The 123,780-nt window shown below is 38.0% G+C and overlaps 1 protein-coding gene across 10 annotated transcripts; it reads right to left on the bottom strand.

The window, feature by feature from the left end:
• Positions 1-5,230: 5,230 nt before the first annotated feature.
• On the bottom strand, positions 5,231-108,554 carry PHF3 (PHD finger protein 3). Of its 10 annotated transcripts, none has more exons than XM_019929254.3 (16): positions 108,422-108,554; positions 95,876-96,144; positions 55,634-55,795; positions 46,001-47,747; positions 40,047-40,356; positions 37,313-37,496; positions 34,283-34,430; positions 34,044-34,200; positions 32,697-32,813; positions 16,400-16,531; positions 15,375-15,510; positions 13,427-13,622; positions 12,771-12,918; positions 10,502-10,591; positions 8,318-8,513; positions 5,231-8,095 (listed from the first exon to the last, which is right to left on the bottom strand). In XM_019929254.3, the coding sequence occupies exons 2-16, from the start codon at positions 96,117-96,119 to the stop codon at positions 5,976-5,978; spliced, it is 6,087 nt and encodes a 2,028-aa protein (XP_019784813.2). In that variant the 5' UTR covers positions 96,120-96,144; positions 108,422-108,554; the 3' UTR covers positions 5,231-5,975. The 10 variants fall into 10 exon arrangements, with proteins under 10 accessions (XP_019784813.2, XP_019784812.2, XP_019784815.2 ...); XM_019929253.3 differs by lacking the exon at positions 108,422-108,554 and adding an exon at positions 107,561-107,680; XM_019929256.3 differs by lacking the exon at positions 95,876-96,144 and having other exon boundaries at positions 108,422-108,551.
• Between the last annotated feature and the right edge of the window lie 15,226 nt (positions 108,555-123,780).

The following is a 123,780-nucleotide window of genomic DNA, read 5'->3' as shown; positions in this document are numbered from 1 at the left end:
TGCTATTAATAATCAAAATCTGCCTGTACAGATTCCAGTCTATACAAAGCAGCTAGATGAACAGTTTATCATTGCAGAACTTTACAGATTTTTTTTTTGACTTGTTATTTTTGCCACTCCATTGCAATCAGAAAGCTAAAAACAGTCTTGCAAAGCCCCAAAACCAAAGTTAGGAACTTTGGCATTATTCGATGGGACACAAAGTGTCCCCAGACATACTATTCCTATCAACATTAGAAAGTGTGTGAGCAAAATATAATGTAAGGTAGAACTGCAGAATGTCTATGCATCAATTCAAAGGTTTTGTTTTTTAACAGAAACTACACAAGACAACTCCATCCAACCTATGCTGAAAAACTGTGACCTAAATTTGCTTTGGTCCATACCATTCCATTTAACTTTGGAGTTGAGATCATAATGTTCTAAAAAAAATCCTTTTGATAGTTGACTTCCAAAGATACACATTTTATGCAAAAAGGCAAGAAAGCTGTTTTAGGAAGGCTACAAAAGCTTCAAGGAAACTTTGCCTATACCACACACCCATCACATTTGGCCACATCTTCTCATAATACAGTGTGCCTTTCTTTAAAGCAGCACTTCCCAAAGTAGAGTCGGAGGACCCGAGGGCCCCTAGATATTTTCAGGGGATCCAGATTCTTCCTTTCCCAACGACAATTCTGTGTGAAGCCAGATCTTCATGTATTTCAAACAAAATGACATATTGCCAAACATTAAATGCAGAAGCAGATAAGAGAATCCAGCTATGTCTTAAGTCAGACACACTGGAGACGTACAAACATGAAAAAGACCTGTCTCTTAACTAAACTGACTTAGCTTGGAAGTTATTTTACATAAAAGGTTATTACCATATAATGGGATTACTGTCAAGTATTTTTACAATTTAAAAAACTGTAATTTCTAATACGCTGAATAAGGACACAATCCAAAAAAACAAAAGCCCTTTAGAGGCCTCATTAACTGTTAACAGTGTAAAGGGGTCTTGAAACCAGTAAGTTTGAGAAGTGTTGCTTTAAAGCTGCTTCTCACGGCTGTAGTCTTACATTCAGATGTGACCACTGGCCTTTCTACACCACACTGCAAGCTCCAAGAGGCTGGAGGGTTAGGGTATTGCTCACCACTGAATTATAAACCTAGCAAATGCCTGAAGAATAGGCACAAAAGAAGAAGTGAACACTGCTACCTAGAGATTCTCCTGTAAGTCAGAATGACTTGGTTAAAATATTTTTTCACCTTAAAATCCAAAATTTCATGTGGTAAGTTATCAACATTATTTGTTTTTGCTATCCTAGTGATGATGGCGTTGAAGATTTCCTATGTGATATGCTTTTCCATCACAAAATAAAAATTGCTAAAAACCTTTCAGATCACTTTACTATAACGTCATGATGCTTCTGAAACAAAGTGTTGAATGTAAACATGAGAACATTTTTTAAAGTAAGCTGAAATACCTTAGCCAAGAGATAGAAATATTTACCTATAAAACAGTGAATTCATTTTTTTAAGACACTTCTAGCTATTGACCTAATATTTGTGTTTCAACTCACCCATTCATGTACTCTCTTGCTCTATACATGAATTAAAATTCTTTATGAAACAGAAGCCAAAGAATCAGGGTGTTTGGCACCGTCATAAGAGCAGTAACCAATTTTATTTATGATTTGCCTTGGGAGACAAAAGTCAAGTGTTGACTATGTGAACTGCCTTTTGTGGTCATTACTAAGTGGCAACCTGACCATTGTTTTACAGGGATCTGAGGAGATGGGAATAATGCAACCACTATGTTCAAACATTTAAACTATTTGCTTTAATAAGATCCTGTTCACCACCAAGCTCTCACAATGCACTTAAACTTGATTTATACACAGCACTATTTAAAAAAACTGAGAACAGCTGTATGCAAATTCACCAGCTGACAAGTGGTTTTGTTATCGCACATACATAAACACGTTAATAATATCCAAGTGGCTTAACTTGTCACTCCACTTTCCTATTGTTGGTATTATGTTTCTTAACTTTTAAACATTTACTATGGCCTTAGATGTTTCATAACTCCAAAAAACTTGTAACTAGGATTTGGTTCACCTACAATTTAAGCTACAATTAGCAAGTTAAGAGATATGGTAAATAATGACCCTCAAGGTTGTACATCTCAATCCCTGGAAACTGTAAATATGCTAGGTTACACAGGAAAAGGGGAATTAAGGTCACAGATAGAATTTAGGTTGCTAGTCAGTGGACCTTAAAATAAGTTTATCCTGGGCTTCCCTGGTGGCGCAGTGGTTGAGACACGGGTTCGTGCCCCGGTCCGGGAAGACCCCACACGCCGCGGAGTGGCTGGGCCCGTGAGCCATGGCCGCTGAGCCTGCGCGTCTGGGGCCTGTGCTCCGCAACAGGAGGGGCCACAACAGTGAGAGGCCCGCGTACCGCAAAAAAAAAAAAAAAAAAAAAGTTTATCCTGGATTATCTCTGTGGGTCCACCGTGCTCACAAGGGTCCTTAGAAGTGGAAGAGGAAATCAGAAGGGTGGGTCAGAGACGGCAGAAAGACTCAGCCCCATGTTGCTGACTCTGAAGATGGAGGAAGGGGCCATGAGGCATGGAAGGTGGGTGGCCTCCAGAAGATGGAAAACGCACAGAAATGGGTTCTTCCCAGAGCCTCCAGAAAAGGAACGCACCCTCCGACAACACTGAGATCCCCATCAGACTTTGATCCACAGAAGCGTAAGATATATCTGTGTGATTTCAAGCCACTAAATTTGTAATAATTTGTTACAGCAGCAACAGAAAACTAATAAAAGAGGACTGGAGAATTAGGATTTGAAATGAATATAAACTTTGCAAATCTGTACAGGAGAACCCAGACTTTTGGTTATGTCTTTTTGCTCACTCTGAGGAACGGGTGGCCCAGTGGCGTTTCAGACAGGCTGGTGTGATGGTGAGAGAAAAAGGGCTGTGAAAGGTGTGTGTAATCATCAGGCTTCTGTCCCTCTCCCATTCTCCATTCTCAGAGCACAACCACCACACATTCAGACTTTGGAGAAAAGTAGAACTGAGCTAGGATTCCAGCTCTGACAACAGCAGTCTAACCTTGGATGAGTTTTCCAACTTTTCTAAGTCCCAGCTGCCTCAGCTCTAAGGTGAGTCGTCACCTTGCAGGCTGACCGAGGTTCACATAAAGCGCTCAACATGAGGTCTGACGTACGGAGTGTTCATGGAGGCTTTCTTACCGACAAAAGGATTACAAGGGGCGGACTTGGTAAGTACTGAGACACCCTGGTACATTTTACTTAACAGGTGTGTATAAACTGTCTTAAGATGGTTCTAAATATTCGAAAACATCAAACTTTTTAAAGAGCAAGCTTTTCTTAAAACAGGAGAAACTGAAAGATGACCTTCATATAACTCTTAGTTTGTGTAAGGATGGGTGGTAGGTGAAACTGAAAGAATGAGAATGGCTTTGGAGCTACTACTACTCATTTGAGAACTTTGCTCTTTTTCTCTTTCTTTCCTCACAAGTTAAAAGCCTCAAAATACTCAATATGTCCATACCTACTCTCCACAATATTTCAGTCCCAGCGGTTAGGAAGCCTGGTTCCAGCATTTAGCAGCCTTGTAGTACCAGATGGTCATTACTAACAGAGGGCTCTATGGGATCTACCGTGATTCTACGAGATACGAAGAAAGAATTTTAAATTTCCCAACAATATGTATAAACAACTATTGGCTAAGAGGTAATCAAAAACTGACTTAAAGGCTTTCTTCAGTTGGTTAATCCATTCTTCTTGTACCTTGCAAAAGAAATCTGGTGTCTCATCAACCCTCGACCAGATAGATCAGTGAAAGCAGATTTACTGACATACATACAGTTGACCCTCCGTGTCTGTGGGTTCTACATCCTTGAATTCAACCACCAGATAGGAGAAAAAAATTTCAGAAAGTTCCAAAAAGCAAAACTTGAATTTACTGTGCACCGGCAACTATTTACATATCATTTGCATCACATTTACAACTATTTACATCTCATATACATTGTATTAGGTTTATAAAATTGCAAGTAATCTAGAGATGATTTAAAGCATACAAGAGGATGTGTGCAGGCTATATGCAAATACTATGCCCTTTTATATAAGGGACTTGAGCATCTGCGGATTTTGGTCCAGGTGGGGAGTTCCTGGAACCAGTGCCCCAAAGGATACCAAGGGATTACTGCATTTGAAAATAAAAAAGCTAATTTTTATTTTGGTTTGGGGACTTTTTTTGGTAAAACCTTGAGAACAATTTCTTCATAATGGTGCAAAAGCTGACTGACCTTAGGTTTTTTTGTTGGCAGACTGACTTGTTTTCTAACAAGTCAGCTCGCAAAAGAAAAGTAGAGCAAATTTTTTAAAAAACTTTATTTGAATACAAGTCCTCTGTTTTAGAACATATATGATGATAAATTTCAGAGGATATGGATGACAAAAAAAAAGGGGGGTCTCAAGTTGCTGCAAGTTAGACAAAATGGTTTGGTTTTGAATTTCCACTCATTTTCTCTCCAGTAAAAACAGCAAGGCTGAATCAGTTTCAAAACCCATTTTTAACTCTAATCTGTAGACTTTTTAGGAAAACAAACTTTATCTTCTTAATTTTGTGAAGTCATGTATATTTTTCTTCATTAATACAGGTAAGTTAAAATACTGGCTTTTCTTTCCCTCCTTTTGGTCTCAAGTGTTAGCCACTGCTTTAAATTATAGCAATCAATACAGTATATGTAGTTAAGGGTGTAAATAAATTTAGGTTTGGATTAGCAACAGCCTCCCTGTGCTTTCAAGAAAAACGAGCATATGACACTGTAGTTATTTACCCCCCAAACAAATTACAGTTAATTACACGTTTTACAGAAAGATTCACAATACGTTTCTCTTAAATAAAATTTGTGGTCTTACAATGATTAGTCAGTGTACCAAACTCTGACGGTGTACCAATTTTCAGAAACATACCTACAAAGTGGGTTATAGCTGCACAGTTTTTCAGTGGCAGTTTCAAATTCTAGCCTCTTCAGAACTATACGATTTATCTCAATAGCCTATAATCGAAGATAAAGAAATCGTTTTTCTCCTCATCTTAGCCTATATGCTCTTGGCTGAGTAAGAGAAGAACAATGTCTGAAGGTATGTAAAGCCTCAAAGAAGAAATTCTTTTACTACTGAATTTCAAATCACACACACAAAATAGGTGAGAAATTCTTTTATCATATTTAGAATCAAAATATCCCTTAAAATATTTACATTGTACAGTAAAAAGGATAGCAAAACACAAGATCATGTACAAGCTTAAGTATTCAAGTTTCTGAAGAGCCAAAAAGGAAAAGGAAAACAATGGACTACCACAAAGCTGTAGTACGGTAACAAACGCCTTCAATGAGTGCAGACTAAAGCAATAAATGTACTCCTTGGGTTTCTGATTCTTGGTCAAAAACTGCTCGACTAAATGATTAATATAATCCAATTACCAAGTTGCTTGGCTTTTTGTTGCTCCTCTACAGTTTCTTTAAAAACAGTGCAATTTAAAACAAACTTACAGAGTACACGTTACTCTCAAATTAGTCATTATATAAAGGACATTCACTAGAGGCAGTAAATATATTCCATGATTAACCATATTTACCAATTAAGGAATAAAACTAAAATTTCTAAGCCTTTATTGCATATTAATAAAACAAATCTTTGAATATACAGCAATGTAAAACTTTTAAAAACATTAAATTCCTAGAACTAGGGGGGGTGGTTGGCGTGAAGAAGGGATGAAGAGCAGTGGCCCGGGGCGCTCTGCACCAACACACAGAATTTACTGTCCTGCAAACCACCAATATTAAAAATGCAAAAGGGGGCACGACCCTAGCAGGCAATCATACAAAGGTTTAAAGACACAACGTTTAACAGCTATTTCAATGTACCCCTGCGGCAGCCTGCCGGCTTCACCTTTTGCCTTTGGCTCTGTCGCCGTGGTCCCTGTCTCTGTGGTGCCTGTCTCGGTCCTTCTCGCCTTCTCTATGCTTACTCTTCTCCCGCTCTCTGTCCTTCTCCTGGTCTTCACCCTTGGGCGTGTCTGCCTTCCTGTCTACAGCCCTGCTGTCTCTGCTCGCTCTTCCGTCCACTCCTCGCTCCCCGTGCGGCGGCCGTGCCCTCTCCTGACCCTTGTGCCCTTCCTCCCTGCTCTTCCTGTCTCTGTCCTTGTCCTGGGCTCTGTCTCTGCGCCTGTGCCTTTCGGATTCCTGCTCCCACCCCTTCTCATGGCGCTCTCTTTTCAGGTGGTGTGAATCACTGTAAAATCTCTGACGATCCCCCTTACCCCTGTTAAACGGTCTATCCAGTTGCTGTTGGTCTTGCCTACCCCAAGGGTCACTATGGCGCCTTTCTGGCCTCCGAACGTCTTTAATCTGGTAAAAATTTTGCGGGCCTAGATACCGTGACGCTTGCGAGAGGGGACCCATCATACGTTGCGGTTGGCCTGTCAGATGCACGACAGGTGGCCAGGGAACCATGGGGTTCTGAGCAAAGCCAAAGCCCGGAGGGGGAAGCAACGGGGGTGGCAGATGTGGCGGGAATGCAAACATGCTTTGTGGGGGGAAATGTGGAGGCCCCGGAAATGGAAATCCAGGCGGGCTACACTTGAGATGCTGAAGGCTGGGCTGCTGTGGCCTTACGGGTGAACAGTTTGCACTTGCTCTGGGGCTGGCGCTTCTGGAGGGGAAGCTGACGCTCTTAGCAGGAAGTTCAGATCGACGTGTGTTTCCAGCCTCAAAATGCGACGGTGCTGCCACGGATCCTCTTCGAAATGGCTGCACGGTTTCAATATTTTGCATTAGAATCTCCTCCTGTAAGGGTTTTGCTTGTTCCGTTGGAGAGGTGCGTATGTTTTCTGCTGATGGCGAGTTCTGTACAGCCCCAGAATCATCACTCTGCTGAATACATGAGTTTCTCTCTACAGAAGGCAACTTGTCCTCAACACTGCTTTGTTCGGTTAACTGCTCCCTGTGCGATAGGCCGGGCGGGGGCTGCTTCTCTCCATGCCGGCAGCTATCTCCGTCCCTGCTTTCTGGAGCGGACGCCTGCTGACTCCGCCCTGCTGCCTGCCTAGGGTCCCTTTTCAGGTTGATAAACTGCGGGGCCCGTGTCGTATTAGCAGCAAGGTTTTCACTGCAACTCACGTTACCATCTACGTTTCCTTTTCCTACATTAGACCTGCACGGAGAACTAGTATCTGAAGTCCAATTATCTTGCAAGTTATTCTCTTGATCTTGTAGCAGCTGTCTTTTTAGTGCTCTCTCTTTACTCTCCACAGTCTCCTCTTGTTTTGACTGCATCGATAAATTTGTTAGGAATGCTTCTGTAGAAACATCTGGTGGTTTACCTCTGAGACTAAGACTTGTCAAAGGCCCAGCAGAAACAGAAGAGGCCCCCATTCCGGACGCCTCTTCTCCTACTGCACTACCTGCCGACTCTGAAGGCTTATCTCCTTTAACCTTCACTTCCTTGGCTTCACCATCAGTTGCTTCCACTGCATCTGTCTTCTCTGCTTTCAGGTCGGCTTGCTCATTTATAAATGGAATTTCTTTAGGAGTGTTTTGTTCTGTCCCTGCCTGAGCCTGTTCATATGCTTGAGCTGTAGTGCCCAAAAGGCTCTGAAGGATATCATCTACAGGAAGAGGTTTATTTGCCAATTCCAGAGTAGAAGGTTGATTTTCCCAGCCAATCAAGACCCCAGGAAGGAATCTTAAAGGTTTTGGTGGCTCCTGTTTGGTGACTTCCACTAAAGGTTCAATGACCGTTGGAGGGTCTTCCTGAAGAGTCTGCTGAGGCTTATTTCTTTGCTTGTGCAACACAGTTGTAAAAGAATTAAAAAAGTCATTTTCTTCTTCTGCTGCTTCCTCTGTGGAAACTTCTACCTTACTTTTTTTATCAGGCGGCAATGTTACTGGTACACTTTCAGGCATCTCAGCTGTGTGACCAGCACCAGCAGTGGCACCGTGCTGTCGTTTCAGTTTTTGACGAATAATTAAGCCCAGTAATAGATTAGGTCTGTGCAGTTCAAGGCCTGTACAAAATCAAAAACATCAATTAATAGTCATTCTCAATCATTACAATAAAGAGTAAAATTTTGCATCTAGTTTATTACAGCCTCCTCAATGGGTGCCTGTCCCTGTCACAGCAGATCTAAAGGGCTGGGCCCCAAGAAGGAAAGCAGAGTCCGCTCTCCTGCTCCGGCCCTGCCTCTCACCTCACTTCATTCATATTCTATTCTTAAACGAATACCTACCAGGTCCATCAAAGGGCACAAGAGGGTGTGGGATTTTATCCGCGGCACCCAGAGGGATTAGGTACATGTCTTTAACCTGCTTCATGTTGTTAGCGGCCACTCCATAGCGCTTCCTGCTGCTGAAGTATGCAAACAGCAAAGTGTAAGAAATTTGATCTTCTTCAGTCACAGGTGTGAAGCGAACCACACAAATTTCCTATTCAAGCAAATAACAAATGGTTGTTTAAAACAATAACCTAAACAACAGCCTGGTTTTAAATACCATTCTCAATTAGTAATAATCTGTTGAATTTTACGACTGTTACTACTTAAATGCAGATATGAATACTAAAAGGAAACAACTCTTAGGAAAAGATCCTGGCTGGTCCACTGGTGGATCTGTTTTATCTGAAACTGTCCCATAGAAACTGAGTCCCAAGGTAATTAATTTGTGCAAGGTGACACACCTGTCAGTGGCAGAGAAGATATTTAAAGCCACGTCTCCTGATATCTATACTGTGTCCTCATTTCCAAAGTTGTAACTTCTACAGAGGGCTGCCTATATTCTCAGCACACTGCAAGTTAACAGCAGCCACCACCAGTGCCCCACCACATACACACACACACACACAGAAACGCACAAATCCACAGATAATCCAAGTTAGAGGGACTGAATCGAGGAATAAAGGGGGCTGGTGAAAGACCTCAAATACACACAGCATAAGTTCTGTCAAATCACTTGGCTTACTGAGGAACTTATTTGCTTTCCTCTGGGCTCTTGGCTTTGCTTCAGATAGAAAAGACAGTCCCAATTTGGTGTTAATTTGGTAGTGTGAAAAACGGATGCTTCTTCATGAAAAATGAAATGGGGAGAGCCAGATCTACTGCAAAGCCTAAACTGATGCAAGATCCTAGAGAAGACACATGAATGAGCTGAACTATGGCTCTACCTCTTCTAAGAGGTCTGTCATCCCGAGTGTCCTCCTTTGGGGCCGACAAGTCCAGATGGAAGCACACTGGGCAGTACCAGAGGGGCAGATCAAGAGCACTCCCCAAACAACCAAGAGGAATACCTCCCAATACTTTCCTATGACTTTTGCTATCATGAGAAAGTGAAAGCAAGTAAATGTAGTAACTTTTTTGTACTGCTTCGAAGTTTTATTTGTATCCTAATACAGTATCAGTTTAAATTCTAAAATCTATATTGGAAAAAATATTATTTTCAGCTGAAGATTATCCATTATGGATCACTACTAATCTTACTAAAGACTTCTGATCATAAAAGATAAAAAAGTTAATGTTCGTTTATTCAAAATTTATTTTTTGAATGTCTATAATATGCTGGGTATTACCATCCTTGGAGGGAAAAATGATTTCTTCTAATGATTAAATATTCCTGTGTAGTTATGTTCTTTGAGTTAAAGAAATGATAGAAGATATAGAGAGAGAAAAGAAAAAGAGAGATATTGCTATAGAGGCTACTAATTATCTCCCAGTATCCATCCTCCTCATTTCCTCCTATTACAAAGAGAACCCTTAACTTTTAGTTGGGCACGTGGCCATCCAATAGAGATCACACTTCCCAGCCTCCTTAGCAGCCATATGAAGTTTATGAGTAAGCTCTTGCCAATGGAAGTTAGAAGAAGTGAAAAGATAACTGCAAGTTCTAGGTCTTGCTTCTAAAACAACTGGACAGACATTCTTTTTTTCCCACTTGGTGCTGCTAAGTCAGCTCTGACCCTGCTTGAATGATAAGGACAACAGTCTTGCAAACAGCAAAATAACAAGACAGAGGAGCCTCATCCCTGCTTAATCGAACGGCCTGAAGCCCTGAACTACTGACCCACCTAACATAGCAGGAAAATGAACAACTTTAGGGTCTCTTTGTCCCAACGGCTTAGCCTATGCCCCAACTAAAACAAATGTCTACAATCAAAGCAAGGCAAAATTCCAGGATGAAATCTCAATACTTACTCTAAAACATTTCTTTCAAAACAGTGACAGAAATCACTGAGAGAGCATACCACGAAAGGAATGCTGTGCTTTGAGCTCTAGCAATGGCTATAGTTCAGCTTTGTCAGGCATATTATGCAGATTTAGTACTTGTACTGGCTCCCTCCCCTGGGGACCCTGCACAAGAACTCTCAGTGGTTTACTTTTCAAATACTGTCTCACATTGGTAGAGTGAAAAAAAGTTCTCCTCACCTTGGTTCCTGAGGCTTTAATTTTTTCCACATAATCCCAAACTGTCTGAGGTGATATTCTACCACCGACTTGAATACTATCTGGTAGATCCTGTGGTAACGACATGAAGGTGATCAATGTATACAGATTATATTTATTATAATGTCTATACTTCATACAAACTTAGCTCTAAGACTAATCTGAAACAGTGATAAAAAAAAACAAGTAAGTAAGATTATAAAATGCATCAGAGAACATAATAAAGTACAGGAAGAGCAATTAGGCTTTACCTCAAATGTCAACTCCAAATGACTGAGATGGATGCCCAAAATACAGTTAAGAAAGAATCTGAGGTCAAGAGAAAGCAGCAGTGCAAGCATCCCACTTTGACAATCCAGGAAGAGTACAACAGATTCCAAAATATTAGGGGACACTGTTTTTCCCCTTCCACCTCCCCTCCCTTTTTTTTGGTGGTAGTGAGTTGGGGTATGCCTTTATCACTAACAGCTGGATTTCAGAAGTTATCAAGCTTAATTATAGAGGATATTTTTGCACAGAAAAGAATAACATTGTAATAATGCAAGGTTCATTATTTTTTAAAGGCATAATCTTTCTGAGAACAGATGACTATACATAAAATCAATCAAGAGCTGTACAATTAAGAATATTTCAAACTTTAATCAGTATATTTGTTTTTTATGAAGAGAGAAAAATCATAAAAAACATAATTAATCGATATAAAGTCTATTAAATTTAAATGATTAATTGCTTTATTTTATTTGGGATTTTAGTCCAAATCAAACTAAAAATAAGTAGAAAGCAGAGGTGGAGTTCTGGAAAGCAATCACACAGAAACTGGCTCAGAAAAGAGAATAATAGTTTTGTTTAAAATCAAAAGGGTCCTGTAGTTTAGGACTTAGTTATCCATTTAAAAGAAGAGTTATCGTCACCAAGGACTAATCAAAGACTAAATTTCTAAACAGATTTGTTCAAAAAGAAAAGCACTGAATTTTTTTCTTAAAAAATCAATGTATCTAAAATATTACTTGTCAACCAAACTATATGTAAAATAATTAAGTCGTTTATTAATCAAAAACACAACTAGACAAATAAGCTGATGGAGATTAGATAAGCAACATTACATTGAGTCAGACTAATTTCATCCTAATACAAAGAAAAGTTTATATTAGTCTTAAAAAAGAACAGGCATATATATGATTTATGTTTTATAAAATACTGAAAACCATTTTTTTAAAAACTTTTGCCTTTATGGTCAGCAGACTGAGAATGTATGGAAAAAAGGATAGATATGAACATAATAGCAAAATATAATCTCAACAAAAATACAGTACACATATACTGATTTATTTTCCTTCTGCAGAAACACAGAGAAATACAAACTTTATTCAAAAGAGTTCAGAAAACATTGTACTTTCTCACTTATCCTAATACTATAATACTACAGCTGCTTGTTTCTCATAAACACTGCATAGTAGTCCCTTCCTATTCCCTCAGGTATAAAACCAACCAAGGGCACCACTGCAGCAACCAAGGTCACTGCTCTCAGGACTGTCAACTAACTGGCGAGTCTCAACTAGACAGCTCACCCTTGAACAACATGGGGGTTAAGTAAGGGTGCCCACCCTCTGCGCAGTTGATAATCTGAGTATAACCTACAGTTGTCCCTCCGTATACACGGTTCCACACCTGAGGATTCAACCAACTGCGGGTCACGTGGTACTGTGGTTTTCACTATTGAAGAAATCCGTGTATAAGTGGACCATGCAGTTCAAAACTGTGTTGCTCAAGGGTCAACTGGGTGTGTATCTATATTCACAGAAATGGCCAGGTAAAGGACCACAGTCATGAAGCTGGGGAAATTTAAGCAGTAGGGGAATTGTAAGACTTGATAACAATGAAAAACTCTCCTTGACAAGCTAACACTGTAGGCCATAAATATGTCCATCTTTTACGTAAGTCTGTACTTAAAGAAAAACTTAGATATCCACGCAGACACTCATTAATCTTTAACTCTGACAGAGAATACATCTTGGGACGAGTACAAGACATGTGGATTTAATACATCAGGGCACAATTTTCTACAGTTCTAAAACTCCATTTGTGGACTCATAATTCCATTAACTGAATGGTTTAAGGATCACTGTCAATAAATATTTTTATCATGAATGAAAATTAAATATTTTAATTTTATTATGTTGTTTCTTTGCCTTGTGGCTTCAGAAACATATATGTCAACCCAGGCATAGAAGGGTAGAAAAGTTCACAGTACCTCTGTCAAGTACTCAGGGGAACCAGACACTGGGTAGGCTTTGGTAACAAATTTTGCTACAGATGGCATGTTGATAAAACCTTTCCAGATGAAGTTCAATCGAGCCAGGAAGGTAGACTCAACTTCAACAGTTCCAGGCATCTCTGGACTAAAAAATGACATTAAGAAGTTTTCAGCCTAAAGATCCGCTCATGAATAAATGCATTTTCTATTTACTCATCAATCATTTCTATTTTAGCATGTCAAGAAAACCAAAATATGTAAAGGCTATGACTAAAGAGTTTATATTTTCACTTTAATGTACTTATATTTACATAGCCATGTTTTTACAAAGTCTTTCTTCTAGGCTGTCTTGTGGACTAATATGGTCCAGAGAAATGCAAGCAATTTTTCTTTAATGACTTATCTCCTGCCTCTTGGAGCTAATGCAATTAAGGAGAGTTTTAAAGTCAAGTCCCCACACACTCAAGTCTCTAAATTAACTTTTAGAGTCTTTTTAAAAATCTCAATTAGGGTACAGGAAGGTACAGTTACTGTCTCAAAAGAAAGGTTTCTTTCTTAAGAAACATGTCACTTTTCTAAAGTTTTCGAAGACTTCCAAGTATAATATGGCAAAGAGCTATAAAGAATAGAAATTATAACTAACAGAAAATTACCGTGGAGCAGAAGAGAATGTTGACTTTGGAGACTCTTGTTTCTCCTCTTCAAAGAATTCAGAGGCCAAAATATTTGAGGTTGAAGACAAAGCATCTGCTATACTTTCTGCTTCATTGTCTGAATGTTTACGAGATACTCCAACAACAACTTTCACTTTTTTTGGAGAAAGATCATCTACAGGCGGTGCCATTCGACCTGAAGCCAGAAAACACCAATTTATACCACTTTTGTAAACTGAAATTTCTGTAACTTCATCCATTTTCACTTCTAAAGTTATTCAGTTTCCCTGACTGCACTGTTGCATAACCATACATTTACTGGGGTAATTTGTAACTATCATCATTTCTCACAATGAGTTCTAGAACACCTCCCTTACTGATGTGAAAAATCAAAAAAAAAAAAGAGAATGTTAAACAACTCAGACAAGCTTTTGAAAAGGAAACATTACAACTAGAACCTAAAAATGGTTTCCTGATTCCCTATCAAACATTTTTTAAACTAAACTATAACAAATTCCAACAGTCTTGAGAGGTAACATGAGGAACTAAGTAAAAAAAATCTGTATACCTACTTCGTGTTACATATAGCAGCAGTCCGTGACATATGCATACTACAATGCTACTTAGTTACTAAGCATAAAAAAACACTAGTAAAAGTTTAGAAAATGACATTGATTTTCTCTATAGAATCAAGAAGGAAAACTCAAACTTTATGAAAATAGGTCAAGTACAGTAGTATTTAACAAATATTTTGTGTGCTACCATTAAATTTATTGAAATATTATAATATTAAATATTATATTAATTATAAATATAACTTTAATCATGAAAATTAGTAGAAATTAATAGAATTAACAAAAAAATTATTAAGATTTTTCCCAGACAAAAACCTAATGAGCATACTAAAAATACTAGTAAACCATGGATAGCTTTCTTCAGGGATAACAATGTCTAAAAACACCCTGCCCTTTAAGTCTTTACCATTGTACCAACTGTGAACACACGATTTTGAGAAGATATGTCATTTTTATTATAAGAAAAGTGCCTAGTCTCTAAAACAATGATGGAGGGCAGCATGTTAACTAACCTGAAAAATTTTTCATCTTACTGAACAAAGTATGTATCAGTCCTTTAGCATACCACAGTAAAAAAATAAAACTCCAGAGCTACATCTCTAGAGTTTAAAAAACTCTCGTCCTCCACCTTTACCAATAAACTGAATATAAACTTAAACTCTTGCTCAACACATCCCCATTTCTTATGCCCTAAATCCAGTCTCTAACATCTGTCAATATTACCTAACCTGAGTATCTCAAAGCCTCCCTTTAATTAAAAGCACCTGCATCTCCCTCTTGCACTAGTGCACAAACGCCTGCCACCTAGCCTCGCTCCTTCTTCTCTTGGCTTCTTTCACCATCATCTCTACTCAAAGTCAGAGAAATCTTCATAAAATTCCAAGCTGACCATATCATTCCCCTGCTCAAATCCCTTCAATCACTACCCACTGCTCTTAGATAGAAGACTAAAATGTTTCATATGGCCTACCAAAGCAGGTTTTCAGCAATTTTTATCATAATCTGCAAAGTAACATTTTATATCATGATCCATTACTTACATACACGCACACTCCACATACCCCTGTGTGTCTGTGCACATGTGTGTGTATGCATGTGTGGGTCTTTTTGTTATACATAAATAACTGGAACTGAAGTCTCTCAAAATCATACTTATCTTTTACAGTGCAATTCACCGTGATATTTTCTATTCTGTTTTCGTTTGTTTTTGAAATGCTAGTGAACTACTTACTAAATTGATTTCACTACTACTACTAAGTCACAGTCTGACTCTGCACCAGTACTGGGAAAACAAAAACCTATTTAAATTATAATTTACAAGTATTCCCCTTTCAAAATGAAAGCAACATTTAGGAAGAAATACTTCAAATTACCTATGCAAATTTTGCAGTTAAGATCAAAAAGATGTTGTCTGTGTTGATTAGTGGTATCTTTAGATAAGGAGTCAATCTCTTCTTTCTGTTTGTCAGATCCTTCTGTCTTCTCCATTGCCTTATTAGCTGTAGGTTCCTAACAACAGTGAGAGTAAAAATAGGTTAACAGAAAAACTTTGGCCTCAATTATTTAAACCATCTGTTATTTCATACTGATATTTTTCCAAAATCAAACTGCTCCATTCATAGGTTGTTTTTCACAATTTCTTTAAAAAATAAATGCTAGATGTTAATTATGACATAAAACAGAGCAAAAACTCAAACATTTCTCATTCTTCAAGGCCTCTAACAAGATCTATTATTTTCTCATTGATATTTGAAAGTAAGAAAAGCTACACCTGCTCTCAAACTAGTCTGTCTTAAGAAGCACCTGCATATTTCGAGGCCTGTGATGCAGGTGGTCTGCACACTACGTACAGAAAAACAATGCTTTAAACACTCTCAAAACAACATTAAACCAATAATATAGACAACTCTAATAAATACACAGTTTAAAAAATTCTTTTTTCTACTTTAAAAACAAGAGAAGCAGTGGCTTCTCTTGTTGCGGAGCACAGGCTCTAGGCGCGTGGGCTTCAGTGGTTGTGGCTCGTGGGCTCTAGAGCGCAGGCTCAGCACTTGTGGCTCGCAGGCTATAGAGCGCAGGCTAGTTGTGGCGCACAGGCTTAGCTGCTCTGTGGCATGTGGGATCTTCCCGGACCAGCGTTCAAACCGATGTACCCTGCACTGGCAGGCGGATTCTTAACCACTGTGCCACCAGGGAAGTCTGCCCCCCTTTATTTTTATATTCCAAGTGAATCATTTAATATGAGTGAGGCTCAGTTTGATATTACCATAAGTATTAACGGAAGAAAATGGTTAAATATAAACATTTTCCCTTCTATCAAAAACGGTCAAATAAATCTTTTCTGAATCTTCATGTTTTGAGCACTATAAAACATGTTATTTTTATTCTCATAATTTACCTGAATCTCCATGGCTGCTTCCTGTTCTTTCATTGGAGCATCACTCTCAATTTCTATCTCACCTTTATGAGTTATCTTGGTGATTGGTCGTCTTTCCACTTCTCTCTGTTCTTTCTCAATCATCTCTATGGTCTAATAGGACATATTTTAAAGAAAACTTCACAGTTAATCACAGATGATTTTTAACCTTTAGGTAGTCTCTCAAGCAACAAACATATACTGAGTACTTGCAAATGTCAGTTTTAAGTGCTGGCGTTTTAAGAATTAGACCTCATACGTCAGCCTGGGGAAGTTTACATGTACAGTAACTGGAGGCAGCTGAAGTGTAATCTAATTTGCAAAGTGATGAAACATGATATTTACATTTAAAATCTGCTTTCTGATCTAGTATTTCAGCAGGTGCCACAGAGAAATAACCATCAAGTTCCTCTTAGATTCCTAACTTGATGTTCTAACATCTCCCACAGCAGCAGAAATTTAGTCGAACCACAGAAACAGGCAATCCCCCATCAGAAGGCTCCTGACGGAGCATACTCTGTGACGGGGAACAAGCTCAGCAACAAAGCATAATAAATAAGCAACAGCAGACAGAACTAGTAAAAGGTAGCTGAGAGTGGAATGGGTTAAGGAAGGTAAAGACGGATCCGGTCATTTGTCTTGTCACTGTTAAGTGCAAATCTTCCTTTAAAGAAAGAAATCAGATACACAGCCCAAAGAAAGAAACAGCTGGTCTCCCATGCAGATGACACCTGCAGCCACAGTTTCAAAGAAGAGAGACACATGCACATTTGGGATACGAAGCGAAAAAAGAGATGGTGATAATATTTGCAAAATACGAGAAATTATACAAGGGGAAATTAAAGAAATATGTGACTTAGTGTAATGTATCATATTAAGGCCTCTTGCACAACAAACTAAATTTGGTAGAAGATCAACATGGAGGATTAATGCTAAGATTAGGTAAATCATGTAGAGTTCATATAGAAGAAACCACTATTTTCCAGAATAAAGGGCTAATACTCTAAGGCCATTGTAATAAAAACAGTGGATAATGTGGCTATCTTGCGGTCACAATAATTTGAAGTCACATATTCACCTCACCTTCAAAGATATTTCAAGTTCACAAACCCCCAATGAAAACTCTCAGCATTAGTAACTTTCAGAATTTTTTAGTTTTAAATATGCAATACACAGAGAGAGGGGGAAGATGGCGGAAGAGTAAGACGTGGAGATCACCTTCCTCCCCACAAATACACCAGAAATACATCTACACGTGGAACAACTCCTACAGAACACCTACTGAATGCTGGCAGAATACCTCAGACCTCCCAAAAGGCAAGAAACTCCCCACGTGCCTGGGTAGGGCAAAAGAAAAAAGAATAAACAGAGACAAAAGAATAGGGACAGGACCTGCACCAGTGGGAGGGAGCTACGAAGGAGGCAAGTTTTCCACACACTAGGAGCCCCTTCGTGAGTGGAGACTGCGGGTGGCAGAGTGGGGATGCTGTGGAGGAGAGCGCAGCAACAGGGGTGCGGAGGGCAAAGCGGGGAGATTCCCACACAGAGGATCGGTGCCGACCAGCAATCACCAGCCCGAGAGGCTTGTCTGCTCACCCGCCGGGGTGGGCGGGGCTGGTAGCTGAGGTTCGGGCTTCCGTTGGAGCGCAGGGAGAGGACTGGGGTTGGTGGTGTGAACACAGCCTGAAGGGGGTTAGTGCGCCGAGGCTAGCCGGGAGGGAGTGTGGGGAAAAGTCTGGACCTGCCGAAAAGGGAAGAGACTTTTTCTTCCCTCTTTGTTTCCTGGTGTGCGAGGAGAGGGGATGAAGAGCGCTGCTTAAAGGAGCTCCAGAGACCGGTGCGAGCCGCAGCTAAAAGCGCGGACCCCAGGGACGGGCAGGACACGCTAAGGTTGGTGCTGCCGCCAGCAACTAGCCTGTGTGCGAGCACACGTCACTATCCACACCTCCCTTCCGGGAGCCTGTGCAGCCCGCCTCTGCCAGGGTCCTGGGATCCAGGGACAACTTCCCCGGAAGAACGCATGGCATGCCTCAGGATGGTGCAACGTCACGCCCACATCTGCCGCCGCAAGCTCGCCCTGCACTCCATGCCCCTCCCTCCCCCCGGCCTGAGTGAGCCAGAGCCCCCGAAGCAGCGGCTCCTTTAACCCCGCCCTGTCTGAGCAAAAAACAGACGCCCTCCAGCGACCCACACGCAGAGATGGGGCCAGATCCAAAGCTGAACTCTGGGAGGTGTGCAAACAAAGAAGAGAAAGGGAAATCTCTCCCAGCAGCCTCAGAAGCAGCGGATGAAAGCTCCACAATCAACTTGATGTACCCTGCATCTGTGGAATATCTGAATAGACAACGCATCATCCCAAATTGAGGAGGTGGACTTTGAGAGCAAGATTTATTATCTTTTCCCCTTTTCTATTTTGTGAGTGTGTATGTTTATGCTTCTGTGTGAGATTTTTGTCTGTATAGCTTTGCTTTCACCATTTGTCCTAGGGTTCTATCAGTCCGTTATTTTTTTTCTTAAAAAAATTTTTTTTTCTTAATAATTATTTTTTATTTTAATAACCTTATTTTATTTTACCTTACTTCATTTTATTTTATTTTATCCTCTTCTTTTCTTTCTTCCTTTATTTTTACCTTTTCTCCCTTTTAATTCTGAGCCGTGTGGATGAAAGGCTCTTGGTTCTGCAGCCAGGAGTCAGTGCTGTGCCTCTGAGGTGGGAGAGCCAACTTCAGGACACTGGTCCACAAGAGACCTCCCAGCTCCACATAATATAAAATGGCGAAAATCTCCCAGAGATCTCCATCTCAACACCAGCACCCAGCTTCACTCAACGACCAGCAAGCTACAGTGCTGGACACCGTATGCCAAACAACTAGCAAGACAGGAACACAACCCCACCCATTAGCAGAGAGGCTGCCTAAAATCATAATAAGTCCACAGACACCCCAAAACACACCACCAGATGTGGACCTGCCCACCAGAAAGACAAGATCCAGCCTCATCCACCAGAACACAGGCACTAGTCCCCTACACCAGGAAGCCCACACAACCCACTGAACCAACCTTAGCCACTGGGGACAGACACCAAAAAAAAGGGGAACTATGAACCTGCAGCCTGCAAAAAGGAGACCCCAAACACAGTAAGATAAGCAAAATGAGAAGACAGAAAAACACACCGCAGATGAAGGAGCAAGACAAAAACCCACCAGACCTAACAAATGAAGAGGAAATAGGCAGTCTACCTGAAAAAGAATTCAGAATAATGATAGTAAGGATGATCCAAAATCTTGGAATAGAGAAAACGCAAGATGAAACAAGCAACAGTGAACACCACAATAAATGAAATTAAAAATAATCTAGATGGGATCAATAGCAGAATAACTGAAGCAGAAGAACGGATAAGTGACTTGGAAGATAAAATAGTGGAAATAACTACTGCAGAGCAGAATAAAGAAAAAAGAATGAAAAGAACTGAGGACAGTCTCAGAGACCTCTGGGACAACATTAAACGCACCAACATTCGAAATATAGGGGTCCCAGAAGAAGAAGAAAAAGAAAGAGACTGAGAAAATATTTGAAGAGATTATAGTTCACTTCCCTAATAAGAGAAAGGAAATAGTTAATCAAGTCCAGGAAGCACAGAGAGTCCCATACAGGATAAATCCAAGGAGAAACACGCCAAGACACATATTAATCAAACTATCAAAAATTAAATACAAAGAAAACATATTAAAAGCAGCAAGGGAAAACCAACAAATAACACAGAAGGGAATCCCCATAAGGTTAAGAGCTGATCTTTCAGCAGAAACTCTGCAAGCCAGAAGGGACTGGCAGGACATATTTAAAGTGATGAAGAGGAAAAACCTACAACCAAGATTACTCTACCCAGCAAGGATCTCATTCAGATTTGATGGAGAAATTAAAATGTTTACAGACAAGCAAAAGCTGAGAGAGTTCAGTACCACCAAACCAGCTTTACAACAAATACTAAAGGAACTCATCTAGGCAAGAAACACAAGAGAAGGAAAAGACCCACAATAAAAATCCAAAAACAATTAAGAAAATGGTAATAGGAACATACATATCGATAATTACCTTAAATGTAAATGGATTAAATGCTCCCACCAAAAGACACAGATTGGCTGAATGGATACAAAAACAAGACCCATATATACGCTGTCTACAAGAGACCCACTTCAGACCTAGAGACACATACAGACTGAAAGTGAGGGGATGGAAAAAGATATTCCATGCAAATGGAAACCAAAAGAAAGTTGGAGTAGCAATTCTCATATCAGACAAAATAGACTTTAAAATAAAGACTATTAGAAGAGACAAAGAAGTACAATACATAATGATCAAGGGATCGATCCAAGAAGAAGATATAACAATTGTAAATATTTATGCACCCAACATAGGAGCACCTCAATACATAAGGCAAATACTAACAGCCATAAAAGGGGAAATCGACAGTAACACATTCATAGTAGGGGACTTTAACACCTCACTTTCACCAATGGACATCATCCAAAATGAAATTAAATAAGGAAACACAAGCTTTAAATGATACATTAAGCAAGATGGACTTAATTGATATTTAGAATACATTCCACCCAAAAACAACAGAATACACATTTTTCTCAAGTGCTCATGGAACACTCTCCAGGACAGATCATTTCTTGGGTCACAAGTCAAGAGCATTGGTAAATTTAAGAAAATTGAATCAAGTATCTTTTCCGACCACAACGCTATGATACTAAATATCAATTACAGGAAGAGATCTGTAAAAAAAACAAATACATGGAGGCTAAACAATACACTACTTAATAACGAAGTGATCACTGAAGAAATCAAAAAGGAAATCAAAAAATACCTAGAAACAAATGATAATGGAGACCTGATGACCCAAAACCTATGGGATGCAGCAAAAGCAGTTCTATGAGGAAGTTTATAGCAATACAATCCTACCTTAAGAAACAGGAAACCTCTCGAATAAACAACCTAACCTTGCACCTAAAGCAATTAGAGAAAGAAGAACAACAAAACCCCGAAGTTAGCAGAAGGAAAGAAATCATAAAGATCAGATCAGAAATAAATGAAAAAGAAATGAAGGAAATGATAGGAAAGATCAATAAAACTACAAGCTGGTTCTTTGAGAAGATAAACAAAATTGATAAACCATTAGCCAGACTCACCAAAAAAAAAGGGAGAAGACTCAAATCAATAGAATTAGAAAAGAAAAAGGAGAAGTAACAACTGACACTGCAGAAATAGAAGAGAGGATGAGAGATTACTACAAGCAACTCTATGCCAATAAAATGGACAAACTAGAAGAAATGAACAAATTCTTAGAAATGCACAACCTGCCAAGACTGAATCAGGAAGAAATAGAAAATATGAACAGACCAATCACAAGCACTGAAATTGAAACTGTGATTAAAAATCTTCCAACAAAGAAAAGCCCAGGACCAGATGGCTTCACAGGCGAATTTTATCAAACACTTCGAAAGGAGCTAACACCTATCCTTCTCAAAATCTTCCAAAATATAACAGAGGGAGAAACACTCCCAAACTCATTCTAGGAGGCCACCATCACCTTGATACTAAAACCAGACAAGGATGTCACAAAGAAAGAAAACTACAGGCTAGTATCACTGACGAACATAGATGCAAAAATCCTCAGCAAAATACTAGCAAACATAATCCAACAGCACATTAAAAGGATCATACACCATGATCAAGTGGGGTTTACTCCAGGAATGCAAGAATTCTTCAATATACGCAAATCAATCAACGTTATACACCATATTAACAAATTGAAGGAGAAAAACCATATGATCATCTCAATAGATGCAGAGAAAGCTTTCGACAAAAGTCAACACCCATTTATGATAAAAACCCTGCAGAAATTAGGCATAGAGGGAACTTTCCTCAACATAATAAAGGCCATATATGACTAACCCACAGACAACATCGTCCTCAACGGTGAAAAACTGAAAGCATTTCCACTAAGATCAGGAACAAGACAAGGTTGCCCACTCTCACCACTGTTACTCAACATAGTTTTGGAAATTTTAGCCACAGCAATCAGAGAAGAAAAGGAAATAAAAGGAAAACAAGTCGGAAAAGAAGGAGCAAAGCTGTCACTGTTTGCAGATGACATGATACTATACATAGAGAATCCTAAAGATGCTACCAGAAAACTACTAGAGCTAATCAATGAATTTGGTAAAGCTGCAGGATACACAATTAATGCACAGAAATCTCTGGCATTCCTATACACTAATGATGAAAAATCTGAAAGTGAAATCAAGAAAACACTCCCATTTACCACTGCAACAAAAAGAATAAAATATCTAGAAATAAACCAACCTAAGGAGACAAAAGACATGTATGCAGAAAATTAAGACACTGATGAAGGAAATTAAAGATGATACAAATAGATGGAGAGATATACCATGTTCTTGGATTGGAAGAATCAACATTGTGAAAATGACTCTACTACCCAAAGCAATCTACACATTCAATGCAATCGCTATCAAACTACCACTGGCATTTTCCACAGAACTAGTAAAAAAATTTCACAATATGTATGGCAACACAAAAGACCCCAAATAGCCAAAGCAATCTTGAGAACGAAAAACGGAGCTGGAGGAATCAGGCTCCCTGACTTCAGACTATACTACAAAGCTACACTAACCAAGACAGTATGGTACTGACACAAAAACAGAAATATAGATCAATGGAACAGGATAGAAAGCCCAGAGATAAACCCACGCACATAGCATCACCTTATCTTTGATAAAGGAGGCAGGAATGTACAGTGGAGGAAGGACAGCCTCTTCAATAAGTGGTGCTGGGAAAACTGGAGAGGTACATGTAAAAGTATGAGATTAGATCACTCCCTAACACCATACACAAAAATAAACTCAAAATGGATTAAAGACCTAAATGTAAGGCCAGAAACTATCAAACTCTTAGAGGAAAACACAGGCAGAACACTCTATGACATAAACCACAGCAAGGTCCTTTTTGACCCACCTCCTAGAGAAATGGAAACAAAAATAAACAAATGGGACCTAATGAAACTTAAAAGCTTTTGCACAGCAAAAGAAACCATAAACAAGACCAAAAGACAATGCTCAGAATGGGAAAAATATTTGCAAATGAAGCAACGGACAAAGGATTAATCTTCAAAATTTATTAGCAGGTCATGAAGCTCAATAACAAAAAAACAAACAACCCAATCCAAAAATGGGCAGAAGACCTAAATAGACATTTCTCCAAAGAAGATATACAGATTGCCAACAAACACATGAAAGAATGCTCAACATCATTAATCATTAGATAAAAGTAAATCAAAACTACAATGAGATATCATCTCACACCAGTCAGAATGGCCATCATCAAAAAATCTAGAAACAGGGCTTTCCTGGTGGCACAGTGGTTGAGAGTCCGCCTGCTGATGCAGGGGACACAGGTTCGTGCCCCGGTCTGGGAGCATCCCACATGCCGCGGAACGGCTGGGCCTGTGAGCCATGGCTGCTGAGCCTGCGCGTCCGGAGCCTGTGCTCTGCAACAGGAGAGGCTGCAGCAGTGAGAGGCCCATGTACCGCAAAAAAAAAAATCTAGAAACAACAAATGCTGGAGAGGGTGTGGAGAAAAGGGAACACTCTTGCACTGCTGCTGGGAATGTGAATTGGTACAGCCACTATACAGAACAGTACGGAGGTTCCTGAAAAAACTACAAATAGAACTACCATATGACCCAGCAATCCCACTACTGGGCATATGCCCTGAGAAAACCATAATTCAAAAAGCGTCATGTTCCAAAATGTTCATTGCAGATCTATTTACAATAGCCCAGAGATGGAAACAACCTAAGTGTCCATCATCGGAGGAATGGATAAAGAAGATGTGGCACATATATACAATGGAATAATACTCAGCCGTAAAAAGAAACGAAATCGAGTTATTTGTAGTGAGGTGGTTGGACCCAGAGTCTGTCATACAGAGCAAGTAAGTCAGAAAGAGAAAGACAAATACCATATGCTAACACATCTATATGGAATCTAAGAAAAAAAAATATGAAGAAACTAGGGGTAAGACGGGAATAAAGACACAGACCTATTGGAGAATGGACTTGAGGATATGGGTAGGGGAAAGGGTAAGCTGTGACAAAGCGAGAGAGTGGCATGGACATATATACACGACTAAACGTAAAATAGATAGCTAGTGGGAAGCAGCCGCATAGCAGAGGGAGATAAACTGGGTGCTTTGTGACCACCCGGATGGGTGGGATAGGGAGGGTGGGAGGGAGGGAGAAGCAAGAGGGAGGAGATATGGGAACAAATGTATATGTATAACTGATTCACTTTGTTATAAAGCAGAAACTAACACACCATTGTAAAGCAATTATACTCCAAATAAGATGTAAAAAAAAAGGCCAGTGTTGAGACTCACACTAATTACAAAGGGGAAGATCACCTCCCAGGGGAAAAAAAAAATGCAATACAGGAGACAGCTTCAAGATGGTGCAGGAGTAAGAAGTGGAGATCACCTTCCTCCTCACAAATACATCAGAAATACATCTAAACGTGGAACAAACCCTACAGAACACCTACTGAACGCTAGCAGAAGACCTCAGACCTCCCAAAAGGCAAGAAACTCCCCATGTACCCGGGTAGCGCAAAAAAAAAAAGAAAAATCAGAGACAAAAGAATAGGGACAGGACCTGCACCAGTGGGAGGGAGCTGTGAAGCAGGAAAGTTTCCACACACTAGGAAGCCCGTTCATGGGCGGAGACTGCGGGTGGCAGATGGGGAAGTTTCAGAGCCGCGGAGGAGAGCACAGCAACAGGGGTGCAGAAGGAAAAGCGGAGAGATTCCCGCACAGAGGATCAGTGCCGACTGGCACTCACCAGCCCGTGAGGCTTGTGTGCTCACCCGCCGGGGTGGGCGGGGCTGGGAGCTGAGGCTCCGGCTTCGGGAAAAGGTATGGACCTGCCTAAGAGGCCAGAGACCATTATTTTGGGGTGCACGAGGAGAGGGGATACAGAGCACCACCTAAACAAGCTTCATAGACGGGCGCAGGCCGCAGCTATCAGTGCAGAAACCAGAAACGGGCATGAGGTGCTAAGGCTGCTGCTGCCACCACCAAGAAGCCTGTGTGTGAGCACAGGTCACTATCCACACCTCCCTTCCGGGAGCCTGTGCAGCCCACCACTGCCAGGGTCCTGTGATCCAGGGACAACTTCCCCGGGAGAACGCACGGCGCACCTCAGGCTGGTGCAACGTCATGCCGGCCGCTGCCGCCACAGGCTCACCCCACATCCGTACCCCTCCCTCCCCGCGTCCTGAGTGAGCCAGAGCCCCCTAATCAGCTGTTAATTTAACCCCCTCCTGTCTGAGTGAAGAACAGATGCCCTCAGGTGACCTACACACAGAGGAGGGGCCAGATACAAAGCTGAACCCCAGGAGCTGTGCGAACAAAGAAGAGAAAGGGAAATCTCTCCCAGCAGCCTCAGGAGCAGCAGATTAAATCCCCACAATCAACTTGATGTACCCTGCATCGGTGGAATACCTGATTAGACAACGAATCACCCCAAAATTGAGGCGGTGGACTTTGGGAGCAACTGTAGACTTGGGGTTGGCTTTCTGCATCTAATGTGTTACTGCTTTTATGTTTACCTTAGTTTACTATTTAGAGCTTATTATCATTGGTAGATTTATTGATTTGGTTGTTCTCTTCCTTTCTTTTTTTTTATATATATATTTTTCCCTTTTCTCCTTTGTGAGGGTCTATGTGTATGCTTCTTTGTGTGATTTGGTCCTTCGCTTTTACCATTTGTCCTAGGGTTCTGCCTATCCTTTTTTTTTTTTAATAAAGTTCTTAATGCTTGTTATCATTGATGGATTTGTTTTAACATATGGTTGCTCTCTCTTTCGTTTTTTACTTCATTATTTTTTTATCTTTAATAATATATTTTTTACTTTAATTACTTTATCTTTCTTTGTTTCTTTCTTTTTCTCCCTTTTCTACTGAGCCGTGTGGCTGACAGGTTCTTGGTGCTCCAGCTGGGTGTCAGAATTGTGACACCTCTCGGAGGTGGGAGAGCTGAGTTCAGGACACTGGTCCACCACAGACCTCCCAGCCCCAGGTAATATCGAACAGTGAAAGGTCTCCTAGAGATCTCCAAATCAATGCTAAGACCCAGCTGCACTCAATGACCAGCAAGCTACAGTGCTGGACACCCTACGCCAAACAACTAGCAAGACAGGAAGAAAACCCCACCCATTAGCAGAGAGGCTGCCTAAAATCATAATAAGTCCACAGACACCCCAAAACACACCACCAGATGTGGACCTGCCCACCAGAAAGACAAGATCCAGCCTCATCCACCAGAACACAGGCACTAGTCCCCTACACCAGGAAGCCCACACAACCCACTGAACCAACCTTAGCCACTGGGGACAGACATCAAAAACAACGGGAGCTACGAACCTGCAGTCCGCAAAAAGGATACCCCAAACACAGTAAGCTAAGCAAAACGAGAAGACAGAGAAACACACAGCAGAAGAAGGAGCAAGATAAAAACCCACCAGACCTAACAAATGAAGAGGAAATAGGCAGTCTACCTGAAAAAGAATTCAGAATAATGATAGTAAAGATGATCCAAAATCTTGGAAATAGAATGGAGAAAATACAAGAAACGTTTAACAAGGACCTAGAAGAACTAAAGAGTAAACAAACAATGATGAACACCACAATAAATGAAATAAAAAATCCTCTAGAAGGAATCAATAGCAGAATAACTGAGGCAGAAGAACAGATAAGTGACCTGAAAGATAAAATAGTGTAAATAACTACTACAGAGCAGAATAAAGAAAAAAGAATGAAAAGAATTGAGGACACTCTGACACCTCTGGGACAACATTAAACGCACAAACATTCAACTTACAGAGGTTCCAGAAGAAGAAGAGAAAAAAAACAGGGACCAAGAAAATACCTGAACAGATTACAGTTGAAAACTTCCCTAATATGGGAAAGAAAATAATCAAGTCCAGGAAGCACAGAGAGTCCCATACAGGATAAATACAAGGAGAAATATGCCAAGACACATATTAATCAAACTGTCAAAAATTAAATACAAAGAAAGCATATTAAAAGCAGCAAGGGAAAAGCAACAAATAACATACAGGAGAATCCACATAAGGTTAACAGGTGATTTTTCAGCAGAAACTCTGAAAACCAGAAGGGAGTGGCAGGACATATTTAAAGTGATGAAAGAGAAAAACCCACAACCAAAGATTACTCTACCCAGCAAGGATCTCATTCAGATTCAATGGAGAAATTAAAACCTTTACAGACAAGCAAAAGCTAAGAGAATTCAGCACCACCAAACCAGCTTTATAATAAATGCTAAAGGAACTTCTCTAGGCAGAAAACACAAGAGAAGGAAAACACCTACAATAACAAACCCAAAACTATTTAAAAAATGGTTAATAGGAACACACATATCAATAACTACCTTAAATGTAAATGGATTAAATACTCCAACTAAAAGACATACACTGCCTGAATGGATACAAAAATGAGACCTGTATATATACTGTCTACAAGAGACCCACTTCAGACCACAAGCACTTTCAGACTGAAAGTGAGGGCATGGAAAACAGTATTCCATGCAAATGGAAATCAAAAGAAAGCTGCAGTAGCAATTCTCATATCAGACAAAATAAACCTTAAAATAAAGACTATTACAAGAGACAAAGAAGGACACTACATAATAATCGAGTGATCGATCCAAGAAGATATAACAATTGTCCATATTTATGCACCCAACATAGGAACACCTCAATACATAAGGCAAATGCTAACAACAATAAAATGGGAAACTGACAGTAACACAATCATAGTAGGGGACTTTAACACCCCACTTTCATCAATGGACAGATCATCCAAAATGAAAATAAAAAAAGGAAACACAAGCTTTAAATAATACATTAAACAAGATGGACTTAATTGATATTTATAGGACACTCCATCCAAAAACAACAGAATACACTTTCTTCTCAAGTGATCATGGAACATTCTCCAGGATAGATCATATCTTGGGTCACAAATCAAGCATTGGTAAATTTAAGAAAATTGAAATCATATCAGGTATCCAATTCGACCACAACACTATGTGACTAGATATCAATTACAGGAAAAAATCTGTGAAAAATACAAACACATGGAGGCTAAACAATACACTACTTAATAACCAAGAGATCACTTAAGAACTCAGAGGAAATCAAAAAATACCTAGAAACAAATGAAAATGAAAACACGATGACCCAAAACCTACGGGATGCAGCAAAAGCAGTTCTAAGAGGGAAGTTTATAGCAATACAGTCCTACCTCAAGAAACAAGAAACAACTCAAATAAATAACCTAACCTTACACCTAAACCAATCAGAGAAATACGATGAAAAAAACCCCAAAGTTAGCAGAAGGAAAGAAATCATAATCAGATCAGATATAAATGAACAAGAAATGAAGGAAACAATGGCAAAGATCAATAAAACTAAAAGCTGGTTCTTTGAGAAGATAAACAAAACTGATAAACCACTAGCCAGACTCATCAAGAAAAAAACGGAGAAGACTCACATCAACAGAATTAGAAATGAAAAAGGAGAACAACTGACACAGCAAAAATACAAAGGATCATGAGAGATTACTACAAGCAACTATATACCAATAAAATGGATAACCTGTAAGAAATGGACCAATTCTTAGAAAAGCACAACCATCCAAGACTGAACCAGGAAGAAATAGAAAACAGAACCAGACCAATCACAAGCACTGAAATTGAAACTGTGATTAAATATCTTCCAACAAAGGCCCAGGACCAGATGGATTCACAGGCAAATTCCATCAAACATTTACAGAAGAGCTATCACCTATCCTTCTCAAACTCTTCCAAAATACAGCAGAGGAAAGAACACTCCCAAACTCATTCTACGAGGCCACCATCACCCTGATACCAAAACCAGACAAAGATGTGACAAAAAAAGAAACCTATAGACCAATATCACTGATGAACATAGATGCAAAAGTCCTCAACAAAATACTAGCTAACAGAAACCAGCAGCACATTAAAAAGATCAGACACCATGATCAAATGGGTTTTATCACAGGAATGCAAAGATTCTTCAATATATGCAAATCAATCAATGTGATACACCATATTGACAAACTGAAGAAAAACCATATGATCATCTCAATAGATGCAGAGAAAGCTTTCGACAAAATTCAACACCCATTTATGATTAAAACCCTCTAGAAAGTAGGCATAGAGGGAACTTACCTCTATGTAATAAGGGCCATATGTGACTAACCCACAGCCAACATCGTCCTCAATGGTGAAAAACTGAAACCATTTCCACTAAGATCAGGAACAAGACAAGGTTGCCCACTCTCACCACTATCAGTCAACATGGTTTTGGAAGTTTTAGCCACACCAATCAGAGAAGTAAAAGAAATAAAAGGAATCCAAATGGAAAAGAAGATGTAAAACTGTCACTGTTTGCAGATGGCATGATACTATACATAGACAATCCCAAAGATGCTACCAGAAAACTACGAGAGCCAATCAATGAATCTGGTAAAGTAGCAGGATACAAAATTAATGCACAGAAATCTCTTGCATTCCTGTACACTAATGATGAAAAATCTGAAAAAGAAATTAAGGAAACACTCCCATGTACCACTGCAACAAAAGGAATAATAACTAGGAACAAACCACCCTAAGGAGACAGAAGACCTGTATGCAGAAAACTATAAGACACTGATGAAAGAAATTAAAGATGATACAAACAGATGGAGAGATATACCATATTCTTGGATTGGAAGAATCAACACTGTGAAAATGACTATACTACCAAAACAATCTACAATTTCAATGCAATCCCTATCAAACTACCAATGGCATTTTTCACAGAACTAAAAACAAAAATTTCACAATTTGTATGGAAACACAAAAGACCCCGAATAGCCAAAGCAATCTTGAAAAAGGAAAATCGAGCTGGCGGAATCAGGCTCCCTGACTTCAGACTATACTACAAAGTAATCAAGACACAATGGTACTGGCACTAAAACAGAAATATAGATCAATGGAACAGGATAGAAAGCCCAGAGATAAATCCACGCACATATGGTCACCTTATCTTTGATAAAGGAGGCAAGAATATACAACAGAGAAAAGACAGCCTCTTCAATAAGTGGTGCTGGGAAAACCAGACAGCTATATGTTAAAGAGTAAAATTAGAACACTTCCTAACACCGTACACAAAAATAAACTCAAAATGGATTATTAAAGACCTAAATGTAAGGCCAGAAACTATCAAACTCTTAGAGGAAAACATAGGCAGAACACTCTTTGACATACATCACAGCAAAATCCTTTGTGACCCACCTCCTAGAGAAATGGAAATAAAAACAAAAATAAACAAATGGGATGTAATGAAACTTAAAAGCTTTTGCATAGCAAAGGAAACCATAAACAAGACCAAAAGACAACCCTCAGAATGGGAGAAAATATTTACAAACGAAGCAACTGACAAAGAATTAATCTCCAAAATATACAAACAGCTCATGCAGGTCAATATCAAAAAAACAAACAACCCAATCCAAAAATGGACCAAAGACCTAAACTGACATTTCTCCAAAGAAGATATACAGAACGCCAACAAGCACATGAAAGAATGCTCAACATCACTAATCATTAGAGAAATGCAAATCAAAACTACAATGAGGTATCACTCCACACCTGTCAGAATGGCCATCATCAAAAAATCTACAAACGATAAATGCTAGAGAGGGTATGGGGAAAAGGGAACCCTCTTGCACTCCTGGTGGGAATATAAATTGATACAGCCACTATGGAGAACAGTATGGAGGTTCCTTAGAAAACTAAAAATAGAAATACCATACAACCCAGCAATCCCACTACTGGGCATATACCCCGAGAAAACCGTAATTTAAAAAGAGTCACATACCACAATGTTCACTGCAGCTCTATTTACAATAGCCAGAACATGGAAGCAACCTAAGTGTCCAAAGACAGATGAATGGATAAAGAAGATGTGGCACATATATACAATGAAATATTACTCAGCCGTGAAAAGAAATGAAATATAATTATTTGTAGTGAGGTGGATGGACCTAGAGTCTGTCATACAGAGTGAAGTAAGTCAGAAAGAGAAAAACATAAATAGCATACGCTAACACATATATATGGAATCTAAAAAAAAAAAAAAGGTTCTGAAGAACCTAGGGGCACGACAGGAATGGAATAAAGATGCAGATGTAGAAAATGGACTTGAGGACACAGGGAAGGGGAAGGGGAAGCTGGGACGAAGTGAGAGAGTGTCATGGACATATATACACTAGCAAGTGTAAAACAGATAGCTAGTGGGAAGCAGCCACATCGCACAAGGAGATCGCTCAGTGCTCTGTGACCACCTAGATGGGTGGGATAGGGAGGGTGGGAGGGAGACGCAAGAGGGAGGACATATGGGGACATATGTGTATGTATAGCTGATTCACTTTGTTATACAGCAGAAACTAACACACCATTGTAAAGCAATTATACTCCAATAAAGATGTTAAAAAAAAATGCAATACAGTGCACGTACTACATACGTTATATAACACATCAGTTAGGTCTGGGACAGCACTACTTAACTATACACAAGGTATTTCTGTGTATATAAACATTCATACGTGATACTTCAGGGTCACATTTTAACAATAAATTGTTAACGAAAAAAACCCTTGTTCTTGAAATCTTTTGGCATTTGAAAATGAATATTAAAGGACTATAAACTTATAAAATTTTCATTCTGACTTAACCTGGCTCCACAAATTACCAATATTCATAAAACCTTCAAACTATGCTTTTGAAACGTGCAAATGTAAGAAAAGATGCACTTATTTTCCCATCCTTCTGATTTACAAAATATAAGGTAATTATGTAAGTTGATAACTGGAGGAAATGAGAAAAAAGCAGAAGAGATCAGGAAAAATCAACAACAAAAAATTTAAGAATAGGCTAATGGAGGATCAGTAACAAAAAAACACAGAACAAAAAGTCTGTTGCTGTGCACTCTGAGGTGAATTACTACATCTGTGTATAGCGTTTTTCTCTATGGCTAAAAAATATGTTTTGATATAGACAAACACATATTTGTAGATATTTTGATAGAGACAAACACATATTTACAGATAATCTTACATGTCTATTTTCTCTTCGTCTCCAAGCAGCTAACTCTTTAGAAGCTAGTTCTTCTGGACTCATTCTTATAAGGTGATCAGGGGTTACTTCTCCTTTTAGCACTTTTTTAAATAATATCTGGAGGTATTTAAAAATGGGAAGGAAAGGAGAGAAAAACATTTTTAAAATAACGAGGAGCTGCTGTATAGAAACTTGTAATAAATGAAGATGAAATTTTGAAACCTAATTTACAAATGTTTAATGATTCACGTATTACCTCCTGCAAAGAGAATAAATGACAGTCTTGTGTTCTAGAAACTTACCATCTAAGGTAGCTAAATACACATTTTGTATAAAAACCAAGACACAATGGAGAAGCATGTATGGTGAAGTCATTACAACATCTTTGCAAAGTTGTATTAAGTCTTCCCAGGGACAGACACTGTCACAATAGCCAACCCATGACTATATGAAAGATACTGCATAAAAGAACTTTACTGAATGTGATGTCTTTCATAGTTTTAAGATTTCATATGTTTAAATCCTAACAGGCTTACAGGGGACTCCAGAGCAAAGAACCAACTGTTAAGAAAAAACCTGAAGGAAGTAAATATTTACTTGAAGAAAAGCTTTCAGATTACGTAATTCAAAAAGTATCTGATCCCCTGCACCATGATGGCAGATTGTACAATGTAGATTTTTCTTACGTAGCTGTTAGCATACTTCAAGAAAATACCTCATATCACACACTACGGCAAATACCATTACACAAACTGACAAACTGATATCACTCGTGTGAAAACGTTGTAAAACTTAAACAAATGTGTAAGGAGTTTGCATCTACACCCACAGCTTTCAGATTTCCTCTAAGTCCCAGGAAAAGATTAAGGATTCAATTAAAGTTTACTCCACTGCTAAGATTCTTAGAACTAGTCATATTTAAATTAATAACAATATTTTAAAACAGCTTTCTTTTTTATCAAAATGTAAATTATTTTCTTAAGCAGTGTAACTCTATTTTCAAATTTACATCAGAAGTATTAAATACATAGTGTTACAAATTTTGGTTTAACAGTGTTTTTGAAGAATACATATGAATGAATTTTTTAATAAACTGGATTAAACAAGGGACATAAAGGAAAGAAAATTCACATCAATCGGGTTAAGATAGATTTAGTATTTTATATTTTAACAGACATTGCATAACACTAGTCACCACTGTTCAGAATTCATAACTCAGTTCAGTAGCAAAAGACTAGGTCTCACTTCAAGAAATAAATTATAGATCTATTGTATGAAAATCATAAATCTCTACGTATTAGGAAAGTTGGAAGCATAAAGATCCAGACATGAACAAAACATACTTACATTGTTTTTAGGATCTTTCAGATTGAACATCAAACTTCTATATTTGTTCTTATATTTAGCATCTGTGTCCCGAAAAAAAGAGAAAAGCTCTTTTTCAATTTTTGTGGCAACTTTTGCTGCCTTTTCCTCTGGTACCTTCAAATTTGAGTCTGTAAGTCTTAAAATTAGAATAATTCAATTATTTTCCAAATACATGAAGCGTATATTATTCAATCTTCTACAATAGCAATGCGTGTTACCTTTTCATAAGAATATCTTTGAGAGAATGCCGGACGCTCTGTCGGATCTGGTCTGTGGAAGGCTTGGAGGCAAGAGCCGCCGGAGGATGTGCACCAGGGGGGCCCTTTTCGGTTTTCTTCTTCTTTGTCTCTTGCTTCTCATGAGCACCTAATTTAAATAAATATCAAAACTCACTAAATTGCTTTTAAAAAGATATTTTCCTTTTTAATGCACAATGTAAGTGGACTGATTAAAAATCACTATTTTAAAATCATAAGATCAGACTCCATATTCCACACTGAAATATTCCTGACATTGAAATTCTAATCTATGTATGATGACAGATGATAACTAAACTTATTGTAGTGCGTCACTGTGCAATATATACATATATCAAATCATTACATTGTACAACTGAAACTAATGTTATATGTCAATTATACCTCAATAAGAAAAAAAAAGTTCTAAATGAATTTTAATTAGAAATTAAGTGAGTAAAAAGTGGCCCTAATGCTATAAAATGTATATACCCCTTTCCCATATTAGATAATGGTTTTTAGAGCTACTTTTCATATATATATATGAAATATATATACCTGTAAAAAACTATTTAGAAAAATTGATCTGAACTTATTAGGTGTGCAGATAATGTAATGTCCTTACTAATACCACAAAATTGATGAATCTCCTCTGGTTTTAAAACAATTGTGTTAATGTGAATGTTAAGCTTTTCCAATGATTTTTCATTCCATCATTACTAATTTATGCACATCTTCAGAATCTCAGTGTCCTACAAACTCCTCATTCCAACAATTCTTAAATCGATCATTTTTTTTACCATTCATGTCCTCACTTTCCCACACAACCAACTTTGGCCAGGTAGCCCAACACCTGCCATTCCGTTGCAGCCTGAACATCTTACTTCTCTCTCCTTTAAACATCAGCATTGGCAAAAACCACAACCTGGTGAAAGCTAACTTTTATCCTTCACCCAAATAGCCAACAAACAGCTGAAGGTAACTGGAGAAAGTAAGCACTGGTGCTGACAGATCTCACTTTAAATTTACAACCACAAATCTCAAATAGAGAGCTCAATCTGCCACCCTAATCCTATTAAACTGTCCTAGTAAATTTGCTCTCCCACTTTCCAAAAATGTATTTTATGCTTTTTCTCCTTTCTTCTCAAACCAATGATACCTCCAACTTGGACCTCATTTGATTTTCTCACTTCATATTTCACTGAGGAAGCAAAGCAGTGTCAGCTATTTTCCCATCACCAAACCTACTAACATACCTCATGTGTCCCCGCTCCTTCCACATGCAGCTTTCCCCACTGTTACAATGCATCAGCCGTCCTTTCCTATGACCAACCCCTCCAGGAGAATCCTATTCCCCTCTTATCTCTTCATGGATTTTGAGCCTCAACTATCGCCTCTCTCTGTCGCCCACATCATCAAATTCTCTCGCTATTGGATCATTCCCATTAGTCTTACAAACATGCTATAATATCTCTTTAAAGAGAAATCCTGACCTCATATCCACCTCTAGCCACTACACCATTTCTGTTCCCTTTAACAGCAAAATTCCTTCCAAGAGTTATTCATAATCACTATCTCCAGCTCCTCACACTCCATCCTTCCACACGCCACTGTAACTGGCTTTTGTCCCCACTGCTCCACCAAAACAACTGTCTAGACAGCATCTGACACAATTGATCATCACCTCCTTCTTGGAACTTCACCTGACTTCCAGGCCACCATGGTCTCTTAGTTCTCTTACCTCAAAGGCCATCTCTTAGTCTCCTTTGCTGGATCCTCTCTTCCTCCCAAGTTCTAATTGCTGACGCACCCCAAGGCCTCTGCTTCTGCCCCTTCATTATCAAACTCTCTCTGTAGCTCTTTATATCTAAGTGCTTGATTTAAAATAACACCTATGCACCGACAGATCCCAAATTTATATACCATTGCCCAAAGTCCAGACTCATCTGCCAAAAATTTACTCAAAATATCTCCACTTGGATCTCTAATACCCATCTCAAAGTTAAAACACCCGTAACATATTTTTCAATTTTCCTCCCCAATCTCTTTCTCATCTCTGCAAACAGCACCAACACTGATCTAATCACCTCCTAGGTGATTAGAAAGAAGACTAATCACCTAGTCTTCTAGGTGAAGACTCTTCTTTCCTTCACCTACCTACACCTAATCCAACAGCAAGTTCTGCCAAGTCTACTATAAAATATATATGAATCTGACCACTTCCCTCACTGTACCTCTGTTCCAAGCTACCACTCTTTCTTTCCTAGGATACGGCTAAAGACTCCTAACCAGTCTACTCTCCTTCTCTCCTATCCTCCTACAGTCCAGGCTCCACAGAAAACCACAGTGAGCCATCACTCTCTTGTACAAATTCCTCTAAAGGTTCCCCATTATATTGAGAACAAAAAAAAGTAAACTCCTGTCATGTCCTCAAAGTTCCTACATAATTTTGTCTAAACTCACCTTCCACCACCATTCTATCCCTCGTGTATTACATTCTAATCATTCCACAGGGATTTTCTTCCTCCTCAAATGCAGAGGCTATCTCCACCTCAAAGCCTTCAGCTTGGCTGTGCCCTCTATGGATTCCTTCCTCCCAAACAACTCTGCATTCCTTTAGATCCCACAGCACATTACCACCTCCATTCTCTCTGAAACAAACTCCCTCCCACTCTCCTTGACCTTGACTCTCTATCCCATTACTCAACTTTTTCTTTATAGTGCCTAAATTCTCTAAAAATAGCACACCATTTTATCTGTCTACCTGTTATCTGTCATTTCCCATTGGTATTTAAGTGCCATGAGGGCAGGGGCCTTATCTTACTAAGTTCATTAGTACTTTCTCAGAATTTGGACCAATAATTCTTATTTCAAGTAGGGTCAATCACCTAAACTGTTTTTCTTGCCTTTAAAATGTAAAAGTTTTTAAATTTCCCTAAATATACTAACTGAAAGTATATGAAATAAAATATAAATACATTAGTATATAGTAATTTCTATTATTCTTACTACCTGGTTTTGAAGCTTTTTCTCCTGTGCAAGTAACAGCTGTAGACTCTTTTGTTATTTTTTCACTTTTTTCTTCTGAGGATCTCCGAGGTAAAACTGGTTGTCCCATCTTTCGAAGAGGAGCTAGCTGCCATTTTTTTATTTCACTATCCCTACAGTCTGATGAGTTTTTGCCTTCACCAGACTCCTAGGAAAAATAGTATTTAATTAATTAGAATGAAAACTACTAAACTATCTTTAAATACAAAGCAAGCCTCCTGAGCATGTGGATTGAAAAAATTAGTATGACAAGCTATTAAGATATCAAACATATTCCACTCTTTAGCCCAATAACTGTTTTTTGAAGATATATAAAACTCAATTAACTGCAAAAAGGACCTTCACCGTTTCATCCAAAATCCATTTGTTAAGCACCTATTTTCTGCAGAACACATAACAGTCTGTAATGGGGAACTAAAAAACATTGAGAAATAATGGCATTAGAAAGAAAATTAGGTATAAGATAGTAAGGGTCCTCTTCGTCGGCTGCAGGTGTCAAAAAAAGAGGGGGGGATTGTGGAGAAATCAATTATCTGTATTTTTTACTACTTTCTAGAACAAATGAAGTCACATTTACCTATAAATGTATCAAATTCTCAGTGTACCTATTGGCAATTTTAACTCCTATAAGGTAGAACAAACCATCAGGACATCTACTATTTTTGTCCTAATTATAATCCACAAAGAACTACAAATGAAACCAGAATTGTGAGACCCTTGGGAGTTAATTAATCACATCATACCAGTCTTCACTGGTGGGGAAGTGGTTAAAAATCCGCCTGCCAATATGCAGGGGACACGGGTTTGAGCTCTGGTCTGGGAAGATCCCACATGCCGCGGAGCAACTAAGCCCGTGCGCCACAACTACTGAAGCCCGTGAGCCTAGAGCCTGTGCCCCACAACAAGAGAAGCCACCGCAATGAGAAGCCCATGCACCGCAATGAAGAGTAGCCCCCGCTCGCCCAAACTAGAGAAAAGCCCGTGCACAGCAACGAAGACCCAACTCAGTCAAAAAATAAATAAATAAATTTATAAAAACAAAAAATCACATCATACCAGTGAGAAGAATACTTGTGTATAGAAATATAATCATAGTTTTTAAGAAGACAGAGTATATACAAAAAATCGATTTTCTCTAGACTGGGAATCCTATAATTTTTTAATTTACTTGTTTATTTTCTACCTCTCCAACTAGACTTACTTGAGAGCAGGAACATTTTTCAATCAGTCATACATACTCAAATCTGGTACCATGCTTGGCACACAATAGGAACTCAATAAATGGTTCAACATAAAATCTAGGGATAAGAAGTGATATTTAAAAAGCAGATTCCATCAACTAAAATCAGAGTAGTCAAATAAGATTTAACAGTTCAGTATCAAAAAGAAAAGAAAAGAAAAGCAGTAATCACTTGGCTCATGTATTTATTTACAATATCAGACTAACCGCAGTTCCTTTTCTGATACAGAGACTGGATAGAGGGGTTTCTCAAAACATTCACCATGTTAATGTTTTATAATGTCTTTTTAGACAAGATGGAGATAACTCAACTGAATGACTAAACAATGAGCTGTATTTCTGAATGGCCAAGAAATTGTACCCAAGAAATGATGATCAGAAGTTAACAGAACCTTTCCAAAGGCTTGCTATAAACTGTTTTCAATGGCGCTCTCAGTTCTATATTATCAATTACTTTGGTGCTAATCAAATCAACAGAAAAAGTAATAGTAAATATCAGAAGGACATAATCTGATTCTCAGCAAGTCTTGGCAGACAGGAAACGTTGGATGGCACAAGGATCTGGCAAACTGGAACTTAATCCAGATTTATCACATAAGGAGTGTCCCAAGAACTGAGTTTGTATGGCTTTAGAAAAAACATGCTTATGTTCTTCAATCTGAATGGTCGAATTAAAATATTTCCAAGGTTCCTAATTTATGTTCGTTGTGTTTTGGAATATTATACTTGACCATTCACATATATTTGTTTCAGTGTTTCCTCCCTAGCACTACCTACAAGAATAACAAATCAATGATTAGAAAAATCACAGGAAATAAAAAAGTAGACAATGAAAATAAAATTTAATCAGATAAAGTGCTGTGTCCTTTGTACATTTCTCCTGTAATCGACTAATACCTTGAAATTTCTATTTAGAAAATACTTTAACAAGGTAGTTGAAAATGTAAGATGAGGGAAAACTGACAACTTTTTAAAAGGCCACATTTTAAGAGAAACATTATGAGATACGGGTTCCAAGCAAATACTGGAACAAAAATCAAAAGAACTAAGATTACTTTTCCTTACAGAGAACTCTTTCACTTGAAAATAATAATGCCAAATGTGGTTTTATGGATTCATAGATATTTACGGACTGAAAAGCTTTATAGAAAAACTTCTCAGCAAGCACAATTTATACCTACCACCACAAAATCTCACACACATTCTACCACAGAAAATGCAAGTACCAAACTAGAGACTAGAAATAGCACAAAAGACTGTAAGAAATAAGATCTGCGTATTTTGAGGATGTCACTACCTGGTTTCACCAAGCCTGACAAAACATTTTAAGTAAAAACCCATTTTTACTGAAAAATAAATGTGAAAATGTACACAACAGTGAAATCTAAAGAGAAATTTCAAATTCGCAAGTCAGCCCGAAGTTCTTAAATAAAAATAATGCATTAATGAGAGGCTCACCCGTTTCAAAATTTTGACCTTGTGCTTCACTGTATCATCTATATATTTGGTTTTGTCATTTGTTGTAGTGTGCTTTGATAACCCAAGCTTTTCATATTCCATTGCTTTATCTTCACTATGGACTTCAACTTTAGCCTGGTTTCCCAAAATATCTGGATCTACTATTTCAGTCTTTTTATCTTCTTCGGCACAACATTTCACACACACATATTCTTTGTCTTCCTCTCCCATTTGCTGTGCTTGAGAAAGACTTAACCCAACACAATCACCATGAAACCAGTCATCACATCTCCCACAGCCAACCATAAACCTGGAGAGAAAAAAAAAAAGAACACTTTGATTTGATACATTTTCTTAAAAACCAATGCTGAGTGAGCCTAAACTGAATTTTTAATATTTTTCCAGTATTTTGCATGTCTTCTGTCTTTACCCATTCTATCAGTTCAACATGGAGAGAGTTTTCAAAGAACATTCTATGAAAACGGAACTTTTAAGAAGTCAAAACATTTCCCCTCTAATATGAGTGAGAAAATACTCGGTGGGGCGGGGAGGGGGACACATAAGGATAAAAATATAGGGCAACTGACCTTTGTCAGCATACTGTATAGAATAACAATGTATAGAATAACAGTATTTCTCCACTGAGAAGGGTGATAAACTGTGATAATCTGATCACAGACAACCCATCCAAGTTACAACTACATTTACCACATAGACTTGAAATCATACATAAAACTGGAGTCACTTATCCAACTAATCATTTTAAATAACAAAGAGAAAAACCAGATTCAACAAAAATGCAACTCAAAACTAACGAAGTGGAGCCTCACAAATTGTTCCTTATTAACCACCTTAACTATATATATATAACTATTCTTTGAGCTCAAAATATTCTGGTTCATAGTGTCACAATGATTTAGCTGAAGGATCTTTTATGTACTTCTGAGGATGGGCTTCCTTACTACTTGACCTTGTACTTTAGATAATAAACTTGTTTTGCCAAATAATGACCAAATTATATCAACATGAAGATATTACTATTCAGGGTGAATTTTTTTTTTTAATTTCCAAATGATCTCCTTATATTTTCCCTTTACTGCATTTTATCTAAGAAATAATTTCACTAACCAATGAAAAAGTCAAAGGACAGATTTATGACTCTAAAGAGTTTGTTTAACTTAGAAAGAATATCTGGAATTATTTTAGAATAAAATAGCAAAACAGATATATTAACAGCAATTTGAGGGTGAAATTACCTTTTTCACATACTTTTCAACCCATTATTAAGAAAATGACAAAGCTCACTTAATCACGTTTAACATTTTCCTTTTTTCTTCCTCAGGTTAGTAATTCAGGGTATGTTTGAAAGATTTAGGAGAATTTAAGTATATTCTTTAATGATCTAAAGACTTTGTGCTGATTTCGATAAGAACAGTGGCACCAGCAACAGTGACCAAAGTCCTTTTAAAAACCTATCCAACAGGAAGATGTTAAAGGTAATTAATATACTGGGTGATACGGCCAACCCTCTCTAAATATACCAGTGGTCCTGTTTTAATGTAGAAACTGTAAGAATCAGAACGCTGAGTTTCAAACCTTACAGGATATCTTGAAAAAGTCACGCCAAATACCCACCCCCTCAATTGCAGACCACTCTATTCTTCTTCCTCTCTCATGTGCCTTTCCACTGTGCATCAACCACTGCCGTGCACCAAGGAAACTTGACTTCTTCATGTCTACAATTCACCATTCTTTACCCTAACTGGCGATGCCTGTGCTATCTTTTTCAGATAAGTCATTTCCTCAATGGTTCATTTTAAAACTTAAAACAAATTCATTAAAAAAAAAACACCTCATGCCTTAAGTAAAAATAAATAAAAATACAGAATATTTTGGATTCATAGCCCTAGTGAGAAAACTTTCCAACAATGTGGTATTTGTCTGCAAGACAGAAATGATTTCTCTAGGTTTGGGAGACTTTAGATGGGTCCATGCATGTTTCAGTGATACAGATCATACAGCCAACAGAAAAATACGACATTTGAAAAATACAGATACTTAAAAGTTCTTCTATTTCAGATTGCAAAGTTGTAAGAACTCCTATTTCTTGAAAGCAACTATCTAGGCTGAATTTTTTTGAATTATTGAAGGAAAGCTAATGTGATTTCCCATCTCAGCTATATTAATAATTTCTTCAAAGCAAGCCTGGAACAGTTTCAATAGGACACATACTATGACCATGGCTATGCTTTTGCCCCAAATCCAAATCTAACAAACCCATTAGGAAACTTCAAATCTTTATTCAACCAGTATAGAGTCATTTTATGATGTGGAATGTATTCATTATATCACCATGCCCCCAGTTTATTTATGGAAATATCTCCTCAAACTTGAGAAGCTCTGAAAAACAAACCTCAAAACTACAGTGCCATCCAGACGTATCCTAATAATAAGATTTTATATAAAAAATAATGCAGTTAAAATTTTGAGAAATCAAAACAAAAAATGACATTGATAAAAATAATTATATGTCCTAGGGGAAAATGTAATTGATTCACTTGAAAGTGAAACTGGAAAATTTCAGAAAAGGAAATATTACCAGTACTATGAACTTTATTAAGTGGCCTATCACAAAAAGAGAAGATACACTGTCTTCCCTTTTCATATTACGTTTCATGGCTTAAAAAGGGAGAGGGAGTATGGACCAAATAGTTAACATAATTACCCTCCCATTTTCTGCTCTGTCCTTGAAGTTCTGATTACCAAAAGGCAAAATCACTCAAAGATAAGACTATAACCCAGGTGTTAAATATTTCACTAAAAAAAATTAATGTGTGGTAAAAGATTAACTCTGAATTAACTGGACCAAGTCAGCATGAAATCAGTTAAATGGAAAAGTTCAGAAATATTTATGTTTTGTTCTCCTACTGTTATACATTCATTCACAAAATTTTAAATCCTACTATAATTTAAACCTAATTTAAAATGTAATCTTAATTCTAATCTTCTTGGCAAAAACCAAAATATATTCTTAGAAAATTTTCAAGTTTCTTCAAAGTAAACTACAAAAGCAACATTGAGAATTCCTGTTCTTAAAAAGTCATATCACAAATTCACTAATGGAGCTGTTACAAGATGAGCCGTTAAGTTCTGATAAGTGGTTCCTGTAAGTAACAACTAAGACTGTATTACTGTGAATGTATATGTACTCACTCTTTTCTAGGGTAAAATGATTTTATTCCACAGAAACATTAAATCATTGTTTTTGTCACTAACAGTCTAGTCTGCAGAGAAAAGTACTTTTCTATCAAACTCTTAAACTCCTGAGAAAAACCAGAATCACTTTCTCTAAGAGAAAATTTCCTTCTCAGAAAAAGGTTTCTTGTTTGAGTATAAAGCTATGACTCCATTACGCTAAGGATATTTTTTTGTTTCTAAATTTCATCCAATGAGCTAATCTTCTACAACTGGGCTAGAAAGTGTAATACAAACTGAAGATACAAATGTCATCTGGAGAGGCAGGGAAATACTAGAAACTACAAGGTAGGTATTATGAAAAGACTAAGACTTCTTCCTTCCAAAACGTCAACTGGCTTATGTTTAAAAGACGTTCAAAGATAAGTTTTTTTAAAAAGTATTAAATAGTATGGCTTTTAAAGTAATGAATATACCTTAGCTACAAGGCTGAATCAGGAAAATAAATGGAAGCCAAAACAACAGCATGAAGTGTAAACTGTGAGGCAGTCAATGCCTACTATCTTTAGGATACATACAGAAGTTGCTTATGGTCGAATATTACATTTGGCCATGCCATGAATGAATCCGTATTTAAAAATATAATTTCCAACTGGAAGCACATACAGGAAGCTAACCTCAGTTGCAACACATGTAAAATGCTGAAGAGTTATAAAATCATCTTTACAGAAGTAAATTTGTCACAAGTGCTAAAAAAATGTCGTATTAACAAATAGCTTTCAATGAATGTAGCTGGCGCATGAGATCAAAGATATGGATGAAGTTATTTCCACATATGTCCTTCCTAATAAATTCATATTCTCACACATGGATTAAACTAGGAAAACTACATGCTGTGTGACACGTGCATTTTTTGAGTAACCTCAATATATACAAGCAGAGTGCATCAAAGAAGTAGTGAAGGCTAGTTAATATGTAAAGAAAAAAACAATCAATTACTTAGGCTTCTTTATTTACAAAATTGAATGTGAAATGCTGCTTCCAAAATTGATAGTTTCCAGTATTATTACATATTATTCATGTCGATTACATAGGGTAAACTCAAAATCCCTACACATCTAATATTCTATGTCATTTTCCAGCCTGGGGCAAAGAAACTCTAGGTTTTATAGGTTAGATCCAAAAGGCAGCCTTAGGTAAAAAAAAATGGGACTTAACAATCTTCATTTTAGGAAAATAACTGATATTGGGGAAGTGACAGTCATCATTCAAAAGCCTGGGCAAACTCCTGAGGACCACGCCATCATAACAGAAGTTTATCTCCAAAAAAGTTACATTATAATATGTCTCCCAACTCTAGGCCGAAGTTTCATTTCAGAAACTCACTCAGTTTAAGGCTCCTATTTCATACTCTGACAACATGTCAGTATGATGGTTTTTAGAAGATGCTGGCAAAGAAAAAGGGCTAACTTAAAAGAGCACTTACAAGGACCACCCAGCCCTTAATTCTCTTAGGCCCACTTGAGAATATTTGAATAAGGTGTTTTAAACAAAAAAGCATAATAAACAGCACAAAAGTGAGGGCAAATGTAGCACTATATTCAAACAAGTCACAAGTTTTAAAAACTGGAATATGCTGTTATAAAGTAACCACTGACACTAAAATTAGGCCATGGGCTGAATCACAAATGAAAAAACCCCTTGACATAAAAGTTATTTTTTACAGAATAGACCCAAGAACTCCCAACCACACCCTCCATACCAAAATAATGTGTTACACAGCACTGCACTAAACTGTCCCTCCCTAAGGACTTTCATTTTCATGTAACCTAATTGTGCTGGGAAATCGTTCTAACATTTACTTTCATGAGTAAAGATAATATTACAATGTGCAAGTTACAATGTTCTTTTATCATATCAATGTTGATAGAAGTTCCAACAGCAATCTCAAAACTTGAACAGGATAATCTTGTAGCTGGAAACTCCACTTCACCTCTTGTTCTCTTTTTCTCAAAAAGCTAGCAAATAAAAAATACATGGGCGGGGAGGGTGGCAGTGTCATAAAACTATAGAATACTGAATCCTAAGGAAAGAATGACAACGGCAGTGCTATAAAATCACTTCCTAAAACATTAGAATTCACAAGAAACCTAAATCACTAGAACATTCAAAAAACAAAATACATGTTTCACTCCATTCCATGTTACATACAAAATTCCCTTGCGCTATTTAACAGTTGTTTTAGCTATCAAATTTCATTCTAAGGTCAAGTTTGATAGTTATGAAGTAGTGGTATTAAGTCATAGTAAGTGTGCTTCATTTGAAAGTATATATGTAGAATTTCCATTATGCCCTTCACAATTTATTACCAGTTCTTCTCAAGCCAGACAAAGTAATATATAACCTACAGACCCAAAGCACTATAACAATTTTCTGATTTTTTTTTTTAAGATGCAATGACTAAATTACACTAACTGGTCACAATGATAAAACATTTCCATATATACCAGCTTTTGGTCAGACTATGTGTTTTAAAGTTTCTAGGGTGGCATATTTGTAAATTCAGTGGCTCCATCTTACTATCATATATCCGGGATTGATGAGGGGTTTCTGTTTGTGCAAAAGTCTTTGTATGTTAAATAATCTCTTTCTATAAAAAATTCTCACACTAATCCCACCCTAAAAAAAAAGCAATTTCTCTTTAATGTACATATCACATATACATACACACACACACACACACACACACACACACACACCTGTTGCCATGTGGTTTTTTGCAAAACCCACACTGCTTGCTGGGAGTCCAGATATATTTGCTTTCAAATGAAGAGCTATGATCTGAGCCTTCCCGTTTTACAGTAGCTATATTATCTGGAATGAACAACGGTGGCTCATCCAAAGAAAAACTTTTGCTGCTTCTTCTTTGACGGGGTTGTAGGTTCTTCTCAGGTTTTTTTAATTTCAATTTATCCTCTTCCTTAAAATGTTCTACACCACCTGTGTGCTCAAGCTCTTCCTTCACATGACTATTGGTTCTCACTGCTGGAGCCGGCTGCTGGGGCTTATGGCACTGTTTCTGGCTGGAATGCAACAAATGTCCAGTTTGTGCAGGATGATGAGGTTCTTTTGAGCAACCAGGGTGACCGTGAGGCTTTTCACTCAAAGAATGAGTTAAGGGTTTGGAAATCTGTACTAAATTTTGATCTTGTGGTATCTTTCTGAATACAGAATGAGCCTGATTTTTCACAGATTTAACCCCAGAATTGCAACTCTGAATCTTTGAATCCTTATCAACTTGTTTCTTTCTCACTTTGACTGGCCTATGAAAATTTTGCTTAGATTCTGATTCATCAGCATTTCGCTTCACACTTTTGACATTAACTTTAGTTACGTTATGCATTAATTCATGCTTTGCTCCAACAACTTTTTTCCGAGTATCTGTGGTCATGGTTTGCTTAGAATGAATTACAGGTTTTGTATGTTTGGGTTTTATGTTTTTTGACTCTAAGCAAGAAACACTATTTGACTGGCTGTCTCTGTCATCTTGAAGGTTTGCTGTTTCATGAGACTCCATTTTAATACTTTCAACAATATTCAACTGCTTTGAATTTTGGTCCCGTGCATCACAAACAGCATTTTCTAAAATACTACTTTCTGGTTCAAAAGCACTAGTATTAACCACCTCTAAGTTGGATTTATTAAATCTGGTGCCCTCCAACTGCTTATCATCAGACTCTGTGTCTTTACAGTAAGCCATTTCCATTTCACTTCTCTGAAGGGAGTTCTCAGCTTTATCAGCAACTTCCACACTATCTTTCGATTCCAAACTACATTCATTTACTTCATCCACAGAACCAGACAAACTGACAAGGTTCTTTTCTTTCTCATTTGGGTTTGTACAAGCAGCATTGCCAGAGAAAGCAACGGAAGATGCGGGTTCCTCATTGACACTGTCATCTTCGTGGGGTAATTTCATTGTCTCCTTTGATTCTTGTTCAACTTCTCCTTCTACCTTCATTTCTTCAACAACAGTCCCATCCACTTTACCTGAAATGGAATCGTTCCGTTCATGTTCTTCTTTACCTGAAAACTTAAACAATGGGCTAACAGTCTTGGCTTTACACTCCATCAGTGTTTCATTTTTTTCTTCAATACTAACACAAGTCTCTGAAAGGAGTGGACAGTTTAACTCATGAGATGGCACATTTTCTTCTCTCTGATTATTACACTTCTGCTCAGAATCCAACCCAGCTTCACCCTTCATTTCCAGACAAGATGCAACGGCTGCTTCGATCTGTCCACTGTGTCGGCGGCCCCTCCTGCTCTCTTTCTGGTGCTCGGGTTTCGGTGACGTACCAATTTCTTCTTTCATCTGACACCTTTCTTGTTTCACCCCTGCTTTAGGGGCGGACACAGTCTTCCCTGATGCCTTTTTTGTGCTATTTAAAGGTGCTGCATTTGAACGCTTGGCAATAGTGCTTTGTCGCAAACTTCTTATTTGTTCTATCACAAGGGAAAAAAATAAATAAAAAAAAACTTAGTTATTTTGCCATGTGTTTTTATTTCAACGCAATTTAGAATACATCACTTCTTTATTCTGAGCTATAAAATTTATTTTCCCATTTCAAAGAAAATGTACTGACATCTATTCATGATGATGGTTACATTTTTTATATACTTATCAAAGTTCTATAATTCTGGGGCAGAAAATAACCTGTATAAAATTCAGACTGATGTTACACTTTACAATAAAAAATATTTTCATCAAGCTTCTTTTCTATGCAAGTAAGCCGGGGGTAAAATCAATGAGGTTCCTTGATATTACTACCCATCTTAAAGCAAGGCTGTCATACAGGTGTAAACATTAAATACCTTTAAGTATATAAAACCAAACAAATTCAGGTGCCAATAAAATCTGAACTAAACCACCTATCACAAACAGGATCTATGTGAGTTTCAAAGCACAGCCTCAAAAGAACTCTAACGTCTTTATGAATGTGCTTCCCTTATATCCATTTTAGCATTCAAGCTATTCCTTGAATAGTTTGAATATTTTAAGAAATGAAATATACACTAGAGTACTAGACACAGATCAACAAAAAGAGAAATTATAATTAAAGAGATTTAAACCAAGAAAATGTATCATAAGGGAAAATGCGGAAAGTATGAAAATAATTTAATAAAGCTTCCCACTTGTAACAATGCTCCTAACAAAGAATCCACTAACTGAGACTTTCCTCCTTTCCTTATCTGGATACATCCTCCAAGGGAAAAAGAAACACAAAGTGAAAAGAAATTGGAAAGAAAGCTAAATAATTCACTAAGAAGAAAAAAAAATAATAATTCACTAAGTAAAAAAACAACCCAAAAACTGAAATACAAAATAAGAAGCTATATCCAAGCCTATGCATATCCAATACCTCTGAATCAACTCTGTATGAAAACTGAACATCACAAATTTTTAAAAAATCTCCTTCCTTTTGAATGCAAAACGCTACTATGCACCAGTATTTAGAACATTTTCCTAATTTGTCACATATCACTGAACCTGTGAAACTCTTACAGAAGGTGTCACAGGTCCTCCTCATTTGTCTCTAACAGTCCTAGTTGATGCTTGTAGTCATGACACTCAAAAGTGTCCCCATCTGGACAATAAATTATACGGTCATCCTATCTTGGAGACCCTTTCTAATTCCCCAGGACTTGGCACAATATTTGGTCATCAGGTAAGTACCCAACAACTTCAAAAACTTATTTAGTGGGGGCTTCCCTGGTGGTGCAGGGGTTAAGAATCTGCCTGCCAATGCAGGGGACACAGGTTCGAGCCCTGGTCCAGGAAGATCCCACATGCCGCGGAGCAACTAAGCCCGTGCGCCACAACTACTGAGCCTGCACTCTAGAGCCCACGAGCCACAACTACTGAGCCCACGTGCTGCAACTACTGAAGCCTGCACTAATAGAGCCCGTGTTCTGCAACAAGACACTGTGATGAGAAGCCCTCACACCGCAATGAAGAGTAGCCCCTGCTCGCCACAACTAGAGAAAGCCCACATGCAGCAATGAAGACCCAATGCAGCCAAAAATAAAAAATAAATTTTTTTTTTTTTAAAAAAGGGGGCTCTTCCCTGGTGGCGCAGTGGTTGAGAGTTCGTCCGCCTGCCAATGAAGGGGACGCAGGTTTATGCCGCGGAGCGGCTGGGCCCGTGAGCCACGGCCGCCGAGCCTGCGTGTCTGGAGCCTGTGCTCCGCAACGGGAGAGGCCACAACAGTGAGAGGCCCGCATACCGGAAAAAAAAAAAACTTACTTAGTGGATTATGAACCACTCATGCTCAGATATATAACATTTTAAAATAACTAAAATTTTAATGGTTTGTTATTAATATTTAGATAATTTTTAAAGCTCTGAAGACAGCCTGTAATAATTTATAGCTCTACTATACTTATATGCCCTGAAATAAAATAAATGAAGAACTTTTAACACCCATTACGTAAGTGGTTGATAAATGAACAGCACATTCAACTGTGAAGGTATTCAGATAAAAAATTGTTTTCCAATAGTAATTGATTAACTGACAAAGGATAAAGTAACTCTTTCTCCTCTAACTATAAACTGCCTTAGTTTGAAGCCGGGCGGAATAGGCCAAACGTTACTATTATTTGTCTATAATGTTCATTCTACTCTTTTTGTTTCTCAAAGTCACAAATATATACCAAATAACCGATTTTTTAAAAAACTGAGGAAAAGATGATGAAGTAAATATATGCATCTGAGCTAATAATCCACTTCTCAAAACCGCACATTAGAGCTATGCAAAAGCTATGAACCTAAAAGGAAAGAAAGGACCAATGCCCTAAGAATTTAACGAACCATGCCTGTGTAATGAAGGCACCATTAAAATCCAAAAGGAGGGGTTTCAGAGAGCTTCTGAATGGTGAAGTAGAACGCCTCCACGCGCCACAGTGCTTGCTGGACTGAAGTTTCTTTGTTCTTGACCTCACCCTATGAATCTCTTCATCTGGCTGTTGGCTCCTGTGCTTTAATATCCTCGGTAATAAACCACTTATCTGAAAGTTTGGGGGACATTAGTTTCTACTGTGACAGTTATTTCCCCTCAGCACGTGACAAATAACAATCAACTGTTTTCCGGCTTCCATTCTTGCTATTAATAAGGCACCTTTCAGTGTAACTGCCGTTCATTTTTTTGCCGTGTGGCTGACAGGATCTCGGTGCTCCGGCCAGGTGTCAGGCCTGTGCCTCTAAGGTGGGACAGCCAAGTTCAGAACACTGGTCCACCAGAGACCTCCCGACTCCATGTAATATCAAACAGGGAACGCTCTCCCAGAGATCTCCATCTCAACGCTAAAACCCAGCTCCACTCAACAACCAGCAAGCTACAGTGCTGGACACCCTACGCCAAACAACTAGCAAGACAGGAACACAACCCCCCCACCCATTAGCAGAGAGGCTGCCTAAAATCATATGAAGTTCACAGACACCCCAAAACACACCACCAGACGCAGTCCTGCCCAACAGAAAGACAAGATCTAGCCTCATCCACCAGAACACAGGCAAGAGTACCCTCCACCAGGAAGCCTAGAAAACCCACTGAACCAACCTTAGCCACTGGGGACAGACACCAAAAACAACGGGAACGACAAACCTGCAGCCAGTGAAAACAAGGCCCCAAACACAGTAAGTTAAGCAAAATGAGAAGACAGAGAAACCCACTGCAGACGAAGGAGCAAGGTAAAAACCAACCAGACCAAACAAATGAAGAGGAAATAGGCACATTAAGAGGATCAGACACCAGGATCAAGTGGGGTTTATCCCAGGAATGCAAGGATTCTTCAATATACCTAAATCAATCAATGTGAAACACCATATTAACAAACTGAAGAATAAAAACCATATGATCATCTCAATAGATGCAGAAAGAGCGTTCAACAAAATTCAAAACCCATTTATGATTAACACCCTCCAGTAGGTAGGCATAGAGGGAACTTACCTCAACATAATAAAGGCCATATATGACAAACCCACAGCCAACGTCGTTCTCAATGGTGAAAAACTGAAACCATTTCCGCTAAGATCAGGAACAAGACAAGGTTGCCCACTCTCACCACTATCGTTCAACATAGTTTTGGAAGCTTTAGCCACACCAATGAGAGAAGAAAAAGAAATTAAAGGAATCCAAATTGAAAAATAAGATGTAAAACTGTCACTGTTTGCAGATGACATGATAGTATACATAAAGTATCCCAAAGATGCCACCAGAAAACTACTAAAGCTAATCAATGAATTTCGTAAAGTATCAGGATACAAAATGAATGCACAGAAATCTCTTGCATTCCTATACACTAAAGATGAGAAATCTGAAAGAGAAGTTAAGGAAACACTCCCATTTACCACTGCAACAGAAGGAATAAAATACCTAGGAATAAACCTACCTAAGGAGACAAAAGACCTGTATGCCGAAAACCATAAGGCACTGATGAAAGAAATTAAAGATACAGATAGAGAGATATACCATGTTCTTGGATTGGAAGATTCAACATTGTGAAAATGACTCTACTACCCAAAGCAATCTACAGATTCAAGGCAATTCCTATCAAACTACCAATGGCATTTTCCACAGAACTAGAACAAAAAATTTCAGTTTGTATGGAAACACAAAAGACCCCAAATAGCCAAAGCAATCTTGAGAAAGAAAAACAGAGCTGGAGGAATCAGGCTCCCTGACTTCAGACTATACTAAAAAGGCACAGTAATCAAGACAGAATGGTACTGGCACAAAAACAGAAATACAGATCAATGGAACAGGATGGAAAACCCAGAGATAAACCCATGCACATATGGTCACCTTATCTTTGATAAAGGAAGCAAGAATATACAACAGAGAAAAGACAGCCTCTTCAATAAGTGGTGCTAGGAAAACTGAACAGCTACATATAAAAGAATGAAATTAGAACACTCCCTAACACCATACACAAAAATAAACTCAAAGTGGATTAAAGACCTAAATGTAAAGGCCAGACACTATCAAACTCTTAGAGCAAAATGTAGGCAGAACACTCTGTGACATAAATAACAGCAAGATCCTTTTTGACCCACCTCCTAGAGAAATGGAAATAAAAACAAAAATAAACAAATGGAACCTAATGAAACTTAAAAGCTTTTGCACAGCAAAGGAAACCATAAACGAGATCAAAAGACAACCCTCAGAATAGGAGAAAATATTAGCAAATGAAGCAACTGACAAAGGATTAATCTCCAAAATTCACAAGCAGCTCATGCAGCTCAATATCAAATAAACAAACAACCCAATCCAAAAATGGGCAGAAGACGTAAACAGACATTTCTTCAAAGAAGACATACAGATTGCCAACAGACACATGAAAGGATGGTCAACATCACTAATCACTACAGGAATGCAAATCAAAACTACAGTGAGGTATCACCTCACACCAGTCAGAATGGCCATCATCAAAACATCTACAATAAATGCTGAAGAGGGTTTGGAAAAAAGGGAACCCTCTTGCACTGTTGGTGGGAATGTAAATTGGTACAGCCACTATGGAGAACAGTATGGAGGTTCCTTAAAAAACTAAAAATAGAACTACCATATGACCCAGCAATCCCACTACTAAGCATATACCCTGAGAAAACCATAATTCAAAAAGAGCCACGTACCACAATGTTCACTGCAGCATTATTTACAATAGCCAGGACATGGAAGCAACCTAAGTGTTCATCGACAGGTGAATAGATAAAGAAGCTGGAATATTACTCAGCCACAAAAAGAAACAAAATTGGGTTAGTTGTAGTGAGGTGGATGGATCTAGAATTTGTCATATAGAGTGAAGTGAGTCAGAAAGAGAAAAACAATACTGTATGCTAACACATATATATGGAATCTAAAAAGAAAAAATGAAGAACCTAGATTCAGGACAGGAATAAAAATGCAGACGTAGAGAATGGACTTGAGGACATGGGGAGGGGGAAGGGTAAGCTGCGAGGAACTGAGAGAGTGGCATGAACTTATACACACTACCAAATGCAACATAGATAGCTAGTGGGAAGCCGCCACATAGCACAGGGAGATCAGCTCGGTTCTTTGTGACCACCTGGAGGGGTGGGATAGGGAGGTGGGAAGGAGACACAAAAGGGAGGACATATGAGGACATATGTATATGCATAGCTGATTCACTTTGTTATACAGCAGAAACTAACACACCATTGTAAAGCAATTATACTCCAATAAAGACATTAAATTTTTTTTAATTTAAAAAGTAAAATAAAGGAAAGAAAGGGCAGGAGAAGAGAAAACACTGACAATTTTGGAAGCCAAACAAAAGATGATCAAGAAGTAACTGATGCAGGACATCCAAAAAAAGATAAACAGTCATCTGGCACTGCTGGCCGAACCAATACCATTAACACCTCAACAGGCTTAGGAACTGGTGATCCCAGATAATTCTAAAGTAGGGAGGAAGGCAGGCAGTTAAAATCAGGATGAGTCGAAAGCTGTTTAAAAAGCAGTCAGACCCCAAGCTCCCTCTCCGCTACTCCATCCGTTGGGCAACTGCCCTTCCCAGGTTGGTTCTAATCGAAGACTGGAGGTTTACTCTTTGGGGAGTGTAAAAACAGAGTTTCTAGACTAAGGAACATCCAGCATAGATAAGAGCAGCAGTAAAGTACACTGAAATCTGTCAGATTATGTGTATTTGTATATACTGAAAGATGAGATGCCCCCATCAGCTTCCCTCAAGGGCTCCCATGATATGCTAACAATCTAACAAGCCTAAAGTCTAACAACAGGAATTCCTCCAAAGAGTAATACAGCCAGATTACCATACAGTGATGCCCATAGTTGACAAAACGTTAAACACTGAGCAAGCTATCAATGATCAGACATTTAGCAAAGTCTCTGAACATGAAAGATAGAACCAAAAAAAGAAAAAAAAGACTAAGAAACCTTTAAAACCCCGTAAGTATCTTATGAAAGACAACATAAGATACTGCATGCATGAAACAAGACCAAAATGCTACAAAAAGGACTATTCCCAGAACAAAAAAAGAACATTCAGAATTTGATGAAAAAGTTGAAGGATAAACATGAGAAAATTTCAACAAGTAGAGGAAGAACACAGAGGTGGAAAGATGAAGAAAATGGAAGTGCCAGTCCCTGCTATCTAATACTTGAATAACAGGAGTTCCAGGAAGCAAGAGTTGACAAAATAAAGAGGAAAATAATCAATGAAATAATTCAAGAGATTTTTCCAGAACTGAAAATGGAGCATCACTTTCAAATTTCTGAGGAAAAACAATTTCCAACCTTGAATTCCATGTTCAATCAGACCATAATTCCAATGTGAGACCATATTAAATACATTTGCAAACATACAAGGTTTCAAAAATATATATCCATATTCCTTTTTCTCATAAAAGTACTAGAAGAGGTATGTCACCAAACGAAGGAGCTACTTCAAAGAAAAGTAAACAGAAACTGCAATACAGAACACAATCTTCAGAAGAATAGTAAAGAGCTCTCTGGACAACAGCCATGCATCTGACTTATACAGAACTAACACAACAGTGCACACGGAAGCAGATCAGCAGGGCCCCAGAGACACTTCCTCAATAAGATGAAAATGACAGAACACCTGACATGCACAAATATCTTTAAGAAAGATTCAGACAACTGGCAGAGTAGTTGGGGTGGAATTACTGATACGTACACTGAAAACTGTGTGTGCGAATGCATAAAACTATAAGCAAATGAACAACAAAATCAATTATTAAATCAGAAAGACAAAAAGTTGTATAGGAAAAGCGACTATAGTTCACTAAATGGGTCACCACTAACAGCATATTGAGTCACAATAACGTAAGTAATTACTACTGATCTTACAAAATTATGTATCAGAAAGATGAGAAAGTGTTCTTTTGTGTGATGGGGGAACAAGAGGAGGAAAGAATGCTAACTTCACCACCCAGAATGGGAAATCAATGAATACATACATCAGAATAATCCAGCAGTAGCAAGATACATATGTTACTTAGAGACATGGAAGTAAATACCAAAAAATTAACAAAACCAGATGAAAGCGGTAATAGTAGTTTCCTCTGGGGAAAGGGAAATAAGTAGTAGGATGGCAAGTACTGGAAACTCATAGAACTAGTCAACTCTTTAAATCATGTGAATGTGTAATTTCAATAAAAATTTTTAAAAATCATACCAACAAATTGATACAATCTCAAAATTGATTATCAAAATGCTCAGATTAGCAAACACCAAGAAACTACTATCACTGCTCAGCAACTTTACAACCTATCACATCTGTCCCTACACTTGATTTTCTAGCTAGTCCTCTCTGGAAGGATTACCTTGTGCCATTAAACGAGGTGATTTTCTTGGTGATCTCACTGAATTTTCTTCTACTTTGTCCCTCAAATTCCTGTTAGGTAAAATCAGTTCTTCTTCATCAATGGTATCATTGCCACTTTCTTTTACAACTCCTTCATCCATAATATCGTCAAGACCAACAACTAGAAAGAAAAACAAAAAAACAAAATTTTTTGAAAATATTGGTGATGTTAAGTATTTAAAGGCAGTACAGAAAACACTGTGAAACAGTTTAATGTAATACCAAGTAGTCCTGAAAATCTAGGTCTATTCCTAAAATGTGATAATGCCACTACCAAGCACGCAGTTCAGTTTTACAAACTTCTACCGTATGAGGCAGCTAGTCAAAGAGAAGATTAGTTGTAATTCTTCTTGATTTGACCTCCACTATCACTCACTGTCACTTATCATTCACTGTACCTTTGTGAACATCGTAAGCAGCTATACCTGGATACTTAATTATCCCAATTGGTTAAAGTAGTACAAAAAAGAGTAAATACCCTGAAAAGCTTATGATTCTAGGTTCATGCTAGAACCAAAAGATTCTAGTTCTAACTGTAATCTATTCCTTGAAGACTTTACGCTACACGTGTGAGAGTAACGGAGATATACTCTTAAGTTGTAGCAAGCACACACACACGCACACACACAGAAATGAAAAACATAATATAACTTCCCCTCCCCCAAATGCTAGGGAAAATAGGTGTTTAAATAGAACTATACAATTAAATTACCTTCCCCTAGTCAAAAGAGAGATAGAGTCATTCATTTAACAGCAGGGGAGGGGGCATGGAAAAGGACTGGGGAACACTGTATTTATATTATCAACAGGCTTATTTCTGTATCTAACAGATGTCACTTCACTAGCTGACATACAGCAATTCTAAATGTGCAGTTGTATGAGATCTTGTAAAAAGAATGTGATTATTTAGATCATACGTCCTCGTCTCAAGTCTCTGCTAGAACACTTAAATAAAACCTGACTAAGTCCCTTAACCTCTCTAGTTTATCTCTTAAATGAGAATAACAATACCTGTCCTACCTACCTCACAGGGCTGTTGTGAGGATCAAGTGAGATGATGTATGAGAACTCACTTTGTAAACTTTAGAGCACTACACAAATGTTAGTTATTATCTTCATCCTAGGGGTTAGGAGGAACCTCAAGAAGTTATCTAGTCCTCATCTTTGTATCCAAGTAGAACTTCATTTAAGAGTTCAACAAGATAGTGGTCTATCCTAAAATTTAAAGAGAACAAAATTCTTTATAAATATACTTTCAAATGGTACAATCTTTTCGAAGAGCAATTTGACAACAATCACAAAACTGCTTATATACTTTGACCAATATATTATAAAGTATAGACGAGAGAATAAATTATGAAAAAAAAATTTCTGGCTAGAAAACATAGTGTGATCCTTGTTAGTAACAGACAAATGAAATGTTGTATAGGTACATTGAGACAAAAATGATTAGCAGGAAACAGATGAAAATTTTAACAATAGCTATTCTATAAAAGATAAGTATTCTTTTTTCCTATCTTGCATATTTCCTGCTATATGCATGGAATTACACTCAAAAACAGAGTCCATGCTTTTAATCACTACGCTATAGGCACTAAAAGCTTAGAGAAGAAGAATGTATCTTAGGAAAATTCATCAGGACTCATTTAAGATATAATTAGGGGAAACAGGTGGGGCGTTCGGTTAGACGGCTACTCCACCATGAGGGAATACTTATGCTGCCGCACACTCACACACATTCTCAAAGAGTTTTTAACGTTAGATTAATAGCTCCACCACGTTCATTTCAAAAAACGAAAGTTACGCATTATATGCATTACAAGTACGCAGAGACAGAAATGGATGGGGAAAGGCACCACAGTGTTATCAATGACCATCTAGTGGTTAGGTGGGGTAAAGAATTGGGTTTTTTTTTTAATCACTGTTTTACTGTCTCTGTGTTTTCCACATTTTCTACAATAAACATGAGTTTTGTATTGTAATCAGGAGAGAAAGTAATAATTCAAAAAACAGTCCAGGAGAAAGGTAATTAAAATCTGATTGACAGTGTTCGTTGGCAGGGAGTAAAAAGGTGTGTTACGAATTTTAGGGCTATATTGCAAAGCAGAATCAACAGGATTCAGCAAAGCCAAATCCAAAGGTCAATTATTAGATTTTATCTTATTCCACTTCCTGGCAGCAGCTGACACAGCTGACCCCTCACCCTTTCCTGAATCCCTTCTCCTCACTTAACCTCTGAAATCACACGCTCCTCCCTCACGAGCTACTTCTGCTCAACACCCTTTATGGAGCTCTTCCTGCAGCGATCACACAGGACAGGACCTGAGGGCTCAGTACTCCCACCTACCCTTTATACGCACTCCACCCTCCCTAAATGATCCCACCCAGTCAATCTATACAAGCGTGACTCCCCGAAGTTACCTTCCACAGCCCCAAGCTCACACTGGACCTCTGGAAGAGTGTAATTTGACCTGTCCACTAGGTTGTCTACCAGGTATCTCAAGGTTAACAAATAGAAAATAAACACTGATTCCACCCATTCCCCCTCCCCTCAGTAAAACTGTCCTAAGAGAGTCCCAGTAATGGAAACTCCATTCAACCAGCTCCTCTCTCCTCATATCCCACATCCAAGAGGTCTGCTCAAGCTGCTAGTTCTATCTACAGAGCACACCACCCGCCTGATCACCACTGATCACCTCCACAGCTCACATTCTACTCCACATCACCATCTTCTCCCACCAAAACTACTTTAAGTCTCCTAGTGTCCCACGTTCCTCTATGGCCACCTCCTATACACACATGCACACACACACACATACACTCATCACACACACAGTTTATTCTCCACACAGTCATAACTATATTTTAGAGTCTTCTAAAATATAAAGTTGTATCACGTTACCATTCTTCTGACAAGACCCTCCAAACCCTTACGAACACACTCAGATGTATGTTAAAATCCTAGCCAGGGTCTCCAGGGTCCTAAGAAGGGCTTCCCCCACCAAATTCCCTGACTTCTCTCCTACCACTGACTCACTGTGCTCCAGTCACACTGGTCTCTCCGGAACACCTCAGGGTCATTTCACTTGATCGTCCTCTGCCTGGAGCGCTCTCCTCCCAGACAGCCACATGGCTCACTCTCCCTCAAAATCGACCTTCTCACAGAAACCTTTCCTGAGGATCTTATCCAAAACAGCATTCTCCCACCACTGCCTCCTAACCCTTAGCATATTTTATCCTTTAAAATGTGTTTCACTATCCAATAGAACATGTAATTTTCCACTAGAATGTAATCTCTACAATCCAGGGACTTTGTCTCTTATTCACCACTGAAACTCCAGAACCCAGAGTCATAGTGGCTACTCCAGAAACACTGCTAAATAAAAGAATTAGGGGAAACAAGGGACCTGGAAAATTTAAACTTTGATGATCGAGAGAGAAATGTTTCAATTAACTGAAAGAGAGAAGTTAGGAAGAATAAATTTGAAAGTAAGGTAATTAACTTTCTGAATGTTAGTGACATGAAAAAAAAGAGCAGGCAAAAGAAGTATCAAAGTTAACACACCATCACAAAAGAAGGGTAAGGAGAATTTCAGGGATCGGGAAGGTTAACTGCTACAGAGAGAACAAAGGAAGGAGAAAAATCCACTAACGTGAAACACAGAAGCAGAGGGCCAGATGACAAGAGGTTAAAAAGTGAGTAAGTGAAGAATGACAACGGCAGTTTCTCTTTCATTTATTTTCAAGAAATTTAAGGGTAAAAGAAAATGAAGACAATCGGCTGAAGGAAGTTAAAGGGATGAAAGATGATTTTTCTGTGTAAGTAAAAGAAACGGGGGGGGGGGGCGGGGGGGGGAGGTGGTAGAGTCCCCTCCACACAAAAGAGGGAGTGAGGGAAGGAGAAGGGCGAGAGAATGGGCAAAGAGGAAAGAGGACAGTGAGAACGGAGGAGGGAAAAAGCAAGAGATCTGAGCATCTTCCACTGCTGGAAATAACTCTGGGAGCTGAGGGATGCCTGAGGCCTCAGTAGCTTAAAACCTATTAAGTCAACAACCTACAATTAGAACACTTAAGACTGCATGTGAGATGCTTCTCAGAAGTGAGGTTTCCGAGAATGGCATCTTCTTTGTACTCCTGCAGCTCCTGGCAATACCTTTCCTTCATCTCAAAAAGTCACCCTGACATTAAATCAAGCTCTAATACTGTCTCCAACATTTCCAGGGCTCTCAAGCAGAAGTAGGCCCCCAACAACCAAAGCAACTACTTAACCTAGCTGTGCCTCAAATTCTTCTATAAAATGGAGATCACGCTAGCAGTCAGAGGGGCGCTGTGATGATTAAATCAGTGTGTGTGAAGGGCTTAGCAGAGAACCTGGCACTTAGAAAATGCTGACTTCTGTTCACAGTCTCCCCCATCATGGACCCCACCATCAACATTTATGTATTCTTTTTCCCTTACTTTTTTCCCTCAACTCCTCCCAGAACAAATCAACCATTAAAAAAACTACCTGAAATTTCTTTCTTCTAATCCATTTATTTGATTAAAGTAATTCAGAGTACAGAATGAATTATCTCTGGCAAAACCCTCCCAATTAGGTATTTACGTTTTAAATCGTTCAACTTCCACTTCGCTTAACTTTCGTAGCTTCCACTAAGAAAATGAACAGAAAGAAGTGAAGGAGAATCTGTGTTCTTTTCAAAACACTGCTTATTCTCAGGGACCTCCCACATCTGCCCCTCCCACTGCTACAGGCAAACTAAGATTCAGTATTTGATTTCCAGTTTTTAAAGAAGTGGCCAGTCCTACTCAACACATCCACTAAAAAGGGAATTTGGGGTTATCAAAAAAGAAAAAAAAAGCAACGGCCTGAATTATGTAGGAGGCAAGCATGATAATGTGGGAAAACAATATGTTTTTCCTCCCTCCCACATTTCAGAATTAGGTGTCATTCCCATTTTGAAATTCTGGCACAAAATCTGTAATCATACTCAGAATCTCCTTGAGCCTAAATTTAGATCACATTAAAACTCCCATCCTCACCTACAAATGGCCCTCCTTAAATCTGCTGAGTCAGGCCTATGTGAAGCCCTCCTGACACAAATACTACTTTATTCAAATCCAGACTATTTAATTCACATCTATCTTCTTGAAGAGAGGAGGTAAATGAGATAGAAAGAATAAAACTGAAATATTTAAAGCTAAATTTATTGAATTTCTCAAAACTGGGATTAGTTTACATCACCTTATACCATACAAAAGGGAGAACCATAGTACAGCAGGGACTCTTCACATTTGACATGCCTTAACTCACGCTGGCAGCGCAGAGGCCAAACTCAACCACTTCTAGGACACTTATCTCCTCTATTATGAAACTTGGCACTAAATGTCAGACTTGAGAAAAAACTAAAGAGCATGATCTCTTTCCAGTGTCAGGACAATAAAGGTTAGGTGTGTACTTTACAGGGTCTGGACTTGAAGGAGAGTAAGAAGTCACACAGACACATCCTTGCAACAGAGTCCCCACAGCTTCCGCCTCGAACACCGCAGGAGACCACACCACCCAGCCCCTCCTCGGCCTCCCTTCAGTGAGCGTTCTTTCCTTTATGGATGATTTATACATCCTTCCAAAAAGAGGCCACGTCAGATACACACCATCAAGTTGTGTTATATACAATTAGTCATTTGTGGGTGAATTTATCATTTTAGATATTATGTTTCTAAGTTGAACACCACAAATAATGTTACCTTTTTTCCCTCTTAAATTTCTTCTTTACAATAAACTTTAAAACACAGGTTTACTGAGTCAAAGAAGGCAAATTTATAGATTTTACCGTTTTTAATCTCATCACATGGCTTTCAATAAAGAGTATAAACAGTTTACAGTGCAAAAAGCTTCACATTAAGTCTCAATTAAGAACTTACTAGCACTGTTTCAGATTTTTAAAAGAAACACGGTGACTAAAAAAGCTTGACATATATACCACCTTTCTGTATTTCTTTAGCTTTGCCTACTCGCCTACTCTCCTACTCAGGTCTTAATAAGTGTGTTTCTCTCTCAATAATTTATATGAACTCTTCATGTAATATCTGTGTTATCTATTTGATGCAAGTATTTTCCCTCTCTTACCTTATTTTAGTATTATCTGGTGTCAATTTTTTTCTTCAGAATGCTGCCTTCAGTTACTCCAACATTATTAAATTATCCATCCTTTCTGCTGAAATTTAACACATTCTAAAGTCTTATATTTAAACATACACAAACATTTCAACTTTTGTCAAACTCAATTCATACTTTGGGAAAAAACTGATTAGTATTTCACAGAAAGGGGTTTTCTATCAAACAAATCTAAAAGAAAGACACTGGGTTAAACGGAGTTAAAACAGTTTCTTCACTGCAGATCTACAGAGCCTTCAATATGCTAAATAAAGGCATTTTATGAGGAAAAAAAACTGCACATGATGAAACTGTTTCCCAAGCCTTATATTCTCACACACACACCAATAAAACATACACCAAAATGCTAATGATGGTTATTTCAGAAAGGATTTTTCCCTTCTTCTTATTCACACTTTCTAATTCATCTCACATTAAAAATATTTTGTCAAAAAGAATTTTCCCCAAAAATGTGTAATACATGCGTGAATGCCTAGAAAAAGCAGCTGGAAAGGTTTTCCATGCAGAAGGAAGTAGTATCATTGGTGCCACTTTTTAAAGCTTTCCTTTTTAAGTTATACATGCACATGGTTTTAAAGAGTTGTGTCTGGTTCTCAAAAAGACAACCCTCAGAATGGGAGAAAATACTGGCAAATGAAGCAACTGACAAAGGATTAATCTCCAAAATTTACAAGCAGCTCATGCAGCTCAATATCAAAAAAACAAACAACCCAATCCAAAAATGGGCAGAAGACCTAAATAGACATTTCTCCAAAGAAGACATACAGATTGCCAACAAACACATGAAAGAATGCTCAACATCATTAATCATTAGAGAAATGCAAATCAAAACTACAATGAGGTATCACCTCACACCAGTCAGAATGGCCATCATCAAAACATCTACAAACAATAAATCCTGCAGAGGGTGTGGAGAAAAGGGAACCCTCTTGCACTGTTGGTGGGAATGTACATTGATATAGCCACTATAGAGAACAGTATGGAGGTTCCTTAGAAAACTAAAAATAGAACTACCACACGACCCAGCAATCCCACTACTGGGCATATACCCTGAGAAAACCATAGTTCAAAAAGAGAGGTGTACCAGGCTTCCCTGGTGGCAATGTGGTTGAGACTCCGCCTGCTGATGCAGGGGACACGGGTTCGTGCCCCGGTCTGGGAAGATCCCACACGCCACGGAGTGGCTGGGTCCGTGAGCCATGGCTGCTGAGCCTGCGTGTCCAGAGCCTGTGCTCCGCAACGGGAGAGGCCGTAACAGTGAGAGGCCCGCGTACCGCAAAAAAAAAAAAAAAAAAAAAAAAAAAAAAAAGAGACGTGTACCACAATGTTCACTGCAGCACTATTTACGATAGCCAGGACATGGAAGCAACCGAAGTGTCCATCAACAGATGAATGGATAAAGAAGATGTGGCACATATATATAATGGAATATTATTCAGCCATAAAAAGGAACGAAACTGAGTTACCTGTACTGAGGTGGATGGATCTAGAGTCTGTCATACAGAGTGAAGTCAGAAAGAGAAAAACAAATACCGTCTGCTAACACATATATATATGGAATCTAAAAAAAAAAAAAATGAAGAACCTAGGGACAGGACAGGAATAAAGACATAGAGAATGGACTTGAGGACACAGGGAGGGGGAAGGGGAAGCTGGGACAAAGTGAGAGAGTGGCATGGACACATATACACTACCCAATGTAAAATAGATAGCTAGTGGGAAGCAGCCGCATAGCACAGGGAGATCAGCTCGGTGCTTTGTGACCACCTAGAGGGGTGGGATAGGGAGGGTGGGAGGGAGATGCAAGAGGGAGGGGATATGGGAACATATGTATACATATAGCTGATTCACTTCGTTATACAGCAGAAACTAACACAACATTGTAAAGCAATTATACTCTAATAAAGATGTTAAAAAAAAAGGTAATAAAAAAAAAATTAGAGCACACTGCCAAAAAAAAAGTTGTGCCTGGTTCTATAAGGTTTATTAAGAAAAACATTAATGCTCAGCACGCACATCGCCCTCCACTTCCCCCACTGAACCTCAATTACTTCACTGGGAAAATGTAGACATTACCACCCTTTGCTGAAAGGTTTCTGTGAAAACTGAATAAACTACTGCAGTTTCCTACACAGTGCATGACATGCAAACAATAAGATTGCAGCCATTATTACATCCTGGCAGATTTTTTTCAAACAATTTTCTATAGCCCTAAGTGTCCTTCATCTGACCCCTTCCCAACTGTCAAAATAATTTCGCTTATTGCCAACATGACTATCAGGCTACTATAAGAGTGAGATGATAATCATTCCCTAAATTTTTAACATTTTAATTCCATTCTAAAATACCATAAGTTATGTACCTTTAAGGTAATTCCTTAAAAAATATTTATTGAGCTCCTACTATGTGTCGCACACTGGCCTAGATTATTCCATATACCAGTGATACAGAATTCTGAAGACAAATGACCTGGTTTCTTTTATATATATATATATATATATATTTATATATATATACACACACACATACATACACACACACACATACATACATACACAGTAAGAGGGTGGCATTTACACAGACTGAAATATAGTAAAGTTACACGGCAACCAAATGAACAGATTGACCTATTTCAATTCCAATTTAAACTGTAAAAAGAAAACAATGAGTGGGAACTGGGTAAATAACTGAACGCTGACTGCATATCTGGAAATATTAAAAACTATCTTTAATTGTTTTAGGCAGGATAATATTAGTGTTATTACTTTTTTTAAAATAAAAACTTCTTATATTTTAGAGATACATGCTGAAATATTTACAGATAAATAATATGATTTCTGGGCTATGCTTGAAAATAATCTTGGTTGGGGGGAGGTAAGGAGAAGTGAGTGGGATATAAATGAAAAAAGACCAACTATTAACTGTATGAGTAACAGGTAGATGAGGGTCATTATACAAGTCTCGCTGCTTTGTTTGATGTTTTCCATAAAATAGAAAAATTTTTTAAAACTGTTCCCATGAAGCTTCATTTTAACGAGGGTGAGACAAATACATAAGATACGCGGCATGTTGGCTGATAAGCCATATGAACAAAAGGAAAGAGTAACAGGGAGTACAAGGAAGGGAACACAGGGTGGTCTGTAATTTTAAACCAAATGGCCAGGGAAAGCCAGGAGTACTGGTTCCAGCTGTCTCCTGCACAAGAGCTCCCAGGCCAAAAGAAAGGAGCTCTCTGTGCAGGCTCAAAGGAGTCTGGGGATGACAACGCTGAGGTGACTTCTCAGCCAAAGCTGAACAAGTTGCGGGAGTAGCTTTCTAGCTAGAAGGCACATCAAGTACCTAGACTCTGAGGCAGGAGTATGCCTAGGATGATGGAAGAACAGAATGGAGTCAGGTCTGTGAGGCCAGATTAGGGAAAAGGGGGAGAAGGGCAGATAAAAAGAGAGAGGTAAGGCAGCAAGCTAAAGTCATCCTTGCAGGCCATGAGGACTTCAGCTTTTTCCTTTGTGTGAAATGGAAAGTTACCAGAGTGCTGTGAACACAAGGGTGATAGAATCTAACTGTTAACAAGATTACTCTTGGAGCTCTTTTTAGAATAGATGGGAGAGAATCCTCAGGGGCAGAAGCAGGGAAGCCACTTCCAAACTAGCGCAATAATCCAGATGAGAAATGGTAACCACTAAAACCACAGTGGCAGTGGAGAAAGTGAGACGTACAAGTTGCCAGATTCTGGATGTATTCTGAAAATACCAACAGGATCTGCCGATCAACTGAATACAGAACGTGAAAGAGAGTATGTAAAGAATGACTTCAAAGTTTTCTGCTGAGCAACTCGAAAGAAGGTGCCATTTCTAGAGATGAGGGAGACTGCAGGCGCAAGTGGTACAAGGGGGGCTAGGAGGTGGGGTACCAAGAATTCAGTGTTCCATCTACAAGCCCAGGACACCTGAGGTCACGAGAAGCTAGGAGAGAGGCCTGGAGCACACTGTTCCCCACAGCTTTTAGAAGGAACCAAACCTGCCGACACTGTGAACTTGGACTCTGGCCTCCGGACTGTGAGACAACACATTTCTGTTGTTAAGCTGGGGTGATTTGTTAGGGTGGCCCCAGGACACTGACAGCACTGGTGTCCCTTTTATATTTTTTTCAATTTTATTGAAGGATAGTTGCTTTAAAAAATAAAAAAAAATAAAAATTCAGTGTTAGACCTTAAGCTTAAGATGCCCAAGAGACATCCAAAGAAGTAAACGCAGGGGTCTGGAGTATATATATTTGGGAGCTGAATTATAAAGCGTTTTTTAAGTCATAAAATTGTATAATATCACCATAAAAGTGAGTATAAATAGAGAAGATGCCTAAAATCTGAACCCTGAGATACTCCAGTACCTAGAGGTCAGGAAGATGAAGGGGAGAATCAGAAGAAACTGAGAGGAAGAAGACGGCAAGGTGAGAGAATAACCGCGAGTGGCGAACCAAAGATCGAACCTGGCAGAGTGACGCTGCCTGCAACCCAGTGCAGCTGGTGAGAGCAAACTCAGAATTTGGAGGAGAGATATTGGGGATACAGAGCATTAAAATTTCTTCCAGGAGTTTTCTGTAAACAGAGTAAAAAGAGCAGGGCAAGACAAATACACTGATGAATAAATATAAAAGATAATGTGTGGTTAACACTGAAATTCAACTGTAAGGACTTTGACAGAGACTCTTTCAGACTTCTTTTCAATTCTATCAAGCACAGAAAAAACTAGATATCACATCATGGTAACTACAAACCATATCCATGAAAAACAGAGAATAGAAACCTAATCAGAAAACATGAAAATCTAATTTCATAAATATCTAAATATCTGATTTCATAAATATCTCAATATGTACCTAAATATAGGATATAAGGTCAAAAAATGTACCTAAGTTTTTTTTTAATTACCAGGCAATATTTATTATGAAATTAAGGAAAATATCAAAATGTACATGACAAATTTTCAGCTGAATTAGCTCCACTCCACATTTCTAAAAACAAGCAGAGAGAGGAGGCACTTGGCCATCCACCAGCCAATTCTGGAAAACTTACAGTGACCAGGTAAACACCATTAATAAAAACTTGAGTGTTCAGGGGGTACTGTGGATTATTTAGTTGCTTAAGGATTTGCTTCTTGGTTGTTTAAATCCTTTTTTTATCTCTTAGGGTTTCTTCTCTTCTGGTGGGATAGTATATGGGGAAATCGTTGTCTTACAGTTCATTTACACAGTCTACCAACTACAGACTCAACTTGCGTGAAAAACTGAACATGAATGTATTCCAATAAATACAACCCGAGGAGATACAACAGTTGACCCTTGAATAACATGCGTTTGAACTGTGGGGGTCCACTTACACACAGATTTTTTTCCATAGTTAATACTCAGCATCACATGATCCATTGTTGGCTGAATCTGTGGACGTGAAATGGCAGATATGGTGGAACTGTGGACAGGAAGGAACCTCTGATATGGAAGGCAGACTGTAGATTATACTCAGATTTTTGACTGCGCTGAGGGCCGGCATCCCTAACTCCACACTGTTCAAGGGTCAACTGTATTTATTAACACCGGATTAATTTAATCTGACAAAAGGACTGACTAATCAACACTTAAATTAATGTATACTTTTCATTTGCTATTTCTCTACTGGGAGTGTACTTCCCTTACCCAGGAATCCAGGATCTTCAAAGGGCTGGCCACTACATGGGTCTAAACATGTTGCTACTCTTGTGTCACCTCCACACAGACTTGCCCTGACCAGACCAACTCAAGTAGACGGTCTTGGCCACCAAACAACCAACAAGACAGTCTTTATCACCTTACATTCTACTTGGAAGCTCCAGGAGGACAGGGACTTTGTCTCAAACACAACTGTATCCTCCAGCATTGGCATATGATGGGTACGCAACAAATGTTTGTTAAATGAACAAACACTACCAACCACTTTTCACCAAAGCAAATCATTATACCTCACAACTGTGGAATCATGCGGTAAGCTGCTGATGCCTGCAATGCTATTTAATGAGAATGTTACCATAAAACAGGAATTGGTTGAAAAAAATGTGACTAACCTTCTTACAATATGGATCTTACCATTATTTATTGAGTTTCACATTGCAATGAACCAGATCCCAACTAGGCACTTTGTTTCATAACATTTGTTTGCTTTTACCCAAACAAGGCCAAGCAAAAAGTTCTTAGAGGATTACAGATTTTTCAGTAGGTAAGACTGAAACAATTAACAAGCTTAATCTTAAGCCCAGGACAAGACTTTTAATGATATTATACACAACATTAAATAGAATATAAACTCCACGAGGGCAGGAATTTTTCATTGCTTTCTGATATATCTGTAACTCCTATAACAGCAGCTGGAACATACAGTGAGTGCTCAGTCCTAAGCACAGCTTGGATGAAAAATGCGTGGATGTATACAAAAATTCAAGGTTCCCAAATTTTTATCTCAAGAGATTAGAACCACACTGTTAAACTGGACTCCAATCAGGAAGTTACCACTAGTAAACAAAAGAAACAGAATAACAAACCTCTACTCCATATCACAGTAGTGTTGAGTGATCCCCTGCAGGACTCAGAGTAAGAATGCTAATAGTTTTTAAAAACCACAGATTAGAAGGAAATATCCCAACATGAAACAACCAAACAGAAAAGCTACCCACTCAGAAAGATACAATTAGTAATGTGTCAGAACTAAAGCCTCTTTACAACAGATAAAAGTCTCTACCTAAAAGGAACTTTGATCAAGTACATTAAACAGATTGAAAACATAACCTTAATTGTATCAAAAAGAATAAAATACCTAGCAATAAATTTAACAAAGGAGGTGAATGATCTGTACAATGAAAACTTTAAGACATTGATGAAAAAAACTGAAGACACAAGTAACTGGAAGATATTCCATGTTCATGGATTGGAAGAATTAATGTTGTTAAAATATCTAACATACCCAAAGCAACCTGCAGATTCAATGCAGTCCCTAACAAAATTCCAATAGATTTTTCACAGAAATAGAACAAACAATCCTGAAATTTGTATGGAACTGCAAAAGACCCTGAATAGCCAAAGCAATTTTAAGAAAGAAGAACAAAGCTGGAGGCATCACACTCCCTGATTTCAAACTATACTACAAAGCGATAACTATCAAAACAGACACAGTGACCAAAGGAACAGAATAGAGAGCCCAGAGACAAATCCACACATATATGGTCATTAATTTATGACAACAGAGCCAAGAATATACAATCAGGGTAGTCTCTTTAATAAATGGTGTTGGGAAAACTGGATAGCTACATGTAAAAGAATGAAACTAGGGCTTCCTTGGTGGCACAGTGTTTGAGAGTCCACCTGCCAATAATTCAGGGGACACAGGTTTGAGCCCTGGTCTGAGAAGATCCCACATGCCGCAGAGCAACTGGGCCCATGTGCCACAACTGCTGAGCCTGCGCTCTGGAGCCCGCACGCCACAACTGCTGAGTCCACGTGGCACAGCTGCTGAGACTCACATGCCTAGAGCCCGTGCTCCACAGTGGCAGAGGCCACCGCAATGAGAGGCCCGCACACTGCAGCAAGGAGTGGCCACTGCTCACCGCAACTGGAGAGAGCCCACACACAGCAATGAAGACCCAACACAGCCAAAAATTAATTAATTAATTAAAAGAAAAAAAAATGAAACTAGACCACCATCTTACACCATACACAAAAATCAACACAAAATGAATTAAAGACATGAACATAAGACATGAAACCATAAAACTCCTAGAAGAAAACATAAAGAGTAAGCTCCTTTATATTGGTTTTGGCAATAATTTTTTGGATTTGACACCAAAAGCAAAGGCAACAAAAGCAAAAATAAACAAGTGTGACTACCTCAAACTAAAAAGCTTCTGCACAACAAAGGAAACTATCAACAAAATTAAAAGGCAATCTACAGAACTGGAGGAAATATTTGCATATTATGTAGCTGATATGAGGTTAATATAGAAAATATATAAAAACTCACACAACTCAACAGCAAGAAAACAAACAATCCAATTAAAAAATGGGTGAGGAATCGAACAGACATTTTTCCAAAGAAGACATACAAATAAATGGCCAACAAGTATATGAAAAGGTGCTCAACTATCCCTAATCATCCAGAAATGCAAATCAAAACCACAATGAAATATCACCTCATGCCTGTCAGAATGGTTATCTTCAAAAAAACAAGAGAAACAAGTGCTGGCAAGGATGTGGAGAAAGAGATCCCTTGCACACTGCTGGAAGGAACGTAAATTGCTGTAATCGGTATGGAAAACAGTATGGAAGTTCCTCAAAATATTAAAAATAGAACTACCATACGATCCAGCAATTTCACTCCTGGGTGTATATCCAAAGGAGATGAAAACAGGATATTGGAAAGATACCTGCACTCCCATGTTCACTGCAGCATTAGTTACAACAGTCAAGATAAGGAAACAACCTAGTCCATCACTGGCTGACTAGATAAAGATGCGGTATATATAAATGGAATACTACTGTCATGAGAAAGAAAAAATCCTGCCATTTGGGATTACATGGATGGACCCTGAGGGCATTATGGTAAGTGAAATAATCCAGACAAAGAAAGAAACAAATACTACATGGCTATCACTTATATGTGGAATCTAAAAAAAAAGTAAAACTTAGAGAAAAAGAGAGTAAAAAGGTAGTTTCCAGGGGGAAATAAGGAGAGGTTGAGGTTGGTAAAAGCTTACAAACTTGCAGCTATAAAATGAATAAGGTCTGAGGAGCTAATGTAAAAACATGGTGACTATAGTTGACACCACTGTACTGTATAACTGAAATTTGCAACAAGAATAGAACTTAAACGTTCTTACTACACACATACACAAAGATAAATATATGAGATGAGGGATATATTAATTAACTAGATGGGGGGAATCCATTCACAATGTATATCAAATCACCATGATATATACTTTAAATATCGTATAACTTTATATGTCACTTATAACGCAAAACTGAAAAATTTTAAAAATTGATAGAAAAAGCATCAACTCTGCAATAAATTTAGAACACATAAGAGAATTATAAGAACTTGGAGAATACAAGAAGAGAATTCTAATAAACATACTGGATAAACTTTGAATATACCTAGGTAAGAGCCTTAATGAGTAAAAAATGAATTAATATTTTATGTATTTAGCCTTTATCAACTATATATAGCAAAATGTATCTTGTTCCATTTCACAATGTAGGCTTAGAAGTCAGTAAATACTTTCTGTTATCTTTAATAGTCTCTCTGGATTCCTATGAGCAGTAATGGACCAGGTGATCCCTTACCAAGTTCATTTTAGTTAACATTTTAATTCTAGAGCCCTTTCTAACGAAAATCAAGTAAATAGCAGCCCTCAGAGAAAAACTAATTTAATAAAATTTATTTCCGCCATGTGTTACACATGCACACACCATAATTCAAAAGCATGTACAACGTTAATTTTATTTCATGTTTTTCTAATTATCTCAGTTTCCTGGCCTCTCAATTAGATGGATGGAATTATATCAGATGTTTGAGAAAGATACACTATTAGGTCTAAAGATATTATTATTAAAAAGAGAAAGAAACCATTTAAAAAAAATTTTCCAAGTGTATTTGTCTCAGGTCCAATTAATGTAGGGACCAAAAGCCCTAATACTAAAACAGTACCTAAGGATATCACTAATAATGAATAATAATTTATTTCCTAAGATAATTCAATCAACAGTTAAAAGTTAAATTATGTTCATTATATTGTTTTTAAAAAGGAAGAGCTTTCTAAATTAATATATTTTAGAAAATGACCCATCCAAAATGGTTAAAAAATGGTTTTAAAACTATGTGTTCCTTGGAAAATTTTTTTATATGAAATAACTATTTTCCTAAAATATCACATGAATATTTCCATATTAAAGACAACACTGCTTGTCCATTAGTCAAGGTCATTTGTTTGACAATTTTCCTGTGACCAGTGTGTTATCACACTTGACTTAAAGCACTTCTATCAATATTAAACCTTAAACCCAGAAAAAAATTTTCTACCAAACCAATCAACAGATCAGCTACCAAACTGACATCAGATGTACTTTTTGTGAAGTTGCATATCAGGAAAGCTTTCATAAAGAAACTGTACAGGTGACCCTTGAACAACTCGGGGGTTAGGGGTAGCGGGCCTTCCATGCAGTCGAAAATCCATGCATAACTTATGGTCAGCCACCCACCATTCTGCATGAGCGAGTCGTGTAGCACTACAGTATTTACTATGGAAAAAAAAAATCCATTTGTCAATGGACCCCCATACTTCAAACCCGCGTTGTTCAAGAGTCAACTGTAATTATACACATAAAATAGGAAATTATGGTTCTGAAGCCAAAATTAAAATATTTAATCTAAGAATGAGGAGAAAAAAAGCAATAAGTACTTTAAGAAGCACTCTGCCTCTGCAACAATGGTAGTGTACATAATTCTCCCTATTAGAACTTACACAGTTGGACATCAACACACATTCATTGTATCTGGGATGAAAAATAAAAAGGAGTGTAACAAAAGATTTTCAAAATCCAAGAACTCATTATGACAAACTACAAAGAAAAAAATAATTTGCCACTTCAGGCAATTAATGTGATCATTTTACCAACTCTTACTCTGGAAACTCATAACCAAATGTTAATTCCTTCCCTTTAAGCTGCCTCTTCAGTAGGAACTATAGTTTAGAGCAGGGGTCCCCAACCCCCTGTTCGGAACCGGTCTGCACAGCAAGAGTTGAGCAGCGAGCAAGTGAAGCTTCATCTGTATTTACAGCCGTGCTCCATTGCTCTCATTACCACCTGACCTCCACCTCCTGTGAGATCAGCAGTGGCATTAGACTCTCATAGGAGCGTGAACCCTACTGTAAACTGCACATGCGAAGGATCTAGGTTGTGCGCTTCTTATGAAAATCTAATGCCTGATGATCTGAGGTGGAGCTGCTAGTGCTGGGGAGCAGCTGCAAATACAGATTATCATTAGCAGAGAGGTTTGACTGCAGAGACCATAATAAATCAACTGCTTGCAGACTCATATCAAAACCCTATTAAGCTGCATCTTACAGAGTAGACTGGACATATGCAACACACTTTGGGTATCACTCTCTCCCATCACCCCCCGATGGGACCATCTAGTTGTTACAACTGATTCCACCAAGTATCATCAAGGGATGCACAAAACCATTAAAGGCTAATGAGGAACAAAATATTCCCATGTTGCAGTTATACCCCTACAAATTACCTACTAATAACTCAAGTATTTAGGAAGGACAGCTTTGGCTGCTGCCACCTTAATCCAGCAATCAAATCTAACATCAAAACCAGTGTAAGACTTCTAACATGATATAACATTAGCTACACAGCTTCACCCATGGAGTCTTGCCAAAATATGTTTAACCCGAATCTAATCAAGCTTATTTTAAACCTAACTTCCAATTTACAGGAAATTAAAGAAATAGAGGAATAAGCCAACAGACACCAAACACACAAAAAAATTAAAATCCAAAACTTGGGACAATCCTAAGAGACATTTGGTTTTATCTCTTCAAAAGGTCAGTATCATTGGGAGGGTGTGGGAGGCCTCAGAAATATAACTAAAGACAATACAAGGTCCTTGATTGCATCTTGATTTGAAAAAATCAAGTGAAAATGATATTTTGGGGACAAATGGCAAATTTGAATATGGACAGGTATTAGATTTTAAGAAACTATTTGTTAGGTGTGATTATGGCATTGCTATGTAGAAATCCTTTGTTTGGAGATGTATGATGAAGTTAAACTAATTGGGTAGAAGAACTGGCAAACTGATAAATGGATGCAGCAAATACAGCAAAACATTAACAGGTGAATCTTGGTGATGGGTAAAGGTGTGTATACTCTACCCTTCTTTGTTCCAGTATGTTTTAAGTTTTCAAAATACAAAATTAAATTTTTAGCGGGAAAAAAAGGCCAAGATAGAAGTATATCCTTAACCAGGTATCTAAACAGCATATAATATAAATGATTTACAATCTGTTTTATTCCAAAACAGATTTAAAGTGGCCTTTAAAAAGATATACAGGGCTTCCCTGGTGGCACAGTGGTTGAGAATCTGCCTGCCAATCCAAGGGACATAGGTTCTAGCCCTGGTCTGGGAAGATCCCACATGCCGTGGAGCAACTAGGCCCGTGAGCCACAACTACTGAGCCTGCACGTCTGGAGCCTGTGCTCCCAACAAGAGAGGCCACGATAGTGAGAGGCCCCCGCTTGCCACAACTAGAGAAAGCCCTCGCACAGAAACGAAGACCCGACATGGTCAAAAATAAATAAATAAATTATTAAAAGAAAAAAAAAGATATACAGATTGGTTCAAGATGGTGGAGAAGAAGGACGTGCTCTCACTCCCTCTTGTGAGAGCACCGATATCACAACTAACTGGTGAAAATCATCAACAGGAAGACACTGGAACTCACCAAAAAAAATACCCCACATTCAAAGACAAAGGAGAAGCCACAGTGAGACAGTAGGAGGGGTGCAATCACAATAAAATCAAATCCCATAATTTCTGGGTGGATGACTCACTAACTGGAGAACACTTATACCACAGAAGTCCACCCACTGGAATGAAGGTTCTGAGCCCCACGTCAGGCTTCCCAACCTGGGGTTCCGGCAACAGGAGCAGGAATTCCTAGAGAATCAGACTTTGAAGCCTAGAGGGATTTGACTGCAGGACTTTGACAGGACTGGGGGAAACAGAGACTCCACTCTTGGAGGGCACACACAAAGTAGTGCGCACACCGGGACCCGGGGAAGGAGCAGTGACCCCATAGGAGACTGAACCAGACCTACCTGCTAGTGTTGGCGGCTCTCCTGCAGAGACAGGGGGTGGCTGTGTCTCACCGTGGGGACACGGACACTGGCAGCAGAAGTTCTGGGTAGTACTCCTTGGTGTGAGCCCTCCCAAAGTCTGCCATTAGCCCCACCAAAAAGCCCGTGTAGGCTCCAGTGTTGGGTGGCCTCAGGCCAAACAACAGGGAGGAAACCCAGCCCCACCCATCAGCAGTCAAGTGGATTAAAGTTTTACTGAGCTCTGCCCACCAGAGCAACACCCAGCTCTCTACCCACCACCAGTCCCTCCCATCAGGAAACTTGCACATTCCTCTTAGATAGCCTCATCCACCAGAGGGCAGACAGCAGAAGCAAGAACTACAATCGTGCAGCCTGTAGAACAAAAACCACATTCAAAGAAAGATAGACAAGATGAAAATAGGCAAGATAGACCATATATATGCTGTCTACAACAGACCCACTTCAGACCTAGGGACACATACAGACTGAAAATGAGGGAATGGAAAAACATATTCCATGCAAATGGAAATCAAAGGTGGAGTAGCAATACTCATATAAGACAAAATAGACTTTAAAATAAAGAATGTTACAAGAGACAAGGAAGGACACTACATATGATCAAGGGATCAATCCAAGAAGATATAACAATTATAAATATATACGGACTCAACATAGGAACACCTCAATACATAAGGCAACTGCTAACAGCTATAAAAGAGGAAATCAACAAGAACACAATAGTGGGGGACTTTAACACCTCACTTACACCAATGGACAGATCATCCAAACAGAAAATTAATAAGAAAACACAAGCTTTAAATGACACAATGGACCAGATAGATTTAATTGATACTTATAGGACATTCCATCCAAAAACAGCAGATTACACTTTCTTCTCAAGTGCGTACGGAACATTCTCCAGGATAGATCACATCTTGGGTCACAAATCAAGCCTCAGTAAATTTAAGAAAATTGAAATCATACCAAGCATCTTTTCTAACCACAACGCTATGAGGTTAGAAATCAACTACAGGGGAAAAAAAACATAAGAAACACTAACACATGGAGGCTAAACAATACGTTACTAAATAACCAAGAAATCACTGAAGAAATCAAAGAGAAAATCAAAAAATAGCTAGAGACAAAATGACAATGAAAACAAAATGATCCAAAACCTATGGGATGCAGCAAAAGCAGTTCTAAGAGGGAAGTTTACAGCAATACAATCCTACCACAAGAAACAAGAAAAATCTCAAATAAACAATCTAACCTCACACCTTAAAAAACTAGAGAAAGAAAAACAAACAAAACCCAAAGTTAGCAGAAGGAAAGAAATCATAAAGATCAGAGTAGAAATAAATGAAATAGAAACAAAGAAAACAATAGCAAAGATCAATAAAACTAAAAGCTGGTTCTTTGAGAAGATAAACAAAATTAATAAACCATTAGCCACGCTCATCAAGAAAAAGAGGGAGATGACTCAAATCAGTAAAATTAGAAATGATAAAGAAGTTACAACAGACACCACAGAAATGCAAAGCATCCTAAGAGACTACTACAAGCAACTCTATGCCAATAAAATGGACAACCTGGAAGAAATGGACAAATTCTTAGAAAAGTATAAGCTTCCAAGACTGAACCAGGAAGAAATAGAAAATACAAACAGACCAATCACAAGTAATGAAACTGAAACTATGATGAAAAATCTTCCAACAAACAAAAGCCCAGGACCAGATGGCATCACAGGTAAATTATACCAAACATTTAGAGAAGAGCTAACATCCATCCTTCTCAAACTCTTCCAAAACACTGCAGAGGAAGGAACACTCCCAAACTCATTCTATGAGGCCACCATCACCCTGATACCAAAACCAGACAAAGATACTACAAAAAAAGAAAACTACAGACCAATATCACTGATGAATATAGATGCAAAAATCTTCAACAAAATACGAGCAAACAGAATCCAACAACACATTAAAAGGATCATACACCATGATCAAGTGGGGTTTGGCCCAGGAATGCAAGGAATCTTCAATATATGCAAATCAATCAATGTGATACACCATATTAACAAATTGAAGGAGAAAAACCATATAATCATCTCAATCGATGCAGAAAGAGCTTTCAACAAAATTCAACACCCATTTATGATTAAAACCCTTCAGAAATAGGCATAGAAGGAACTTACCTCAAGATAATAAAGGCCATATATGACAAACCCACAGCCAACATCGTTCTCAATGGTGAAAAACTGAAACCATTTCCACTAAGATCAGAAACAAGACAAGGTTGCCCATTCTCACCACTATTATTCAACATAGTTTTGGAAGTTTTAGCCACAGCAATCAGAGAGAAAAAACAAATAAAAGGAATCCAAATCGGAAAAGAAGAAGTAAAGCTGTCACTGTTTGCAGATGACATGATATTATACATAGAGAATCTTAAAGGTGCCACCAGAAAACTACTACAGCTAATCAATGAATTTGGTAAAGTTGCAGGATACAAAATTAATGCACAGAAATCTCTTGCATTCCTAGACACAAATGATGAAAAATCTGAAAGAGAAATTAGGGAAACACTCCCATTTACCATTGCAACAAAAAGAATAAAATACCTAGGAATAAACCTACCTAGGAAGACTAAAGACCTGTATGCAGAAAACTACAAAACACTGATGAAAGAAATTAAAGATGATACAGATAGAGAGATATACCATGTTCTTGGATTGAAAGAATCAATATTGTGAAAATGACTATACTACCCAAAGCAATCTACAGATTCAATGCAATCCCTGTTAAATTACCAATGGCATTCTTTACAGAACTAGAACAAAAAATCTTAAAATTTGTATGGCGACACAAGAGACCCCGAAGAGCCAAAGCAGTCTTGAAGGAAAAAAACTGGAGGAATCAGACTCCCTGACTTCAGACTATACTACAAAGCTACAGCAATCAAGACAATATGGTACTGGCACAAAAACAAATATAGATCAATGGAACAGGACAGAAAGCCCAGAGATAAACCCATGCACCTATGGTCAACTAATCTAGGACAAAGGAGACAAGGATATACAATGGAGAAAAGACAGTCTCTTCAATAAGTGGTGCTGGGAAAACTGGACAGCTACATGTGAAAGAATGAAATTAGAACACTCCTTAACACCATACACAAGAATAAACAAAAATAAACTCAAAATGGATTAGAGACCTAAATGTAAGACCAGACACTATAAAACTCTTAGAGGAAAATATAGGAAGAGCACTCTTTGACATAAATCACAGAAAGATCTTTATTGATTCACCTCTTAGAGTAATGGAAATAAAAGCAAAATTAAAAAGATGGGACCTAATGAAACTTAAAACCTTTCGCAAACCAAAGGAAACTACAAAGACGAAAAGACAACCCCCCTAATGGGAGAAAATATTTGCAAATGAATCAATGGACAAAGGATTAATCTCCAAAATATATAAACAGCTCATGCAGCTCAGTATTAAAAAAACAAACAACCCAATCCAAAAATAGGCAGAAGACCTAAATAGACATTTCTCCAAAGAAGACATACAGATGGTCAAGAAGCATATGAAAAGCTGCTCAAGATCACTAATTATTAGAGAAATGCAAATCAAAACTACAATGAGGTATCACCTCACACCAGTTAGAACGGGCATCATCAGAAAATCTACAAACAAATGCTGCAGAGGGTGTGGAGAAAAGGGAACCCTCTTGCACTGTTGGTGGGAATGTAAATTGACACAGCCACTATGGAGAGCAGTATGGATGTTCCTTAAAAAATTAAAAATAGAACTACCATAGGATCCAGCAATCCCACTACTGGGCATATACCCAGAGAAAAACATAATTCAAAAAGACACATGTACCCCAATGTTCACTGCAGCACTATTTACAATAGCCAGGTCATGGAAGCAACCTAAATGCCCATCGACAGACGAATGGATAAAGAACGTGTGGCACATATATACAATGGAATATTGCTCAGCCATAAAAAGGAAAGAAATTGGGTCATTTGTGATGGATCTGGAGACTATCATACAGAGTGAAGTGAATCAGAAAGAGAAAAACAAGTATCATATATTAACGCATGTATGTAGAACCTAGAATAATGGTACAGATGAACCAGTTTGCAGGGCAGAAATAGAGACACAGATGTAGAGAACAAACGTATGGACACCAAAGGGGGGAAAGCAGCGGCGGTGGGGGGATGAACTGGTAGACTGGGATTAACATATATACACTAATATGTATAAAATAGATAACTAATAAGAAACTGCTGTATAAAAAAATTAATTAAATTAAATTAAAAAAAAACAAACTGAATACATAACTACCACAGGAACATTAATAGCAAAATGGTTAATGAGAACTGTCAATTGGAAGAGCATTTAAGATGGGTCACTAATACAGTAACTGAGAATTACAGGAAACTTGAAAGGCCTGGAATCTTATAACTCATATAAAAAAAACTTGATAGAGGTTTTCCTAGATTTGATAACAATCTTAAACATTTATATCATGTTTCAACAGTGAACTGTACAGCTGCAAGAAGCTTTCTGAACCATCAACAAAAATCCAGATTTTAATACTGCCATGTTCCTGTAACTCTTAACATTGTTAGTGATAAAAAAAAAAAAAAAAAATCCTGGGCTTCCCTGGTGGCACAGTGGTTTAGAGTCCGCCTGCTGATGCAGGGGACACGGGTTTGTGCCCCGGTCCGGGAAGATCCCACATGCCGCGGAGCGGCTCGGCCCGTGAGCCATGGCCACTGAGACTGTGCGTCCAGAGCCTGTGCTCCGCAACGGGAGAGGCCACAACAGTGAGAGGTCCGCGTACCAAAGGGAAAAAAAAAAAATCCTCTTTCAAAAGTCTTCTGTTGGTCTAAGTTCAAAGCCATGGCTACCTTTACTATTGAGATTTTATAACACAAAAGTTGTATAAAGGTTAAATTAGTCCATTTTTAATTACTCATCCTTTAATGAGCATTACATTCCACATGGGAGTTATGTTTGATAAACTCCCAGTTATACAGTTACCCTCAGACACACACTGATGCAGCCACACATGTCTTTTTGAGAGTAGGTTCATCATAACGGTTCAGAATAACTTCAGTTTGCTTCAAACACATATGTCTTTAACCTCTGTGATAATATATACCCTGCATTTAAACAGTAGCTCTTAAATAAGCAGTGACAGCACAGTGATTGTAAAACTGAAGAAACAACTTGAATTACTTACTTCAATGCTGTTATTCTTAGTGCAAATCAATCTCTCATCTTTGCAGAGTTTACCCACTGGAACCAATGTTTCATGTGTTTTTTCCACATGTTAAAGAATATAGTAATGTTACTAAAAATATTAATGCATTACTTTTGTCCTTTTTGTACTATAATGTATATTATATTTTTTAATAATTTCTTGTCATGAGTATATTAAGTCTAATAAAAGAAAATTTCAGTGGGAAAAAAATGTCAATTTACCATGCTAAAGACAAGATTGAATATTCTCTCTTCTCTGTATAGAAAAATGATTATACAAAATGTAATATGAAGAGGTAATCAAGAGGATGTACCCTCCCCCGCCCCCGAAAAAAGCAGTATAGAGATGTGTCAGGCAATTAACAAAAATAATTTTATTATTTTTCTGGATTTTGTAATGGTTGTGGTATTTGAAAGCTTCTTAAAATTTGTGTTTTATTTCTTTTTTCATTCTAAATAAATATTTACTTTCAAACCAAAAAATAAAATAAAATAAAAAATAAAAAGATACACAATATAAGGTAATATTTTAAAAGAAAAAAGGAAGAAAAAGCAAAAGAAAAATACAGGTAAGAAACTAAGGTGAAGTCAAGGATGATGTCAGTACCCAGAATGAGTTACAAATATTTACATTTTACTACGAGTTCCCTGATTCTAATGAAGCTTAAAAGTCAAAGTTTGTCAGGCATTTAGCAAAACACTTCAGGGGAAAAAATAGTCAGTATATATTTAAAAAGTACTGCCTCTAAATAAAATACTTTACCATTTCAACAGACACCCGCATAGCAGCTTCCATTAGACTTCAAGTATACATTAAGCCAGTGGTCTCCTAAGGAAGTGAATATACCTAAAGGGATGCATACACAGTCAATCTGTGTCCAGGAAGAAATTACTATGTATGTTAAATGTTACCTAAAAACTAAAAAGAAATTAAACTTTACCAACAGTTAATCAAACTGACACTAGTAATCTTTGCTGTATTCATGTTAGCCACAATTATCTAAAGAGAAAGAGCTGAGAGAAGAGTGAGAATTTCATAAAATGGAGGAGTTGACACCTTTAATGGCATTTGTTTGCCTTCAACATTTTACAGTGTTTCAGGATGTCATCAATGTAGCTTTTTATTTATATTTTTTAAAAAACTTTATAAACAGCAGATTGCTTACAGTAATTTTAATGAAATGGGAAATGACTAAAAATCTTTTTTTTTTTTTTTGCGGTACGTGGGCCTCTCACTGTTGTGGCCTCTCCCTTTGCGGAGCACAGGCTCCAGACGCGCAGGCTCAGCGGCCATGGCTCATGCGCCTAGCCGCTCCGCGGCATGTGGGATCTTCCCGGACCGGGGCACGCACCCGTGTCCCCTGCATCGACAGGCGGACTCTCAACCACTGCGCCACCAGGGAAGCCCTAAAATCTTTATACCACACAGGTTCTCCATTAACTCACAGCAAAGTCCTGAAAAACTGTTTTACCTAAGATTGAGTTATACATCTTTCTTTCACAAAAAGTGAGACAAATACTTTACAAATGAGACAAGTGCTACAAATATACTGCCTTTTTTATTATAAAGCAGCTGTAAATAAGTCATATGAAAAAATAAGCACCTTAGTCTGTCCCTTCTAGATAAAAGTGACATTTTAGTAATGAGTAAGAAAAATTGCTTCTCTAAAAGAAACTTTGGCTAAGCAAATGCCCGTTTAAAAATGTTTCCATCATTATATAATTTGTGACTAAAAACGAAATGTGGCACCTATGAAAAATTTTATCTGGACACTTTAATAAACTCAACTTAGAATCTGATGTATAAAAGATTTTATCCGAATGACAAAGTGAAATTCTCAAAAATATATTCAATCATACTGCACTCCAAAAAAGTTCCTGTACAACTGATAATTCTAATAATTTTAAAGTAGAAATATCATTTATGATATCTATAGCTCATTTAAAATATCTATTGTATGTGTTATATAATGGACATTAATATATTAGTAAAGTAGGACAAGTATATAAACACACATGCCAAGTATGAATGAGTACTCGAAAATGTCTTATTGATAAACACGTACAGTCAAAAGGTTTGGACACCATTCCCTCAATGAAATGAAGCCTCTGATATACAAATAGTAATTCTGACACCCACCCCCTCTTTGGGGTGAAACAACACAAGAATTTATTCTCCCTGTAAAATTTCTGATAAGAGCAGATGATCATGATCTATGAACAAAGACCTAAATTTTACAAATTAAGATCTAAGTTCCATTAGTTAGGAGTGAAAAATAGCCTAGAAAAATCTTTGACAAATGAAGCAGGCTCACCTCTAAAAACAGGCCAAGTATTCAAACCCAGGTTGACCTGTGAGCTGGGACAGGCCTACCAAGAAAAAGGTCCTGATCTCAGCATCCCCACAGAGTGAACTAAAAAAACTGCCTGAGCCAGCTGGCTAGCAGCTGCCCAATGTCCGTTCAGCCATCCTTCCTCATTCACCAGAATTCCTGTTATTTCACATGGTCATCCAAATCAAGACTACACTTTTCAATCTACTTACTGCCAGATGTGGCCAATGTCTAAGTAACGAATTAAAGGACGAATGGTACGTGCAACTCTCAGAAGATGAGCATAAAGAAAGAGGACATACCTTCCCCTTCCCTTTTCTCTTGTACTGGCTAGACTCCAACCTGATAGCTGGAAGAGCCATCTGAAACTATGAGGTGAATATGGAGATAGGGATCATACTTGGTAGCGCAACGGAGAGGGAACTTAGGTCCCTGACATTGTGGAGCCCCATACCGGCTCTCAGTCACTTTCTTCTGAGCTATTACGTGGTAACTTTTTTTTTTTCTCAAACTTCAGAAGATGTATTTATCTTACCAAACACATGTGGGGTGCCTAACTCTATGCCAGTATGCCAGACGGAGGTGGGATCAGAATGCATGCAGATTTATTAGAGTGCTCTTGGGAGGGACATCTGTGTGAGGGAGGGAGCAGAGATGGAGTGAGGAAAAGGTTGGGATGTGGTGCAGCGGCAACAGACGCCTCAACTCGGCCAACCCTTTGGGAGCTCGGAAGCTGGGGTGAATCTTCAGAGTCATCTTGAGTTGTGGTGATGGTACCAGGCTTTTGTACCCCCATGGCAACCAGTCACTGGATGCAGGTTGCCCTGGGAAGAGGGTGTGATTTTGGGTGAAGCAATGCTACCACCAAGGCAATTCTGAAGGGAGTTCTCAGCTGGCAGCATTTCTTTCTTTATACCACTGTTATTTAGAGTTTTCCGTCACTCCCAGCTGAACCTAATCCTAGGCCAAAAGGCCAAAACTTTTTCATTAAGATGACCCAGTGAGTCACAATCCATGAGAACCAAATCCATGACAGCAACAGACTAAGAAAAGAACAGGAAGCCTTGAATAGGTAAAGGATTTCTGGTATCAGCCAGGAGACTGAGGATGTCTAGGTCTATGATTTGGGAAAATCCAGGTAACCAGACTTTCCTAATTCTCTAATAACAGGGGTCTTCCATTGCCAAGGAATTATGAAATTCAACTCCTCTGGCTGCCAGGTACACCCATCTCTAGGATAGGGAGGGTGGGCCAGGGATAGGGCCCTAAAACAAGCTCATCTCTCTCTTTGGCCACTAAGTCAAACAGGCTGGTCGAGATCTCATAAGAAGATTGCAGATGCAGCTCCTTTATCAGAATTCCTTTTTGGTCAATATCCTCAAAAGATGTCAAAGTACAGAGTTTAGAGATTTTATTATTCATTTTTCTCCCTGATGGGGAAAAAAATGGTAAGAATAAAAATTATGGAGATTAATTAGACAAAGGAATAGAAAATCAAGATCAAGAAAGCAAGGATCCTTAGTTTTCTTTATATCAAAATTATTTTCAAATTACAAAGTAGAATTCACTACTTTAAAGATTAAAAAGCTGTTCATAAACCATTCATAAATACCAACTGTTCAACCAACTTCTGCACATCTAGTATGTAACAATATTCTATGATTATGAGAAATAAGTATATTTGATCAGTTGGTACCACATTAAACAATTATGAAATTAAGAACCCTAGTCTTTCAAATTGCAAAATCATAGACTATTAGCCTCTCTGCCTGAAGAATACTACCCACTATCCACACATGGTACCATAAAACTTTTTTACTCCACTATGTTAAAATGTACAAACCTCAAATAATTGCGAGATCACTTGCATTAGAAAACATTTAATAATGCAAATAGTTCTGGAACTGTTAGAGAGTTAACAATCATGTTTAAATTAGCTATATACTAATGTGATAAGCCTACTTGCTTAAATTCTGAGCTAAGATCACAGACAAGGTATAAAAATTAATTTTCATTATAGACAGAATAAGCAGTTAATTCTGGAGGAAAAAAACATTTTGCAGATAAAGAATGAGGTGGAAAGGAATTCAGCTGAAAAGAAAGAAAATAAAAGATGGTCAACAACAAGCATAACACATGTTTTCAAAATGGTGTAGGACAAGGGGTTTAAAACACTTCTCTTTCATACCTCTGCACAAAACCAGGATGCACAGGTCAGGCTCACTGTATTATTATTCTAAATCAACAAATTTGTGGGTTTAAAAAGCTTGTGAAAAGCTAATCTGAAAATATGCCCATTCCTAACCTTTTTAAAGAGAAAAGTAAATTCAAATTTATACATCTTCAGAACTGACTCATGTCTGTTATGTTCTTGTATTTTAAATTGCATTTTAATACAATTTAAGATATCTTTAAAATCTGACATGTATTCTCTTCAAAATATTGTACCAGCCATATTTTATGAATTCTACATTTTTAAATAACAAAAAAAATATTTCCAGACAGTGACAAAAGCAATAAAATTATCAGATTATACTTTGTTCTGACAAGAGAAAAAAATACCTTGCCTTTCTGACTCAAAACACAGGTGATAGTTTTCTCTTTTCTTCCAATTAGAGTACACCATCACCAGGAGGTAGCAGTCCAATAATCACAGAGAGAAATCAAGTTTTAGACTAGGGTTCCAAACCAGTGGTCTTACAGTGAGATTTGTCAGATGTGCTATTTCTCCTATTTAAGAAAACTTAAAAACTATTTAAATCACCACAATGTAATCAAATAATTATCAGACATCATTTTAAATTAAAATATCTAAAAACAGGGGCTTCCCTGGTGGCGCAGTGGTTAAGAATCCGCCTGCCAATGCAGGGGACACAGGTTCGAGCCCTAGTCAAGGAAGATCCCACATGCCGCGGAGCAACTAAGCCCGTGCACCACAACTACTGGGCCTGCACTCTAAAGCCCGCAAGCCACAACTACTGAGCCCACATGCTGCAACTACTTAAGCCCGCGCGCCTGGAGCCCATGCTCCACAAGAGAAGACACCAGAATGAGAAGCCTGCGCACCGCAACGAAGAGTAGCTCCCACTCGCTGCAACTAGAGAAAGCCCACGCACAGCAACCAAGACCCAACACAGCCAAATAAATAATTTTTTTTTAAAAATCTAAAATATGTAAAAATAAATTAATGTTCATTCCCTTAAACTATCCTAGGCTGCTATCCACTCAAGGGGGCATGATTCACACTGTATTCTCTGATTGGTACTCACTGGAGTTGTACAAACCAAGCAGTAAAATGCTCTCATCCTAATCTTAAACTGGTTACAGGAAAATATCTTTACCAGACAAAAGGAATAAAATCAATTGTGTTTGGAACAATGTCATCATTTTGGATTCCTCTGTTTTAGTAAACTTCTAATTAATCATCCCATGACAATTTACTTATTTGCTATGTAATTACACATTGAGTAACTGATTTATCATTCAAGATGGACTTAGAGACATAATCAAAAGTCTATGATAAAAGATCAAAATTAGAGAAAGAAGGTATTTTAGGGAAGAAGAGACCACAGAGGGCAGTACCAACAACAGTAGCTCCAGTTCAGAAATCTTTTCAGAACATTCTCAACTAAAGCAAACAAAATAAATATGAAGAGAGAAAAGTACAAGGGGTAGAAGTACAGGCCTAAAGAGTTCTAAAAGAATCTAGGCAATGATTATGGTGAAAATGGCAACAAGGGATTCTGCAGTCCTGCCATGACTGGAAGAAAACTGCAAGAATAATCAGTTGGAACTAAAGGGGATAGAAATCTATGAATTTTATTCAACAAGTTGCCACTTTAACCACGGCTATAAAACAAAAGTTACCTATGCCAGAATGATCTTCATTTATGTCTGAAATTAGCCTTCTCCTGCCTATTCATGCATTACAGAGGGTCCCAAAATCATTTTCTGAGAAAAATCTTGGCTCTACCCAGGGAGGGCAGAGCACCCTCCTATTCACCCAGATGCCCCCATCAGTGCCTTTAAATTTTCATATCCCATCACAGCCCTGTTTGTTTATAAAGCTTGTCTATGCACTTAGCTGGCAAAAAAAAAAAAAGGGGGGGGGGGATCATTGCATTCCCAACAGTTCTCAGACAGAACATTGTATTTCTCAATATATTTATAAATCTGGTGTTAAAAAATGATATCAAAGGCGAGTTGTTTGAAAAATAACCTAAAATCTAACAGGGGACTGGGTCAGACCATTCATTATATTAGTTCCTGTAATACTGCTTATACTGGGATACATAATGAGGGATATCATAAGAAAAAGCCCTATGTTCATTGAAAGTATGTAGTTAAGGATTATCTTTTATTATATCACATCACAATAAAACTGTGGATAAAATGTCTTCCTAGTTTTAGTATCAGAAATAGTCTTCCTTTTCCTGGGCACCAGATTTGTTTTTACCTGTTTTCCTCTTCCACAACTGCTAGAAATCTGAGAGCCAAAATTGTACCCCACCTGCAGACAGGATTTTATTTACTATCTTAACCTTTGGTCCCACTACCCTACTTCTTTCTGTTCCTTGTATTCTTTTCCTTTTACTTTTTTTTTTTCAGTTAAAAAATTTACTGAATACCTACTATCTCCTTTGTTCTTTTAAAAGAACTTACAAAAAAGAAAGAAAACTTATCCTGATTTTTCTAGAGCCTTGATCTTAAGAGTACTCATGTATGTGAAGGCAAAACTTAAAACTTCCTATCTCCTCCCATTTTAAACAACAAGCAACCAAAACTAATCATTTGGGGAAAGGTTGCAACACTATGGGAAACATCAAAATAAACAAATAGGAAAATGAATTCAGACTATAAAGAAACTCTTACATATATTTATGACACAGAACACTATTTTAAAATGGTATGAATAAAGAGAACAGAAGACTTCTTAGAAATAGTGACTCTCAAAATTAAATATTCAAAGAGATGGAAAATATGGCAGTGAATCTCTAAAAAGACATTGAGCAAAATGATGGTAAAGATGCAAGAAAGAGACATGAAACATGGGCAATTAATCCAGAAGGGCCAACATCTCCTAGGAGTTTGCAGAGAAAACACAGAAAATTTCCCAGAACTGATCACTCTCCAAAATGAAAAGGCCCACCAAGTGCCAGCAACAATAAGTCAAAGACTAAACACCAAAAGATAAGAAGATCCTAAAGTGGGGGTGCAGAAAAGGCCACCTGACAAAGCAACAAGCCTTATACAAACCCAGGCAACCAACCCATCAGCAATATCAGACACAAAACTTTAAGAAAAGGTGATAATCAATTCTTTTCTCTATAAAGGCAAATTATTAGTCAAGTGTAATAATATTAGAAAGGTACTAAGAATGTCATTAAGAGGGCATAGAGAAAGAGAGGGAGATGAAATCCAGGAAGACAACAGCTCCACTCAAGGAGGGCAGCGACGCTAGGGACGACAGACATACGACAGGCCTGGAGAACAGCAAACCCAGATAGGGACAGGACAGCGACAGAGGGCGCTGGGAGGCAGGAAGACTGAATAACTCCAGAAGCATGCCCAAGACCGTGGATAAAGAGGCCTGCTATACAACAGCACAGAAATGCAAGCTAAAAAATAGTAATACAGAGTGAACTGTAAGTAACAGGTGAAAGGAAGAAACGGAAAGATATTAGGGGCATAGTGATGAAGACATGATTAATTTTATTCCACATTTTTAATTTAAAAGACAGAAAATTAAATGCTCAGTCAATACAAAGTAAAATTAAAATGTGTTCTGCTTTATACTATATCAAGCTAAGGAAAGCAAAAGTCAACTGAATCAAATAGAGGTAAAACAGAGAAAGGCCACAAAATATACAAACTAAAACCATAAACTGGAAAACTCTAGCCAAAAATTCCCTCTCTGCATTTTCTGAATTTAGAAAGTGATATTTAGTGTTGGTATTAAAGGGCTTATTTGTTTTATCTGAGTTCAATTCTGTTATTTTGGTAGTAAGGACCACTTGTAGCAGTGATTAATGAAAACTACCTGTTTGAGAAAAACTGACAATCTATTTAAAATGTCTAAATTGAACATAGAGAGAGCAGAAGAAATAAGATGGAACAGAGTGAATTAAGAGCAATGAAAGTTGCTTACATAAATGTAGTTATTACCATGCTCTTAAAGTCATATTACAAATAATTTAAAGAAGCACTGAAATACATTAAGCCTACGAATGAGATTTAGAATTAAAGCAAACAATCTAATTTCTAATAAAGAAAACAGAGACACTTTACGTTAGAACACACAATGACAGAGGACTCTAGGAGGGCACTGACCATAAGAAGTCACCTAACAGAAACTACATGACACATGAATCCCCAATGAAATACAACACCTTGGTCAGGGTGGTCATACCCAGCAAAAGTGTAAATGCCACGTCCCCTGGGAACCTATTACTCTATCTGAGGGAACCCCAAGTTCTTCCTTTTAGCCAATTACACTCTGTCTTCCTCTAACTGCAACCTACTGGATCTACCTCTTTCCCACTATCCATAAAAGAAGTCAAATCTCTTATCAATGAGACAAACTTTCAAGGATCTATGGCTGCTGTCATGTCCTACTCTTTCCACTTCGCAGCATTTTCTCTTCTCTGCTAATTCTACAAGGTGTTTTTGCCTCTCTTTTCTGGTTGCTCTCTTCTATACACACCCACTTTCACCAAAACCCCTCTAAGTATAACTCAAAATATATAATATTAATGATCAATCTTACAGAAATAAAGTTCTATTCTTAAAGACTATGAATGTTCTTAGTAGGCTAATCAGTTACTTGCCACTAACATTCAACTGAAGAGCACATGCTTTATCTTAACCAATATATGTTCATCTCATTTGCATGACTACTTTACATGTACTAAACCTGTATCTTCTTGTTCAAATGCAACTCTCAAAAATAAGATCAACGGCAAAAAGATGTTCATTAGGCACATAAGTTTAAAAAAAATCCATAAATACTACTCAGAGTAATAAAAACAGTGAAAAAAAGACCCCAGTGCAAATGCGTAATGAATGTATATGTATACTTGGATCGACAGGTGCAATAAATTTGCACAAAGAGTTTGCTGCCCCCACAAATAAAGTACAAATAAGGAAAACAATAATTAATATCTGACAACTGAATTTTATTGGACCAGGGGTCCACCGTGTTTAGTTCAATGTTCTGATTTGAAATGTTGTCCAAGAGAAGCACGAAGCCATGAAAACTTATAAATACCTTTTAAATAAATCTCAATGATGCAAAAGGACAACAATCATCTTTTCAGAACAAGAACCATAATTTTTAAAATATTACACAGATGAATTCTGCCTCTAATGATGAAGAAGCCCCAAACTACAGAGCTATGATTAAGTTAAAAATCTGTGTGCTAAAAAAAGGACCAAATCACACTACTGCTAAAAAACTTGTAAAACCAGTCTTAACATGTATTAACAATACTTTGCTTAGAAGAAAGGCAGCACAAGCTTAAATTCTTATTAAACAATGCTACTTGATGTTATATATTATCAATGGCATTCTTGATAGGAAACAACTATCACATATGCATGCTAGCAGAAATTTACAATTGAGAAAACTAAACAATATGAATTTCTATACAACTGAAAAAACACTTAAATACACAATATGAATCAAGTCTTAACAAATATGTAAGATACTCTGAATTCACTGACTGATGTTTTTAATCTCCAAAAATCATGCTACAGGAGAGATTTTTTTTTTTTTTTAATTTAGTGAATGATGGTTTTGTAAGCCATGATATAGCCTGGAAAGGACATCTTGGTTTCACTGAAGGATGTAGTAGCTACAAGCACTACATAAATGACAGGCTGCTCTGAATATCCGTATTATCTACAGTGTGCCCGTCTTCCTGGTCTTAAAGAAATAAATCAAATTTACAGCCACTGAACGTTTCTACTCAATATACCATGTAAAGAAATGGTTCATAAATACAAGGTTTGTTTCACACTTATGAATCATAGCTGTCTACATAAAAGGGGCATACATTTGTTTGTAAAGTAAGAAAAAAATAACATTTCTTTATGACACTGATAATGCCAGTTTTTCAAACACCACTTCAATGATTTTTAATACATTCCTCACATAGTATATAACCAATATAGTCAGTATCTTGAACCTATTACTTGGGAAAATATTAGTTTTATTTTAAGGATAACAGGAATTTTTAAGAATACAAATAATTGGTTTGATCAAGATCAAACACTGCCCAAACACTTAATGAATTTCCTCACTTACTGGAATTGTTTTTTTTTAATGTATTACTGGGTAACATGTATGATAAAAACTCTCCAGAAAGTGGGCACAGAGAGAACATACCTCAACATACTAAAGGCCACATGTGACCAACCCACAGCCTCATTCTCAATGGTGGAAAACTGAAAGCATTTCCTCTAAGATCAGAAACAAGACAAGGTTGCCCACTCTCACCACTATTATTCAACATAGTTTTGGAAGCTTTAGCCACGTCAATCAGAGAGGAAAAATAAATAAAAGGAATCCAAATCGGAAAAGAAGAAGAACTGTCACTGTTTGCAGATGACATGATACTATACATAGAAAATCCTAAAGATGCCACCAGAAAACTGCTAGAGCTAATCAATGAATTTAGTAAAGTAGCAGGATACTAAATTAATACACAGAAATCTCTTGCATTCCTATACACTAATGATGAAAAATCTGAAAGAGAAATTAAGGAAACACTCCCATTTACCACTGCAACAAAAAGAATAAAATACCTAGAATAAACCTACCTAAGGAGACAAAACACCTGTATGCAGAAAACTATAAGGCACTGATGAAAGAAATTAAACATGATACAAACAGATGGAGAGATATACCATGTTTTTGGACTGGAAGACTCAACACTGTGAAAATGACTATACTACCCAAAGCAACCTAAATATTCAATGCAATCCTTATCAAATTACCAATGGCATTTTTCACAGAACTAGAGAAAACTATTTTACAATTTGTATGGAACAACAAAACATCCCGAATATCTAAAGAAATCTTGAGAAAGGAAAAACGGAGCTGGAGGAATCAGGCTCCCTGACTTCAGACTATACTACAATAATCAAGACAGTAGGGTAGTGGCACAAAAACAGAAATATAGATCAATGAAACAGGATAGAAAGCCCAGAGATAAACCCAAGTACATATGGTCACCTTATCTTTGATAAAAGAGGCAAGAATACACAGTGGAGAAAAGATAGCCTCTTCAATAAGTGGTGCTGGGAAAACTGGACAGCTATATGTAAAAGAGTGAAATTACAACACTTCCTAACACCATACACAAAAATAAACTAAAAATGGATTAAAGACCTAAATGTAAGGCCAGACACTATAAAACTCATAGAGGAAAACATAGGCAAAACACTGTGACATAAATAACAAGATCCTTTTTGACCCACCTCCTAGAGAAATGGAAATAAAATCAAAAATAAACAAATGGGACGTAATGAAACTTAAAAGCTTTTGCACAGCAAAGGAAACCATAAACAAGACAAAAAGACAACCCTCAGAATGGGTGAAAATACTGGCAAATGAAGCAACTGACAAAGGATTACTCTCCAAAATACACATGCAGCTCAATATCAAAAAAAAAAAAAAAACAACTCAATCCAAAAATGGGCAGAAGACCTAAATAGACATTTCTCCAAAGAAGATATACAGACTGTCAACAAATACATGAAAAGATGCTCAACATCACTAATCATTAGAGAAATGCAAATCAAAACCACAATGAGGTATCACCTCACACCGGTCACAATGGCCATCATCAAAAAATCTACAAACAATAAATGCTGGAGAGGGTGTGGAGAAAAGGGAACCCTCCTGCACTGTTGGTACGAATGTAAATTGATACAGCCACTATGGAGAACAGTACAGAGATTCCTTAAAAAACTAAAAATAGTACTACCGTACAACCCAGCAATCCCACTACTGGGCATATACCCTGACAAAATCATAATTCAAAAAGAGACATGTACCACAGTGTTTACTGCAGCACTATTTACAATAGCCAGGATATGGAAGTGACCTAAATGTCCATCGACAGATGAATGGATAAAGAAGATGTGGCACATATATACAATGGAATATTACTCAGCCATAAAAAGGAACAAAATTGAGTTATTTGTAATGAGGTAGATGGATCCAGAGTCTGTCATACAGAGTGAAGTAAGTCAGAAAGAGAAAAACAAATACTATATGCTAACACATATATATGGAATCTAAAAAAAAACGGTACTGATGAACCTAGTGGCAGCACAGGAATAAATATGCAGACGTAGAGGAACGGACTTGAGGACACGGTGGGGGAAGGGGAAACTGGGTCGAAGTGAGAGAGTACCATTGACATATATACAGTACCAAACGTAAAATGGATGGCTAGTGGGCAGCTGTTGCATAGCACACGGAGATCAGCTCTATGCTTCACGATGACCTAGAGGGGTGGGATAGGGAGGGTGGGAGGGAGGCTCAAGAGGGAGGGGATATTGGAATATATGTATACATATAGCTGATTCACTTTGTTGTTCAGCAGAAACTAACACAACATTGTAAAGCAATTATACTCCAATAAGGATATTTTAAAAAATAAATAAATAACAAATTTAAAAAATAAAATGCATTGCTGGGTAAATCTAAAAACCATATGCAAACACTGCATTTACATAAAAAAATACTTTATGGAGTCAAAAGCATTCAAAAAGAGGATCAGAAATCTACTTACTGTCTCTCAAAATGAAACAGTAAGTAAGCATCCTAACTTTTGTGCACCTGCAGAGCACTAAAAGTGATCGATCATTTTCTTTCCTATTTTTATAATTGTTAAAGCTTCTCTATGATTTCTGGAGACAGCCGAAATATAATGCAAGACATTCAACAACTGGTCTTTAACAACTACAGCAAACCAACCTACATCAAAAGACTAGAGAACAAGACAGCAGTTATTGTTTGCTACCTTTCGCACTGTTAAGACCAAGGTTACAAAATAACCATAATCTATAGCTTTCAATGGCCTGAGGAATACTGATAGAGCCATTTCCCTGCTATGCTTCAGTCAAGACAAGTAGTAAAAATGTATAGAGCCAGGTACAAACATCTGGGTAAGAACTATGTCATTTTTATTTTATAGCAAAAAGTTGAAGCAGTTTGTGAATAGCTGAAACTTACAGAAGGTGTCCATGTATGGTTTTCACTAAATAGTTTACAACAGAATTTCTATTTCAAAACAATTTTTTTTTAATTTTAATGTTTTCCAGTTTGCTATCATTAGAAAATATACTGGCCTTTTACCAAACCAAATATCCCAAAGGGCAAAAGGAACTTTGAAACAATCAAAATAAATCCCCTGCCTGATGGCACAATGAGATCTAAGCAATCCTATAAAGAGCTTTACAATTTTAAGTTTCCCCCACATATTCCCTTACATATCTTAAAAGCGTATAGATATATATCATATATATTAACACAAATAGTTCTATTTTAAAACCAAAATAAATAAATTGTAGCAAACAAATTTAAAATAGGAAAATTGAGAAAATATTTCTACTTACAGATTCTTAAATAAAATAGTTTACAATGAAATCGTACACAGTATTAATCAGACCTCAAAAAAATTTAAGTACTTCAATAAAGATGTTCTAAGTCTTCTATTAGCAAAAGAAATGTTCAACCAAAGAGACTTTTCATATGAAAAAAAAAACTTTTCACATCGACAGAAATTAAAAAAAAAAGACTGCAAGTAAGAATACCAGTATTTCTAAGGGGCTGTAATTTTATAACAAAGTCTAAAAGGATGATACATTTCCAGTTCCAGGCCCAATATAACATCCCTGAAACGGTTACTGTATTTCTAGTAATAAGCACATATGTATTCAATAAACGTTCTTCCTGAATTTAGACTAAACTGTGAAACTTTGTGCATATAACCAGTGTCAAAAGTGCTTCACAATAATTAGATATATTGTACTGACACAGGAACAGTGCAAACATAAAACAAAATTTTAAAAGCTTTAAAACATTTAAGAATACAACAACAAAAACAATGTAAACCTATGAGATAACACAACACAATGTATATAATTCAGCGATATACCATTATTAACAAACAATTCAAAAGACTTCAGTATTAAGGAGTTGTTAAAATGAAAATATTCCTAGAAGCCAAAGTGTTGAGTCTTCAGGCAGAGAATCTGACAAATCTGATGAATAGCAGGCCACCTAAACCAGACTTTATTATTATATCAAAATATTATGCAGAAAATATTAAAAGGAAATGAAAAATACTGAAAAACTGTAGTGCAGAAAAAGTCTAGAGTTATTGAAAAACTGAGCACCACCACGTAAACCTGAACTACTCTAGGGAACGGAGAGGGGGAAAAAAGCCTAGCTTCTCCATGTGAAGCTGATTTTCCTTCGTCTAATTTTAGCTTACAGAATAGCTAATTGCTCCAAAGTTTGTTGTAATATTTTCTTTGCTTTATAAAGGAACACCTACATATTTTTTCCACATATTAATGTATCTCTGAAGTAATCTCTTATTAAGAATTTGATTAGCCCTACAGAAAGTTATTATCCTCTGAAAGCTACTGTCTTTCAGTTACTTCAACTATAGATCCTAAAGCAGTGCTGTCCAATGGAAATATAATGCAAGCCACATAAGTAATTTTAAATGTTCAAGGAGCCACTTAAAAAAAAAAGGGTAAAAACAGGTGAAATTAATTTTAATACAATATTTTATTTAACCAAAAATATCACCTCAATGTGTAATCTATATTTTTAAAACTTGATGAAATATTTTACAATCTCTTTTTCACACTGAAATCAAATGTGCATTTTAGAGCACATCTCCAATTAGGACCAGACTCATTTCATCTCCAATTAGGCCAACAGTTATAAGTGGCTAGTGGTTGCTATGCTGGACAGCAAAGGTCTACAGTTCTTTCTCTGGTTTTGAAATACAAATACAAAATACTAAAAGATCTGAAATGGGAGCACACAAAGTATTAAATTTGAAGGGCAGGGAGGGGCACTGAAAAAGGTCAATTCAGCCATTCCCCTTGACTCCAATAGGCCTGGGATGACATCATGTCCCCATTGGCAAGGCAATCCCTATTTGCTAGAGAGAGTCCCAATCATGACCTGTTGTCATGATGTAATTATTAACAGCACCCCCTATGATTCTCAAAAAAGCATCCCATTCTAGATGACAAATTATATGGTAACCCTATCTATATCCACAATATCCTTGAAGATAATTCCACATTCCTTAGAAGAAAATTTAAATTTTAAATTCTAATTGTGATGCCTAGAAAAGGAGCTCTAAATTCAAAGAAAAGAACCCTAAATGTACTACCCTCATCTAAAAAAAAAAATCTTTACTTTAAATTGCAGACTAAAAAAAAAAAAAAAAAAAAAAAAAAAAAAAAGTAAGAATTACCTGTTGAACAAGGCATCTGGAAATTGGGATCATTGCTATCCAAAACAGGCAAACAGAACTGGTTACTTGCAGATCCTAGCATAGGATCCTTATCGCTGAGCATGTTCTTCAGCGAGTCCTCTAAGACATTTTGACTTGTACTAAAATCCTCACAGACTTCATTCTCCAGGTTGGATCCTAGAAATAGGGCATCATCTAAGTGTTCAGTAGGAATTAAATGATTAAATGTATCAACTATATCCATGAAGACTTCTGTGTGTCTTTCAGCCCTATAGAAAGACAAAAAAAATACCATAAGAAATAAAGCTATCAATTGATTATCACCTAAAACCAAATTATTTTAATAGTTTTGAGTCTAGAACACACTTTGGTATTTCTGAATGGTTTAAAAAAAATCCTCACTGCTTTTAGAATATACATTTGGACATGTAGTATGAATCTTTGCTACACAATGTTTCTTCATCATGCATGTAAAATTTCATTTTACCAGAGATCCTATTAAATGTTTACTTAATTCACTTTTTTAGGGGAAAAAAAAAACTATGTATATATAGTCCATTAATTTGACACATTTGAAAGAATTACATGGCTTAAACCATAAAAACCATATGTTTTTAACCATAATCTTTTCATAAATTAAGACTCAGACACTGCTTAATAAAAATCCATATAAAAGAGCTAAAACCAAATCATTTAAATTATTGTCCCATACCTATTAAAACTGTAAAATAGCCTTGTCTTATTTACAATGCATTTAAATTATTTAAAGAAAGACAAAAAGGTTTTTTTGTAGGAGTAAAGAGAAAAAACGGAAAGAAACTATTAACTAAACCCAACAAATCAAAACTCAAAAAACTACATACACGCAGGCACAGACGTGCACATACACACATTGTGGGGGGGAACCCCTTTTAAGATAAAATGAGATAAATGACAAACCAATATATCAGAGACTTAAATTTATTTTAGTGAGTTATGTGCTGTTTATAAAGATATGGAGCTTATCTCCTATTTGAACTATACCTACACTCCAGGCATTGCTCAGGAAAGGTCACTTCATGCTCCGGAAGAGCCTCGATTATCAAAAGCTGGTTTCAGAGAATACTGAACCAATGTATTTTGGGTGGTGGGCAAGAGTCAACTAAATAAAATCTAGTAATATTCAGTTAGCTAGAAAATTCCACTAATTAACCCAGAACTTCTTGGATTCCAAAATTCTTAGCTCCAAATCTACCAAAATTTCCTCAAACTGTCCTTGAATTCTTTCCCCTATAAAAATGAGAGAATATGAAGTTCAAAAATATTATACAATTTACCAGGTATATATTATATGCTGCTGAACATTTTACCTACATTTTTAATTCATTTATGCCCAGTGATAATAAATAATACACTCTATTACTATCCTTGTTTTGTAGACAAAATTCATTTAAATAGTTTAAATAGTTTTTTAGTTTAAATAGTTTAAATAGTTTTTGTAGACAAAATGCATTTAAATAGTCTTCCCCAAAGTCACAAAACAGAGCCAAAGATTCAAACCCAGGTTGCAAGGCTACATAGCCCAAGGTGGTAACTCTACCCTTTCACACTGAGCTACAAAGCTAGAAATTGACTAGATTTGACTCATTAAAGGTTCTTCTTTAAAAACAGTTTCCAACAAATCAGTAGTTGCCTGGGGCCTTGGATAAGAGAGGGAACTGACTGCAAAGGAACAGGAATATATTTTGCAAGATGATGAAAATGTCCTAAATCTGGATTGTGGTAGTGGTTTTATGAGTGTATGTACCCACCAAAATTCACCAATCCGTTCATTTTAAATGGATGCAGTTCACTGTAACTCAATTTAAAATTTAAAGAAAAGGAAAGAAAATTTCCTCATTCTCGCAAAAGTTAATCCTCTGCTAAATATAGGATTTCAGTATCTCTTCTCAAATTTTGCAACTTATTTATATTGAAATATTAATAAAGCACCGAAATAAAATGTTAACTGTTTGATTGGCTGATTAGCTTACATGCATTCTTTATAACATTTAGAGAAAACTGTGAGCTACAATGGTGATGAAAAGTCAGGAAAAGTTTTAATTCCCTGAAACTATCTGATCTCAGCACCTAAGAAAGGCTCAATTATCATATATCACCAATACTTCCACTAATACATTTTTAGGTTCCAAAGAAATTTTAGTATAATAAATTTCTGGTAATTAAAAATAACTTACAAAAACATTACTAAATATTACATTACTAAATATTAATTACAAAATTAATCAGCTAGAACTATCAACAAATTTGTTTATCTGAATATGCTGGAATCCAAAGTTTACCACAAGCCGAAACAACCTCCTCTTCAGAGTTGCATCCCAGATGAAACAAAGAAAAAAAGGCAATTCCAGCTCTAGAAACAAATGGTTGACTTTCCTTATAAAAACAATATGCTGAATCTACTGACAACACACTCATTCCCATAGCAACACAAGTCTGGGAAATTCTACAAACTTCATCTGAGGTTAGTCTTTCTGTTGCACCAACTTCTGCCTGTGTACATTTAAGTGGTGGGGACATTCACAATATTCAGAAGGTACAGTTAACACGGCTCAAAATCACCTAGCTATACCGAAAACCAGCCCATTCTAAAGGGTGATCTAAATGAGCAATATATTGTTTTTTCAATTATACTATTAGTGAATCTTTTACTAAACTCTTTTACTAAAACGTGCCTTCAGAGCCTGTGGCATATTTTTTAATCTCGATAGCAGACAATATTTAGTCTTTAAAGATCAATTTTTTTAAAAAAAAAGTAAAGCACACTGTAAATAAGATGGGTGAACCTAATTTTCCAGTATGGGGTGGGTTTTCTTCCGCCAAAACTAGTATGACTTATATAAAGTGTGTTGCCCTGGATTAAATAAACAGATTAGCATAAAAGCGTCAAATGTTGAGAAAGACTGGTATAACAAAGTTACGTTTAATACCTTTAATTTATTCAGAAAGTGTTCACTAACCAGGTACCATTGTGGAAGACCCCTTTAATATGCCAATGCAACTGGGGATCTTACAAGACAAAATATGGTATAAAGCACCCCAAACTTATGGGTCCAAAGAAAACAATTTCTACAGAACTGTTCTGTGAAATTGTTATAAATTGGTAAGACTGAATTTTCTTAAGTCGTTCCAACAGGCTCAGGAGCCAATTCCAAAGGAAGAATGCCCAAAATCACAGTATACAGCCATATCGCAAGATTATCTTAAAAGTGCAATGAATGGAAATATAAAAGTCATTTATTTTAAAAAATCAGTTTTAGATATCAAGTGCTCAATATATCAAAAATAAAATTAAAACTCTCCATGCTAAATTGTAAAACAAATGTTAGCCAATTGTAGAAATATTAACCTTACTTTAACACGAACACACTAATCTACTAAACGCAATGTGGTATCCTGATTTGGGTCATGGAACAGAAAAAGGACAGTAGTGGAAAAACAAAACTGGTAAAATCAGAATAAAGTCTGGAGTTTAGTTAATACTAATGTTAACCTCTAGTTCTGATAAAGACATTAGTATTATGTCAGATGTAACAATCAAGAAACCTAGATAAAGGGTATATGGGAATTCTACACTATGTTTGCAATCTTTCTATATATCTAAAACTACTCCAAAATAAGGTCTTAAAAAAAAAAAAGAACACTAACCTAAAATACAATGTCCTGAAATACCTAGCCATGTAGACAGACAAAGATAATCGATCTAATTGAGAAATTTAAGAGATGATTCAGTGTCTCTGTTAAACAAACTGCTTGATTTAAACAAATTCCTGGCGGTCCAGTGGTTAAGACTCTGCGCTTTCACATCTGAGGACCCAGGTTCAATCCCTGGTTGGGGAACTAAGATCCCCACAGGACACGCAAAACAGCCAAAAAATAAGTAAATAAATAAACAAACAAATTTCTGATATTTTACTGAAATTTTACTTAAATGCTTCCTTACATTTGGCATTACAAATTTAGTAATTAAAACAAAGGAACTCATAACCCAAAATCAAGTATGGACATATAAACAAATACAACATATAAACATCACAACAAAATATGAAAGTGTCATGCTGAAGGGCTCTCAGTACCACAGAGGAAGGTAAAATCCATGAGGCCAAGAAAGGCTAAGCAGGTGACATGTGAGATTGGTCCTAAAGGTCCAGAGGCTACTCCAGGCAAAAGAACAGCAGGTGCTAATTATGAATGCCAGAGTTTGGTCCTAATGGACCATTTAGAAAGACTCAGAATACAACTAAAAATAAGTATCAGTACTAACACCCTGAATAAAATTTAATCTGAGTCCAGAGGTATTTCCCACTTGCTTCATCTGTCACTCAGAGAATTATACTGCAGCCAAATTTCATTTACACTGATAAAACCAGTGTATATTGTTTTCTAAGTGTTTCGTGTATGAATAGAATGCAAAAAAGATTTAGAAAACACCAACAGGGGAAAAAAATTACACTTCTACCAAAATCCCCTTTAAATTAAGAGCAAACTAAAATTGACTACCTCAACTTCTCAAAAACATCCTGAAAGTAAAACTATGCACTTTATCATATCTTCCTTAAAAAAACTGCACAGAATAAGCCTACCAATAAGTCACTAAAGCTATCGAAGGTGCACGTGCGCGTGTGTATGAGTATGTTGGTGGGGGGACAAATATGTATCAGGAGATTATAAAATCTATGAAGAATAATTAAACACTGTAATAGTGATGGGAGAAGGAGAGCATTCTATGTAAGACAGTAAATGAAGGCCTTGCTAATAAGGGCAACATGTGAGCCAAAACCTGAAATGAGGGAGTGATCCACGCATAAATGGGGAACAGCTATTCAGGCAAAGACCTAAATGCAAAGGCACTGAGAATGGAACTGCTTGTTGCCTTCTGACCCCTACACCATAGATTAAATTAAGCTGTCAATTCATCAGGCATGCTCACTATTAGCAAATTTCTAACAAGCAGTAGTAGGAGCAGTAGGAAAAAAAAAGGTACCACTACTAAAACAATGATAATATATAAAACTTAATGTGCTCTAACTTCAGGACAGGCAACGGTCGACATGCTTTACATTAGTTCTCCATCAGAGCATCAGAGGTGATTAAGCCTCTCCAGAGGACATCTGGCTTAATTCGAAAATGGAGATATTTTTGGTCATCAAAACTGGAGGGCATGCTACTGGCATCTAGTAAACATACTACAGTGCACTAGGAAAGCCCCACCACAAAGAATTAGCCAGCCAAAAAACAGTGCTGAGGTTAAGAAACTCTGCTCTACATTTATTTATTCCTCACAACAATGCTATATTATAATCTTGATTATACAAAAATAAATAAAACTGGAATCAGAGAGGTTAAATTACTTGCTATAGTAAGTGGTGAAGCTGAAATCTGAACGCAAAAATTTTCATTCAAAAGTCAATGCAGGGCTTCCCTGGTGGTGTAGTGGTTGGGAGACCGCCTGCAGATGCAGGGGACGCGGGTCCCTGCCCCGGTCCGGGAAGATCCCACATGCCGCGGAGTGGCTGGGCCCGTGAGCCATGGCCGCTGAGCCTGCGCGTCCGGAGCCTGTGCTCCGCAACGGGAGAGGCCACAACAGTGAGAGGCCCGCGTACCGCAAAAAAAAAAAAAAAAAGTCAGTGCACTTACCACTGTCCTGCATTATCTCCTCACACAGTTAAATTCACTATTTAGTATGTGCCAGGCACCGTGCTAACTAAAATGTATAATGTCATTAAACTTCACAGCCACACAATTAAGCAGCTGTTATTATTATTCTCAATTTATAAGAGAAAAGCTAAAGCTTAGCAAAGTTACACCCAATATTACAGAATAAATGACAGAGCTAGAACTCAAATCCGCTGACACAAAGGTCAGTTCTTCACCACCATGATATAACAATGTTAAAGATGAATAAGTTATCCTTCCAAGACAAAGTCAAGGAAAATCACTAAATGGTTGAGACATGTGGTGTAACACAATTCTAAAAAGTACAATTCTAGAAGCAATGCAACCTCATCACCTGCTCTACACACCCATTTCAAATTCTGGTCCAGTTTCATTGGTTAGAATCTACCAGCAAGACTACATAAGAAAAAACAAGGATCGTTAACTTTGTTTCTGAATTTATCAGGTAAAAAGAATACATAAGAATCCAAGATGACTGCCATACTAAGACCAAAGCAGACCTAAGAACCTAGAAAAAGAACTATCAAGTTGAGACTGGCAAAAGCAGAATTACTTAGCTATTAGTAAGAAAATTACTTTCCAAGTTTACAACCATTCCCTACTGTCATTATGAGAGGCTCTAGCAGTTTGGATTAACCACAGAAACAGTACAAGTCATCAACACTATGGCCTAAGTGATAACAGACCAAGCTAACATGTACTGAGCACGTACTATGTGCCAGGCTCTGTGCTAACTATACTGTATCAGAATCTCATTGGTTTCTCACAACAACCCTGTGAGGTAGGTGCAATTATTACTTCTATTTTGCAGAGGAGCAAACTGAGGCCCAGATCATTGTGTAGGTCACATACCCAGGACAGATGTACCTCAAAGATACTGCAGTGTTGGTTCCAGACCACCACAACAGAGTGAATATTGCACGCAATAAAGCAAGTCACACCAATTTTTTGGTTTCCCAGCGCATATAAAAGCTATGTTTACAATATACTGTAGTCTATTAAATATGCAATAGCATTATGTCTAAAAAACAATGTATAAAACTTAGTTAAAAATACTTTATTGCTAAAAAATGCTAACCATCATCTGAGCCTTCAGCAAGCTGTAATCGTCTTGCTGGTGGAGGGTCCTGCCTCGATGCTGGTGGCGCTGGCTGACCAGGGTGGTGGCTGCTCAAGGTTGGCGCAGCTGCGGCCATTTCTTGAAACCAGAAGACAATGAGGTCTGCTGCAATGACTGACTCTTCCTTCCACAATGTCTCTACAGCATGACACACTGTTTGATAGCATGCTACCCACCGCAGTACTTCTTTCAAAATTGGAGTCAGTCTTCTCAAACCCTGTAGCTGCTTTATCAATTAAGTTTATGCAATATCTAAATCCTTTGCTGTCATTTCAACAATCTTCACAGCATCTTCACCAGGAGTAGATTTCTTCTCAAGAAACCACTTTCTCTGCTCATCAATCAGAAGCAACTCCTCATCCATTCAAGTTTTATCATGAGATTGCAGCAGTTCAGTCCCATCTTCAGGCTCCACTCCTAATTCTGGTTCTCTTGCTACTGCCACAACTACAATTACTTCTGCCACTGAAGCTTTGAACCCTTCAAAGGACTGGAATCAACTTCTTCCAAACTCCTGTGTATCTTGATATTCTGACCTCTTCCCATGAATCACGATGTTCTTAATGGCATCTAGAATGGTGAATCCTTTCCAGAAGGTTTTCAACTAACTCTTCCCAGGTCCCTCAGAGGAATCAGTATCTATGGCAGCTATAGCCTTACAAAATGTATTTCTTACAAAATAAGACTTGAAAGTTGAAGTGACTCCTTGATCCATGAGCTGCAGAATGGATGTTGTGTGAGCAGGCATGAAAACCATTCATCCCACTGTCCATCTCCATCAGGGCTCTTGGGTGACCAGGTGCATTGTCAGTCAGCAGTGATACTTTGAAAGGAATCTTTTTTTCTGACAGTAGGTCAACAGTGAGCTTAAAATATTCAGTAAACCATGTTGTAAAGAGATGTGCTGTCATGCAGGCTTTCTTGTTCCATTTACAGAGCACAGGCAGAGCAGATTTAGCATAATTTTTAAGGGCCCTAGGATTTTCAGAATGGTGAATGAGCACAGGCTTCAACTTGAAGTCACCAGCTGCAATAGCCCCTAACTGGAGAGCCAGCCTGTCCTTTGAAACCAGGCACTGACTTCTCCTCTCTAGCTATGAACATCCTAGATGGCATCTTCTTCCAATAGAAGGCTGTTTTGACTAAACTGAAAACCTGTTGTTTAAGGTAGCCACCCTCATGAATTATCTTAGCCAGATCTTCTGGATAACTTGCTGCAGCTTCTACATCAGCACTTGCTGCTTCACCTTGCATTTCTATGTTACGGAAATGACTTCTTTCCTTAGACCTCATGAACCAACCTCTGCTAATTTCAAGTTTTCTTTCTGTATCTTCCCACCTCTCTCAGCCTTCACAAGATTGAAGAGAGTTAATAAGGCCTTGCTCTGGATTAGACTTTGGGTTAAGAGAATGTTGTGGCTGGTTTGATCTTCTTTCCAGACTACTAAAACTTTCTCCGTAACAGCAGTAAGGCTGTTTCACTCTCTTCATTCATGTGTTCACCGGAATAGCACGTTTAATTTCCTTCAAGAACTTTTCATTTGCATCCACAACTTGGCTGTTTGGCACAAGAGGCCGAGCTTTTGGCCTATCTCGGCTTCCAACATGCCTTCCTCACTAAGCTTAATCATTTCTAACTTTTGATTTAAAGTGAGAGACACGGACTCTTCCTTTCACTTAGACACTTACTGGCCATTGTAGAGTTATTAATTGGCCTAATTTCAATATTGTTGCATCTCAAGGAATAGGGAGGCGCAAGGAGAGGGAGGGAGAGAGGAACAGCCAGTCGGTGGAGCAGTCAGAACACACACACATTTACAATTAAGTTCACCATCTTACAGAGTTGTGATTTGTGGTGCCCCAAAATAATGACAATAGTAACATCAACACCGATCACAAAACACCATAACAAATAGAGTAATAATGCAAAAGTTTGAAATATTGTGAGAATTACCAAAATGTGACAGAGAAGACTCAAAGTGAGCAAATGCTGTTTAAAAAATGGGCGGCGGCAATAGATTTGCTCCATGCTTGATTGCCACAAACCTTCAATTTGTAAAAAACGCAGTATCTGCGAAGCACAATACAAGAGGTATGCCCGTATACCCAAACTGGAATCCAGGCAGTGAGATTCCTGAGCCTGCACTTCTAAACTACTATACTTTATGCAGTCTACATTCATAACACATATCAAAATACTGGAAACAAAGTGACATGCCCACTTCCAAAATAAATTGGGAAATATGCACTTAGCCACTCCCTACATATAAAAAATAAAATGGCTGTCCTCAGTGTATATGGAACAAACATCAGTTTGGAAGTGATCGACCACAAACTTCACAATTTATTTTCAAAAACTACAATTTTAGAATGGTTTCATGTGGCCATCTCATACAAATTATGAGTGAATTAAAACTTTAGCTTTTCTGTACAATCTACTAAGCCATTCAAAATTTTCCTAATAAAGTTAGACTGTGCCAAAAGATAAAACTTCAGGATACTATTTTGAAGTTTTTGCTTAACTATTTCTCTCCATCCTCTCTCCATTATACAAACGATCATAAAACTTTTAATCCCGACCATTAAAAAATGATCGATATTAAATACATGATGCATGGCCATAATTGTCCAGTCTATACATTTGGCAATTCCTCACACAATGTGTTTTGTAACTCTTGAAATATCTTCCTCTTTTAACTCTTAATACAGTGATTTAACATCTCATGTGTGAATCTGGTTTCTCAACCTAGATTATGATGTTCCTGGAGTGTACAAACAGCACCTGGGTCTCAAATATTTTGAATCAAATCAATACTGTCAATATCATTCGCTGTGTAATCAAAGGGCAACATTAAGAGAGAAGTTTTTTTGCTGTTCTTAAAAATGCAACAGCATCAGAAATGTGTAACTACTTGCCAAGTCATTTTTTGTAGTTAAAAAATAAATTGTCTATGCTTCTGAAAAGATACTCCAGGATTCTCAGAGGGTGCTCAAAGAAGAAATGAAAGAAATAGAGCCCAAGATGTACTGTTGCAGAAAAGAAATCCAGCAACCACGTGTCCAAAAGAATTGATGAGATGTAGATGAACAAAAATATTTAGAAGTCAGCACTCCAAGAACCTTGCACTCCCTGACACTGTGTGGTGGTAAGCCACAAACCTGAAATGCTAATCAATAAACCTCATTTCTTCATTAAATATAATAAAGATCTTACCTCCAGACAAAAATTAAGTAAAAAAGATTTCGTGAGAAATCTGTGTAAAGAAAAAAATAATAAAAATAGCACATTTAAGAAAGCAAACTGGGCCTTCCCTAGTGGCGCAGTGGTTGAGAGTCCGCCTGCCGATGCAGGGGATACGGGTTCGTGCCCCGGTCCGGGAAGATCCCACATGCCGCAGAGCGGCTGGGCCCGCGAGCCATGGCCGCTGAGCCTGCGCATCCGGAGACTGTGCTCCACAACGGGAGAGGCCACAACAGTGAGAGGCCCACGTACCGCAAAAAAAAAAAAAGAAAGCAAAATGTATCACAAAGGCAAGCACCAAGTTACCATGTCAAGGAAGATAAATAATATCTATATTTTAGTACCCCAAAACTAACTTTTATCAAGAAGTTTTATTAGCATGCTATTATATGTCAAAAATTATCAACCTTCCCTGATTTCAATACTCAATACAATTCAAATTTTAATATTATGGTCTTAAATGATTAACATAAAAACAACTTCCTTTCCATTTTTCTATCCTGAAAGTTGCTTCGGACCAAAGCTATTTTTCACCTACATTTACACAAACCACTTCTCATAGTTTGACTTATCTGAACATGCAACAGATGAGTATATCACAGGATAAGCTAGACAGTTATCTGAGGTCTATCCCAACAGCACAGAATGCATAACTAATTCAGTGTGATCGATAAGGAAGTTCACTATCCTCCAAAAGTATGTAAAAGCAGTATAATAAATTATATTTTCAAGCTCTTCAGTAAATGGACCTACAAAACATGCACGGAACAGGGGAAAACTTGTCCCATCACTAACTCATGTGTTATCCTTCTCACAAATCTCCCATACAGCTACCAAATAAAGCTTAAACTCTAAGGCTGTAGTTCTGCATACTTAACAACTGGCTCACTTCAGTTGAGTGTCTGTCTTTCCGCTGCTAAGGAACTGACTGAACTGTGTGTGGCTTCATCAGCGCAATGATAGCTATTAAAAGTACTTCCTTAAATTCTGTTACTATCATGGGGAAATGGAGTATATATTTTAAAATAGTGATGATGAAGATGCTGATGGAGAGAAAATTCATTATCGTAATATATGGCCAGTAAAGAGAACTGGGGAAAAATAATAATTAAGAAAGGTCTAAGTGGTAATGACGGTTAAGTAATCACTATCTGAAACAATAATCTTCACAACACAACACCTTTTATGCTCTGGAATGAAGAGACAAATTCAAAAACAAGAATGCTGCAAAGATTTCCTGGTTCTTTGACTAGTGTCTCTACCAGAGAAACATATCTACCAACATTTTCACAATCCCAAACACTTCATTCAATAATCAAAAAACGGTAGGTAATGAATGAGTAATGGAGACACAGTTTTGGAAGATCTCAAACAACCAGTTTAGAAAAGCGAAGACAAGTTAGAACCCAAAACAGTAACTAAGTAGAACAATGTACTATCTAAGCACTCCCTAAGTAGCTGACTGTATCTCCACCCCCCCATCCCAAAATAACGTGCTAAAGTTCGTATTTGCTAAGGATCAGCTACCGATGTTTCATTTTAAATTAAGCATCTCTACATGTGATGAAGATCAAGACTAGGAAGATAGTAAGTCGTTGCTGCCACTTACATTAATGACTATTCATGATCATGTTCTGCAAACGATTCCTGAGCACCAATAAGCACACACTCAAATTACTTCGAATCACGGTCTTCGAAAAACAGCATTTAAAAACTCAAAGATGGGGAAAAAGTCATCGGACCCGGCAATACACAGCTGGGGAAAAGAAGGGGCACTGGACTGTGCGCGGTACCAACATTCCCTCCCTTTCTCCCTCCTCCCCGCCCCCCGGGTCAGGTGATCAGTTATTTAGCACCATGAACACCCACGTATCGACAAGTGGCTCATTAAATTACACGTATTATCGAAGGCCAGATTCCTGGCTTCTCATTTCAAACTATGCAAAAGGAGTCGACAGTTTAGGTCCTGAGCACAAAAGCGCGCGGTCGCAGGAGGGTGGATGGAGCGCCGACTCCTCGTCCCCACCAGCGGGCACCCGGCTCGGCTTCGCGGCCAAGGCCAGAGCCGGCTGCCGGGCCGGGGCCCAAAGCTCGATGCCGAAGGGCCGGGTCGGGGCCTGCGGGCTGGGCCTCCCCGGCAGCGCCCGCCGTGCCGCCCGGCCTGCGCGCCCGCGCGGCGGCGCACTCACCCCGAGGCCCGGGCGCGGAGCCGGCGGGGAGGCCGAGGCCCCGACCCTCCGCCCGGCGGCCCCGCCACAGCGGCCCAAACGGTCCCGGGCGGCAGAGGCGGCGCGGGCGGGCCGAGGGCGGCGCGCAAGAAGCCGAGAGGCGCCTTCCCGCTGCTTCCCGCTGCGCGGGAGGAAGGCGCGGAGTGCGGCCGCGGGAGGGCGGGAGGCCGCGGAGGCGCGGGGCTGGGGTTGGGGGAGGGGAGGGCCGCCCGTCGCCCGGCCGCGGCCGCGCCGCAACTCACCAGCTCCGCCGACGAGCGCTACCACTGGCAGCGAGAGGAAGATGGTGGCCGCGCCGCCGCGGAGGAGGGGGCCGGCTACGCCGAGAGGGGGTACGCGCAGGACGCAGGCGTCGCTGCCACAGCCTCTGCTTCCTCACGGCCCGGGCGGCCACTGCGGACCACGCCGTCCCGTTTTCCGCGCCGCCCTCCTTAACCTCGTTGCAGCCGCCGCCGCCCAGGGCCCGAGGGTCGCTCGCCTTGTGGGGACCTTGCGGCGGCGCAAGACCCCGCAGCCATCGGCGTGCGGCGACGGCGCGGGGGCTGGAGCGGGGTCGCGTCACGTGACCGCACTGTTTACCGTTCCGGGGCCGCGCCGCGCCTGCGCGCTGCGAGCCTCCCGGGCTTCCGAGGGCGCGGCACCGCCCGGGCCAGGGCTAAGGCTACACACAGTTGCTTTTTCTCGGTTGTAGTAACCGCTAGAGCTTCCTGCTTAATGTGATATTGATGGGCAGATCTGCTCCCCCTTAGGTGCTTTTTACGAATTGAGTGTGTGTTCCAGAATGGCGGGCGAGGGTGGCGCGGACTGAGCCCCTTGCCCACGAATCCCTGCGGGCTTTGCACCGCAGTCCCGTCGTGAATCGCCTCGCCCTCGTCGTTCGCCTGTTAGCGAGCCGGTCTGCGTTCAGGACTCAAGCTGCCTCCTCCAAGAAATGTTCCCGATCTAAGTCAGCAGTTACCAAGTGTGGCCAGAGAATCTCCGGAGGGGCCCCCAAGCCCTTTCAGAGGGTCTCCAGTTCTTTTGCAATGGCATATGTATAAGGCCCAATTTTCTTCATCTCCCTCAACCGAAACAACGTGTAGCAACCGATTTAAGGCAGAAGCAGAAAGGAGAATCCAGCCATTCTCCGTGAAGCCCGACAATGCAGATACTTGCAAAAATTTAAAACAATGCCACTCTTTCATTAAATTTTGTTGGTAAATGTATTTTTCATAATAAATATTTATGGTAACAATGAATTTCGGTTTTTTTAATGTTCTTTATTGTTCTTAGGTTTAATTTCTAAGACGGTAAATATGAATACATATCACTAACCCATATAAACAAAAACTCTTGGAAGTCCCTCAGTAATTTTTAAGAGCGAAGAGGGGTTCTGAGACGAAAAAGTTTGAAAACCACTGGTTTAGGTTATGTGCCTCCACAGCAGCTTGGGCGGACCTCTATCTCAGCCCTTAACAAGCACTGTCGGGTAATTGTGGCTAGTCATTCCCCAGACCAAGATGAGCCCCTTAAGGACCAGGAATGTTTCCTAACTGCAGGGACCATGACAGTACCCACTAAAAAATGATAGCCAGCTAGCACCTGCTGTGCTCTTCTAAAACCTGTACTTGTTGATTTAAGCCTCAAGCCAGCAGCAGGCCACATTGTAGGATGCAGTGCCAAGTAGAATAATAGCTCACAGGCATGTGGTGAAGATCTGTTCTGTACTTTCTCTGGTCTTGTGGCATTTCAAGCACTCTCCAAACCAAATGCTCTTCCACAAAGGAGGTTTAGATTGTCCTAATTCTGGAATCCTAGAATTCAATCCCCTGTCTTGATTCATCAATCCCTCAGAACCTTGTTTTACAATCTCTCTTTTTTAAAGTGTTTTTCTGAGAAAGGAGAATACAAATGAATAGTCAAGGGTTTTTTTCACTTGCAATGTCTAGGATGAATTGCAAAACTAAATCTAACTTTATCTTTACTCTTCTCCTGGACCTCAATGTGAAATTTGCAGAAGTCATTAGAAAAGAGTAAGATTATTGTCAGAAACAAAATTCCACCCTAAAGGAATTCAATACAGTAGAGCTTGAATGGAAAATCATTAGACGGAAAATCCCGTTCGAGGAGCTGGGGGAAAACTTATCTTGTCAGAGAAATTTTCATAAATTTATGAAAAAACAAAATGGAAGTAAAAAATATAGGAACCATAAGCCTGTCACATTTACAAAACAAAAATTTCTATCCTTAAAAAGCCAACCAGCTTGCCACAGAGCATGATGTTTTAACTCTGTTATTTTGAACGAGCCAAGGACCCAGGTTCACATTTGTCTTGCTTTTTGCATCCAGATGTAAACACAAACTATGTCTCTTTTACCCAATCCATAGAAAGGTTACTAGAAGAAAGGACCAGCATAATAATACTGGGAACAGCTCTAACTTAATGCATGACGCTGTTTTAGTTAAAAGACGTTTTGAAAAATCGGATTGTATTGGTAATATTGAAAACTACAAATTAACTTAGGAAAATTAAATATGATAGAAAACAAGACAACTAGCAATAGCAAAAACTGACAGTACATTTATAAATGACTATAAAGAAATGAAAGAATGAAAATTGACAAAATTTGGATCTTGCAAAATTGAGCCTGGCAGAAAGTGTGGCCATGGAAGACAGCTCACGATGCAGATACGAAGGTTAATTTTGACATAAAAAGTGCTTGTCATCACTAAAACACTGATCCCTACAGTATCATCAGAGTAAAGATGGGGAAAAATTGAAAGAGTTAACTGCAATGAACAGAAAATCAGTAAAAATATTAAATTTATTTAACGGGGTTTTCTCTGGAAAATACTTTCTATACACCAGACACACTTTCAAGTTAGTTTAAGAGAGATGTAAATGTTTTTATTCCTAAACATGGGATCAAAACAGTGGGGTTAAAATATCCTGAACTCATTTTACTGAGATCATCATGGAATTTAGAGGCTTCGTCCAGAACGCTGTGCACCTCATGATTGACGGGCTTGCTCCCTTCCCACACTTTCTCTGCCTGCTTTATTCAGAAAGATGGCTCCCAGCCACTCAGGCTTTCAGCAGCAAACAATGGGTGAAGAGGAATTGCATGCCTCATCCCAGGGTGAATAATTTGCACAGCATACCAGAGTTCAGGGAGATCTAGAGAGCGGGTCAAACAATACCATAAAGCTTTTCCATGCACCAGGACTGCACAAGGTATAAAAGAAGCTTTGCACACTTCAGCAACTCTAAGGTACAAGGAAGGAGCAAAGAGAGACGTGAGACACCAGTTTTCTAACCAGTTGTGTCCTTAACGATCCATATGACTTACCTCTCCCAACGCCTCTACAATACTGTCCCTGCCAACCCACAGCTATTACATTTATTTGGTCCTTTTTTTAATCCATTCCATTGTGCACCCCCAGTGGGCTTCAGAAATAAAAACCTTTCTTCCTGGCCTCAAGGAACTCAGAAGAGTGAGAATGATGGGCCAGTGGACAATTACACTGCAACCTGGTAAATGCTTTGACAGCAGGTGGCACATGAGACATGTATTAGTGCTCTACCTGGCCCGGAGTGGGCAGAGGGCATTTCTGACAGAGGGGATGCCTTCCAGGGCAAGAAAGTACCAGCGAATCTGCTGCGTTTCAGGAATTGCAAATGATTCATTACCTGGTTGGACATATTGTAGCCATGAAAATAATTTAAATTCTTTTAACAAAGAAGGTGTGATAATGTCCCTCAGTGACAATGTCACCTCCCTACTTGAAATCTTTCATGGTTCTCCGAAATAAAAAGAATAAAATTCAATATGGCCATCAGGATCCTGTAGGATTGGTCCTTCTCCAGCTTCTCAGCCTCCTCTCTCCCTATTCTCTACTTTTATAATTTATGATACAGCAACATATAATTTCTTGCTGTTTCCTACATACACCCATACTGTCCCTCAACCTGAAGTCTTTGCTCCTGCTGTTACCTCTGACAAGAATGCCCTCCTCCCAACTGACCCCAAACATCCCCACAGTTCCTCCACCACTTTATCTAGATCGCTCCTTCATCCTTTTAAGATGCAGTTCGATGATAATTGTCTGAATCCATCACACTTAATGATGAAAGATTAGAAGCATCCTCACTCAAGCCAGGGATGAGCAAGGCTCCTACTATGACCACTGTTATTCAATATTAGCCATACAAAAAGGCCAGAAAAGAAAGAACACATAGATACAGGAAAAGAAAAGACACAATGACAGTTATCTGCATATGATATAACTGCCTACCAAAAAGAGTCAATTAAATGACTACTAGCAAAAAGGAGTTGCCTGAGTACTAGGACAGTTATTAAAAAATCAGTAAAAAAAAAAAATAATAGCTTTCCCATTAACAGCAAATGCCAATTATAATACAATTGGGAAAATAAATTCCAACAAAAATATATGACACTTAACCTAACAAGAAAAAAATGTGTATTTTTTTCATGTATGCAGAAAAAGAAAAACTATACTTAAAAGGAAACTTGACCCAGAGTAGCCAAAACTATTTTGAAAAAAAGAAGAAGAAAGTGGGAAGACGCACACTTCCCAACTTTAAAACTTACTATGAAGCAACAGTAATCAAGATAGTGTGATACTGACATAGGATATACATATTAATCAGTAGTATAGAACTGAGAGTCCAAAAATAAACCCATGGGTAATGGTCAAGTGATTCTGAACAAAGATCTCAATATCATTCAATGGGAAAGAATAGTCTTTTCAATAAATAGTACTGGAATAACTAGATAGACATGTGCAAAAAAATGGAGTTGCACCCTTACCTCAAACCATACACAAAAAGTAACTCAAAATGGATCAAAGGCCTAAGTGAAGGGCAAAAATTATAAAACTCTTAGAAGAAATCATGATGGTAAATCTTCATGACCTCATATTTGGTAATAGTTTCCTAGATATGACACCAAAGCACAAGCAACAACAACAACAAAAATAGATAAATTGGATTTCATCAAAATTAAAAACTTCTGTGATTCAAAGGACACTATCAAGAAAGTGAAAAGACAACTCATAATGGGAGAAAATATTTGCAAATCATAAATCTTATGAGATACTTGTATCCAAAATATATAAAGAACCCTTACAACTGAACAATAAAAAGCAAATAACCCAATTTAAAATGGACAAAGTATCTATATGTGCATTTCTCAAGGAGATATAAAAATAGCCAATAAACATATGAAAAAATGCTCAACATTAGTCTTTAGGGAACAGTAAATCAAAACCACAGTGAGGATGGACCTAGAGAATATTATGCTTAGTGAAATAAGTATACTGTATGATATCACTTATATGTGGAATCTAAAAAATAATACAAATAAATGTATGCAAAACAGAAACAGACTCACAGATATAGAAAACAAACCAATGATTACCAAAGGGAAGAGGGAAAGGGAAGGGACAAAGTAGGGATAAGGAATTAAGGGATACAGACTACTATGCATAAAATAGATGAGCAACAAGGATATATTGTACAGTGCAGGGGAATATAGCCATTATCTTGTAAGAACGTTTAATGGAGTATAATCTGTAAAATTCCTGAATCACTATGCTGTACACCTGAAACTAATATAATATTGTAAATCAACTCTCCTTCAATTAAAAAAAGAACAGTGAGATACTACTTCACACACACTAGGATTTCTATAATCAAAAAGATAGATAATAACAATTATTGGTGAGGATGTGGAAAATCAGAACACTTGTACACTGCTGGTGGGAATGTAAAATGGTGCAGCTGCTTTGGAAAACAGTCTGCAGTTCTTAAACTTAAACATAGAGTTACCATATGACCCAGTAATTCCATTCTTAGGTTTATACACAAGAGATACGAAAATATATGTCCATGCCAAACCTTGTACATGAATGTTCATAGCAGCGCTATTCATAAGATCAAAAGGTGGAAACAAGGTAAATGTATGAATAAACAAAATGTGGTACATCCATACAATGGACAATGGAATATGATATGGTAATTTTAAAAAGTACCAATATGTGCTACAACATGGATGAAACTTGAGAACATTATGCTAAGTGACAGAAGCCAGTCACAAAATACAAAATTTATTTTATGAAAAGGTCAGAATAGGTAAATCTATAGAGTCAGAAAGTAGATTAATGGTTGCTTAGAACTAGGAGGGGAAGGGGTGACAGGGGGTGATGGCTAAATGTTTAGAGTTTCATTTCAAGATGATGAAAATGTTCTAAAATTGACTGTCATAATGGTCACACTTCTCTGTGCATCTCCTAAAAACAATTGAATTATACACTTTAAATGGGTGACATATGGTATGTAAATTTCATCTCAGTAAAACTGTTACTTTTTAAAAAGGAAACTTAAATAAATGAAAACATATACTATGTTGTAGGTAGAGAAAAACAATATAATAAAGATGCCAATTCTCCCCAAAATCACCCATGAAAGTGTTACCATTCCTTTTTTAATTTGGCAAGAGAATTTTGAAGTTAATCTAGGAGAATGGAAGAGCTAATATAACTATCACAGGTAAAAAAAAATGGCATGAGACTGTCTGGGGAACAGAGAGAGATGGTCAATTAAAAGAATAAGGACAGGAACGGGAGACTGGGGATTTGCTACTTAATGGTTACATGTCTGAGCTTTCTATTCTATTTCATTGATCTATGATTATGGTTTTCTGCCAGCACCATATTGTTTTAATTACTATAGCTTTGTACTATAGCTTTGTAGAAGCAGGAAGCATGATCTCTCCAGCTTTGTTCTTTTTTTTTTCTCAAGATTGCTTTGGAAATTTGGGGGATTTTTGTGGTTTCATACAAATTTTAAGATTATTTGTTCTAGTTCTGCAAAACATGTCATAGGTATTTTGATAGAGATTGCATTAAATATGTAGATTGCTTTCAGTAATATGGACATTTTAACAATATTAATGCTTCTAATCCCAAACACAGGATATCTTTCCATTTAATGTAACAATGAAAGGATATTTATTGTGTGTCATCATCATCCTTTACTCTGTCCTTATCCACTGATGCCCCAATCAACCCACCCCAGCACCCCCCCAGGCACCAGGCATCAAAGGGAGTGGAGACTGAACAGCCAGTCTCATGAGACTGAACACCTCTCATGAGCCAGGCCCAGTATAGTTTTGTCCCAATGCTTCTGTAGACAGAAGCCAAGGGAGCTGTGTTCAATAAAGGAATCTGAGAGATGTGAAGGTACAAAGCTCAGCTCCATTGGTACCAGAAGACCAAGTGTGGTGTAGAAGGGTTGGAGTCATTTCATCCATTTCTGGAGCAGAACACAGATGGCTTTAGCAACTACCAGACTTCAGGGGATGTGGTGCTTTGTTGGTAACTTAAGGGTCCACAGTTTTGGAGGCTCTGAGAGACGTGACCTTAGTCCAGCCATCACCATTGTTGCAATGCCTCCCTCTCCCCAAATACAATAGTAGTGACCTAGTAGGTAATGAACGTGAGGAAAGTGGGGGCAAGATAATAGCAGAAGACCGAGCTCACGTGCAGATTGAGTCAAATACATTTAAACCAAAAACCTTAGCCATTGACATTTGTTATGGAATAGTGAGACTCTTGCCTCCCCAGCCTGTTCCCACTAAAGGTGGCAGGAGGGATATTTGGTTCAAATATGTTATCACTCCCTAGAGGATGAGGAGGTCAAATACCTGTACATTAAAGATGGGCTGGAGCACCCCAGCTCCAGCTTCTGCTGGGGTAGGAGGAAGTGGACATCACTGTCATGCTATAATGAAGTATTTAGACATGCACAGATTAACATTTTAGGCAAACAACAAATGGCTGAATGGTAAAGTTAATATTCAGCAAAACTGGATGCCAAACCAAATGATACCATAAAAGAATAAACTTCTATGAAACAGTAATTAATCTGAAATTTAAAAACTTTTCATTGTTATTAGGTTTATTATTAGTTCAATTTTAACAGTTTGATATTACAGTGCAGGAAAAATCATTACTCAACCACATCCACGATGTTGCTCTTATGGTCACTCTATGTGCATTTGTGAGACGACGTATCAAACGGGGGTTTTGTGATAATTTACTTTCACCTGAGATCATTAAAGGAGCTACATACGTTTATGGCCAGGTCTGTCAGAGTAGGTACTGCTGACTCTGATGCTGCTGCTGGTGGGATTGTGCTTTCCTTCCTCTCCAGTAGTAACTGACTAAAGAAAAGATTTTGTTTTACTTCTGGGCTTGAAGATTTGGTTGATGCTTTCAATATGTGCATATTTTTAAGACCATCCTATGATATAAAGCTTTGTGAGCTAACTCAAAAAGATGTTTCTGATTATTTTCAGAAGCAGTCTGAAGATTGTTGTTCCCTTCACTACAAAGATACAATAGGCAAATCAAAAATGTGGAAAATTCTACAAGTCAAATTACAGAGTTTCTTCAACAAATTAATAACATTAAAAAAAAAAAACTAAAAATGGTGCAAATGAACCGGTTTACAGGGCAGAAATGAGACACACATGTAGAGAACAAACGTATGGACACCAAGGGGGGAAAGTGGCAGGGGTGGTGGTGGTGGGATGAATTGGGAGATTGGGATTGACATGTATACACTAATATGTATAAAATAGATAACTGATTAGGACCTGCTGTATAAAAAATAAATAAAATAAAATTCAAAAATTAATAAAAAAGAACTAAAAAGGAAGAAATATATTGATTAAAAGAAATTTTAAAAACACACAAAACAAATACAAGGTGTGAATCTTCTTTGGATTCTTATTTGAACAAACTAATAATCAATTGAACAAACTAATACCTGGACAAACATAACTAAACTATAAAAATGCTTTTAAAGTAATCAGGGAAAATTGAACATAGACTAGGTATTTAAGGCATTTAAAAAATTTGGTTGTGATAATGGTATTTTTTTCTTTTTTTAACATTTTTATGTTATCTTGGAGTATAGTTGATTTACAATGTTGTGTTATTTTCAGGTGTACAGCAAAGTGATTCTGTTATACATATAACTATCCTTTTTCAGATTATTTTCCCATATAGGTTATTACAGAATATTGAGTAGAGTTCCCTGTTCTATACAATAGGTCCATGTTGATTATTTTTTATATAGTAGTGTGTATATGTTAATTCCAAACTCCTAATTTACCCCTTCTTCCCATCTTTCCCTTTTGGTAACCATAAGTTTGATTTCAAAGTCTGTTGAATCTGTTTCTGTTTTGTAATAAGTTCATTTGTATCATTAATTTAGATTCCACATATAGGTGATATCATATGATATTTGTCTTTCTCTGTCAGAGTTACTTCACTTAGTATGATAATCCACAAATGGCATTATTTCATTCTTTTTTATGACCAATATTCCATCATATATATATGAAACATATTTTCCCTATCTATTCATCTGTTGATGGACATTTAGGTTGCTTCCACATCTTGGCTATTGTAAATAGTACTACAATGAACATTGGGGTTCATGTACTTTTTCAGACTATGGTTTGCTCCAGATATATGCCTAGGAATGGGATTGCTGGATCATATGGTAGCTCTATTTTTAATTAATTAATTTTTTTATTTCTTAAATTTTTGGCTGCGTTGGGTCTTATTTACTGTGTGCAGGCTTTCTCTAGTTGCAGCAAGCAGGGGCCACTCTTCGTTGTGGTGCACGGGCTTCTCCTTGTGGTGGCTTCTCTTGTTCTGGAGCACGGGCTCAAGATGCATGGGCTTCAGTAGTTGTGGCACGTGGGCTCAGTAGTTGTGGCTCGCAGGCTCCAGAGCACAGGCTCAGTAGTTGTGGCACACGGGCTTAGTTGCTCTGCAGCATGTGGGATCTTCCTGGACCAGGGCTCAAACCCATGTCCCCTGCCTTGGCAGGTGGATTCTCAACCACTGCGCCACAGGGGAAGCCCTCTATTTTTAGATTTCTAAGGAAACTCCGTACTGTTCTCCATAGTGGTTGTACCATTTATATTCCCACCAAAAGTGTAGGAGACTTCCCTTTTCTACACATCCTCTCCAGCATTTATTTTTTGTAGACTCTTTGATGATAGCCATTCTGACTGGTGTGAGGTGATACTTCATTGGAGTTTTGATTTGCATTTCTCTAATAATTCGCTATGTTAAGCTTTATTTTTTTTCTTTTTTGCGGTACGTGGGCCTCTCACTGCTGTGGCCTCTCCTGTTGCGGAGCACAGGCTCCGGATGCACAGGCTCAGCGGCCATGGCTCACGGGCCCAGCCGCTGCGCGGCATATGGGATCTTCCCAGACCGGGGCATGAACCCGTGTCCCCTGCGTCGGCAGGCGGACTCTCAACCACTGCACCACCAGCGAAGCCCTATGTTGAGCATTCTTTATCTGCTTTTTGGCCATCTTTTTATGTCTTCTTTGGAGAAATGTCTATTTTGATCTTCTGCCGATTTTTGATTGGGTTGTTTGTTTTTTTGATATTGAGTTGCATGAGCTGTTTGTATATCTTGGAAATTAATCCCTTGTAGGTCACTTCATTTGCAAATATTTTCTCCCATTCTATGGGTTGTCTTTTCGTTTTGTTTATGGTTTCCGTTGCTGTGCAGAAGCTTTTAAGTTTAATTAGGTCTCATTTGTTTGTTTGTGTTTTTATTTTCATTACCCTAGGAGGTGGATCCAAAAAGATATTGCTGCAATTTATGTCAAAGGGTGTTCTGCCTATGTTTTCCTCTAAAAGTGTTAGAGTATCTGGTCTTATATTAAGAACTTTAAACCATTTTGAGTTTATTTTTGTGTATGGTGTTAGAGAATGTTCTAATTTTATGTTTTTACATATGGCCATCCAGTTTTCCCAGCACCACTTATAGAAGAGACGGTCTTTTCTCTACTGTATATTCTTACCTCCTTTGTCATAGATTAATTTACCATAGGTGCATGGGTTTATTTCTGGGCATTCCATTCTGTTTCATTGATATGTAAGTCTGTCTTTGTGCCACTACCATACTGTTTTGATTACTATAGCTTTATATTATAGTCTGAAGTCAGGGAAGTTGATTCCTCCTGCCCCATTTTTCTTTCTCAAGATTGCTTTGGCTATTCAGGGTCTTTTATGTTTTCATACAAATTTAAAGAGTTTTTGTTCTAGATCTACAAAAAATGCCATTGGTATTTGATAGGGATTGTATTGAATTAGTTAGTGTACAGAAATGCAACAGATTTCTCTGTATTAATTTTGTATCCTGCAACTTTACCAAATTCATTGATTAGCTCTAGTAGTTTTCTGGTAGCATCTTTAGGATTTTCTATGTATAATATCATGTCATCTGCAAACAGTGATAATTTTACTTTGTATTTTCCAATTTGGATTCCTTTTATTTCTTTTTCTCCTCTGATTGCCATAACTAGGACTTCCAAAATTATGTTGAATCAAAGTGGCGAGAGTGGACATCCTTGTCTTGTTCCTGATTGTAGGGGAAATGCTTCAAGTTTTCAACACTGAATATGAGGTTGGCAGTAGGCTTGTCATATATGGCCTATATTATGTTGAAGTATGTTCCCTCTATGCCCACTTTCTGGAGAGTTTTTATCATAAATTGGTGTTGAATTTTGTCAGAAGCTTTTTCTGCATCTACTGAGATGATCATAGGGTTTTTATTCTCCAATTTGTTGATGTGGTGTATCACATTGATTGATTTGTGGATATTGAAGAATACGTGCATCCCTGGGATATATCCCACTTGATCCTTTTAATGTATTGTTGGATTCAGTTTGCTAGTATTTTGTTGAGGATTTTTGTGTCTATGTTATCAGTGATATTGGCCTGTAATTTTCTTTTTTTGTGTATCTTTCTCTGGTTTTGGTATCAGGGTAATGGTGGCCTTATAGAATGAATCTGGGAGTGTGTCTTCCTCTGCAACTTTCTGGAAGAGTTTCAGAAGGATAGGTGTTAACTCTTCTCTAAATATTTGATAGAATTCACCTGTGAAGTCTTCTTGTCCTGGACTTTTGTTTGTTGGAAGTTTTTTAATCACAATTTCAATTTCAGTACTTGTGATTGGTCTGTTCATGTTTTCTGTTTCTTCCTGGTACAGTCATGGGGGGTTGTACCTTTCTAAGAATTTGTCCATTTCTTCTAGGTTGTCCATTTTATTGGCATATAGTTGCTTGTAGTAGTCTCTTATGATCCCTCGTATTTCTGTAGTGTCCATTGTAACTTCTCCTTTTTCATTTCTAATTTTATTGATTCAAGTCCTCTCCTTCTTTTCTTGATGAGTCTGGCTAAAGGTTTATCATTTTGTTTATCAGTTTCATTGGTCTTTGCTACTGTTTCCTTCGTCTCTGTTTCATTAATTTCTGCTCTGATCTTTATGATTTCTTTCCTTCTACTAACTTTGGGTTTTGTTTGTTCTTCTTTCTCTAGTTGCTTAGGTGCAAGGTTAGCTTGTTTATTGTATATTTTTCTTGTTTCCTGACGTAAGATTGTATTGCTATAAACTTCCCCTTAGAACTGCTTTTTTAGATCATTGTGTTTTCCTTGTCATTTGTCTCTAGGTATTTTTCTGAGTTCCTTTTTGATTTCTTCAGTGATCCATAGGTTATTTAGTAACATATTGTTTAGTCTCCATGTGTTTGTGTTTTTTACACCTTTTTTTTTCTGTAATTGATTTCTAGTCTCATAGCACTGTGGTTGGAAAAGATGCTTGATATGATTTCAATTTTCTTAAATTTACTGAGGCTTGATTTGTGACCCAAAATGTGATCTATCCTGGAGAATGTTCCATACGGACTTGAGAAGAAAGTGTAATCTGCTGCTTTTGGATGGAATGCTCTATAAATATCAATTAAGTCCATCTGGTCTAATGTGTCATTTAAAGTCTGTGTTTCTTTATTGGTTTTCTGTCTGGATGATCTGTCCATTGATGAAAGTGGAGTGTTAAAATCTCCCATTATTTTTGTGTTACTGTCGATTTCCCCTTTTATGGCTGTTAGCATTTGCCTTATATATTGAGGTGCTCATATGTTGGGTGCATATATATTTACAATGATTAAATCTTCTTCTTGGATCGATCCCCTCTTTTTGGATTGATCATTATGTAGTGTTCTTCTTTGTCTCTTGTAACAGTTTTTATTTTAAAGTCTATTTTGTCTGATATGAGTATTGCTACTCCAGCTGTCTTTTGGTTTCCATTTGCATGGACTACATTTTTCCATCCCCTCCCTTTTAGTCTGTATGTGTGCCTAGATCTGAAGCGGGTCTCTTTTAGACAGCATATAGATGGGTCTTGTTTTCTTATCCATTTAGCCAGTTTATATCTTTTGGTTGGAGCATTTAATCCATTTACTTTGAAGGTAATTATAGATATGTACGTTCTTTTTGCCATTTTGTTAATTGTTTTGGATTTGTTTTTTTAAGTCTTTTTTCTTCTCTTCTCATGTGATTGATGACTCTCTTTAGTGTTGTGTTTGGATTCCTTTTTCTTTTTTGTGTGTATATTCGTTTGCACTTACCATGAGGTTTTGCTACAGCAGTCTCTCTCTCTCTCTCTCTCTCTCTCTCTCTCTCTCTCTCTCTATATATATATATATATATACACATATATACACACACACACACGGACACACACACACACAAGATTGTTTCAAGTTGCCGGTCTCTTAATTTTAAATGCATTTCCAGTATTCTGTATTTGTTCACTCCTTTTCTCATGATTGCTAGTTTTCATATCATATTTGTGTGTGGATTATTTCCTACCTATACTGCTTATTTGCTTTTACTGGTGAGCTTTCGCATTCGTGATTTTCTTGTTTCTAGTTGTGGCCTTTTATTTTCCTCCTAGATAAGTTCCTTTAGCACTTATTGTAAAACTGATATGGTGGTGCTGAATTCTCTTAGTGTTTACTTTTCTGTAAAGCTTTTGATTTCTCCACTGGATCTGAATGAGAGCCTTGCTGGGTAGAGTATTCTTGGTTGTAGGTTTTTTCCTTTCATTACTTTAAATATATCATGCCACTCCTTTGAGGCCTGCAGTTTCTGCTGAAAAATCAGCTGATAACCTTATGGGGATTCCCTTGTATATTATTTGTTGCTTTTCCCTTGTTGCTTTTAATATTTTCTCTTCGTCTTTAATTCTTATCATTTTGACTATAGTGTGTCATGGTGTATTCCTCTGTGGGTTAATACTGTATGGCACTCTCCACACTTCTTGGACTGGTGTAGGGAAGTTTCCAGCTATTATCTCTTCAAATATTTTTGCAGGCCCTTTCTCTGTCTCTTCTCCTTCTGAGAATCCTATAATGTGAATGTTGGTGCATTTAATGTTGTCCCAAAGTCTCATTTTCTTTTTGTTTGCGGTTTCTGTTGTGCAGGTTGCAGGATAGTAGTACTTCTTGCTTCTGGTGTCTTCCCCCTGGTGGGTGACACCCATGGTCTAACAGGCTTGTGCAGGTTTCCTGATGGGTAGAGCTGGGTCTTGTCCCTCTGGTGGGCAGGGGTGTGTCAAGGGGTGTGTTTAGAGGCAGCTGTGGGCTCAGGAAGGCTTTAGGCAGCCTGTCTGCTGATGGGTGGGGATATGTTCCTGCCCTTTTGGTTGTTTGTCCTGAGGCATCCCAGCACTGAAGCCAACAGGCTCTTGGGTGGTGCCAGCTCTTGGTGTCAAAATTGTGGTCTCCAGGAGAGCTCATACCAATGAATATTCTCCAGTACCTCTGCCACCAGTGTTCTGGTCCCCACAGTGAGCCACAGCCACCCCCTGCCTTGCCAGGTGACCCTCCAAGACCTACAGGTAGGTCTGGCCAGGATCCTATGAAGTCACTGTTATTTCCCTGGGTCCCAGTACACACAAGACCTTGTGTGCATCCTCCAAGAGTGGAGTTTCTGTTTCCCCCAGTCCGTGGAGTTCCTGTGATCAAGCCCTGATGGCTTTCAAAGCCAAGTGCTCTGGGGCTCCGCCTCCTGATGCCAGACCCCCTGACAGGGGAGCCTGATGTGGGGCTCAGAACTCTCACTCCTGTGGGAGAATCTCTGCAATATAATTATTTTCCAGTTTGTGGGTTGCCCACCTGGTGGGTATGGGATTTGATTGTATCACATATACGCCTCTCCTACCATCCCGTTATGGCTTCTTCTTTGTCTTTGGATGTAGAATATATTTTTTGGTAGGTTCCAGCCTTTTTTGTCAGTGCTTGTTCAGCAGTTAGGGGGTTTTTTTTTTTGGTGTTTTTATGAGAGGAGGTGAGCTCAAGTCTTTCTACCCCATCATCTTGTCTCTCAGCTCCTCTGTTAGGCATTTTTAAAAACCAATGTTTATAGTGGAAATTTAGAAGGAATCATATATAGTACATGTGAGGGGTTAAGAGCTCAAACTTGGAAACCAGGAAGCCTAAGTTCAATCCTGGATCTGGCTCTTGGTAACTATGGAACCATGAGCTGATTAAAACTAATTATGTTATTTTTAAAGAATCCTTATCTTTTAGATAAGACATATGGAAATTCATATGGGTGAACTATATCTGGAATTTAAGTTAAAAAGACTCCAGAAAATACAAATAAAATTTAAAAGTAATGAATTGAGACCAGATAATAGAATGCTGATAATTGTAGGT

Source organism: Tursiops truncatus, chromosome 12 (genome assembly GCF_011762595.2).
Source record: "Tursiops truncatus isolate mTurTru1 chromosome 12, mTurTru1.mat.Y, whole genome shotgun sequence".
NCBI classification, from domain to species: Eukaryota; Metazoa; Chordata; class Mammalia; order Artiodactyla; family Delphinidae; genus Tursiops; species Tursiops truncatus.
The sequence above is the reverse complement of the archived record's forward strand: the minus strand, read 5'-3'. Positions and strand labels throughout refer to the sequence as shown.

Bases quoted from the DNA above. Each gene is read 5' to 3' on its own strand.
- PHF3 (XM_019929253.3), bottom strand. The intron at 55,796-95,875 runs GTAATTCTTACT...TTTTCTTTCTAG, and splicing joins CCAGATGCCTTGTTCAACAG to TTGTTGGTCTTGACGATATT. The intron at 34,431-37,312 runs GTAGTAAGAATA...TATTTAAATTAG, and splicing joins AGAAAAAGCTTCAAAACCAG to GTGCTCATGAGAAGCAAGAG.